Source organism: Pavona decussata, unplaced genomic scaffold (assembly GCF_977016875.1).
Source record: "Pavona decussata unplaced genomic scaffold, jaPavDecu1.1 SCAFFOLD_58, whole genome shotgun sequence".
Classification (NCBI taxonomy): Eukaryota; Metazoa; Cnidaria; class Anthozoa; order Scleractinia; family Agariciidae; genus Pavona; species Pavona decussata.
In genome coordinates this window covers 192,216-335,115 of record NW_028145480.1, presented here as the reverse complement: position 1 = coordinate 335,115, position 142,900 = coordinate 192,216, and the positions used below count along the sequence as shown (strand labels likewise).

The 142,900-nt window shown below is 38.1% G+C and overlaps 9 protein-coding genes and 1 long non-coding RNA gene across 12 annotated transcripts in view; 6 read left to right on the top strand and 4 right to left on the bottom strand.

Annotated features, from left to right (window-relative positions):
- Window positions 1–4,285, top strand: part of LOC146479459 (uncharacterized) — a 5,644-nt gene extending 1,359 nt beyond the window's left edge. Inside the window, exons 2-5 of one of the 2 annotated variants that reach the window (XM_085110330.1) lie at window positions 606–650; window positions 1,739–1,761; window positions 2,973–3,303; window positions 4,165–4,285. In XM_085110330.1, coding sequence (XP_084966456.1) covers window positions 606–650; window positions 1,739–1,761; window positions 2,973–3,303; window positions 4,165–4,208 — 443 coding nt within the window. In that variant the 3' untranslated portion in view covers window positions 4,209–4,285. Of the gene's footprint in view, window positions 1–605; window positions 651–1,738; window positions 1,915–2,972; window positions 3,304–4,164 lie in introns of both variants that reach the window. The other variant, XM_085110329.1, reaches the window with a different exon arrangement.
- A 1,918-nt stretch (window positions 4,286–6,203) lies between these two features.
- Window positions 6,204–10,655, bottom strand: LOC146479458 (uncharacterized). Its single transcript, XR_014864844.1, has 2 exons — window positions 10,462–10,655; window positions 6,204–6,684 (listed from the first exon to the last, which is right to left on the bottom strand). It is a non-coding gene; the product is annotated as an uncharacterized LOC146479458 (long non-coding RNA).
- Window positions 10,656–13,077: 2,422 nt separating this feature from the next.
- On the top strand, window positions 13,078–31,704 carry LOC146479457 (uncharacterized). The gene is made up of 19 exons (XM_085110203.1): window positions 13,078–13,173; window positions 16,284–16,438; window positions 17,859–17,910; window positions 18,627–18,827; window positions 19,719–19,910; window positions 20,650–20,841; window positions 21,265–21,462; window positions 21,934–22,125; window positions 22,509–22,700; window positions 23,278–23,469; window positions 23,991–24,179; window positions 24,993–25,181; window positions 25,550–25,639; window positions 25,848–26,004; window positions 26,594–26,745; window positions 27,981–28,112; window positions 29,158–29,267; window positions 30,250–30,397; window positions 31,580–31,704. Exons 1-18 carry the CDS (start codon window positions 13,119–13,121, stop codon window positions 30,394–30,396), a joined length of 2,787 nt encoding a protein of 928 aa, XP_084966329.1. The 5' UTR covers window positions 13,078–13,118; the 3' UTR covers window position 30,397; window positions 31,580–31,704.
- A 1,946-nt stretch (window positions 31,705–33,650) lies between these two features.
- LOC146479456 (regulating synaptic membrane exocytosis protein 2-like) lies at window positions 33,651–56,850 on the bottom strand. The gene is made up of 21 exons (XM_085110280.1): window positions 56,743–56,850; window positions 56,457–56,570; window positions 55,495–55,615; window positions 54,750–54,827; window positions 54,113–54,176; window positions 53,217–53,261; window positions 51,017–51,153; window positions 50,442–50,535; window positions 49,085–49,156; window positions 47,754–47,907; window positions 47,100–47,321; window positions 46,283–46,535; window positions 45,259–45,359; window positions 44,223–44,403; window positions 43,744–43,866; window positions 41,639–41,757; window positions 39,669–39,900; window positions 38,210–38,328; window positions 37,479–37,586; window positions 35,136–35,278; window positions 33,651–34,062 (listed from the first exon to the last, which is right to left on the bottom strand). The coding sequence occupies exons 1-21, from the start codon at window positions 56,798–56,800 to the stop codon at window positions 33,916–33,918; spliced, it is 2,685 nt and encodes an 894-aa protein (XP_084966406.1). The 5' UTR covers window positions 56,801–56,850; the 3' UTR covers window positions 33,651–33,915.
- Window positions 56,851–61,919: 5,069 nt separating this feature from the next.
- LOC146479455 (uncharacterized) lies at window positions 61,920–67,091 on the bottom strand. The gene is made up of 3 exons (XM_085110279.1): window positions 67,013–67,091; window positions 64,750–64,919; window positions 61,920–62,139 (listed from the first exon to the last, which is right to left on the bottom strand). Exons 1-3 carry the CDS (start codon window positions 67,040–67,042, stop codon window positions 61,920–61,922), a joined length of 420 nt encoding a protein of 139 aa, XP_084966405.1. The 5' UTR covers window positions 67,043–67,091.
- Window positions 67,092–74,693: 7,602 nt separating this feature from the next.
- Window positions 74,694–82,616, top strand: LOC146479454 (uncharacterized). The gene is made up of 2 exons (XM_085110199.1): window positions 74,694–74,854; window positions 80,095–82,616. The coding sequence occupies exon 2, from the start codon at window positions 80,098–80,100 to the stop codon at window positions 81,235–81,237; it is 1,140 nt and encodes a 379-aa protein (XP_084966325.1). The 5' UTR covers window positions 74,694–74,854; window positions 80,095–80,097; the 3' UTR covers window positions 81,238–82,616.
- Window positions 82,617–98,219: 15,603 nt separating this feature from the next.
- LOC146479453 (uncharacterized) lies at window positions 98,220–102,477 on the top strand. The gene is made up of 2 exons (XM_085110325.1): window positions 98,220–98,326; window positions 100,870–102,477. The coding sequence occupies exons 1-2, from the start codon at window positions 98,289–98,291 to the stop codon at window positions 102,056–102,058; spliced, it is 1,227 nt and encodes a 408-aa protein (XP_084966451.1). The 5' UTR covers window positions 98,220–98,288; the 3' UTR covers window positions 102,059–102,477.
- A 120-nt stretch (window positions 102,478–102,597) lies between these two features.
- LOC146479452 (uncharacterized) lies at window positions 102,598–112,111 on the bottom strand. The gene is made up of 7 exons (XM_085110324.1): window positions 107,481–112,111; window positions 106,685–106,803; window positions 105,907–105,965; window positions 104,777–104,929; window positions 104,353–104,451; window positions 103,578–103,680; window positions 102,598–103,059 (listed from the first exon to the last, which is right to left on the bottom strand). The coding sequence occupies exons 1-7, from the start codon at window positions 111,661–111,663 to the stop codon at window positions 102,946–102,948; spliced, it is 4,830 nt and encodes a 1,609-aa protein (XP_084966450.1). The 5' UTR covers window positions 111,664–112,111; the 3' UTR covers window positions 102,598–102,945.
- Window positions 112,112–115,943: 3,832 nt separating this feature from the next.
- On the top strand, window positions 115,944–123,084 carry LOC146479451 (ADP-ribosylation factor-related protein 1-like). The gene is made up of 7 exons (XM_085110322.1): window positions 115,944–116,286; window positions 116,397–116,484; window positions 117,642–117,724; window positions 118,632–118,713; window positions 118,817–118,887; window positions 120,160–120,260; window positions 121,328–123,084. Exons 1-7 carry the CDS (start codon window positions 116,194–116,196, stop codon window positions 121,413–121,415), a joined length of 606 nt encoding a protein of 201 aa, XP_084966448.1. The 5' UTR covers window positions 115,944–116,193; the 3' UTR covers window positions 121,416–123,084.
- A 3,672-nt stretch (window positions 123,085–126,756) lies between these two features.
- LOC146479450 (tachykinin-like peptides receptor 86C) lies at window positions 126,757–137,942 on the top strand. Of its 2 annotated transcripts, XM_085110200.1 has the most exons (5): window positions 126,757–127,040; window positions 128,488–128,624; window positions 130,806–131,076; window positions 132,033–132,296; window positions 136,351–137,942. In XM_085110200.1, the coding sequence occupies exons 2-5, from the start codon at window positions 128,512–128,514 to the stop codon at window positions 136,729–136,731; spliced, it is 1,029 nt and encodes a 342-aa protein (XP_084966326.1). In that variant the 5' UTR covers window positions 126,757–127,040; window positions 128,488–128,511; the 3' UTR covers window positions 136,732–137,942. The 2 variants fall into 2 exon arrangements, with proteins under 2 accessions (XP_084966326.1, XP_084966327.1); XM_085110201.1 differs by lacking the exon at window positions 126,757–127,040 and having other exon boundaries at window positions 128,502–128,624; window positions 130,910–131,076.
- The last annotated feature ends 4,958 nt before the right edge of the window (window positions 137,943–142,900 follow it).

Sequence of the window (142,900 nt, the reverse complement as noted above, 5' to 3'; positions counted from 1 at the left end):
GTTTAGATTGTGACTACTTTTGATAATTTTTTTAAAGTAACAATCCAATCCGGCAGATACAAACAGCCATGCACATCTGATACAGATTCCTTGATCTTCAGAGAAAAGTCCTTGTGTGACGAGGCTGTCTTTGGCCTATTTAAAGCATATCACGAGATTCTAAAGCGGAGGTCTGCGGTCCATATCAGTGGTCGGTAAATTGTAAATTCGGACATATTCGGAAACTATCGGGTAATTTTCGGATTGCTTGGCCTTCCACAGCTTCCCACTCGGCTAAGCTGACGGTGGTAATGTTTTAGTTGAACATTAAGACACATATCGCTTCAGTAAAGGCACAGGAAATTTATTTCTTCTTTAATGTTTGAAAACAGATTTTGAATTGTTATTTAAACCATTTTGATTGCTAGGACACGTTGTCCCAGGATACATAGCGGCTGTCACTTTCGACTTGTTTTTCGCAGCTGCTCAAGTCGTTTACATGTCTATGATGGCCTTCTACGTTTTTAAAATTCTTTTCTTCGCATTTCAAATTTACGATACTTCATATGTTTCTCGTCAGATCCTTGGCATCAGTAAAAAGATTAAAATTATCTTTTCCTTGACAGGAAGTCACGATGCCTTTCCAGTTTATTGTGACATGGACTCAGGAGGTTTGTGGTAGATAAATGAAAAATTAAGAAAGAGAAAAAAAAACCCCAATAATTTTGACATCAACAAAAATTAAACACCCGCTACGGAATTCTACGACGAGTAAGGTGTTTGGAAGTAGAATTTGTAATGGTCCAGTCCACGTTTCATGATTGTAACTTAGCTTTCTTGGGTTTCATAGATATTAACTCACTCTTGTACAAACGTCGTAATTCATCTACGATGCGATGATACTTTTTATAAACCACTTTTATTTATAACAGACAGACAACAAGTGATTCAAGTTAACAGGCTATTTTCAAGTTGCTTTGAGCCTCGTTATGAAAGCGAGGCTTCGTGCATATTACGAAAATTAGTTTTCATTCATAAGTGAACAAAACGTATTTATATAAAAAGCTTTGCACTCAGCCTAGCTTTCACAATGAAGTTGAAGGCAACTTTTAGAAGTGGCCTATTGCTTTCTTTGTTGAATGTTTCTTTTTAAATGTCGAACGGGGTACAGAGTCGATGTCAGTCTGTAACTAATGAATTGTTTGATGTCACTCGAATGCAATAAATGTGTTTAGTCCTGAGTAGCGAAAAAACAAACAAACAAACAAACAAACAAACAAACAAACAAAAAAGCAAAACAAAAACAAAGCAAAACAAAACAAACACAAAGAAACCAAGCAAATTAAATAATGTCTATACCAATTCAAGATTTTTAGTGATAAATAATTCAAAGCCAAAACTGTTCAAGGGTTCAAAACTTTTACAGCTCTTCAATAAGGCTTTTTTTTCTGGGAATCATTCTTGGAAAAATTATGGCTCTATGAGGATTTTTTTTGTCTACTCTCCTCTTTCAATTATTAGAATGGTATTCCATGCCATTCTAGGGTCCTCTAGTTTTGTGCTATTTGGAAGAGAATGAACAAGGTTTCATTGCACTTTAGGAAGGTCGTTTTGGTATTACTTTATATCCCAATCATTCTAATTTCATCTAATTTAAACATTATCATTTAACAAGAGGGCGACAAAACAGGCACCAAGTCAATCACAATTGTCACCAAAATGGGGCAGTTACTTATATAAGCTTCATGTTATGTCACAGGGTGGACCATGGTATTCAAAATAGTAAGCGGTGTGCACACGAGGGTGTGGGAACTGTACAGCTCGGCCAACACTTCCGCTGAGTTTGTAACAGCAGCTCTTGACGTCACGAAGCAACATCAGGCTCATTATAAGAACCGAGTGGTGTTGAACTGGAGCAATTTTAATCCAACTCAGGTTAGCTCAGAAAATTGCCGGACGCGGGTTAATTCCTGCGTTCCACCGTGTTTCCTTGATTGCTCCTTTAAGCAAAAATACTGATCAGCCTCGCATTTCTCCTCACAATATCACTACTTGACCAAACAAACAGGTCATGAGAATAAGGGGAATGATCACCAAAAATAAAATGTCGTGATTTCTTACTAGTGCAGCAAGAAATACAGAGAAGCCTTAAGGAGAATAAGCTTGTCGGTACCAAGTGCCACACAGCATGCTTGAGGAAATATGGTGCACAGCCCTGAGGAGGTTCAGATAACTGGGAGGGGTGGGAGGGGAGTGAGGGGGGATAGGGAGGGGGCATCTCCTCGTCCCTTCGTGACATTTGTATCATAGATTCTACAGACTTAAGTTGTACTGCGTGACAAAATTAAGTCTGGAAAATCCAATTGTTCAACGCAGATGAGTCTCTAGTGCTGTTATGTTTTCACGCGGATCATTTGTGACTTTTTCTGTTACTTTTATATTAAATGCTGATTAACGTTAGCTAGAAAGTTAGCAAATGCGGCCTGAACAATTATAGTAAAAAATTCAGTCACGGTCACTTCACTTTAGGGAATGTGAGTTTGTGTTTTTCAATCTATTTTGAATGATTGTGTTAAATGTTATAAGACTGTTTAACAATTCAGTCTTAAGACAATCTTTGAGAGAAACGCATCATTTCTTATCAGTCGAAGGTAGCAGACAGGCTAGCCAAAGCCCATAATCTTTTGCAAGTCATTTTAACCAGAGATTATTAATCTCTATATAAATCCTAATTACGGTTCTCGTATCTTCTTAAAATCTGTATCATTAATATAAGATATAAGCAAACATCGTTTGTTTTGAAAATGTGTTTGCTTATGCAAATGCACGTAAAGTTCGACTTTATCAGTACAAGTAGTAATGCGTGCTTCAGATGACCTCAACATTTCATTGCAAAAGTTCTGGGGAGGATTGAGGCAGCCCCAACCCCTGTCCCCTCTGTCTCCCCTTCTTCCCGCTTCCAACACCACTTGCCCTGTTCTCTCTTTCACCAGGCGAGAGTGACGGTATACAAAAGCGGCAATAGTGAGAAAGAGCTGATATTTGACGCTTCGGGAAGTGATTTTTCCGTTGACAAACTGATCTCTTCTCCATGGACGGATGTCAAGACGGAGACAAGAAATTTCTTCTCTCTTCAGGGAGACTGCAAAGGACTGAACTGCCGCAGTTTTTTAATCAACAGGAGATACAATGGTTGCGAGAATGACGAAGGATGGCTCTCGGGCTCATTGTCTAATATTTGGTGCGCTTGGGAAACCACTTCCTCTCACAAGTACAATGTCTTATACAGCAAACTGCCCACATTTACCAAATGGAGCGCCTACGGTGAGTCCTCGTTTATATTGATCAGCGGTCTTAAGGCGCATCGCTTTCTTCAAAACATTGTCGTTGATAGATGAATTTTTTGGTCATGCAGTGACAAAGGCATATTCGGTAAACAAAATCCAAGTCCCCCAAATAGGTGTCGAGCCCATGACCTTCCGATTACTAGCTCGGATGCTCAACCACTGAGCTACAGGAGACTCGTGAGAGCTACAACTGCAGTCATTATTTGTTGAAACACTACATTAACACCTCGGGTAACTCACGTCCCACTAATACACTTATGTCCAGAAATGCACCTAACCCTGAATTTGGGTACTTCATATAAAACAGACCTTTTTGTCGTTTTCATATGACTTCATATGACTTCAGTTTGACAGAATTATTTGTGTTTTTAGCAAAAATTAAGGTTCGGGGACACCATACAGTTCATGAATCTCATTAGCGTCCACTAATATAGCATGCAGTCGTCCTCCCCCTCCTCCAATGTTTGTTCACAGCGTGTGAAATTCGGTGAAATTCAACATTGAAAGGGACAGAGGGAAAGAAAGAAGTGAACAGTTAACAACAATTTTGTCTGAGCGTGAAGGCCATTAAACTAGGTTCATGTGATAAACATCCTGCGTACAGCTAGGATTGGAATGTCGATTATTTTTGTCACGATCGTTATTATCATTGTTACTACTGATTATTTAACTGCTTTTCAAGTTTACAATTAGATAGAGAAAGGCCGTAGCATTTTTACTTGGCAGTCTAAAGAGATGACAAAGGGTTTATGTGTTGCTTTAAGATTAAGGGTCCAATTTTTCGTTTTATGTACATAAACGAGTATGTCTCTTACTCAATGCATTTTTCTTTAAACAGAAAACGTTGGAGTTGGTGACGTGCTTGCAGTTTTCTTGATATAAGGTAAGCCATTAATGAACATGGGCAAATTTCCATTAATTAATTAATTAATTAATTAATTAATTAGTCAAACATGGTGGTGTCATGATCTGTTTGAATTGTATGAATTACCTCATAATTCTGGTAAGTATTGTATCTTACGCATCTATTAGTATAATTTGTAAGAACAGCATTTGTTTTTGTGAGGAGGCCTAATTAGTATAAGCTTTAGACAACTATGACTGCGATAACCCTCGAACGTTTCACACTGTATGTCTTAAATGTAACCGACCTCGTAGTCTTACATACATACATACATACATACATACATACATACATACATACATACATACATACATACATACATACATACATACATACATACATACATACATACATACATACATACATACATACATACATACATACATACATACATACTTTATTTTAGTCTTGCTCGTCCAACTGCTGTTGTTAGTGTATTCATCTCGGCTTATCTTACTTTTTTCATTTAAATCGGGTCGACAGTAATTGGCTTCTTGCTGTCAGTGCTGTTGTGGATACTCTGCCTAATTTAATTCAGTATGTTGTAAATGGCGAAGCTAATAAAATAACATAAAAATATATTTATTTCTCTATAGTTTTAGGTGTTGTATTATTTAATAATAAAATTAAAACAACAACAACAACAACAACAACAGCAACATCAAGAGGCTACTTGTAGTCTTAGGTGCTTTCCAGTACAATAGCAAGCTTTTAAGACAAGCAGGGTCCGTTCCAAAATATGCCCTCTATAGTTTGGGGATTTTTAGTGTTTACCCTGTTTATCGACGAAGTTGTCCTGACTGACAGTGATCCAAGTGAATTGAGGGCAAACACTTAGGTAAAAGAGCAATACGCTTCAATAAAGCCCAAAATAATGCTGCGCTTCTGCTTGCAAAACGACGCCGACCCTCAAATTTTCTCACCGTACATGCTTGCATTACGTCGTACTCGTGAGATCTAACGCGTCCACGAAAAAACACGAAGAAAAACGAAAGCAGACCTTGACTCGTTGCCGTATCCGGTAGGAGTACAAGAGCAAGCTAGAGATTTAGGTTACTAATTCTGTGTTTCCTATACACAAGTTACGAATCGAAAGGGTAGAGTATGTAGTTCTGAAACACGAGAATATTACTATAACATAGGTAAGAAGGGATGTTGTGATGAAGCACTTGTCTTCCAACAAGACAACGTTGATCAGTTCAAACCACAAACTCTTCGTCTTGTGGTTCGAGTCTGTTGCTGTTGCTGTAGATAGACAAGCCATTGGAAATTTTTATCTTTTTTATCACTGTCGTAAAAGTTCACATTTTACTGTCAAAGCCTGAATTTGCTTAGTTAGTAAACAATCTCAACCTTCTAAACCATCTCTTTTCTGTAGGGGGAAACTGGGCAGACCTAAATGCTCCCTTACATGTGCCCCACATCCAATTTTTAAGTAACGCACTTGAAATATGTAAAAGGGTAATCCACAAGACAACACTACATCTACTTTATTTAAAGAAATAATTGATGAGAACACACAGCAATTAAGGACGGTGCCTACTTTTGTTACCGCGCATATGTTCTGCGCATCTCGAGATACTCGGGTTTCCTATGGGTGGTGCCTACTAACACAGGATATTTTTGCGCGGTTTAAAATTATGCGGATGAAGCAGTTAGCAAGTGCCCTTGGTATCCAAACAGAAATTTTGGGGTAACCATGCATTTCTCAGAGATAATAAAGATTTAATTTCGGGAAAAAAACCCATACATTGCTTCGTATTTTACTGCTTTTTAGAATAATTGCGTAATTATCTCTAAAAAATGCGTGGTTACCCCCAATTTCCTTTTTGGATTTCAATAGCCCTTGCTAAGATCTGCTTTCCCTGCATAGTCATAAACCACACAAAAAATACTTCTTTACTAGTAGGCACCGTCCTTAACTTGCAGTCAGGTGTTTCTTTGAAGGACATACAACTAGAACAATGCTAAAGTGTTGCAGTTATGCAATTACACCTGTTTTATTTCACATGATAATTATTCTTCCTTATAAGGTTTATAGACAAGAAAAAACCAAACTGATGCCATACCAACCTTGTTCCCAGGATCTCTCTTCACTGAGTGGACTGGAAGAAAGAAGAGAGACCCTGAGAACGAGGTCAATGACACGACTCTGTGTTAAAGAATGAAGAAAAAAATAACAAGATGTTTACAAAGACAAATCTTGCCAAGTCTGTTACAATTACATGATAATTACAATGTATTTCATGGACAAAACACTTTCATAAACTTCAGTGTTCTTGAAAACAACCCAGTTGTACTCCGGTTGAGTCAATTTTTGCTCTTTTTATTCTTCAAACCAACAGTTTCTTTGCAATTTTCACTTTATTTCTTCTCATCAAGGCTCTGCTGCAACTCTTTCACTTTGGCCTGTTTTTCCTTTATTGCTTTTTCAAGCTCACCAACACGGGCCTCCTAAAGTTAAATTAAAAAGGCAACAGGTCAGTGGACTAAATTAATAACAAAGCAACAGAGCTTTTACAATTTAAAATGAAGAAAGAAGCCTAATTGTCATCCTTCAAAATACTGAAAAACAAACAGCTTCAAAGGAAGGTAATGCTTGGTACACTACATACAAACAAGGTTTATTTGAATGGTGCATTTTATCACATGTACACAAACATTGTACTCACAACATAATAAAAAGCAAAACAGGAGATTAAAAAAAAATAAAAAAAATAAAAATAAAATAAAATAAAATAAAGACTTTATTAACAGCATTTCCACTAAGTGGCTCTTCATCCGTTCATATCTAACTAAAATTAATAACAACTAAGACAAACTTAAGAAAAACGGTGTTAAAATGAATAACAAAATATGTGTTCCAAACGCTAAATGAAAATCAATCACAGTCTGGACCTGGCTTTATCTTGTAGCAATTTCTTCGTCTCCTTAAAAAATAAAATTGGATCCATGCAGTTTCTTAAAGAAAGGGGAAGGTCATTAAATAAATTAGCAGCTTCATCTTGAAACGTATTGGCGATCATTGATCTTTGGAGCTGTATACCCTTGCTGGAGGGTAAGTTTCGATTACTTTCGTAAGTCTCTAGTCTCAAAACATTCAGTTTGGCCAGTCCGAGCTGTATAGACTCATGTGTGTACTTTTAAGAATATGCCATTCGCGCTGTTCAGTCACCAGTAACCAATTCAAGTTCAGGATATCAAGCGTTGTTGCATATTGAAAGTATTGCTCAACAGTATCATTTACTTGTAAGTAATCACACTTAAAACAGACTGTTGGTTATAACCAAAGCTGATTGCTCACTTCCTTCTTTGAACATCCATTTTAATAATCAGAAATTCCATAAAGGTTTTAATCGGCCCACCGCCTCCCATGTTACACCTCTATGTCTCAATACCCACCCCTCTGAAAATTATATGCTTAAATTAATTCCCCCCCCCCCACCCCACCCCACCCAGCATTTAGTGGTCAGAGGTACAAGAGTACGCTGATTGATCACAAGAAGAGGAATATATCATCCCTGAACTTATGTTCCTTCCAGCAACTTTTATCGGGGATTTTAGCATTTGAGAGTGGGTGGGCTCATTTGAGGGTTTACATTCCATCTAATCCCATATCTTATATCTCAGGCTGATGTGAATGGAGCGTCTTTGGGAAAGATGGCCATAAATTACATCCCAATGAATTAGATTAGGTTAATGGTGGTACAAAAATTACCAATTATATGTTCTGTTCCTGATACAGTGTATAGTGTAAAGATTAGAAAATAAAGAAAAAAAAATCAAAGCTAGTGACGATTTGAAATAGGCCACCCAACACCTGTCTTTAACCCTCCCTTTCCGGGAGCCTGAAAATAATTCATTCATGTACACTGAACATTCTAATGACACTTTCATGATGGTACACTGTACGTGTCTCATTTTGACAATATGCTTGGTCTCCTTTATTCCACTTTTACATGTATTTAACTTTACAAAGTCACAAAAACTTTGTACAGCTGTAAACAACTCTGGAAAATACAAGATTAAGGTAATCTACAGAAGACACTGCTTCTGTTATTTTTCCATGTGATCTTTACGAGGTAAGGTCTGTGACATTGCCACAGAATACTAACAAAATTAATCAAAATCAATGATACATGCTGTAAGCTCTTTGGCCCCAGTTCAATTAGTGTTAAATATGTACAGCGTACCTTACAAATTTAAATAAAACTAGGAAGGGTTGGCATTGGAACTGGTCAACCTCATCCCTGGTACAGCTATAAAATACTCCACAAATTGTGGAGCATTTTGTGACATGACAACCTTCTTAAGGATCAAATAATTTTGGTAAAGCCATATTTGATCCGGGTAAAAGTCTAGAAAAACTAAAAGTCATTAAAGTGTGTCACATCACAAAACACTAGTTTTGACGATTCAGGGAGAATTTTGCAGTGTGTACTGACCTGAAGGACAAAGTGATCACTCTTTCACAGTCCTCTACATGAATACTTCAGCTTGCCTACAAGGAGACTGGACACCCACAGGTATGGCTCTAGGCATTGCAGAGGCACATGAAACCACCTCACCACAAATGGTGACAATCCCCATTACAAAATCGAACTCATTAAAACTTCATACCAAAAAATTTGGGGTACCCGTGAATCTTTGTACATACAAGTGCACAAAGGGTATTGTACACTGTACTTGTGGTCTTCTTTGACTATTCCTGTGAATCCTCAAAAGTGTTCATTTCTTTGTTTGCACAAAGAAGTTTGTAAAGAAAACACAAAGAACGCTATTCCAAATCAATGTAGTTGTATTGTAAGACTTAACTGAGAACTCCAGCACTTGGTTTGAGCAAAATGTAAACAAAACATTGGAATGACGCTGATGTTTCCAGGAATATTTTGGTTTTTGTGTGCTCTACAACTTGGGCAGCTGCATTTCAAATTACATCAGAACATATTTTTGGTGGTTATGCAAATTTACTATTTATAATCATGTTAGAATTAATTTTGTTGAAAAAATAGATACTTTAATTGCAATTTTATATTACTGACATCAAATTTAATTGCTTTAGATGGAGATTTCATTCACAATGTTCTCTTAGAATGTATTGTTTTGTTTAAAAACATGCATCTTTGATGAAAATTACATTCACTTGACTTTCTGCAGTGAGTGTTTCCAGAAACTGTGATAGCTAATGTTTGCATTGCTTTTTCTTATGATAGCAAGGAATTTTAATAACACTACCTGCTCTAACTGAGAATTTTCCTTAGTCATAAAAAATGCTCAAAACACTTCACTTATTTGTTAACATGGGGAGATGTTTAATTTGTATTGGTTTACCACAGGTAGTCAAGCACCTTATATGTACATTCCTTCCTTATCTAATGTTTTTGTATGTTTCAAGAATTTATCCACTCCACTAATTTTCACTTGAACAATACAAACAAACAATAGATTGCAATGATTGACATCCAAAATAGATCTCAGTTGCATCTTTGATCAATGTGTTTCAGACTGGGTATTATTTTATAACGTTCCACAGAGATGTGGGGTGTTTCCAAGGCTTCATTTACATGTTAAAGAATACTGATGTAAAACTTGGAACCATCCGAAAAAGAAGAGAAAATTAATATGGTTTATTTAATTTAAAAACTGGGTAGGTTGGGTGGTGAGAAACAAAATGTTTTATTATTGTGATGGCCTTAAGATGACTGGTTTATGGCTCTACGTGTGAATCCCAGAAAAATACATGAATATACTGTAAACCATGTAAAATATTTACATGAAATTATTTTGCAAACCATAAAATTATGGCAAAATGGTAAGGCTTCTACTATTGAAAGAAGTACGTGCACAAAAATATCAAGAACAAACACTACTGGCAGCTCTCAGTTTAGAGAGAAGCTTATTATCCACATATGTCATATGCGAGATTATAAACTTTCCAACACCTCACACGCGTTTACTGAAAGCTAACATGTGTGACAAGCATGCCAATATAATTTACGCTGAAATGCTTGTACTTTGAAGCTGAAATTTTATACAAAATAAATGTACACATTCAACAAATGAAACTAGCTTATCTCATTAAACGCTAAGCCCCAATTCAGGTCATTTTGTACCGAAAATGAAATTTACTGAATTGTTTGAGTCAGTCTTATGGCAATTTACGATAGACTGCCAGACAAAATGTACGCTTCCATCAGAATTCCATAAACGTAGTTTTCTACAAGAGCTTACCCTGGCTTCAAGGTTCCAGTGGTCACGGATGTAATAATACATATATCCACTAACAGCTGTCCCCAAAAGAATCACGCTGAATAAGACACCTTTTCTTCTCTCTACCCTGACCATGATGCGTTTAAAATGCCAAAAATCCTCCTGAAACAACAGAACACTCACTACGTCCCCAAACCAAGATGGCGATTGCTTTCCACTTCTTGTAAGGTGATCATAAGTTCTCCCGCAAGAATAACCGCTGACCACAGAAATACGCATACAAATTTCATTACCAAAGCATCCATTTATTCAGAAAACTCGAGCTTTTCAAATAAGGCGGTGACCGTGATACCAACCGTCCTTTGCCTTGATGTACAGGCCCGCAAATGATCCCCGGACCGGACAGTGGATTTAAACTTGATACACTTCATTTTTTTCTTAATAACACCAGTCGTTATATTTAAACTAAATGTGACTGTTGTGTAATTACGAAAAAAAATGAACTGTATTAAGTCTGGCCACTGTCCAAATTTGAGTCCATTCCATTCTATATTTATGGTGAGGCGGTCGGGGATCAATTGCGGTCCAATTTGGGGATAATTTCCGGTCGGGCGATCATTTTTCCGGCCTGTACAGAACTAAACTGAGGACTGCAATGCTCTGTGATGCCTACATTATAACAGGGCACTAAAGTGGAAGTGTACTCCCTTGAATGAGTTTTAAATGGTGATGCAGTGGCTATGGTTTTTGAGACATTTCCATGATGGCTTAAATTTCAGTTAAAGATGGGTCTCAGTCAAGAAAGGATGAACAACCTCTCTTGGTATCAGTTTAAAGAACTGCATATTTTGCCTCGACTATGGGCCAGTGTTTCAATAGGCGGGACCGGCCGATCCCGATAACAATTTTGACTAGTACCCTCTGGGGAACTGGGAAGAAGAACAAAGTGTGAACTTGGGGACTATGGTGGGGGGAAGGGGGAGAGGAGGGGGGGGGGGGGACGACTTCACGGGGGACACAACTGATCTAAATCCCCAGTAAGGAACTCGTCTGACATCCGGAAAAATCTAATATAATTTATCTCACAACACAAAACGAACAAAACAAATAGGGTGATGACATTATCCTACGTTTGTATACACAGCTTTGGTAACTCTTGCCACTAAACAAAGTAATTAAAAAAAATCAATGTTCGCCATTGATAATTCCCCAGAATCTTCTGTTAAAGGAATACAGTATGTCAAATATTTACTTTGAGTCTCAGACTTTTCTTTTCGGGCCTCACCCCAAGTCTATACAGGACGTGTATAAATAATTTCCCATAAAAAAATGATATGCCGCAAAAAAAAAAAAAAAAAAAGATAATAAATTCTCGGCTGCGATCTTAAAATATTGTCATTTTGCACAAGGTTTAGACTAAAAGAAATACCCAAAATTAAAATTATGAGGTCCCTCACAGAATTATTACACGGCTGTCGTCTTATCAGATTCAAATTTCCAACGCATCTTTTTACCTGCGTCAAACACAGAGATTCGCTCTCTTACCTCATCAGTCTTACCTCATGCATGAATGAATCTAGGGGGGTACGCTTGACCGGGTTCGACTTTAATTTAGATTACATTGAAGTTCATGACAACGTTTTGCTTCCTTCTTTTAATTTTCTTATTTTAAGGTGTAACAAAGATCACTGGTGGTCTCAATACCAGTGAATACAGACAATGTAATTCACTTTATTTACTCGTGAATAATGACCCTTTTGACGGTAACCTTTTGTTCTCTTTTATATCAGTATATCTGCTCAAACTAAAGATCACGTTCGTTGAAAGGTGCAACTGTTTCCCTTCACGTGGTATTTTGGTAAAGCCAAATCGTCCTATTAAGATCTTTCACTGAACGAGTTTTATTTGAACATATCCAGTCAACAACGCTTGGGTTGTCATAATTCCGAATTAAGTGACACCATCGACGCTGGCCTTTTTGCCAAGCCGCTAATTCCCAATAGGCACGGGCTACTCTGAAAAGATAACCTGCAATTAAGTTAGCCTTATCGACTATAAATATAAACATGTTTAGTCGGAATAAGTATAAAGCGTAGACTGAAAAGTTATTTAGAGGAAGATTCTAAAGAGGCTTGGCGGTATTTTACGTGGTCGGAAAATCAAACGCTTTTCAAGTTAATGAATTATGTCATAGGGTAACAACTGTATTAACGCTGTGCGTTTCAAAGGTCTAACGCGTTCTTTGTCTTGATGATAGAATAACAAGAAAAGTGCATAAATAATCAGTAGTGTAAAACAACTGAAAGAAAAATGTTTGAACAAACCGAAAATGTCTTTAGGGGCGCTAACTGACAATTGAAGACGGAACACCTAAATAAATACTCGGGGGAGTTTTGCCGCATCAAAACGCGCTTTTTTGTGGGCAAAAATCACATCGTAAGAACTTTAGCTTAAATATATTTGCCCCACCGGCTCTGAAAACTACAGGCTACTATCTTGAAATGACATGAGAGAACAATAAAAACGTAACTGAACAACTGTGAGGCCGGAGAACAACTCGATTGGCAAACAACTGTAAACAAACGATGTGGAGGCGGTCATGGTCCGCCTAGCCTTCTGGGAGATCATCTGGCGTCCCAGTCGCGAACTAATTAGCGTCATTTTAACTTACGCGCGCAATGGCAAAGTTGTGGATTTTGCTCGTGTCACTTCTGTTCCTTGGAACTTATGGAGGTAAGGACATCTTGAAGGGAAGGAGACGATGAAATGGGATTCATTGCCTAATTGTCTATTCTGATGGCTAATCAATACATATATCAATTGGAAATTAGAGAAAACTCCTTGTTTCTGATGTCGGATATTGATTGAGGTCCTGTTTACAAGAGGTTTGGCTCATGATCCCTTGACGCATCTCCAGGTTTCTTAAACATCCGGTTGTAAGGCCGTTTTGGCTAACTATGTTTAAGTCAACCTATAGTTTACAAATAGCAATATACAATGATCTTCCTTTCCCTGGTAAATGCTTCGGGTACCATCAATCGAGATAAGATTTCTAGTTAAATTTAATTGACCCTACGTTTGAGTCGATACCAGGTCTAGCAGAGTTGCAGCCCACCGATGGGGAAAATGAATACATTTATCTGCTTTAGAGAATATAATTTGTGTTCTAATGGTGAGTAAATATGTAACGGAAAATCCTTCTTTGCGATAACAAGGTCAATCTGTCTGAACCTTGGTCAAAAGTCGATTGGATTCAGATTTGATGATTGCATGATTCATATTATTCACTTTTTGGCATTCATTACACTCACTGAGAACTGAGATTCGAACCGTTTCCGATCGCGAATATATAATCTTATTTCAGTACCACTCTCACGCACACTGAAAAACAAAGGCTTTGTTCGTGGTGTATAACAAAAATTAACTGGCTTTCCTTGGCCCTTTAATCCAGTGCAGAATATTTGCTTCATTACTCCCAAATTTAACCTCTTTTTTTTTCAATCTGAAGTGTTGCCGAAAGCACACTCATTTTCCCAAATCATCCCAATTACGGCACATTTTGCTGTTAATAGGCAATTTAGTACGTTTTCAATGCTGTAAATACCCACATACCCGCGTTATAACAACATGCATGTAAATGACCAATTAAAACGACCTCGTTATTGGTTGGTTTATCAGTTTCTGCTCTGCTCAACCGCAGATACTATAAAATAAATTAGCTGGACATGGAATTGAAAGCGGTCCAGGGCCTTGCCTTTTTTAAACTCCCAGAACAGTTCCGACTTGAAAAAAATGGTGTCCTAAATTCTAAACGTTCTTAACTTATTTTTATGATGTTGTTTACTTCTCTCCTTAAGAGTTTACACTAAGCACAAGAGATAACTTACAAGAGCCATTCTAACTAATATTGAAAGCTATAATACTTAAATTTTTATAATGTTATGGGAAGTATAAACGGCCGCGATTTTGTTCTCTCGGGCACACGGAAACTGGGTTTCACAAGTTCATGTCTTTTGTTTGTCTTTAAGCGTATAAAGATCGTGTTTAATCAGCGGTTAAAATGTGACCATCTTGTGTTTAAACAGTTCGACACAAAATCAATTGGTTTTCAGTTTTGACATTTTCCTTAAACATTGATGACCACCGTTCATGATGTCAGCGAATAAAATCCCTTCCTCCACTTACTTTGCTACCGTACGCCAAATAAAGCAGCTACTTATTCGCTCAGTAATCGTAAAAAAGGGAATTATTCCTTCAGGTCCCGGTTGTTTAAAGAGCGGATAACTCTATCCAGTGGATAAAATGTACTCATACTAATACATTTTATCTGCTGGATAGTGAGTTATCCACTAGATAAAGTTATTCCGTTCTTTGAACAACTGGATGCAAAAACTGCAACTGCACCAGATACTTAAGAGCCACCCATACGCAGAGAACGGTTAGTCGAAGATAAAATGCCTGTGAACGGAAAAGAAGGTTTCAATGCTAATGTTCGATAGTCAATCACACTGATATCGTTTTAGCTACACCTTTTGGGATCTGAATTATAGAACATGTCACCTCGGCTAGCCAACGAGAGCTTTTTCGGCTTGCTAACCGGCGAGCAGGAAAACGGGTCGGATCTTGTACGGTTTAATCCCAGCAATTAAGACGTTTTCGATCCAGCGAAGAAAACAAGTTAACGATTTATGTTATGTCAATGACAGAAAAAAACCCCGAATTGTCAAAACGGTGGTGTAATATTATTGGTGAACATTTGCCTGCATTTCGAATTTTAATTTACAATAATTGCCGAAGGAATGAAAAGTAAACTGAGCGTGGACTATCTTAATTCTCCTTTTCATGAATTTATTTGTTCATATGGGAAGGTATATACTTTGAGTCAAACACCTACTTAAAAACAATTCCCATTAGCCCGAATTTTATTTACATTTATCCGGTTTTAAAAATGGACTTTATTTGTATTTTTGGCTGCAAATCAGTTAGTTTTCGCACTCAAGGTACAAAGCGTTAACACGTTGAAAGCATTCAGTAAGAAACTTCTCTTACGTTTTCTTCATAGTTGCTATTTTCATTAATTTTTTTGTCCAGCATTAAAAGGTTACTTAACTTATGATCGTTAACCGGACAGCCAACGATCACTATCCTTTAAGGGACACGCTGACCATAATCAGGGTTCCTAAGGAAACCAGGCAAGGCAGATGCCTGCATTTCAGCCGCGCGTGAACCTGTTTTTCAAGATTGTGACTATTTGCTTTCCTGTAACGAAGCAAAGTCAAAGGCCTATGTTCTCGGTCCTGTCTATGACAGGGTCAAGTAAAAAGGATATACCCTGTTTATGAATTTCCATATAAAACCTTGCTCTGCAAATTAGGGTAAGACGCTAAGCATTCTGAGCAGTTTAAGGATTAAGTTATTCGAAAACTTGGGCCTTACACGCAAATATTTCCGGGCTGTATTTAAAAAAAGAATGGAGTGTTACCGTCTCGGGACTATCGAGATAGTTGTGCAACGGAAATCTGACGTTCTTAAAAACAAATATTAAAGAGATTTCGAATCGCGTTGACGGCAAACGGCAAAAGCGAGATTCGCTTTTATGTTTTCTTGAACAAATAAGTGTATAGACCAATTAATTAAAGAAAAGTGCAAAATAATTCTGGCCTCCCTCTAATGCTATCACAAAATTACTCAATTTCACTGAGAAAACTGACGCTGTCTACTGACCGGAGAACTTGCACACATTGTAAGATAACTATCACTGTCTATATTATTTCTGATCGGTTCAACAGTTTAAATCAGTATGAGTCTCATTTAAAGTCATGTTAATTTATTTTGATTTTTAGTTGAACTGAATGACGTTCGTATGAGCTCAGAAGATGCCAACTCTTTTATCCGAAAGGCTCGCGGCTGGTTCAGTATAGAACTTCGCCACGAATGTTATGATGAGGGATGCACGTTTGAAGAGGTTGAGGAAACAATAGGTAACCGGAAAGCTGCGGTAAGTCTACTAATTAGCAAATGCTTCCCTCTAAGCGACAGAAGAATGGGAAATGTGTTCGTGTTGGAGTCTTGTTTTTGCACCTGAGGCTAGTAGCTCTTGTCCTTGTCTCTGCCATTGTCACATTTCAGCTCGTTTGACAATAGATTTTACTCCAAAATCTCTCTCTATACCCAGCTGCAGGTATGCAAATAGCGAGCTTACGAAAACACGACGGCGAAGGCAACGATAACGCCACAAAAGAAAAGGCTTAATGAGCAAAAACAATCGCTTTGCAAGTGCGTTTTAAGTTTTAGCACATTTCTCTGCCGTCCTCTGCAAAGCGACAACGTGTAATGAGGAATTGAAATTCAAGGTTTTGTGGAGAACGTGAATACACAAGACTGTGAATTTTTTATTCTCTTTCTCAACTTGAACGCCACTCCTACCAATTTGGTTCCTGGGTAGTTTGTCGTTTGTGTAAAAGTCGAACAAGTAAAAATAATTGCAAAGTGTCAAAAATGAAATAAAGTTATGTTTTAAAGCGACACTTTCGTTCGCGTTGCCGTATACGCGTCTTGCATTCGTAATGTCCCTAACAGGCTAAACAAGGGCTAATTTTCAATTGAGCGGTTGGGTTGCTGTGGCGTCGATGTACAGTGGCTTAGCCTTGCTTTATCTTCTTACAACGAATTTAATTAATTAACGTTGTTGAATCAAATATGTAGACATGAACCTATCAGTTGATATGCAATTGAACTCAATTTCCAACTAAGCTTATTGTTAAGTGTTAAGTCTTTTAAAACATTCTAGTTCAGCTTATAAATCTCACTCAAAACAAGTTACGATATCTCACGAAAAATGCGACTCTTGTTACGTTTCTAATCATTTTCAGCATTAAAATGTTTAAGCTTTAAATTTTACAGGTAAATGCTATTAACAAAATCTCGTCAAATTTGGTCAATTTTTGCTATTTTGACATAAAAATAGAATCGAATGTGTTGGTTGTGTATTAACGACCTTGATCATGAACTGAGCGTTATCCATTCTTTGCAGAAGCACCGATTTAATCCACCATACTGAAGTAGATGGCGACTGGTACATTTACCCATAATTCTTAGAGTACAAAAACCCTAAAAAATAGCCATAAAAACGTACAGAAAAGTTCTCAGTGAAAACTTCAAACCTAGCATACACAATGCTTTAAGTACAGGACGAATGTTGTCCCCCTCCCCCTCCCCCCCAAGAAAAAAACTGAACGAAAAAAAGAAAAGAAAAGAAAAGGAAAATGGCTTTCTACGTGCCTATTAGCTGTGTCAGGCTCGCAGGGTATTTTGATAAAATTTACCGCCGCCATCTTTTTTTCTTCTTTTTCCGTATGGTGGATTAACGGTTGACAACTTTCATGGTTATGTTACATGTTTTATTCTCTCCCTCACAGTACGAGTATTACTACACTTACACCTGTACCAAATTTGGGAGAAACTGCAAAGGTTTGTAGATTAAGATTGCGTGCAATTGAGGCATTGATGATTTGATATTCTTTTTTTTTTTGAGCATTTTAAGAATATACGTACAGTGCTTTAATTACTTTGAATTATGCATCGTTTTGCTCTTTATACAATCTGCTGAGAAGGTTGATAATCTAACACTTGATGTCCCAGGCTTTCAGTAGGACTGAAGCTTTAAATAATTCCTTTATTGTTCGGATTTCCCGCCAATGGAATAAACTACCTCTTAATATTAGCGTGTCGAACACTTAATTCGTATGAACTTGATTGCCTTTTTTTATGAAAAATTTAATCCTATTTTTTTAAAGTTTTATCTTAAGTTATTTTTGTGTCTATATAAAAAAGAATGTTTATGATATATTAGGCGGTTTATTTCAAGATATCTCGTATTCTGTGATTAGCTGGCCTCAGATTCACTGGGTTGTCTTGTGCAGTGTAATGTAATTTAGAATTTGATTATATAAATAAATAAATAAATAAATAAATGAATAGATAGATAAATAAATAAATAAATAAACAAATTAATAAAAAAACAAATTTTAGACTTCTCTGAGTAGTTAAAGTGGTCCTCATGTTTTAAGTTTCCATTGACACAATTATATTTTTAATTGTTTTCAAAATTAGCTGAAACACTAAAGGTAATCTGTGTGAAATTTTGTGGCGTTAACAATACAGTAAGTCCTCATCTTACTTTTCAGTTCCGTGTGCCTACAGAGAAAAGTGCACTCTGGGAAACTGGGGCAGCTGGAGAGGTCAAATCAAGGTTGATACTCCAGGATGCTACCAACAGACGAGAACCAAACCGTACAACTACCCACTTCAAACCAAAATGATGCGATTCAGCTGCGGAGGACTTAACGTTGAGTGCAATCTTCCGCCCGTTGAGAAAAGAATGCAATGTATGTCAAATATTTAGTACTTGTCCACACTATTCAGGCTCCAATTCGTGCCTAGGATCTCTATGCTGCAGGGTTCAAGACAAAGCGAATGCGTCGTAGATCATAAGAAAAAGTTGATTTAGTCAGTGATTTTTTTTAAATTTACTGTTGTAAGATCGTGGCCAGCAATGGGTACTTTACCTATCTGCCAAGCACGTTTGACCAGAATTTTAATTTAGACATGCACACATTTCGCACACCTAAATTTAATTAAATTACAACCCTGGTAAGCTGATTCATCATGGCAATTATTTCTTATCAGGAGAGTATAGTCAGACGAAAGGACGTCATCGAAAAACGCCGTTTACTCTAGATCAGAGCAAAACCTTTCTGTCTCGGCTCTACACAAGGCAGCTGCTGATTCTGATGCCAAAAGAATCCGCACGAGATTAGAAACTAAAGATTTTTTATCTATTATCCTATATCTCATCCAGGAATTGCAACAGGGTACTAATTTATGATAAGTCGAAGTGTTCCTACAATGGCTTTTCTAAATACTTCGTCAAATCCTATAATTTCAGAAATTGAATGTTTTGCGATGCCAAACATAACCATATTTTATATTTATTGGCGATGGACCCATGATCTAACCTCGTTACACTTGGTGGGTACAGTATGTTTTCAGGCCTTTAGATGCAATTTCATGGTAGGCCTTGTGTAAGCAGTGATTTCGTCTTCCTTTGTTTATTTGAAAAGTTCAGACTCTTGAATGAATTGGTGAAAGGGGGGAGGGGAGGGGTGTAAGTAACCAGAACCACCTACCCGTCCCCCTATATCTGATTCCTCACTGTCCACATCACGATACAATTTCTAAGTGATTGTGATAACACGTCATGATTTCCAACCATGCAGGTGTCTGTAGGAAAGCAAATTGTCAGCCAGGATCCTGGGAGGATTGGACAGGGGACATAGAGCAGGGTAGCTGTGGGGCACAAACCAGAAAAAGACCCCAGGTTCTAAGCTGGTCCATGCAGCAACAGACTGGCTCGTGCAATGGAATACAGAAGTCTTGTCCGGTGCCTGAGAAGGAGGAGCGGGAAATGTGTAAGTATTTCTGTTCTCTTGAGTAATTATTTTTGGCATTCATACGAGTACCAGCCTGCATGGAAGGGCCCTGGGAGGCCGCTCTCCATGTCTGACGCGCGCACCTAATTCTCCTCTTTCTTCCCCCTTCCTTGCACCTTCTTCGCACTCTCTCGCTTCGCGCGCGCGTCCGATTCTCCTCTTTCCTCCCCCTCTGTAACGTCTGCCACGCAGACTATACAAGAACAAACAAAATAGTCAACTTCCGAGTAAGCGATCGAAAACGTTTTTTGAATTGCATGACTGATTTTGAAGTTTTGGTTTTTCATCAAGGAATAACAGGAAATTTTGTTAGCGAAATATCTTTTGGATGAAAGTTCCTCAATGTTCAGTTACATGTACTAAATGAGACCAGTCAAAAGACAAGGTTTTATCCGAAACGTGTTGAGATGAAAAATTTTAGGTTAAATCGTTAGTGTGCCTGATGATGTTTAGTAATTTTGATAATCATATATTTATTTTTCTCCCTTAACCAGCTATAGGAAACACCAAATTTGCTTTCTGGGAAGACCTGTTCTTGACGCGATTAAAGTTATTTATTTTTGGTTCCAAAACATGCGTGAGTAATGACCCTAATTACGGCTTCTGTGTAGACTTAACTAAATAGAAAAACATTGACTTAATATCGTCTTGGCAACAAACATTCCTCGTTTATCAAGGTACCAAACAAAACTAGTACAATGTCACTTTATCTATGCAGGCAGCTGTCCTAAAGCGGACTGTTCGTTAGGAGCCTGGGGCGAGTGGGAAGGCGCTGTCGAGGAGGGAAGTTGTGCTGAGCAAAAACGAAAAAGGAAATACACAAGCACAATTGTATATGAACAGCACATAAAGGAATGTCCCAGTCTCCCTCAAGAGTGTCCTACAGGCCCTGAAGAGAAACGTTTAATGTGTAAGTAAGGAGTAATGTCCTATGAGATGGTCGCACTTAAAGTTTGAAATATGATACATCTGTCCTGAGAATGTAAGTGCATTCCAAATAGCTGTTTATTCATCTTTTCCGCTAGGATTTCGTTAAACGCCATGAAATTACAATGTCATAATTGCCACTCCCCAATTACCATTAAGATTACGATAACGTTGTCATAAGGGTCTTTTAGACGTTACAATACCTATTTTGTTTACTCCACTAGTCTGCAAAAAGAATCGGCCAGATCGAGAATATAATTCAGAGCTGTGCGATATAGTTCAATGTAGATAATGTTATCTTTATGGGCGGGTTGTGTGGTTGCCGATGAACATGGTAGGGGATGTACTTGGTCCAACTTTGCTAAATATTGACCGACTGACTTGATATATTAATTGCTGTATATAGGTAGCTGTAAATACGCCACGTGTTCTCTTGGTGAGTGGTCCGACTGGGAGCCTAAAGAACTTGAACACGGTAAATGTGGTCAGCAGCAGACCAGGAGGAAGACATATTCACTTACTTGGGCCCATCAGGCTCATCCAGACGAGTGTCCATCTTTGCCGCAAAAGTGCCCGGATGATGTCGTTGAGAAGCGAACTCAATGTAAGTTGGCAATGATGATTCAGTGGCAGTGATTCTTGATTGAATAAGCATTAAAAATTCACTTGAGTTCTCCTTGTGTGCTTGTCAGCTTTATTTTACCCTTTATAAAAAAGAAAGAGAATCCTGTATTTTTAACAAAGGTGGAGTAGTTTTTAATTGAGAATCACGAAAACTTTGGCAAAAAATTGAATGAACCAAGAGGGCGATTCGCAAGCACGTATGCCTAACAGTTGCCAAGGGCTAAACTAAATAACGTTTAAGTACACAATCACGATTAGGTTTATGTATTTTTAATTGATTTAGAAGACATAGTTGTTCAAAAAAGGTAAGAAAAGTAAAGGAAAGGAAACGTGAAACTGACTTTCGATGCTTACTATTGAAAGTCGCTCTAAAGAAACGAGTCAGTTAAATTTAAATTGTTTATATTTTCAAATTTCTAGTCTTTTTGTTTTGTCTGTTTTGCGTGAAAAGGCAAATGTGCCTACAGAGACTCATGTGAACTTGAAGCATGGAGCGCCTGGGACAAACCGCTGACCGAAGAAGGCTGCAAAGTGCAGAGTCGTACTAGAAGCTATGTTCATCCTTTAAAACACTCGCTGCAGGAAGACTGCAGTGGTTTGCTTACGTCTTGTATAACCGAACCAAAGGAGACCAGGACCTATTGTGAGTATTAAGCAGTTTTTTGAATACAGAGATCGCCATTGTGGTACTGTTTACAATACCCATTTTTCAGTGAAGTGCATTCATAAGGATTTCCTATAAATGTTCACAACAAGCGGAATAGCTGGATTCTGAAAACCGGAGCATTTTTGCTTGTTTTCTTGTTCTTGCTGCTAAATTAGTCACGATAACAGTTTTCTTTAAATGATTTAAAACTATTTTTCATCCACTAAACTCGTAAGCGTTTCAGTTACATCATGATGTTAAACACACACTTAAGTTTCCAGACAAAGGTTCTACAAAAAGCCCTTCATTGTAGTTACATTTCAACATCGAGTTTAAAATCAAACAATGTATTAAAATGATGGAATTTTCTCTCATCAAAGGCAAATGCAAGCACGTTCAGTGTACCCTGGCTGAGTGGTCTGATTGGAGTAGCGCAGTCCTGTCCGCAGGGCAGTGTGGAAAGGAGAAAAGAACCAGAGATTACATTGCCGAAGAAAAGTTCACTTTTGGTGAAAACTGCGATGGACTTACTACTTCATGTCCAGCTGGTCACGTAGAATCTAGGACAAAATGTAAGTTTCACTTACGTTCTTTGCGTATTATTGTGTGTTGAGTTACAATATTAATGCTGCTATAGCTGCTGATAACGTTGGGGGTAACTGTTTCCTTTTTTCGCTTGTATGATTAATGTCTTTGAAGCAGGGCTTAAATCTCAGCCCCTCTAACCAGACTGAAATTCGCCAGAATTCCAGCCCCGAGAAAACAAACAAAATAGAACAAACAAACAAACGCAAGCTCAAACATGGCTGGAATTTGAGCCTGGGCTGAAACTTCCTTCATGTAATTGCAAACTCTTTTGTTAACTAAGCAGGCCGGAAATCTCAGTCCTCTTAACCAAGCTGAAATAGCATCCTGAGGAAATGGGCTGAAAAACCTTATGTACATACAATTTCGCAAATTTCAGCTCGGGTTAAAAAGTGACTCAGTTGGGCACGCGAAGTCGTTGTGACTTCAACGAAAACTGTTGATCTTCATCGTATTTAATCTCCTCCCACGTAATTTCATTCGCACCCAGGCTGAAACTCATGCTGTAATCACCACGAAAACCCCAGTCCCGTAACCTGTAAATGTTTGTTTACTTGGATGCAGGTAAATGCCCATATGTTACCTGTGGAAGTAGTGACTGGAATCCTTGGAAAGGAGCATTGCCCGCTGATGGATGTGCACAGCAAACAAGAACGAAAAACGTGATCACGAAACATCGCGAAAAGATCCAAGCTGAAAACTGCGACGGATTACAAACAAGCTGCCCCGCCATTCCACCAGATACAAGACAGTGGTGTAAGATAAAATTGTATTTGCAAAGGCTTTATGAAGTTAAGACGTGCTCAGTTTGCTCGAGTCTGATGAAAATGGCTCCGTGTTTTTTAAGATGATTATCTAACGTGCTAAAGGATGGGAGATTTGGATCCGATTTTCAACACCTTTAACAATTTTGGTGTAAGAAGAAATTATATTTGATGACATTTGGGATCCAACTTGCTAGAGGGTGGGAAACCTGGATCTGATCTTCAATTTTGTAATTGAGGACGAGCTCTTTTGGGACAATTCCGGAATAGGAATACACAAAATGGACGGTATTCATGTTTTTTGGGGGCCTATTCTGCTTTCAGAATTAACGGTATAGTATTCAGTTAAATCCGCGCCTCATAACAGAAAGGTTTCCAGTTAACGGTACACTGTAATAGATTGAATTGCTGTTGGAACTGATAGTCTGTCTATTCTCTTATACGTGGAGTCAGATTTGCCCCAAAAGAATGTGCTTGCAAATAGAGTTAAATCAAGTGAACGTTTTCTTGCAGGCAACTGTTCTTTCCGAGAGGACTGTGTTCTTAAAGCTTGGAGTGAATGGTCAGGCAATGTCCCAAACGGAGGATGCGCAGTTCAGATAAGAACACGTGATTTCAACAAATCGATTGAATGGATTGAACGAGAAACATGTGATGGGCTGGAATCTTGCCCTGCTATCAGAGAGGACACTCGAACTACATGTAAGTGGCGACCAGTGTTGTACAGTGGAGCGGGAGAGATTTTGATGTAGGGGAGAAACTACAAAACCATTGACACCGCTGGATAGGGCACCTGAAAATTAGTGAAGGCCAAGTTTTAGAGTCTTGTCTTTTAAAATAGCGAACTGTGACATAGTTCGGTACTGATTCAGGACTCCTTAATTTATCTAGCATTAATATTGGTGATGGACCCATTGTCCAAACTAACTGATTGTACATTTCTATGAACATCGGGACCTATTGAAAGAGTTATCGTTAATATTTCAGACGAACCCATGAGTCAAATTCATTGGATGATGCTTTCGAGTTAATAGTCAAGAGAAGTTTAACAGTAAACTTGGCAAATAATTAGAATGAAGAGAAAAATAAAACTAATACCACGCATTACTAATGGGGCCGGAATCGTTATACTCACAAAGATAATATTAAAGTACCCTGGCTGACAGTTTTTGCTTAAGAGAGCCACCGTCCCTTTAAATCACGTTTGTCTTTTACTAATGTCACTGACATTGTAAAATACTGATAATGATTAAAGGTATTTATGTAACTATTGTTAATCTTGCTCATCTTTAATTTATTCATCTCCACTTCTCCACATAATACTTTAGAAAAAATAATAATATAAATATAACAGAGAAAGGGAAAAAATAGTTTAACTAAAGAGCTATACTACCTCGTTGTTGAGAAATAAAACCTTTTGTTCCGTGTTTTATGAATCAGAGCAAATAGTGTATTATAATTATCAGGCTACCTTACAAACTTCTGAAAATAATCGTGATGTGTAATATAATTCAGGTAACTGTAACCAGATCATCTGTTCTTGGGGGAACTGGACAAGGACAAACTTCAACTCGGAGACTAATTGTTATGAAGAAATAAGAGTTAAAAACGAGTCAAGTGGCTTCAAAGTGGTCCAGCGATTAGGTAGCTGTGATGAAATACCAATCGAGTGCGGCGATTCCGAGGCTGAGAAAAGAGAGGATTGTAAGTGACTTCTACCTACGGAGTGCCAGTAAATATATAGCTTTAAAACTAAACGTGAAACGCTGTTATATTGTAATTGACATTAAAATCATTTAAAAAATCGTTATAGCCTTCAATTAAGGAGACCCATAATTAACGACTCACTATTTCCGTTCATAGCTTATGAGTACCAAAACAATGAGATCTTACAACATCTCTCTCTCCTATCTAAATTCCTTGAAAACATTAAAACTCTAACAACTAGACAAACAAGCCAACGTCATAATTCTTGACAGAAAAGTACCACCGAAGGAGTTTGTATTTTGTCAGAGAATAGATTAAGATTTATTCTCAGGTGTTGTTTAAGACACGATTTTTTTTTCTCTTAGGTATAAGTGGTGGAGGCGGTCACGTGGTCCACACCAGTCCTCCTCCAACCACTCGGCCATCGACCACCACAGTAGCTCCAACAACAGGATGTAAGTCAATCTTCATTTTGTTCTTTTACTGCTGTAAACTATGTAAGTGTAAGCTTTAATTTAGGGAATCACATTTAGTTTGGTACATCTGTTTTGCGATATTACCTTTTGCCACGCCTGGTTGACAATTACTGCCATATTGCTTTTGTGGAGTAACGAAAAATATGTTCTTCAAAAAGCCTATCAAAGTTTTCCAAAATCTTCACAGTTCAACCAGCAACCTATGTGTCTCTTGGATGCTTCGCTGATTTAATGAAGAAGCCCCGTCCACTACCAATTCTGATAGCAAACAAGAGAGGCGGGATTGACTGGTATAATTTGAAGAAAACAGTTCAGGCATGCGCAGAGGAGGCAAGGAAAAGAAGGTGTGTACTTGTGGTTTCTCTAGTGTGATTGTCCGGGTGGCACTTGAAAAATCAGGTTCTCGTTTGCCGTTGCACTACGTACCTGTGACATTATCGCCGATAAAATTCCCTTCAGTCGCAGTCACTGAGTGGAGACTCAGCCAGTTTCTCTACGATAAACCAGGAATGAATCTAAAATAAAAATGGATTGCTTCACACCTTCGTACGAGAGCTCTATGCTCACCTTTATTTAGAAATGTTAATCTTAATGCATTCTGGCACAGATTTTACAACTAAAGTACGACCGAATACGTTTCCATTAAATAGTTTTATCACCGGCATGCTGTAAGAATTACCGACGTGCCAGAGAAGTTGAGCTCTACCCAACTTCGCAGGCATGTCGGCAAGACAAAGACCTGTGATATCTGCTGATGTCCTAGTATGCAGAAGCAGTATCCCAGGTATTATTGTGGACTTAAGGCGTAGGGATTTCGGCGGCATATGAGAACCAGTCAATCCATTGGACCTTTTTGTTTCCTCCCATTACTTGTTAGATTGTAATATTTTGAAGGTAGATTTACATTCTACTTTGTGTCGCTTGCGTTTATAGACTGGAATATTTTTCGGTGCAGTTTTTCGGCGAATGTTGGAGCGGACCAAATGCAGGCAAAACGTTTGCACAAGATGGAGAGTCTGACAAGTGTTACAATGGAGTCGGTATGAAGAATGCCAACGCCGTCTACAGGATAGAGAATCTCCCTGGTAAAGTAGAAAACTTTAATAGCGTATCCAGAGTCTAGGATCTAGCAGTGAGACCTCTGCAACATGTAGACATAACACAGTCCTAAAATGATGGCGTTACAAAATTTAATTTGTAAAATTATAGGACTATCCAAAGAGTATGATGACAAATCACTTCTTGCCAAAAATTAACATTTTATTGCAATAAAGGGGTGAGTTAATTGGCAATTCCGTGCTCTGGTGACTATCTACAAAGCTTTCTAAATATGGTTAACCACAAACATCTTTAGTCAAATTTGGGATTTGCTATTTTAAGCCCCTGTTTAAATGAATTTTAGTTTTTTAAGCTTTCTTGCCTCACATTTGACGTTTTTGCGTCACTGTAGCATTCGTAGCCGACGGATACTGGCTTTTGACTACTTCCATTCATGAGTCAGCTTTGTGACGTCACTGAAAATTAAACAAACCAAGATGGCGGATCCAAGATCGCGGTTAACTATGTTGGAAATTAAGACATAGTTCTGGCATCATCATCATCATGCTATATCTTAAAGGCGATCGTTTCGGACGCATTAAAACCCTCCAAGCTTCTTCATAGTTTCAGTAACCCATACAGTACTCTTGGATTTTCAGAGAGTGGTCCCACAATAGATTGGGTACAGGGGGAATCTCAGCTGACGTCATTGTTTACATTTTGCCTCAAAAGCATACATGAAACAATTCGATACGAACAAATAGACACCACAAACTGAAGGAGAAATTTCCATTACACCACAAACTGAAGGAGAAATTTCCATTTAGTAATCAGGGTGAATATCAGTTTGATATGTTGAAAAATGTCGGACATATTAGTTTTCAAAACCTGTGAAATTTACAAAGGCTTGGTGGCTAAAGTTGCCAGCCAACCCATTCTTTGTAAACCTTTAAAGTTCATTTCTCAAGAACTATTAAACAAGTTCATTAAAGTCAAATTTTAAGAGAGTACCGAATTCCCACAGCTCCGATCTTTCAATTTATGGAGTGCGTTTATTTGTAGCTAGTTTTTGGATTTATTCTGATGTAACTTGTGAGGCTGAACATGTAAACAAAGATCCATCTGTCGAAAGGACTCGACACATTTCCGGCTCGACACAAGAGGGTCCGGCGATGAAGGCTCCAGTCGTAATCGCAGCCGTCGTAATATGCAGCAATGTACAATAGGTTACAGTTCACTAAATTATCCAACACAAAACTCATAAAGGTTGTTGTTTTTGCAGCTTGTTCTTCCGAGCTTAATTTTAAGGCATCCGTCAGTACGGGTGACGTAAGCGGTCAGTCATGGTGCGCCGGTAATACGGCTGACTATCAGTGGATCAGCGTGGACTTTGGAGGCGAAAGAAAAATAACAGGTAAAGAGAAGATTTCATACGTTTGAAAAATGCTGCATGTGTTCTGGACAAAATTAGCTGATGGTGCACGTAGAACGGAATACAATTAAAGATGGAGGTTGAGTCTGATTAAAGTTTTTACCAAGAAAAATGTCCTAAAACGCCAAGAAAACCGTGCGTTATGGTAAGAGCCTGTTTCTCGAGTGTTTTGATTACCAGGCCCGAAAATTAGTTAATGTGCACAATGTTCCTCAGTTAGGCCTCGTTTTCATTAAGTTTTAAGAGCAAATTTTAAAATCTATATAATTTGTGAAATACATTGAACTAGTTTTGGTCGACTTCAAGTTTGAAAACATTTTTATCGCTACCGAGTAAATATCGGGTCTTTCGAGAAAGTGGCCCCTTGTCCCGTGGTGAATTTTTATCAAAATATTTATCAAAGGTGCGCCCTTCATTGTCATGGGACTTAAAGATTGAGCTATTGAAAGGTTTTGTTGACATGTATAAGTTAGCAAAGTGTACGGACTGTGTATTTCTTTCAGTAGCAGATTAAAAACATAATTAATCGTAAACCCAAACCCATTTTCCTTCTAAGCTTCTCGAAATGACACAATTATTTGCTGAGATCATTTGGATCGAGAGAATGTATACCAACAAAAAGAAGAAAATATTTATCCCAACCAACCTTGATTTGTGTTGCTGTTGGTGTTCTGGTTGCAGTAAGGATTTGGACCACTTATCAGTTGTCAGTATAGACATTACCTAACCCCCTAATTGGAGTGTTGTACTTATTATGCAGCGATCATTCATAGTGATTAGCTGTACGATCGGCCCATTTGTTGCTAGTAACGTGTGTATAAATGGTTTGAATCCAGGAGTCATGTCATAAGTACGTAAATAAATATGATCAACCGGGTGAGTGTAGTCACGAGAAGGTCTGTTTGAGGTGACTTTGACTGACGTTTCGGCAACCTGAGCAGAAGTAATCTGACAACCCTGAAAACAATCAGGTTGTCATTCGACAACCTGAGCGGAAGTAACGTGAGTATCATGTGTGTATCACCAGGTGTCGGCACGCAGGGAGGTAATAAGGATAGCTGGGTGACCCTGTACACTCTAGAGTGGAGTGAAGACGGAAAATCATGGGAAACCTACCAAGACCATGGACAAGATAAGGTAGAATTATCAAAGGCGTCAAAGTTGTTTTCTCCTTATTTCTTGACGGAATGGTAGACCCCGGTTTAACGTGAGGTGGTAAGCGTTAGATCTTTGTTGTAGTCTTTAACTAAACTTAACTTTCTGTGTTTTTCTGTATGATCAGTTTAATTTTGACTTCTGAGTTCTTTAACGAAATCATTATCAATTTCGTCGTTTACTTCGACTTCGAAAATGCTCCGAGAACTTTTACTGTTGAACACAAAAAAGTTCCGGGCCAAAAACAAATTCAGGAAAGAGTATCCAGTTTTGGAGTAGTCACTCTGGTTCTTTTTTGTCACCGATGGATGTATACGAATACGACAGCGTGGAAATTGTGGACTGGATTTGTAGGTAGAGATTTTACTTTCGTTTGTGTCTTAAAGCCACGGTCATATTTTAGCCAAAAAAATTGCAAAAAAGTAATTTGCATTGCACTCTTGTTTTAGAGGGTAAGTGCAACGTTTGAAAATTTCAAATTTTATTTGTGGTATCAAGTGAGTTATTATTTGAATTACATGACAATCAATTGGCCAAAGTGGAGGTGGATAGTAGTGTATATCTACCGATCCGCGAAACGGCGAGGTAAATATATACCACTTTTCACCGACTCTGATGTGAATAATTGTTTTAGTATATATCAAACCAGTAGATATGTCAGCCCCAATTAACCAATTTCCCTTTGACAAATTAGTGAAAAAATTAGCACGCGAAATCCAGGACATTGTTGGGAGCTGTTTACAGGGGAATACTGTCTATTTAAATGTCATTTTCTTACCTGTAGAATCGTCTTAATGGTCGTCTAGATACCTATGACCCTACAGAGGACTTGACTTATATTTATTAACAGGACGGAAGAAAGAAAATAGACCAACGATGAAACACTTCCACCGGCCCTTAATCGCTGTAGTTTGCGTTTAAAATGAAACTGATATTTTTTTTATTTTACTCTCGTCATTTACAGATCTTTACAGGAAATTCAGACCGATTCACATTAGAGACTCGATGGCTGAAACATCCAATTACTGCTGGATTCTTGCGCTTCAGGCCAAAGTCATGGACTTCAACACACGTCTGCATGAAAATCAAGATTTACGGATGCTCTTTATAAGGTACATATAATTAGGGTGTAAATAGTTTCGTGTCTAGGTTATATATTTCAAGTGTATTTTTTTTTGTGTGTGAATGCAACTGTCGTGTGGCGGAGCTCAATCGTATCAAAGTTTTAATGAAAGGGACAATATCATGATATTTTCTCTGTTTTAATTTGTTTGGTCAAAAATGGGTGAAATAAATATTACCCTGCTTATAATATGAAAGAAGTACCCTGCTTATATATGAATAGCTTCCAGACCAGCAGGGAAAGGATATGAAGTCTACTTTGAAATTAAAAAGAAGAATCAATCAGTATTTATCAGAAAAACAATAATTGAACTTGAAAAAGTTGGGCAAACTTTTTTGAGTTGGATTTCATTCCCATCCTGGCCACCCTAGCTAATAAAAGCAGTTTTTTAAACGTTTGTGGACAATAGAATAGCTATGTTATTCACTGCCCATTTGTATTCCATTTGAACGTAATAATGGAAATAGATGACACAGTTCTTTTAAAATTACGACGTAAACGGAAAAAAACCCCGCATAATTACTGTTAAAGGTAATTTTTAGTTTCTTTGCTACTGGTGGTACTAGGCTTTTTTGTTAGTCTCATGGGACCTTAAACCATGCAGAAGCTTGATATTTTGTGTTTAAAGCATGTCTTGGATGCGTACATGTATTTTCATTCTACTTAAAAAAAACCCGGTATTTCAAGCTTATTACCCTACCGATCAATTTCCTGGTTTTCTGGATTAACCATTTTAATCCATGATGGCGGACTTTGGGAATTCATGACATCATTGCTCATCTTACATAACTATATGAATGACACGCGGAAACACCTTAAAATAAGTTTATTGCGAGTACGTTCTCAATATTATATCATTATATTATATTATATTATAACATTTTATAAAGTTTCGTGAATTTTGAGAAGAAAGGAAAGACGTATTCATTTTCAGTCAGTGACACAGGCATACTCGGAAAAAGAAAATCGGATTTCTCCCAACAGGAGTCGAACCTATGATCTTCCGATTTTCTTTTTTTCGATTAAATAAGTAAGTTTCACTTACTGAAAAAAAAAAGATTCATGTATCAAGGTACCTTTTTGTTTTTTTCTTTTTAAATAAGGGTGTCGTGAAAATGAAATCGAACTGAATTATGTTTTCTTCACAAATTATCACTTCTATCTCTTGCAGACATTAAGTGATCGAAGAGGCAAGAAGACACTGACCTGTCATGTCATGATCAGTTCTGCCAATATGTGGTTGATTTTATGTATCGAAGAATCCTCAAAAATGAATAAAAAGCTGTTCTGATCAGTGATGTATGATCAGTTTTGTTTGCCTCTCAATCAAAAACAGTAGAATATTGCAAACGTTCTGCGCATGCCAGGATTCTCCGATAAACTCGGATTTCTTAAAGATGGTGTCGACTAATACAAACGTATTTTGTGTAGCTTTTTGAAAGAAAATTAAGCATCAATTTGGGAAAAAATAGTCATACATTGTTAGGTATTTTAAGGACGGTGCCTCCTTTTGTCACCGTGCGTACGCTCTGCGCATCTTTCGGTGGTCCAAGCTGGAAAGTCGGATTTCTTAGCGGCGGTGCCTGCTAAAACAAAGATATTTTTGTGTGGTTTATAACTATACAGGAAAAGCAGATCTTGGAAAAAGTTATTGGAATCCGAAAAGAAAATTAGGGGGACCATACATTTTCCATAAATAATTCAGCTTGCCATACATTGTTTTGTATTTTGGCGCTAGAATTATTGTTCCTTAATTATCTCTGAAAAATGCGTGGTTATCCCACAATTTTCTTTTTGGATTCCAATAGCCCTCGCTAAGATCTGCTTTTCCCTCATATTCATAAACCGGGCAAAAATGCTTCGGTATTAGTAGGTATCGTCCTAAAAGGCCCTTAGAGTTATCTTGACCCCCCGACTTTGAAGGCTTATAACGTCACAAACTGGGAAAAAATACTTCGGTATTAGGAGGCACCGTCCTTAAAGTATATGCGTAACAACTCCAAAAATATTATAGGGATAGACAAAATTATAATTAGTCCAATGCCTAAGACCGCGGCTAAGAGTTGGAACAACATTCGTTGTACAATAATGTTAGACGCACTTTACATCACGCCAAGACTCATCCAACACAAACTGCTGATGAAACATGATCATCTAACATTGAGAGCAAAACATTCCGTGACATCATTCAAGCAAGGAAAAAAACAGCCTTTCCTTATTATTATTATTATTATTATTATTATTATTATTACTATTATTATTATTATTATCATCATTATTATTATTATTATTATTATTATTGTTATTACTATTATTGAAACTATCGTTTTTATCATTATTATTAGCGTCATTGTTGTTGTGATTATTTTTATTGATTTTATTGCCAAATTATAAATTACAGGCAAAAACGTTTAAAGGGAGGACACTAAAGGGTCTCCATCGGCACTGGATGGTCGTTTTACAAAAGGTGCCCCATATTGATCTTTTCATAGAAAAATCATTTGAATAATCTTTTACCTTGTATCGTAAGTTAAAGTTCGCATTTTCCTCCGAATTTGCTGAACTTGTAACAGATTTCAGTTCTCTTTCTGCACAAACATCGTAATTCATGCTCGTCCCAATTTCAAACCAGGCGGATTGTAACTTGGAAAGGTCTATTCTACAGTATGTTCAGACCTTTGTTGAGTTCTTCTCGACTGTGTGAAAAGTTTGCAGTACTCTAGGATGTTTGAATGAATTTAATGTTTGTCTAGATTTCTCTCAAAGAGAGCTTTCGTCACTCTAGCACGACGGAAACTTTCCCTTCAGATCAGCGACTGTAAATATTGCCTATATTACATTTATAAATTTCCTTCGTGAGCCTTTTTTTTAACGCTGAGAACTGTTGAAAAACAATTCATATGAAATTGGTTAAGGCCTTGGAACAATGTTAATTTTAAAACAAAAGCTAACCTTAGCTTGAAAATAGCCAGGCTTTTTAAAAGTATCAAAGCAGTCTTCTCCTCCCCCCTCCCCACTTTGTGTCTCTCCCGCTTTCCACTAGCTTAAGGAAATCTCTTATAAATTTAATTTAATAGTGGCGAAGTAGGTAAGTGAATAAATAAATAAATAAATAAATAAATAAATAAATAAATAAATTAAAAAAAAATAATCTTTGACCAATTTATTAAGTGACTACGTCTGGAGAAGAAGAAACACACACACAAAACATGCCAGGAACAGTTATGGTTATATATTAAAAACTACATTTATATGATGGTCATCGCATTATAATTATGATGATAATGATAATGACGATGATGATGATGATGATGATGATGATGATGAAGATGATGATGATGATGATGATGATGATGATGATGGGATAGGGATAGTCATGATGATGAGGAGAAAGTTGTCTTTGTTTACACCGCAAAATGAATCAACCGTATCATACGGAAATAACTTGTACATATTCATGTCCTGGAATATAAGCATGTACACTTGAACTGAGACCAGTTGATCATGTCAATCCCCGTCACTCAGTTGGTGCTCAATAAATAACTTATACCAAGACACCTGCTTCACGCTGAGGTCCAGTGAAGCCAAGGCAATGCGAACTTCTCCAAGTAACACTTTACGGCCAAAAATGCCTTGCTTACACCATACGCTCACCTGGTAGAAAGACAAATTGGGAAATATGTCAGAAATTGAGTAGCCGGTATAGTTTTTAAAAACGACCTTTAAAGCACTGGCTATCCTAAAATCCTCAGTTACTACTCAAGACTCAAGCCTGATGTGATTGATCAACATTGAAGATACACAAATCTGCGGTTGTGTGCTTATTATTTTGTACAGTGTGATCCTTGGAACCACGTTTGGAAATGCCAGCTTGCGTAACGTGGGTTATCAAATGAATTTACAAGTGGATGTGAGTTACAATAAATAAATTTAAAAAAGGTATTTTAGCGCAGCCGTGGCAGTCAAATCGAAGAATACATTTCTGAGAAGAAATTGTCTAGATTTTTACATCAATAACAAAGAAATTGCACCAAATTGTGCTCGATTTCGAGCTTGGTCAAAGAAATCCCAAGTGATTGCAAGTACCTGACACAAGTCAGTGTAAATTTATGTCTACCTTCGACAGCGTCTGGCGATAGCCTTAGTTCTTGAGACTGTAAATAAACTATTCAAATTCAGCTAGTGTGTTGTATACTACCGTGGAATTTACTGTACATGAAGGTTGTTCCAATCTTGAGTCTGTGGATAAAATCGAAACGTGTAAGCATTCAAATCAGTTTCCATTTTGGCACTAATGTTGCATGTTCCTTCTTCATGTTGCTATCAGTTCACTGGGCTCTTTGTGATTGTTATGATTGACCCAGATCCACGAGCTTTTATTTATCTCTAACATACAAAAATCAAAACACAATACCGATTAGTCGACTAGTCAATTGATAGTTTGCATGTGACGTCATGGAGGCCATAATAAGATTTTTTTCTCCTCTGGGAGTTCACTGTCACTTTTATGCAAACTTTTCTTTCGATTTGTCCACCAACATGGCGGCAATGCTAACCACCTATAGGTGGATTGCATTGCCTCCATGTTGGTGGTAATAACAAAGAAAATTTGTTCACATAGTTTTCATAAAAATGGAGGTTAACTCCCAGAGGAGAAAAATCTTATTGTCCCATACCACCAACGTGGCCGCCATGACGTCACGTGCAATCAATCTATTGGAACATACCAACAATTCCTTGTTTTGTATTTCACGTCCTGGGTATTTGATTTTACAGTTGTAAACTGGATTGGCACTCTGACGAGTAATGGACGTTTTTCGCTTCAGCAGTCTGACTTGGTCCTTAATCAGATATGTTTTCACATACGTATCTAAGCGGAGAATATAAAACAAGCAAGAATAAAAAATCCATTACTGGAGCCAGTTGCTATCTATAACAATCTTTACTGAAATCACTGTTTAAATTTGGCCTCATTAGCACACATAAAACAATATTCTACGAAAAGAAAAAAAAAATGGACACCATGATAACTAAAAGAGATTGTCACACTTGGTAATTAGGGTGAATATCAATATGATATGTTGAATTCCTTCAGATAAAATATCTTTTGAAAAAACTGATCGATATTCACTGATGTATGGAGTATCCCTCGGCAAGAGTTTCCATCGGCCTTAAGTTTTGTGCAAAACACTTGATACGTTCAAAGTTCATTTCTCAAAAACAATTTAAAAGTCATGCTCAGATTTTCAACGAGTACTACGTTTGCCAAGCTCTTTCAATTTATAGAGTGCCCTTAATATTTGTAGCAAATCGATTGTTGTTTATATGCTAACGTGTGTTAAGGCTGAACATGTGAAAAAAGAACCTGCACCTTTCAAAAGCTCTATTTTCACTGGACCCTTATAACCTGCACCTGCATTGTTTTTTAGAGCTAGGAGCATTGTTCGTTCTTTCGTCCTCTCCACAAACCATGTAAGACGTTGCAAACGGTACAGGTCGCCCGAGAAAATAAGGTAGAGGGTCTGATACTATGGCACCGAGTTTTTTTCTTTGGGAAACGAGCTCTTTTTGAGTGCTTCATTTGGCTCAATAACAGCCGAATGAAAACTACAAAAATGAAAGATTGTCTATAAAATACTTACAAGAACTAACTCGCTTCTGTCTTTCAGACTTTCGATAATTCGATAACCTAACTGGTTATAATGCACCATCATTACGATAACAGTGCTTTGTAAAATACGCCGGGGCTAATTACTTTAGTTGAGTTCGACTCATGTGAAATACAGTGTTTGACACGGGCCTTAAACTCTAAAAAGGCGAATCATTTCTGAATATTCACTGTTATGGTTGAAACGGAAAACTAATTCAGATCACAAAACTAAATTTTTTTTCGTTTACTTAATTCTCAGTCGTTTGTTTCATGTGAAGTTTGCGTTTGACTCAGTAAAGTTCGACTGATTGTATTTGAATCGTCTGAGGCGTTTCCAGGGGTGAAGAACAGCAGAAGATCGACTCTGTGTCAAACGCCGATCTTCACATGAGCCGAACCTGATGCATGAATTACGTTAATGTATTTCTGAATGTAACAGGACTGGTGACCAGTCATGCACTGACAAAACCTGAGACATGACGCAACTTCCAATTGCAACGGTTTTCGCCTAATTCAAACAGAAATGAGCTGAACACGGAAAACTTTTACCTTCAATTTCTTCTCCCTTAATCCTCAAGTATTCTGTAAACTGATTTTATAACCGTTTATTCTTTTTCCTTGTTTTCCTTTGGATAATTTAATCCGAACGGTAAATTAACGTTAAACAGAGAAAATTTAATGGAGAAACTTGAAATTAATGGCCCAGCCTTCTTTATTATTTTTTTTACCATTAAACGCATATTTCCAACGTTCCTCTGTAATTTTCTTATATTCTTCCCTTATATTTCTTGACCACTTTGCTAATTATTTGTCAATGTTCCAGTTTAGTTCAACTGAACTCAACCGGCTCAACTTTGACTCAACCAGGGTAACGTAATTAACCGACCTATTCAATTCAATTCAATTCAATTTTATTTACACTTATTACAACGAAATGCAATATAATTTATAGTAAGAAAAAACTTAAACGTGCAAAGCAATTTATTTAGTGATTATACATTCTACGGAAGAAGTGCGTAGTGGCCATAGGAGCAAGGCTTTCGTGTTGGCCACCACCTCTGTGCAGTTAAATAAAATAAGGGGAAGTAGAATTTATAATACTGGTTAAAGAGCTCTGCTAGTTAAATTAGACTTAGGAGTGGAAACTACAACAGTAAGGAAAAAAGTGTTTACAGCAAATATATAAGTATATAGTATATGTTAATTTTTAACCTAAACCTAAACTGTATTTAGGTTCGGCGCATGTGAAGTACAGTGTTTGACCTAGGCTTGAGGGTTCAATCAGTTAAACGTTTCAGGTACACAATGCTTGTATCGCTTTACCTCCCACACTTGGACATTATTTCACTTTTTAAGTTAGTTCCAAGGATGTCCTTTGACTGGAGGTTTGACAATACGGCTATTTCGACATTTACCGTACCTGGCAAATGGTCTCCTGGGACAAAAAGACCGATTGCTCGTATGATCTCCACTTCAAGTGTGGCACGTGATGCTGTTAAACCAATCCTTATGTAGCCGAGTTCATGTCCTGCAACAAAGCAATCGTCCTGGAAGATTACATCATCATCAACGAAACATAGGAAGAAAATAACTATTATTGAGGCATTTATATACAGGTACTGAATGTGATATGTATATGGTCTATGGTATCAAAAGACCTTTATCACACGGCGGCCATGTTAAGTCTCAAGAGAATAAAAAGCTTTGTTTTTGCACGGCAAGCCTCGCACTAATTCCCGTCTGACCGAGGCTTACCGTGCGAAAACAAAGCTCTTTATTCCCCGTAGACTCAACATGGCCGTTGAGTGATAAGGGTCTACGTTTATCAATTTGCGTATGATTCTGTATCCCTCTTTCTTCAAGCCATTTACTTATAGAGCCTGTCAAACTTTAAGTCGCCGTGTAAGATGGTTCTTACTGACAAATGTAACTTGTGATATGAAAGCTTCTTGTGGTGCTATTTGAAATTCAAATTCATTCAGATGAAAGATAATTGAGAAGTTATTTCCTGTCGTTCTGCTTATTATGTTGAACAAGATAGTGGTTTCAATTTTATTCTGTTGTTAAATCCACAAATATGACCAATCAAATTAAATGTATTTACAATAAGCACTTAAGCACTTTTATCAGGACTGTAAAAATGTTCATTACCTTGATAACTTCCTCTTCTGATCTGGCCTGGCCCAGTAACTCCCTTTTCAGGGTCTTCGCCAAAATGGTTTTGTTTGTCCGTCGTTTTGTTGAAACGAGGCATCAAATTCTTGGAATATCTAATAAGAAGGGAAGAGCTCAACATGGCATTGCTTTTAAACTGAAATCAAGGCATGGATTTAAAATAAATCGGACACAAGGGGGCATAATAGAGCGATTTTCAATTCAATAGAGCGGTTTTCAACTCAGTGTCGTAAAACCAAAACCAAAGTAATTACTCTGACCAATCACAACAGGCACAGAGAGAGGAATGAACTGATCAGAACTCGAAGCAAATACGTGTAACCGGTGCAAGAGCGTGGAAAAACCGTTTGACCAAGCCACGTTTGGTTTTGGTATTTCTTCTAATTGGTTGAGAAATTGGCGTGAGTTTTGTTATAGTGCAGTAAAGCAAAATAAAAGCAAATGCGAACTGCTTCCGACACCGCTCTATTGCGGACCAGAACGAAGGTAATTACTTTGGCCAATCACATTGTCATGAGCTGGAAACCGCTTGCAGGAGAGCTGCGATTAGCTACGATTGGTTTTGATTTTACTGATTGAGAAACTGGTGCGAGTTTGTTAACCAATTAACAATCACACAGCGTGGAAAAGCAAAACAAAAGTGCGTTGCATGGAGGTTTATAGTGCAAAACCAGGCAGTAAATTTGTTTATTTCAAGGTGAATAAAATCATGAAAAACTCACTCGCTAGACGTAGTACCTTCCTGTGGTCTTGTTTATAATGTTCTATATTATGTCGGTGAATGAAACCTGAAGGTCTAACCAGCATTTTTCTGTGGTACTGTTTATTATCCTACAAGAGGTGGTTCTAACTTTGGAGCGTGTGAATTTAATTAAACGTTTTTAATGAAAGGTACTGTGAAGTAATTTTCTGAGGTATTATTTATAGATTATACTTGTTGTAAATCTAGTCTGTCAATATATGGTTGCCATGGGAACATCAAATTCCAGGAACACTGGCACATAAAAGTTTGGAAAGGTAACGGAGCTGAGTTTGGTGGCTTTTGCTTGTACGTATGAAAACCTAGTTACGAAAGTTAGAGTTCAGCTTGATCATTTACTGACCACCCCCACGCAAAATAGGGTTAACGTTAAGCTCTGGCGAAAAGGTAGCCCAATTCAGCGACCCCCTCCCCTTCCCTGCTCGGGATCTCAGGGATCTGTTCTCATGGACATTGGAATTTATTGACCGCTGCAATTTTAATTCAAACTTTGCAAATTTTCCTGAAATTTATCTTGAAACACTTTGGCCAGTACAACCCATCATTGGTAATGACATTTGTCGTTACTCGGTCATGATCATATTTTGACAGGTAAGTTCTTCAAAATTTGTATCGAAATCATTGAATGCGGTGGTGTGGAGTGGGGGATCCCGCCTCTGAAAAGGGTGAACTCACTTCCTCAAAACTTTCATCGCTCCTTTCTTTTCTACTTCGACCTCAACCGGCTCTGGGTCGACATCTGGCTCTTTCTGAACCTCCTTCTCCAGATTAAACTCGTTTCCTTCACTTTTAACACTTGATGGGCTGATGTTGATGTGAGGGATCACAAATGGCTTCGGCGGCAGACCCTGATCGCTCTCAGTCAGTGCCAACACGTTTGGTGCAGCCGAAACTGGCCGATGATACGCTTAAAGGAAAAGTATTAGGTACGTTTGAGAAAAAAAAAGATAATCTTTAATAAATAATGAATGATGTAACGTCAAACACGTATCACTGGTTCATCTACAATAAGCCCATCTTACTAACCCTACCCCTCCCCCGAGACAACGTTGAAATCCACAAGTCATTTTCTTCAAAACGAGCTCAACATTGTAAAGGGGTGGGGGTCAGGTATGGGACCCGTCGTTTTCGCGTACCGTGATTCTGTCGCGTGTCTAGGGAACATCGTAAATGCGAATTTGTTCCAACCCTTTTTGTTGAAAGAATTCTGATTTGCTCACGCCGCACGCGTATTTATTATGTTTTGGACTCATCAAATCTAATCGTGACAGTGTACGCAAAGCTAGAGAGGCATACCTCATCGACAGAGGTCAAATTATTGAACCCTTAGGTCTTAATAGGAGAGATGAGACATGAACATTTTTCCCGTCTTTCATCTTCCTAAGTTATGTAATTAACTCATTGTTACGTATTTTGTTTTCGTCTACCACGTTGTAACGTTAGCTTATACCTATTTACCAGTTGTATTTTCAAATTTCAAATTGTAACGTTTTTGTTTGTGTAACTTTAGCCTTTTTTCAGGTATCTATTTTCACTGTTTTTAAATTGTAACGTATCTTGCCACAGGGTCAGTCTCAAACATACCCTGAAGAAGAAAGGCCGTGCCTTTCGAAATATTGGAAAATATACTTCCCTGACCGTGAAATCAGCCTTGCTCTTTTTTTAGATTATTTGCTTTACAATATTTTTGCTGATTAGATCCTTCACTACAGGATCCGGTACTTTTATTTTGTCACGGTGGTCCTTGCAACACAGTTTGTCACTGGTTTTTATTGAACATATCTTAAACCACCAATTACTAATTTATACCACACCATGTACGTGCGCTCACGGTATACCTACTGAAAACGCTATACAGCCTTCCGCTGAGAGTGTTATATCAGATAAGTATCACTCAATCGATAACACAGTTTCCCATTTAATAATATGATTCCATACAGAACATAAATGAAAATGTTTAACAAAACAAAGAGTGGGAAACCTAATTAAGCATCTGCTTAATAGGACTACCAGCATCCATGAAAGTGTTCAGGAATGCTGATTGATAACTTGAATATTAAAATGAATTACAGATATTTCAGAATTTGCTCGCCGTTGCTGTAACTGCAAAGACCGTCGCTGTCAATGGCTTATTCCTTTTCCTTGTCGTTCAGTCGAAATGAAGAAGTGTAAATCAAAATTGCTGCTTAAACGAAGCAGCCTCTCGGACGTGACTCGATTGAGGGCTCAAAGTAACAGGAAATTGTTAAACAAGCTTACCAGGAGGGTATTATGGTTAGCCTTACCAGGATTACCAGGATTACCAGACCTGTAACCAGACTTGCTTTCTAACCAAAAGTCTGGTAAGTCTCGTTGAACCGGACTTGGCCAGGCTTACCGAGCTTATTCCCCAGGAGTTTTTTTTGTAAGGGAAGTACGAACAAATGGGAAAGGGCAGCCAGCCTTGATGTCAAGTTATACATGATGTATGCAAGCAGAGAGTCGTCAAAAAGGCCAACGAGATGTTAAAGGCCGGATCAATTATAGCTATCTATCAATTATTATCAATTATTGTAGCTATCAATTATGCTTTTCAGCTAAAATTTATACGACAGCGTACTGTATAGCTAAACACATATTTCTCACTCCTTTCCACTGCAACTCACGTCTTTCGTCCTGCCTTTGGGATTCCTGACCTGTGCCGCTATTCTGTTGGCTTTCATCAACACATGGTTCTTGCTCAGCTACATTACTGAGCTGAGTCTTCGAATAACTGAAGAAAAATCTGACATTGAAATCTTGTTAGGGAACGTTATTTAGGCTATATAGGCTCAGCTATGTCGAGGTCGAGTAATGAACGGATGGAGCAAATTATAATTAATTGATAATTAACAATTATTTACCGAAGTGGAGGTGAATAGTGATGAATATTTACGGACCCGCGAAGCGGCGAGGTAAATATCCATCACTTTCACCGACACTGAGGTGAATAATTGTTTTAGTTTATACCACACAAGCTGAATAACTAGTGAACCAAAAAATTGTTTTACTTCTGACAATATACCGACAAATGGTATGAAATTTTAAAATCTCGCGCGCCACGTGGTAAGCGATTTCTTATTAAACAAAGTTCCGTCTTGCTTTTTTGCAGACAAATAAAACTTTTGGAGACACTTGTTTAGTTCCTACAGTGTCATTTCTTCAATTTTTCTGTGAAATTCACCTTGTTGTTGAAACCATGCTGAAAAATATTACATGTTTCATTGTTTTCATTGTAATTTTAGTACTCGGTAATTTTCGTAAACAAGGGATTGTATTTTCATTTTTCGCCTAAGAATATGAGGTTGAAAAGATTAAATAAGTTACCATTTAATGACGTCAAACCAAGCTTTGTTGCCATTTATGTATTTTTTTAACAGCCGCCTCCTTTATCGAAATAATTTCGTGGCGTGGCGAAACGGGAAGCCATCTTGTTTCTCTTCGGCTGCTCGGAGGTGAATAGTACTTGGCTAATCACCTCCGAGCTAGCCAATCAGCGCGCGCGAAAAGTACTATTCACTTGTGTGGTATATACTAATTTTAATCATTGTTCTTTAGTGTGACGAAAAAATGCCGCTTCATTGAATAAGATCTATTTTTGCATTACTTTTCTGAACTTTTCGCCTACTGACTCTCTTTAGCGATTTTTCGCTTAATCCAAAAATGTCCAAAAAGTACAACGCTTAAGAATTATCAAGAGGACCCAAGGTAAAAACGGAATTGAATATGCAGAATTCAGAGCAAGACTTCCTTGCCATCCTGTTCTCCCAACCTTCCTTTTCCGTACGCTGTAGTTCTGCTGGCAGCTAGCTATAGTCGTGTCACCAACAGCAGTCCCTCAATGAGGACTACACTTCGATGCTCTAACCGGGAGATAACGTTAATCACAGTACAGAAACTTTTGGGTTCAATATGCAGGGGCACTAAACGAGAATATTTAAGCAAAATACTTGATATGTTGTCTCCTGTGTTTCCAGATCGTTTTGTGCCCTTTTAAAGACATCTTTGTGTAAGCTAATACAGTATGATCTGCCCGCATCCTTTAGCCGAAAATTTAAGTGGCAGAAAGAATTTCCTGGCTGTTGTTGGCCTTATGTAAATGCTAGCAATCCTTTTTTCGGATATTTAACGACACATTTGCCCCTCCGAAAACGAAAGGAATTAGTTTTACAATGTTACGAAATTTTGAACTGACATTTTCCAAAGAACTTTAGATTTTCTTTAGAACTAAAATTTGTGAGGCGATTAAAGGGGAAGTATCTTGGGTTTTTTGATATCTTTTGTTTAAAATGATGTAATAAGACCTTCCAAATAATTCTAGAATGACGAGAGGAAAGAAATCAACTCAATTCTTGAAAGGAACAATTCTTGATCTGTTCTAGCATATTTTGGAAACAAAAACTGAATGCGAGAACTTGAAAAACATTAGCCTAACATTTTTCATATTTTCAATCCATACCGGCAGCCTACTCTGTCTCTGGCCAGAGGCACTAATCGACAGTCTTATTGCACTGGGGTGATAACATATAGCAAACTTGACAATTATTTCGTTGTTTCTGCTGACAGACGAACATTTTTGGGTTTTGAAATGACATCAAATTCGCGTGATACTTCCCCTTTAAGGCCATCCGAACAGATTCCACCGAAATGAACCTCTGAGTGCCCCTGAGTACATTTACTAAAAAAAAGGCATATTTAGGTGACAAGCTAAAGAGGAACACGATTTACTTACTCCTTCTGTTTGATTTCTGTCGGTGCAATGCTGGGCAGTTCTGGACTTCGATGACTTGGAGGGTACCTGGAGACCTTTTTTGAAAACACCCCAGGGCTTGGAGGGACTGCACCGTCATATGGACTAAGAGTTAAAGGGGAACCTCTGTTAGTCCAGGGCACACATCACAGTTATAATACATGTAAGGTCGTGCAAAAAACATTGAATTACTTGCAAAATTTGAAATGAGATTGTATTTTGAACAATTTACGTTGATGTATTTCAAGAGTGTAGGTTTCCTTTAAATAAACCTATATTTGAATCGCATAAAAGTTCCGGTGTCTGTAACACGTATTTCACTTTTTAATAAGAATAAGACTTGATGGCAACAGTGTAGTGGCGTACGTGCGATTAAAAAAACACTTTTTGCGAGCAGGAAGAAATAATGATCGTTGAGACCGGCGAAGAATTCCCTCAGTGCCTGCTCCAAAACCTCTCACCTTTGGGCCAATGGAGAAATCGCGTCCGGATTTCTTTTAGATATTAGTCTAGAAAGCAATCCAGGACTGGGAGGAACCTGCAGATAGTCTATATAGTTGGTGAAAGATCTCTCCCTATGCAAATCTTCTGTTGACGCTGAGCGACTTGGTGTCACTGGTGCAGAGTTATACCCGGGCATCACTGTGAAGTACAACATGCAATAAAAATGAGATGTTAACAGAAATTATTAACGTCAAAAGCTTCTACACCGGGAGTTTAAGACAAATAATGCTAGGCTCCTTTCTTGTTAGGCTACCCCTGTAAAATTTGTTCACTGTAAAGGACTGGTTTGTTGACAAGAAAAAATGTTATTGGTCGTCATGACCATCGACTAAGCTAAGAACATGAGGCTGTTTTTTCACAACTGTCACAACTTTCATTCTGATGCAGGTTTACGTTAATTTTCTGAGCGATATAAAGTTTCATTTTGCAACGATATAGTATATGAAACGAATAGTTATCACAGTTTAATCTCAACCAGAAAACTGAAAATAGAGGTCATTTTCATGATGACAACTACCAGAATTCATTTCGTCGTTTTCCTTTTCAAATTCAAATTTTGTTCTCCCAGGGGGAGGGGGGGGGGGGGTGGGAACACAGAACAATAGCTCTAATTAGCATGGGAAAACTCGAAAAACTGAAATCACGCTGGCGATGTTCAAAAGTGACATGAAAATTTTAAAACTTCGTTCAAATTTCACAAATAGTGGTCACGCGAGATATAGATTGACCGTAAGGCCGATTTAGACAGTACAACTTTTTAGTGCTCACTCTTGTGTTATAAGAAAAGAATCGTTCAACATTGTCTGCGTAGTGTCTGCACATTTAACTTGCCGTACGCAGAAAATGCTAAACAAATTGCTGGTTTGATTTAGAGACAGCCTGTCGTTGTCTGGTCGTCTTTAGTATCATAAACTTGTTTCCATCATGTCCCATGCAACAACGCTTTGCCGTCTCAATCGGCCCTTTTATAATTATATTGCGTAGCTACGGTACATTGTGTCATTGGTCCGCAGGCTCCAATCTCAGCGTCTTCCCCAAGAGTAGGATGCCTCTCAGTTAATCTACTCCAACGAATTTTCAAATTTGCCGGATACCTAAACAGACGAAAAATAGAAGCAGCCTCGTAAGTATGCTTTAACAGTATTTATATCGGGAGCATTGCATTTGAAGACGAAAGTTGAATTGACCCTGAATTGCGTAAAGTCGGTTTGTGGATGAAGTGCTGATCTGACCATCTTATGGAAACTGTTGATCGGGCAGTACTGCGCATACTATCAGCACATCTTGGGATCGTCCGAGAAGCTCTGATTTCCTAAGAACGGAGCATCCTAATACAGAGGTATTTTTACCCGGCTTATGACTATGCGGGGAAAGCAGATCTAAGCAAGAGCTAGTGGAATCCATAAATAAATTGGGGGTAACCATGCATTTTTCAGACATTATTTTAAACTTCAATTTGAAAAAGAAAAATGCCTTAGATTATTAGAATTGCTATTACATAATTACCTTTGAACAATGGGTGGTTACTACCCCAATTTTCTTTTGGGAATCCAATAGCCCTTACTAAGGGCTGCTTTTCTCCTATGATGCTAAACCGCACAAATGGACCCCCCCCCCCCCCCTTTGTATTAGAAGGCTCCGTCCTTAATTTTGGTGCCGTGTCTGTTATGCCATTGGAGGGTGGTCGGAACTCTAAAGTATGGCAATTTAAATAATAGCTACTGAGCGGTGGATTTATGAACGTTACTGACTTATGTCAGTTTACAAGGTGGCTCTAAAAGCTTATATCAGTGGATAGATAAAATTCTGAAGTGTAACCATTAAAGAGAAATCTTTTGAGCAATGATGCCGTTGGCCTTGTTTAGACTTTTTGTTGCTTAACTACCCCCGGAAAATGCGTTGTTACTCCCAATGTCTACCTGAACTTATCTGAACTGTTTGTGTTGTATATGCAAAATCACTTTCTAGAATTTTAAATTCGGACGCCCTTGAGATTGAAGGAAAAAAAAATTCATACTTTTTCATGGCCTTGAGAGCGCCTTTCATCTTTCCCTCCTTTTCGTCCTTCATCATGAAGACTCCAGGTTCTTCGTCAACAGGTTTCGCTTCGGGTAATCGGTTCAGTGCTAAGTATTCAGATAGCGTAATAGCTGATTTTTTCAACATAGTGTCCAAGGTTGGAGTGGAGGATCTCTTACGTATTAAATCCTCTGTTGATGCTTGAATGCTCATTGTGCCGGGTGTGCAGGGAGCGGAATTGCATCTGTATCCTGTAAGATACCGTAAACACCATATTAAGCCCTTTCTTCTCTTGAAGGGCCCCTCTTCAAACTTCAGACTTTGAAGTAAGTACCCCCTCGCATCCCTAATAACCCCTCTTCCCACTCTGGAAGCTCAGAATTTGTAATAAGACCTTCATGATGTCTATTTAGGCAAGCACCTAATTCCCTGGTGGTTTTTTTTAAAAGGTTGGGAAAAAAACACTCACAGGACTGAAACGGGATAGGAAACTCGTTTTGAGAATCAGTGAGAACCAATGCATAACAGATTTACTTCAATCACTTGGCTGGTCTTTATCGATCGGAATGTTTTCTCAGATTGTTTAAATTATTGATACAACGTTTGCCTTTTCACTGGTAAGATTTAAGATTTGAACTGATAAGCCTTCCTTCCATTAAGTTTCCCTCCTTTAACAAGCCCATAGCTGTAGCTATGCACCTGGTCAATCTGGAATTTTTGTCAGTCCTTACTTAGCGTAGCTCGTTTGAAGCGCTATTTTCGGATTTACTTTTGTGTTCAAAAATTCAGTTTTATAAGAATTGTGGCTTCCTCACCTGAACATGGTCGATTTGGTATTCGAGACAAGGTTTCCGCTTTGACGACAGACTCGACTCGCCTTTGTTTTCTGTGATTAAGGCCGGAAATATCATCTAGACGCTCGACTAGTGAATCACGCATTGAAAGATCGACTGAGCTCAGGCTACGTGTGGATATCCTTCTACCAGGATCGCTGTTTTTCTTGACCGCAGGGTCCGTTTCCCACCAGAACGTCCTACCTTCAGAAAAAATTAAGCATAGACACTGTGATCAACTTTAAAAATCACTTCCAAATCAGGGGACGTAGAAAGCAATGCAAAATCAGAGAAGTCAACATGAGCTAGATTATGATCATGAGCTCTTGTAAAGCACCAATAATGGTGCTAATTTGTTTAAAATGGTTCTCGACAATTCACCAAGTAATAGGAATCAATAGAAAAGCTGATCAATAATGTGAACAGGACAATGAAAGAGCTCCACCCACATAATGAATACAATTGAGGTTCTATTAATATGGGGATCAAAGTGATGAAGACCACTGCAACCCGATTCAAGATCACGAAGATGATGACGACACCTGGTCAAAAACGACAACGACGAAGATACAGGGTTGCAAGAGTAGCAGAGGGCGTTATCCCTCTCTCTTAGGCATAGGCAATATTATGACTTACCTTCTTTTTCATGGACAGGTTTACCCGCTGCCAAAGTGTGCCGGCGATGCATGGGTACTGGAAAAGGGTGGGAAGTGTTGTCGTGATCCGTAAGATCAAACCACGTGTTCTTGGCTCCAGAACTTAAAACCTCGGGTGTGAGCTTAATAAGCACCTAAAATAATTCGAATAGTTTAGATTCCTGTGCTTGAGTTGGGTAAGTGGGAGAGCTGTGTTTCCTGCTCTATCAAAGCCCATCCAGTCTTTCGATCAAGTGAAAACGTAAGACAATCCTGCAGCCTTCCAATTCCGGGAGGAATTGGAATTGAAAAAGAAAGCAGTGAACCGAGAAAAAACTCTAACAGTAATGAAAGATCTTATGACTTTTGACGTCGAGTCACCGAACTTAAATATCGGTGGGAGAGTAGTCCTCTTACCACTGCGCTCTTATCTGTTCAAGTTACCCTAGGTAAGTGCCACAAACATTTCTTAATAACATAACTAAAGTAAAGCGCGCTCTGATCGGTCAATTAAGCATTTACTATTTGCTCATTGGTGCACTCTGGCGAAAGCTAGCGCGCGCTCCAGCTGTTACGCGTTGATTTTTTTGGAGAATATGGGCGCTTTCCATTTGTCAGAACTGGCTGGCCAGATCGAACATTTCGCAAATGGAATGCACCAATTTGCACAACAGTTTATACGCCACATTTCGAAATAGCGCACACAACCTTCAGAATTTGCCATTTTAAAGAATTCCAATAATCAGTCCTTCAAATTGGTATTGGTCTGACTGGTACTGACTGGTCTGGCCGGCAAGTTCTGACAAATGGAAATCGCCCTGTACTGAACTCTGGTTGAGTGGCGGCGTTTTCCAACGTTTTGAGCAAAACAGAAGGCATTCAGATTAGCAGCAAAAGATGTCCTACAACCGACTTGCAGATGGAAAATAACACTGATAACGCTAAGTAAAGCAGGATTTGTGTCCAATACACGTGCACCTCAGTAACTCGTTTAAAAATAAATTCTTTTTCTCCGTTTAGATTATGCTATAGAACAAATGGTCAGAGGCTCAGTATATATAACGTATATTGCTTTGTAATAGGGTATTAAGGATTTGGCCAACCGCGAAGAAAACCCTCACCACAAAAGTCCGAGAACTTTCGTGAACCTCGAGGGTTTTCTGTTATTAGGGGTCAAATAACCTTCGACTTAGCACTGATACATTTTCAAACAGCCGGTTTATCTTTGAGGCTTTTTTGCAACTGTTTTCCTAAGTTGCCATTTGTAATTGCAATTTAAAACTGTTATCGTGGTTAAGTTTTCTCAGCAACAACTTCATGCTGAATTATTACCTCTCCAAGAAATATGTGCCCTCTAGTCTGATCCTCGCTCCATAAACTTACTTCCAAAGTCCTTATGGAAAGCTGTTGGGAGAGAGAGATGGTTGAAAATGGGAACGGACCTCTGTGTTCATTAACTAGCTGATTAATCGTTCTGGACGTAACAATGACTTATATAAATTTACCTCAAGGTATATGCTCTTTAGATTGGTTGTGTTTTCACTGGGTTTATCTTGTGAACATTTAAGTCTGTGATTAAATCCATGTTTTTAGTCTAAGGTCCTTCGATATTTCTATCAAAGCGAGGTAACCACTAGCGTGTCGTTTCAGGAAAAAAAAAATAGTCTCTCAAAAATGGCTCTTCACAGGTACTAAAATAAACTTTCAATCTTGGAATATCAATAAAGTTTGCATAGTTTTATACCATTCAGTGTGAAGAAAGAGCACAGCGATTTTCCCTTTTTAAAGGCGCTTTTTCTCGTGAGACAGGTTCAGTATGGAGATGTCCCTGGTCGCAGTTGGGAAATGACTTTTAAAAATAGACCTGAAAAAAGTAACTGCAGAAGGGACTAATTCCTCTATTCTACTTCTGACACCATATATTATTTTCCATGCAGTTGGTTTTCATTGAAGCTATAAGCAATTGTCACTCGAACAGAACAGCAAACTTTGTAAAAACAACAACAACAAACAAGCAAACAAAAAAAATGTTTTATAAAGCAAACTTTAACATCGTACGAACGAATATTAAAATTACGAGCAATATCAGCAATGTAGAAAGCGTCTTCTGTGATAGTGATAAATGAGGAAAGATGGTACATTTTAAACTCGATAATGAATGAGAAAGGTGTAATGATCATCATGCCACAAGCCTGACCCACGTTCATGACATGTACATTTCATTAATGAACTTAAGTTCTATCACAATCCTTTATTAGTAATTAATATCTTTCGAAAAACGTTTGAATTCAGAGGTCCACACAACGCAGGAATTAAACTTGGCCACTAATAAATTGGCCACTAATATATTGGCCACTAATAAATCTACCCTTTGCCGTAGTGCCAGCCTTGCATTCAGTTTTGTATTTTAATATCTTTCATTATTAGTTTTTACTAGTTTGTCATCTTTCATTATTACATATGATTGTATTATTATTCATCATGTATTATATGAACATTACGTCTTTCTCATTTCTTTACCGAACTTAAAATTCATCATCTTTCTTACTTCATTCATAGTAGTTTCGGCTAACATTTAAGTAACTTAAATAACATTTACGGAGGTAGCTGCACGATTTACTTTTTACCAAATGGTTATGTTAAGTTGGCTTTCCCGGAAGCCCTTCCAAAGAGAAATCCAGTCCCTCACCTCATCCTCTGGGATGTTAGCGAAAATAAAACTGAGGTCCCATCTTGGAGTGACTGTTTGTGAGTCTGTGTTGGTTTTAAACTGACCTGAAATCCTGAAAGAAAAAAAAAGGAGCCGTGCAAAAAGTCTCGCAGTAGTCAAGAAGCCTCAATCTGAGCCCCTATAATCCTTAAGATAAAATATCCTTCCGAATATTAGCCCGTTTATAATAAGCCATTTTCAAGTTGCTGTGAACCTCATTACGAAAGCGAGGCCAAATTATTATTATTATTATTATTATTATTATTATTATTATTATTAGAGCTAGAGGAGTTAGCTTTACGTTCCAAGCTTTTTTATCTTTTATCGTGAAAACCAACCAATTTTGAAACGCAAAATTCTCTCCAATAATAAAACGTCCCGAAAATTAGCCGAAGTTTAAGTTCCTTCGAACGGATACCTACCCAGGTGTAAGCCCGATTCACTGGAATCACAAAATAAAGTTTATCAGAGTTTAAAATGTCGGTATTTTTAACAAAAAAACGCTTATAACGCAAGATTAAGACTGTGTCTTACAATACCTAATGTTAACTTACTCTCTGTTAGGTAACAAGTGTAACAGTGCGTAGGGATTGGGTAATTCCTGGTTTGGCATTTCTTGTAACGAGAGGCCTCTTGCACTTAACACTCGCACTATCATGTTATTACCGCTTGGGTCATGCCATAGGTGCAGCTATAACAAAGTCGAATAAAACAACTAAGTCAACAATGTAACGTTTGATATGTCCAATATTCACAATGATTCAGGTGGGGTCACATTCACATACAATTAAAGGACACACAAAAACAGCACCTATTACAAAAATCAATTGCAATCAATAGGGCAAAAGAAGACCTCATACACATTACACAGCGATTAATATGTAGCTATTATTCCTAGCGCAAGCATGTCGTAGCAGCTGAGTATTACACTTAATTATGGACGATGTATCCTAGGCATCTTTGTGCGGTTTATGATCATGTCAGAAAAGCAGATCATCAAGGGCTATTTCAATCCATAAAGAAAATTGGGACTTAAACCACGCATAGTTCAGAGATAATAAAAGAACAAACACAAAACATTATGGCATGTTTTTCCAAAATAGAAGCTTAATTTATCTTTAAAAATGTGAAGTTGCTTCCCCCAAGATCTACTTTTCCCACATAGTCATAAAACACGCAAAAATACCTTTGTATCATGAGGAGACAATGCCGGCCTTAAATTAGAAATAGTGCAATTAGAAATTCAGCTTGACAACAGTAAGGGGTGCGATTCACTTCCTTGGTATAATATTAATAGTGAATATTTTATGAACAAACAAACAAACAAACCAAACGGTTAAAAGACTACACGAAAAATCACGAAAGTAAGTGTTCAAAAATGAAATGGAATTCAGTTTATATAATTAAGAAAATAACACAAACATTTAGGCCAATTTTTTAAACAGAGTCTAACTTAGCCCCGGCTTAAGACAATCATTGGGCCTCCAAATCTGTTTATAAGTGGTTTATGTTACGACATAAATAGTTTTCTAGTCTGGGATGCAAGCTTTCTTGTTACCGTCCGCAGTAGACAGTGTATCAAGTGGTTTAATGTAAGTTTAGTGTAAGATATGATTGTTGGAAAAATTGAAAATGGCTTAGAACGATTTTTTTTAACACCGTCTAAACTGTCTTTTAATAACTGACCCTTATACTCTAGTAGTGTGATTTTATATTATCAAGCTCTTTTTAAGTAAAAGCACACGGTATGACGATGGGCTCTTTTAAACTAAAAGGCGCCGGAAACAACTGAACATTGCTCACTGAAAACGTTTCTTCAATTATGAACTTTTGAAGAAATCAGGAAATTCAAGATGGTGGTTTCAAAATGGCGACTATGCAGAGCAAATGACGTAAGTCCCACATCATAAAACGTAATCGTCCCATTTTAAGGACCTCCAATAAAACAGGTTTGGAATTGCTATGCATGTTTCAAATTTCATTGTCATAGCTTTAAAACGTTCTTGAAATTTCGGAAGAGGGCCGAGGATGTGGGGTTTGGGGTACAATTAATGGACGCCCATTAATCGATGCATGAGCACATCTACTGCAATGGGCTACAAATAAAGGTTTCAGTTGCGACACAGGGGCCAAATTTACAAAGCCTCTCTATTTTAAGATGTATCTCAACTATTGTTTCTTGACAAAATCCCTTAGGAAGGCTTCGTGAAACTGGCCTCTGATCTACGAATTTATCATGGATTATGCAGCCTTTCATCCGGGGTGTTACTCTGGTACATCTTTACAATTGGTTCATTATCGTAGGCATGCCAGTAGATATATTCGTAGTTGCTCATTCTTCTTCATTCGCGTCTTGCTTTGCGTCTCCGCTCACAAAAATTAATTATCCAGTGACTCTTTGTATTTTCAATTTGGTCTTAGAACCAGTAATTCGACTATCTTAGGGCGTTGAGATTGTTTAATAAAGCTCTTGTGTTTTACCTATTGTTTACAGTAATTTTAGTCATTACTTTTCACCTTATTGTAATCTGAGCTTGCTATTCATGTTGGTACATAAGCCTGCTATTCACGTTCACGTCGTTATTTAAACTTAGTGCTTGTATCTTTTGTTGACAATTCTCTTGTAATTTGATTTTGAATGCATAGTAAAGAGGGCGCATGCGGCTCGTGTGAACACACCCCTATAAATGGTTTCGTTTTACGCGGTAAATGGTTGAGCGGAGGGTCAATGAGAATATAAATAACTTTTCCCACCTGTATTTGTCCTTTTGTCTTCTCGGCTGATGCTTTACTTTCACCCTGTGTGAATAAGAGGCACAAAATTACTTTTTAAAATTTAGCTTTACTACGAATTAATTTACTATTAATAGCTCAAAATTAATCGTTTGTCTCACGATTGTGTAGCGGAGGTGTTGATCGCGATCTCCTTCCACTATACAGCTGGTCTTCATCAGGCGATGGCGTCAACTAAGTGTATTCGAGATGGCGGTTCCCGGGAAATTTAAAATGAAAAATAGGCGATAACCAAATTCTGTTTTGTCCGACACAGAAATACTATTTCCATGTTTTGCAACGAAATTTTAAATAAGATTGTTTTTTTAACAATTTAACGTTAATTTATTTTAAGAGTGGAGGTTTCCTTTAAGGGGCTTGGCGGCACTAGGTCCCAAACAAACTTGTTGTTCATCAGATACGGTTAAGAAATCGTCTCAACTTTGTTTAAGGAAGGTGCTTCCTTTTGCTACTGCGCATACGTTCTACGCATCTCGGGATGATCCAAGAATCTCGGTTTTCTTTGCGGCGGTGCTTTCTAAAACTAAGATACTTTTCGCGTTTTATAACTACGCGGGAAAAGCAGATCTTGGGAAGGGTTATTGGCATCCGAAAGGAAAACCAGGAGTACCTAAACAGTTTTCAGAGATAATTAAGCTTCAGCTTTCAATACTTTGTTTGTATTTTAGCACTTTTTTGAATTTTTTTTTCTGGAAAATGCATGGTTACCCCCAATTTTCTTTCTGGATTCCAACAAATCTTTGCTTAGATCTGATTTCTTCAATAGTCATAAACTGCGCAAAAAATACTGCTGTATTACGGGGCACCATCCTTTAAATCAAGGTAATATGTCCAACACATCACTTGTAAGCTGTTACCTCTTCAGAGGCGCTGTCATCTGCCATCAGCTGAGCAAGTGACCATCTTGACCAGCATTTTATACTCTCTGAAATAGCATACAAACAGAAGGACTCTTTAACTGAATACAATAAAAGAGAGCTGTGTGATGCGTTTTCTCCGTTTGTGAACAATACTGAATTCAATGAACAAGTTATCCTTACCAAACAGTAAAATTATTCATCGGAAGGCTTCTTAGAGCCTAAAGATAGTTTTTAAAGATAGTTTTGTTGTTCTTAGAATCAAGGCATTCGACGTCAAAACACTTTTAAAAAAAGGGAAGCTGTCATGGTCGCGCATGCAGCTGTGGTTCGAACAAAGGACAACTCGGTGGGGAAAAAATCTAGCAAGGAGAGGTTTGGGAAGATGTCATAAGAGGATATTTAGGAAAGAAATGTATTTCATTCGTACTTTAAGGTATAACACTTCTTGGCAGATAATTTTTGTGGCCGCCCATCAAAGCTGCATGCAGCTGCATGAGCTGTTTCTGAAAATGTCTACACGGTGAATGAGGATTTTCTATTCACATGTTCTCCTCGCAATATTTCACAGTCTTGAGAAGCCAAGACTGTTGTCTGTAGAATGTGATTTTTTTAAATTCAAATTTATTGCATATACTTGCCATATCTTTTCCTTTCCTGGTGCATTGCCAATGCAGCTCTTTCTCTGGAGTTTTGCCGTGGTCTCTGTTCAAAACTTGAATAAAGAAAGCATTCTAGTCAAACGTGACGTCTCCCTTCCTTCCTTCCCTTCTTCCCCCCTTCCTTCCTCACTCCCTCCCTCCCTCCTTCCTTACTTCCTTTCTTGCTTTAATCGTTCAAGTTTCTTTTACTTCTGTAAACCAAATTGAAGTTCCTGCGTGTATTACTATGATAATTATGTCTTTACTTCTCTTTTATAGTTTTGCACTCTCCCACCGGTCCCGCAGAAAGAGGTAGGTGCTATTTAAACCAAACAGTGTTTCTGCCGAGGGACTATTATTATTATTACTACAAATATTAGTCCAACAAAGAGACAGGTTGAAATGAAAAATGACGAATGAACAACGTACAGCATAAAAATACAGCGAAAGCAGACTGTTTGTCAAAGAATTGAAAGATTTAATGGGAGTTTTTTTCTTTCGCGGAGGACCACTATCCATCCGGGTATTTTCGCCCGAAGACATTGTGTTTCTCCGCAGATGAATATTATCACGTAACGTGATTAATTTAAACCAATCAGAGTCGGAGAAAATTTAGTGATGAAGTTTAATCCACGGTTGACTGCCCTCAGTGCTCAGTTATAGTGTTAGGTTCCAGCACCTATTTATAAAGTGGGTGGAGAGACAAATGAAATGGAAAAAGATTTGTTTATGTGTGTTTACCTAGTTGTATTATGGGAAACGATGAGCGTGACCTCTTCTGGGGAGTCGGCAACAATACTTCTGACTTGTTCAAATGACACATCCACCATAGATATATGATTCCACTCAAGGATCTGATCACCTGTTGCAAGATGTAGAAAGTAACAAATTCAGCGATTTTAATTTCTGCCCGTCCAGATGGCACGAAATTCATAAAGAGTTGATCTTCTTGCTACCAGTTGTGGATTGGTCGCTTCGCCTGTGCTAGTGTGGCTGCAATTGCTATTTTCGCTTTTGGAATCTTGACGGAAACTGCGCAGGCGCCTTTTGTTTGACTGCTGTACTTAAGCGGTGGATTACCCAATGTGCTGTCACCGCCCCTCACTGTGGTCATCCCCCGGCCAACGTGCAGTCGAAGTTTGTAATGCATTTGCCTTAACGTTTACCCAAAAGGTTTTTTTTTCCAGCGAGTGCCTCAAAACGAGTTATATTTATTTTCCAATACAATCTACACCTCATACTTGAGGATTATTGGTTGGGGTGGGAGAGGAGACGGACGTTGATTCAAGTATTTAAGTAAGTTAAAAACATATTTATGGTACACTGAGGATCATATTGACTGTTTAAAGTTTTCCAGAATAAAAGAATCGGTAAAAAAGGAGTGGGTAGATTGGTGCGTTGAGAGATTGTTCTTGGGTAGAACGAGAGACGGCTGGAGGCAGAGGTTGTTGATAGTGAAATGAAACTATCAAAATGAGAGTGCCTGGCTCTGCGCTTTGTTGATCTTAAGTAGTTCCTGGGGCCAAATGCAATTTGCATATGGTGGATTTTATAAAACAGTGTGAGGTGGGCGTCTGCGCATGCTTGGCGTTGCTCGAGGAATCTCCAGCCCGTTTTAAGCATCGAAACCGGAGGATGGCATTGAAAATTACATGCGTGTAGTATTACGGGTTTATTGCTACACTTTCTGCAATTTTCCCAACCTTTTTTGATGGAGCTCTCAGCGGTCGATCCTTTGGTCACCATGGCAACGTACACACCATTAAAGCCGCCTGTACACATCCTTCCGCCAATCACTTTGATACCAAACTCAGAGCCTGCGATAAATGCAACAAGTTAATCACAGATAATAAAATTTCTCGGACAATTTCTCTGTGACTACTGTAGGCACAGCTTGAAATAGCAATTTTCGGACCGGAGAAGTTATTGGCAGAAAAGGAACTGAACGCTAAGTTTACTAACTTTCCCTAACTAAAAACAAAAACATACCTGAGCCAAATCCTCCGTAAAATCGGGAATCTTTTTGAAATACAACTTTTTTGATCATTGGACACGATCGGTCTTCATTGTGTGGTATGTTGGTGACTGCAATCTTTATTCACAGCAAGAAACACAATATACGCAGATTCATAAAGTTGAGGTATTTAAGATATTAGCTTAACATTAATTTGAAAGCATAAAAGAAACGTGACTTGAACGTGAAGGAAAAGAGTTAGACAGAGTTTCAAAGCCTCATTATTGGCTAAGCTCAGATAAATAAAGAGGAGTGTAAGAAGCTGGTAAGGAACTTACAAGCGACACTTTAAGGACGGTCGTAGAATATGGGAAACGCCAATCAATCAGTCATTCAGTCAGTCAGTCAGTCAGTCAGTCAGTCAGTCAGTCAGTCAGCCAACCAGCCAGTCAATCGGTCAGTCTGTCTGTCTGTCTCTCTGTCAGTCGGTCAGTCGGTCGGTCGGTCAATCAGTCAGTCAGTCAGTCAGTCAGTCAGTCAGTCAATCAGCAAGTCAGCCAATCAGGGAGTTAATCAGTCAATCTAGCGGTCGGGCAGTTAGCACGTCAATCAGTCAGTCAGTCAGTCAGTCTGTAAGGTACGTAAATCAGTCATCAAGTCAGCAAGTTAGTCAATTTGGGTTTGCCACTTTTAGGCCGTAATAATTTGGGAACTTTATGGTGTCGTAAAACTGTTTTATTTAATTAATAGTTATAAAAATAACGAAAATAAATTCAATTATATGGCGTACTTTACGTTTAGATGATTGCTTTTCCATATTGCGGTCATCTGGGGAGCTGCTGAATATACAGACTTTTACAACAAGAACAGAAACTTCACACATGTACATATGATTAAGAAATATTCCCTGCGATATGGAACCGCTATGTACTTTCACTAAATAAGCATAAATAAGCATTGTTTGCTTTGGCTTTTGCAAACAAGATATAATAATTAACAATTATTCACCAAAGTGGGGGTGAACAGTGATGGATATTCACAGAGCCGCGAAGCGGCGAGGTAAATATCCATCACTTTCACCGACACTGAGGTGAGTAATTGTTTCAGTATATTCTACACAAGCTGAATAAGAAGTGGACCAAAACTTACTTTATTTTTGACAATATACCGACAAATGGTGGGAAATTTTAAAATCTCGCGCGCAGCGCGGTAAGCGATTTCTTATTGTAGAAAGTTCCGCATCGCTTTCTTGCGGACAAATAAAACTTCTGGAGGCACTTGTTTAGTTGCTACGTGTCTTTTCTTCGATCGTTGTGTGAAATTTGTCCTGTTGTTGAAATCATACTGCAAAACATTGTATGTTTCATTGTTTACATTGTATTTATAGTGCTCGACAGCTTTCGTAAACAATGAATTGTATTTTTATTTTTCGCCTTAGAATATGATGTTTGAAAGATTAAATAACTTACCATGTAATGCCGTCAAACCAAAATTTGTTGCAATTTTTGTATTTTTTGTAACAGCCGTGTCTTTCATCGAAATATTTTCCTCTTAAGTGACCGTGGCGAAACAGGAAGCCATCTTGTTTCTCTTCGGCTGCTCAGAGGTGAATAGTACCTGGGTAATCACCTCCGAGCTAGCCAATCAGTGCGCGCGAAGAGTGCTTTTCACTTGTTTGGTATATACCAATGACAATTATAAAAGTAATGTAAAATTATAATAAGAACATTCCCCAAATCCTTTGCAAATGCTAAATAAATTTGTCAATTTGAAGCCAAGGAGAATGCCACACCACGTGGGAATAACACTTGCCATAAAATATCATTCATATCCAATCTCGTACCCAGAGTCCTCAGGCTCTTTGGTCAGCGGGTGGGCGTCGGGAGAGACTCTGGAGAATTCGAAAAAATTTAAATTTTTTGATTGGCAGCTCTGGCTTCCATTGTTTGACCGCAGAAACCTGCGGTAATAAAATTCTAGTACCCCAGAGTCTCTCCTGGCGACCAACCGCTGGCCAAAGAGCCCGAGAACTCTGGGTGCGAGATTGTTGATATAAAATTAAGTGTGATGACGTCATCAGCCATGTGATAGCCTTGACGAGCGAGGAAAGTTGATAACGAGAGCCTTCTTGGAACCAAGAATTAACCCGTTTGTAATAAGTTACACGAAGTTTTACGTCCGTTTTGCATATTTATGCGACGGTGAACTTGAAATGCATCGTTTTATTGGCAAATGTTTACAATCTCTTTGCCGCAGCATCATTTTGAAGATTCTCGACTTCTTTTGAATTTAGAAGCATGCCCATTCCAGGCTTTTACTGACAGGTTGAACTTCTCCTTACGATACCTTACGTGTACATGTACGGTTCGACTGTCAGAGCATAAGCTTATAAAGTCACCAGGCCACAGGAAAATTGTTGAAATGAAAAAGGAAACAAAACCAAAACAATTATAATTTTTCTACTTTTATTTTTATTTTGATAGGTGGGCTTTCCAAATATTTTCACGTTGATCCATTTGATATATTGCATCATATGCCTCAAATTGAGAGCCGAACATGTGGATTGCCGCTGGAAAACTGCACGAAATATTCTGTGGTTAGTATATTATGCAACGCAATGGACATATGGACTAACCTGCATTCAGGGAAGCCTCCTGAAGCCCTCTGGGATTCTCCATCGTCCGCGGATGAACTGGGAGGAGCTGAAGAAAAACTTTCCACTTCCTCTTGACTCTGCTCTTCTTGTTGAGGAAAGCTTAGATATTTGTCCAAGCCTTCGTTGTCGTCTTCGAAAACTTCATCATCGTCGTCGTCAGCATCGCCATCATCATAGTCATCGCCTTTATCTCGTTTTAAGCGCGGCTTCTTCGCGACTTGATGCTGAGTGGGGATGGCGGTCGGCGCGCGCTGTAGATCTGGTGGAGCACTAGGAGGCGACAACACCCTGACAGCTGGCTCAACACGGGTAGCACCAGTTGACTAAAAGAAAAAGAAAAACTGTAAATAAGGTGGAGGCGCGGTGGTGTGCTAATTAGCGCGTTGGTCTTTCGTTGGTAGCTCGCCGGTAAAATTCAAAAAGGTATAGAGCTTCAAAATTTTAGTATTTTAAAGGGTTATAAAAATGACCGTGAACCGCAACGGTAATAACTAAATCTAAGAAATGGTGGCAAAAACTGAGCAGAAATTACAATACAAAGATAGTATAGATCCTGTACCAGTGACTTAGGGGGTTGTTCTTCTGACTTTGGATCATCTTTGAAGTATAAGAGAGAGGCATGCACGTGAAAGGGCATACAATTTCCGCAAACAGTGGTACGTGAAAGGTTTGGGCGAAACCTCACCATTCGAAACTAAGAAAACATATCTAGTACCCTCCACCGGGAGACGACTTAGCAGTTAAAAAAAGAAATAAACGTGGACGCTATTTAACAGTTTCGATTGAAAATATAACATTATGCTGAAAATACATTGAACTATATGACTGTCTAAGGCCCGGTTTAAACATCGCATTTCCCATGTGCCGAATTTAATACCTATTTGGGTCGAGATATGCAAGCAAACATTAGTAGTGGTGTAAATGAAATAGGAAGTAGTAGTAGCAGAAGTAGTTGTAGCAGAAGTAGTAGTAGTAGTAGTAGTAGTAGTAGTAGTAGTAGTAGTAGTAGTAGTAGTAGTAGTAGTAGTAGTAGTAGTAGTAGTAGTAGTAGTAGTAGTAGTAGTATAGTAGTAGCAGTGTTTTGAGTATTGTAAGTGTCATAACTGATGAGCGTAAATTGAAATAAAGAATGACGTTAATTAAACTGTCGTGGGTTCGACTTCATTTTAGGACTGTTGTTGTTTCCTGGCTTCTCTGATCAATACTCGTAAGGACGGGCTAAAAATTACGCATGGGCAGCTTTCAGATTTAATTTGTGGCTTTAGCAAAATAAAAATGCTTTGCACAAATGCCAGAGAGGTGAAATAGCCTTGTTAGTGAGTTACGGCAAGGCGTTGTATCACGCGAGGCCGTTTATCAAAAGTATACCAGTCAGTTAAGGATTGAAACAAACCATTTCCCTTCGTCGGACGGATTCTTCAGCGAGCCTATTGAGCATGTCCTGAACCTGGGATCTGTCACGTGATTCCACGTCACTGTACCATTCACCAGTGAAGATGAGGCACGCTCTCTTTTTCAAGCATAACGTACATCTCCAGTGGCCCTGTTTAAATCAACGGCAGAGTTAACGTTCTTCTCATTTTACATTTAATGGCTTGCTTCAGACAATGTATGAGGTAACCAAGACAACATTTTATCAGAAGTATCCAACTGCTCTCATTTTTCATTGAAAAAACCAAAGAAACAAACGAGACACAACAAGAAAAAACCGACAAGAACAAATAAATTAACAAGAGCTGGCTAACGTCCTGTGTGCCTATAGCAATTTTCAGAACGATTTTTCTTCCAATCAAACTGACTGGCTGTATCGACGAGTCTTACCACCATAATGGTATCTTACAAATGCTTACTCATTGGTAGACAAGTTGTGGCCGTGTTTCGACAAAATAGGCCACCATAGCAACAGTATAACTTGTTGCAAATACCCCTACTATTAGCTTTCAGTAGTAATAACTCAAACACGAGCTCGAGGACCCGCATTTGTTATTATGGGACCGTCTTGATCATGTTTAGGCATGTTATGATGATCGTTTGATACCATTGTTGTCGTATTCAACTAATAAAGAGTAGTAGTATTGATCCATCGAAGTATAATAGCTTGAAAATGTTGGGAGCCGGTGCCAGCCACCTCAGTAGTTTAAACAGAAACTGGCCAAATTCAATGTTTAAATTCGTCGTTGGTTCTTTTGTAAAACAACGAAAACAACAACAAAAAAGAAAAACAGCAACAAAACAAAACAAACAAAAAACAACAACAAACAAGTAAACAAGAAAAGCACGAACTACTACTACTACTACTACTACGTTACTACTACTACTACTACTACTACTACTACTACTACTACTACTACTACTACTACTACTACTACTACTACTACTACTACTACTACTACTACTACTACTACTACTACTACTACTACTACTACTACTACTACTACTATTACTACTACTACATGCTACTACTACTACTACTACTACTACTACTACTACTACTACTAGCAAGTTAGTCACCAATCATGAACAGATATGACAAAATCAGAGTAATTCGCTATAATGTTAGTCCGTAGACAAATTATTTGGTATGGTTCTTACTTGATCTCTTTTTCCACATCTGTGACAGGTCTTTTTTCTGCACTTCTCACACACCAGAACCACTGTAGACGCTACTTTGACCTTAAAGCAGATATTGCAGAACTCTAACATGGCTTTCCGAGACAAGCCACGGGATCTCTGGTTGATTTGTTCTTCCATATCTTTGATTTCCTGCTCCAGTTTTCTGAGTTAAAGGAAAATAGAACCATAACATGTTACCTTACGGCTGCTATTTAGTTTTCAGCAACTTTTTAATACTAGCGAATTTTGCGTCTTTTATGATGAATTGTTTGTTAGGTATCACATTAATTTCTCCATTTTGTACTTTCAAGTTTGAATAAGAACACTGAACGGTGAACACTGAACACTCTGACAAAGTTTAATAGCTCAAATAATCTATTTACATAAATCTTGATCAATATTCCACTGAATGAGAATTCTTAATGCATGATATTCTTATTTCAAAGTTTAAACTGCGCAAGTTTAAGTTGAGCACCAGTTTCGCCATGTACCACAGTTCTGATTACCATTTCTATGCCGATGACACACAACTTTATCTGGCATTTAAAAGCGAATGTCCCAAAGATATGGCATGTTGTAAAGCTACTGTCGAACAATGTATACGTAGCATTGATAATTGGATGTTGACCAGTAAGCTTAAACAAAACCACGACAAGACGGAACCTCCTTCTTTTACTTAGCTCAAAGTATCGTGTAAGGCCTCCCTTAAGGCATGTTTACAGAAAAAAATGGAACGGTTCGGACAAAAAGTAGAACGGGTCGAATCATTTCTTTCGTGTTAACTACACGTACCCTACATTAACCCGAGCCGTTTTTTATTTCCGTTCACCGATAGGACCATAGGCGCCCATGGTCCCGTCGAGGAACGATGCAGAAAAAAATTGGTTCCGTACCCATCTTTTTCGTTCTTGTGCATCGTGCGAACACTTTCGTTCTCGTTCCAGTTGCTTTTTCTGAGCCAGCACCGTGTTCTTATCATTTGTTTACTCTTTTTTGCGTGCATTTTTAGCTCCACTTTCTAAAAATATTAGAAGATTTCTTTCAAGAAAAGGGAGGGAAGAACTAAACGAAAAGAAATGCTTAACTAAAAGGGTTTAATGTTTGGACAGATGAAGAAGCTGACATTTTATTAGATTTAACTACCTATCTAATATAATGTCAGCTTCTTCATCCTTCCATACATTTGTCTGTATAGCGAACCAGCCGTGAACTGCTACTAAAAATAGTTCGAGGGAAAAAATACAGGGAAATGCATGGAAAGTTCAAAACACGACTGGACGCTTTCTGGCACAGCTATATCCCTCATTTTTTTTTCTTACAATCCTTTTCCTAGTGCCAAAAGTTTCCAATTCATGAATTTTTCAGAAGCGATGTTTTATGAAAATTATTTGACATCGGATTTCCATACAAACCGACTGTTATTTCATGACGTGTTTGCCTACTCGTCAAAATGGCGTCGAAAACCGTGATAAGGCCCATTAGATAATTACAATTCGCTGTTGTATGGACTTCTAAAACATCCCCTGTCCAGGTTGCAATCGGTTCAAAAAACTGCGGCTAGAATAACCAAGTTTACTGGAAATTAGATCATATAACTCGTATCTTGAAGGAACTTCATTGGCTACCTGTTCGCCATCGCATAGCTTATAATTTTTTTAATTAGTTTTTAAGGCTTTCAATCGTCCCGCCCCTTGTTACTTAGAGTATTTACTCCATTGCAAAACATCATGTCGCATGTTCAGGTCATCGTCTCAAAGACTTTTGCCCGTTCGAAGTGCTCGTCTTAAACCATATGGGACCGTGCTTTTGAGGTAGCTGCACCAAAACTGTGAAACAATCTACCTTTGGATTTAAGACTATGCAATTCCGTAGATATTTTCCAAAACCGTGTTATCTTTTTAAAATGGCTTTTAAACGGCGATTTTTGTATTTTCTTTTTCAGTTAAAAAATAAGCCTGTGTTTTTAGATAATCTAGTTTTTAACTTAATATTTATTCGTTTTAGCATATTTTATTGTAAAGCGTCATGAGCAACTATTGATTTAGCACCATAGAAGTATATATACAGTGGAACCTCGATTTAACGAAGTCGCGGGGAACCGGCCAAATTTGTTCGTTTAATCGAGGGTTCGTTATATCGAAAACCTCGATATAACGAACTTGAGGGGAAACGACCAAAATGTTCGTTAAATCGAGGTCATAGTTAATGATTGATTTGTAACACAGGTGACTTCTGCCACACAATTTCAATGCAATTTTCGTCACCCAGAAGTGCCGCGTTTTGAGATGCAATTTATTAAGCATGGTGGCTTTCAGTAGCAATTATTTTCACTTTTGAACAGACGCGTAGCTTTTTTTTTTTTTTTTACAAAGAAATGACACTTTCAGAGTAGCGATTTAAAAGTGTTGACATTGTAATTCGTTATATCGAGGTAGATTTTACGTTTGGGCTTCCGGATTATGTTCGTTGTATCGAAGAATTCGTTATATCGAGGTTCATTATATCGAGGTTCTATTCCATACATTTTACTGTAACTTTGGCCGGGACATAGAATATCGTTCGTTATATCGAGGACTTCGTTAAAAAGAGGTTCGTTAAATCGAGGTTCCACTGTATTGTTGTTATTGTTATCTATCACAGAATTGACGAGAGGAGTTAAGCTGATAATTACAATACCACGATCCGTAGAACATTTACACAAAACAGTGGTAGAACGAATGGGAACGTTGTTAAAACTTCCTACCGAATAAACACCAATACAAGTTGACCATACCTTTTTCTTTCAGCGTTAATTTCGTGAAGCACCCATTGTCTCTCAAAAACCTCTCGCAACGTTGACATCTCATCATCTGACAAGAGTGTGACGTCAATATCACCTAGCAACGGCATCGTGTTGGAGTTCTCCTCTGGCATTTTCGCACCGTTTTGGTTGTTGTTGGTCGCCTGTAGGTTTGTTTTAAGTTATTAAGTGACTAACGTTCAAGTGCCTACGTAAACTCTACTATATTATATGTCTTCGATAAAGTGTTGATAGTAAAACGCATTTCCGTTTATTTTGCTATGCAGAGCTTTATGATTAGTTAAAAAAGTTGTGCTACTTTCTCACCCAGATAGATTACCCTGAGTAAACCCAATACCAATCTTGACTTACTCGCAACCATTTTCCTTCGCTCGACACTTTTTACATGTATTCGCTTCGAGTTTAAGGGGCAATCAGGGGTTACAATTTTCATGAATATCCATTCGAAAGACCTAAATGGCCTCAGAAATTTCGGATTGAATTGTAACTGAGAAACACTGGCGGTTTCTGTCAGTGGTAATGTCATCACCTAAATCTTTAGTAACATTGAGAAATAAATTCGTTTTTTTTTTTCAAAGGGACAAAAATGTCATCAGGGGAGCAAACAAGGGGCGGTTAGGGTTTTCGGAAAAGCAACTGCAGTTCGTGAATCCTTGGAATAAGGATTTGTTCACTAAAATGTCCTGCGACTAAAGAATCCGAACGAACCAGTCTGAGTACAGACTTATCCCCCTGAAAAGCCCGAAAACAATCTTGGAAAACAAACATTGACAAACAACCTTGCGCATGCTGGATGCATGCCTCTGAGTTTTGATTGGTCCATTAGGCTGTTTAGGTTTGTCATGATTGTGTTAGCATGATTAGTATGGGTTTTTGCTTAACTCAATTTAAAATCGCTCTACCATGAACTGTGATTGGTTTAAATAAGTCTGCGCCACTCAATGAACTAAACCAATCGTAACTTTGTTATCCTTGGAACCGATTACAATTATTTTGCTTTTAGAACCTGCGAATTCTGTTTGGTTTTAATCAGTTTTATAACGTAACTAGCAAGATTTATTACTTAGTGTTTGGTGCTAAGCTGTGACACACTTAACTGAAAGATCACTGCTCTAAAGAATTGAATATCATCAAACATCATGCATTTTGAGTGTATGGGAAAAATTTAGTCAGGCCGTTTAAATGACAACTTCTGTGTAGCATTTTCTTGGAGTGCTGTTTGATTTTTTTCAGTTTACAGTACTGTAAATTAAAATTTCAATTTTTTATTGATTGTGGAATTCATAGGAATAAGATAGCAAATAAAAATTATAAAATCGGCAATGAAAATTGTAGTGAAAATCTACGGATTTGCTGTAGTTCCATTCACTTTTTTAAGATTGAATTGTAAGCTAGAATGTTGAATATTATCCGAAAGGAAGAGAACCGGAGTAGGCAGCAAAAAAGCTCTAGGGTAAGGACGGGACCTCAAACAATATATGACGGCAAATTCGGAAATCAAACCCGGGTCATATTGGTGGTATTCGAATGTTCTTACCACAGCGCCATTCCTACTCTCCTTGAGCCAACAAATTTCAATCACGAATTTTTGTTTTTGTTTTGTGTGTAAATACTGCAAAAATATTGACTTTAATTCATGAACATTCTCGTTCTCCCAAACAACAGCCGTATCAAGACCACAAAAAAGATATTTGACTTCAAATTGTTTTTTTTTTTACCATTAACAGTGTTTAAAATGGCACTTTTGACTTCGAGACGCTCTCTGATGAAAAAAGATCACCCTTCAGAAATTAACATCTTACTTGTCCATCGCAACTTCATATCAAGGCGCCAAGAGAGACATTTGACGTTGAAAATTCATTTTGTGCGTCATCTGTATTCAAAATGGTCGATTTTCTTTGAAAACGTTTTATCAAAACATAGCGGATGGTAAAATAAGTCTGCACACCACGCATGAAGAAAACAATAAACAAACCTCTGCACGGTATTCGCATCTCTCATTTTGAACAACCCGCCGAAAATAAAATACTAGATACACTAGAATTTGCTCGGCAAAAGTAGATAAAAACATCAAATCACTAAATAATTAAATAAAAACAGTATACATCATCAGCAAGGGGTTGGATAATGCATGTGATAATCTGTTTTTCTCGAAGAAACTAATTTCGTTCAAAAGCCTCGATCACAACCAACCATTACGAATAAATGTACAACGCACAGAAGAAATATTTCTTACCTTAAAATGCCTGGTGAGTCGGGCCCACATTTCGATTCTTTAAAGAAGAGAAATGCAACTCGGTATTCTCTGCCGTGAGGCGAGCACAGTACTGTACAGCCGAGGTACACTTACTGTAACTAACGTACGACATACACAATACTTAAAAACATGTGTGAAACCTTTAAAATGTGCAGGTCATCTGGTGGCACACCTTAAAGTGGTGACGCAGATGTGAATCACATCAAGAACGGATGTGTTTTGACCATTTTCAGATCGAAAAACAACCCAAACATGGGGAAAAACAAGGTATCGTCATTCAGTATACACCAAACTAGTGGATAGCGTTTTTAGCGTGCTTTGAGTGACTGCTCAAACTCTGGAAAGTTAACAAGTATTCCACGAGCGTTCGTTGGATATGAGGTGATCTAACCAAAAAGGTACGTAGCGCCGAGTTTGCTATAATCATTCCATATCCAACAAGTGTAAGTGGAATAATTGCTTTATTAAAAACATTGCAAGATCACGCGGATTTCATTTTGCAAGAGCGACCAGAAGAATTTACTGCCCGCTCTGGGCCTTTTGCCCTTACTGGTCACATGGTACAAAATCAACCATACTGGACGGCAAAAGAATGTAGTAGATTCGAACGCAAAGGAATTCCAAACAAAAACAAAACTGTAAAGAAAGTTCTTCAGAAAAACACGTCAAATGTTTTTAATGAATGCGCACAGCGATCATACAAATGTGAATTAAATACAACGTTTTCCAACGGCAACTTTCCCCGGGAAACGTTCTTCGATTAATTTATTTCTTTATTTCTTAAAGATTTAAACAAATCACTGTCCAAAACTATTGTTATGTTAAGGCCAACATTTGCAAGTCTACTTAAAGTAGAAGTTTATGGTAAAGATTCGTAAAATGTTTCTTCCGCGGCTCCATTTTGCAAACAAGAATCCGGATTAACAACAACCCGGAATTTTTCCGCTCTCGCCTAAACCAGAGAAGCGTCTCGGCTAAAACATCACACCACCTCCTGTCACGAAATTATCAGCCTTACCTGTCACACAACCTACTCAAGTTAGGGAACTGGTGATAATAAGTTTGTTTGAAGAGGACCCACCCTTTCCGGGGTAGGGGGGTCATCGGAGACACCACCTATCTCAAGAACATTAACGACGAAATTTTATTGGCTCTAAAATTTGAGTTGACACAGAAATATTTAACTAACAAGAGTCAGCATTACTACATAAACACGAAAAGTGAGGTTTTAATCTCATTGTCTTTTTTTTACTGCAGGATAGCGGGGTGATTATGTAATAACGACACCAACTGTTGAGGTTGAGGAAGGGGGGGAGGGGTGCAGGCAGAGACCACCATCTGTTTTGTGGTTCGGTGGGTCCTGTTCAAATATTGTAGTTTTGACCACTTTCCCTTTTATTTTCTACCCCTGGAAAGTATGAGCTCATTTTGTATCCCCACAGGTCACTAAAGCGTAATATAAGAGTTTCTATGGCATTAAAATTCGATCGAAAATTAAACAACAATATTCCTTCGAAAGCCCACAAAAATTGCAATCAAGTCTAAAAATGCTTACCTGGTGTGTTCTGCTGTGTTTCCATGGCTTCCAAGAGCTTCCAAACGCCGTTTTGAGCGGTTTATCTCTCTGCGGCTGCTCCATGTTTAACTCTGTACTATGTAAATGAGAGGATTGAAAATCTTGAAGTCCAATTTGAATGAAATTTGACCTATCATTTGAGGAGAGCACTTTGAAAACCTCGCTAAAACTCACTTGAAACCCAACTACATGGTTACCTTCCTCACCATATGCCAAGAAGGATGATGCGCGGTCCTTTCGGAGCAACTCATTCTCGGAGAAGTTAATTTATTGAGACACAGGCCTTCGTTGAAAACAAAGTTGAATTCTAACCGGGCGCCATTTTTGCTGCAGAATGGTCGTGTCGCTGGAATGTCATGAGAAACTCACGGTCAAATCTAGGTCCGAGTATTAAACTTTGTTTGACCGGGGGAATAAACTTTTGGCTTGCAACAAACTACAAACACCCCCTCCCGGCTAAGTGTAGTTTTTTACCTGCCAGCCTTGCCTGACGTGACAGCCGGGAGGGGGTGTGTGTAGTTTTTACAACAAGCCTTTTCTTCTTATTAATTTTTTTTTTCAAGATAAAAACGCAGAGATTTTATTGACGTATTGATACGAAAACACGCCCACCTACGTACTATACAGAAAAATACACAAATTCACGGAATGCGGGTCTTTGCTTTTTAATTTGCGTAAACAAAAAACGCTAGAAGACGTCGACTCTAGCATTACCTGGTTTCAATCAATTTAGTCTCTGAACAACATCCCAATAGACCAATTTTGATAAACAGTCGACTCCCGATAACTCGAACCCTCGCTAACTCGAACCAAAATCAATTTCCGACTTCCGTTACACATTTACTGTACTCTCCGTTCGAGTTATCGAGTTTCGGGAGTCGACTGTATTAAAATTCTAGCTTGGCTACGAGGCTTAGGGGAATAAAATAAATAAATTATTCATCTCTGAACCTCATGATCAATGTAATTTTTTGTTGTTGTTTAAATTTCCCTTAGCCTTGTAGCCAAGCTAGACTTTTAATATATCGAAATTGGCCATCAGAACTTCAAATTAATTTACAATCATAGCGAACAAATTTACTGATAGTCATAAACACTTCTATTACGAGTGATGAAAATCAACGATAACCTGTTGTTATTAAAACTGGGTGTAGAATAAAATTACATGATTTTTGTGTTGGGTGGGGCTGGATGGAAAAACATATTTTTTTCTATAACGAATACCGACTTATCAATAATTATACAATGAACAGTGTAAAACTCGCGTTGTGATTGGTGGAGCGGAGTTTGTGATTAGAGTAATTTTGATTGACGTCATCCAGTGGTGTGACCAGCGCACGTGATCAGAGTTTAGAGTCCATCCAGAGTGACTGGTCAACAAAGATTTGCAAACTGTTTTTGTGAGTAGCGGACAAACTTTTCGCAAGAAAGGAAAACTGTCCGATGAAAAATTGGGCAAAGACCGTTGAGAGTCATTTCAACTTAGTTGTGGCGTGACAAGGAAGGAAAAATTTGCCCAAATTTGTCGCCGATAGAAATCCGGTAATGGCAAGTAATCGATTACAAATCGCAGTCAAGCGACTTACATGCTGTTTTATTTTGCGGTCCCTCCTGGAAGAAAAGTTAGTTTTGAAAATATTGCTAGTGAAATTCTTTCGGATTATACTCTAATTAAGAGTACCACAATTGAATGTGCGTAGTAGTATAAAACTGAGTTTGCTGGAAAGTTTTTGACTCATCTCAGGCAACGCGATGATCGCTCACAAAATGTGTTGAAATGTCTTATCGTAAAGAACAAATATATTCCATTTTGCCGTGGGTCTGTACTCTAATAACGCACAGTGGACGTCAAAACGTGGTGAGAACATCAGTCACGCTACTTGCCTGCGGCTCGTAGCGTACCTCTATGTTCTCTTGCCTGCGGCTCGTAGCGTACCTCTATGTTCTCACCACATCATCTGTGCGTCATTAGAGTACAGACGCACGGCAAAGTGGAAACTATTTGTTAATGATGCACAAACAAACTGTCTCTATGCCCATATATGGTCACGGGACTTTCAGTATTGGTTGGAGCTTCGGAGTTCACCATATTTGGACGTGAGCTACAAATTAAGTCGCGGATATCAACACTTTTGTAGTTTTTTATCACAGGATGATGTTAATCCCGGCGGTATAAGCGTTACTGTGAATTATGAATGAGGATTTCAGGCTTCTAATGTGTGCCCCGCAGTTGTTGTTACTTTGGCTAACCTTGACAAAACAAAAACATCAAAGAGATCACGTAATGCACAGTCACTGGGTATGTTTTAAATGTTCTGAATCTGTTACGTAACGTTATGTTCAGTGAACAAATGCTATCTGATGTTTGTAAATTTCCCTTGTAAAGCATATTGATAATTCACGAATAAAACATATAAAATTGAAGAAATCAGTGTCTAATGAATATCCGTAACTCGGATAATCGAGAACCTTCTCCTAATCGCCTCCGGCACCAGCGTTAGAACCAGAACCGGCTCCGTCCCTTGGAGCTGCAGATGGTAATTTCATACAACCGAGTTATCCATTCAATATTGGGTTTTATCCTGTTTTCTACGTCTCGTTTACTCTTTGTTTTAATTTAACTTTTTTGTTTTATAGTTAAACTGTAATAGTTTCCTCTATGGTTTACCTACCGCTCATATCCATTGAATAAGCTGCAACGCGTGCAAAATGCAGCTGCCAGGCTGATTTGTTCAACTCCGCGCTTTAGCCATATTTCTCCGGTGTTATTTTCTTTACATTGGCTACCAGTCAAATTTAGAATTGATTTTAAGATTTTAATAATTACTTTTAAGGCCATACATGGCCAAGCACCTGATTACATTTGTAATCTCATTAAGGTTAGGAATTTTTCCACCTATGGTCTTCGCTCGAATTCTGAACTTTTGTTAGCACCACCATCCACGAAAACGAAGAAGACACTCGGTGACAGGGCTTTTATTGCTGCTGCACCATCACTCTGGAATAAGCTGACGAGTGCAATAAGGGACAAGGAAATCTCACACGTTTTAAGTCCAAATTGAAGACATTTTTGTCTAGAGTTGCTTACAATACGAATAGCTGTTGATGTAAGAATTGTAAGAATTGTAAATAACTATTGCCTTTGGTCAAAAACATTTTTGCTACCCAGACACAAATTTTGCTTCCGAAACATATGTTTCCCAGTTTAGTCACCATGAAAGCAATGTTGACTAGTTTCCAGTGCTGCTCATTAAAAATGTTTCCTAGCAACAAAGTCAGTTTATTATTATGCGCATGGGTGACCCTCTGTTTTCCGAAACAATGTTTCCTCGTTTAGTCACCGGGGCAGCAAAACAGTTTGTTTGCTTCCCGCTAATTTAGCCATCACGAAAACATAACAAGAAACAATGTTTCCGCAATAATGTTTCCTAATTTAGCCAGGCCTTAAGGCGCATTTAATCATATCCACATGTTAATTTGCGCCACAGAAATATTACTTATTAAATTTGCATGCTTTCTTTGGCAGGGTCAGAGTAGTTTCGCCAGTTCGTTTTTATTTTCTCTTTAATTTCTTGCCGTTGCTTAGTTTGCATACCTCCGTTGTGTTGTCCGGTATTCTACTGTTCATATGTGTGTGTTCTCCTGACTGACGACAGCTTTTGTACTCGGTAAATTTAAACATACCTAGGGACTGTGCATTACCGACGTAATCACTTTGGTTAGGGATTCAGGGTTGGAGATGATATACAGATTACGTTGTGGATATCAACACTTTTGTAGTTCTTCACAACAGAAAAAGCATTACTGCTATTTTTTCTGGTTTGGTTTCTGTCAAGAGAGGATCAAGGTTGTTTCTGTTTTATCGTACCTGACATATATTTTCGTCCCACTTTACGTCTACTTTATTGGCCGCTCATTTGACGCTTTTAACTTAAGTAGCTCGACACTTTGGGGTTATTTTAGCTCGTGCGGTGTCTTTAGGGTATATCACCTTAGTAAACGCTACAAATCCTCCACGATTTTGTGACGTGACACTGTTGATTTTCGTGTTCCTTACACTTTTGCCGGGATCGTATAATGCTCTTTACGATATTTGATCCCGCAAAACGCATACCGAGAAACGAGAATCAAGTATGTTACATCACAAAATACTCCAAGCTTTGTGGTACATCCGCAAACGCTACGAAGTACAGTTAACTCCCTATATTGCGGAAATCTATTTCAGTGAAACGTCTGTACTTTTTATTTTCCAGGCATTTGGCTGCTGTCCGTATTATCGGGTTGTCCGTAATAGCGAGGTGTCCGCAAGGCGAGAGTTGACTGTATTTCCGTATTTCAGGGTCTTCAACACCCGCCATTTTGAATTTCGAGAGGACCCTGGAGACGAGGTTGGTTCAGCCTCGTTCCCAGTCGTCCTTAGCACGCGCGGTCGAAGGTAACAATGATCGGGAAGACGCGCTCGCCAAATGACTTATAAGAGTTTTTAAGACCGCTTATTTGACCCACTATTTGGCCATAAAAAATGGTGAGTATTACTGAGAGAGGTAATGGAATTAATTAACCCATCGATAGACGCGGGATATCAGAGCTGAAGTTTCCAAAATAAAACACTTTCTGATAAAGAGGACAACGTCTGAAAATTGACTGAGTTTTAGCCTTCTTATCTAATACCATAAGTGGTTCTTGAGCCTAAAATCTGCTCGATCGTCATAAAAATTTATTATTCGAACGGCTTACAGTTTAAAAGAAAAAAAATCTGTAAGTAGCCCTGCAAGTGTAGTTTTAAAACATCTCGATTTATGCCTGTAGACTTATTTGTGCTTTATTTTAGCCGTTTCAAAACACAAATGTATCTTAAAATCGCACCAACCTAAAAAGTTCAATGCAGTTTTAGAGTGTTTTGTTACAACGATAAAAGACATTTGGACAGGTTAATGAGAAAGTGATAAGTTTTATTTTTCTTCATATTACAAAAAAATGCGAGTGACTAAAATCAGCCCGTAAAAATTGATTCTTTACTTACTTGAAAACGCTCAAACAGATTTTTTTCTAATTTCGCAAACAAGTTGGCTAGGTTCAGTAGTTCAAATCCTAAACGTTTCGTTGTAAAGTGCCTCACTAGATTTCGAGTTTATCGACGTTATTTAAAATGAAGGGCTTGGCGTCATCGTTGCTATGGTAACAGCTGTCGTTATTAATGATTATCTGTGCCGATTACAATTTCATTCTGAGTCCTTATATAAAGCTGTAGTTTATATATTAAAGGTGGTTTTGTAAGCAGATTAATAATAATCACTGCCTTGAGATAAGTGAACTGACAGCTTCCGCCATCCAAACTTTCTCATTTCGACGTTATCCTTGTTTTGAAATAAAAATAGGAATCTTCTTGTCAAAGGAGTTAAAAATGTTATTACTTTGCCCTTCCTGTCTTTACGGATTTACTTCCTAACTCGATAATGGTAGTCTGTCAAAGATTCTACCCTTATTGCAGGTGGCGTGAAATTTTAGCCATGAAATCGAGACTAAATTCATTAAGGAAAAAAACTCATAAGTAAACTTTAGCATTCGAGGAAGTCATTTGAAAGCCATCGAAGCTTGCCGTTTTTAATTAAGTTCTACCGATGGCCAATTTCTGCGTTTTCAGGAATCGTACTTTCTGAATCGCAGAATACATACGTTGTTCCCCCAACTAAAAATTAGAATAATTCATCGTTTTCGGGTTTTAGTACTGATTGGATTAAAGCTAAATTAATCTTGCTGACTTGATATCCATTTTTCTAATTTTTCCTACACACTTGAATCAATATTGACGCTGACATTTTCACGGAAGCTATCTGTCTTTGTTTATTACATATTTGCGACTGACGAATTATCCGGTGGACCGCTTGAATTTGTAACCTTACTCTGCGTTACTACAACTTACTCAACTTCAAATGAAAGCCCTCCGCACGTTGAAAGTCCAAGATTCAGAATTTATTTAGAAACCGTAACCTACTACTGAAACCCGTAAGTCGTACGTTTGCTAATATTTGCTCAAGTGCCTTGGAGAGGGATGTCTTGAAGTCTTCGTCAGAGAAAAGCAAACAAAAACGAACCAATGGTAGAAGTCATCTTTTTCTGTGTAAACAGAAGTAATATGATTCCGAACAGAGCGCATCTGGTGGATAATTCATCGGATTATATTTCAACGCGCTACAGGGAATTTTACTTCGTTTCATTCTCATGTGGTGTTCCCAGTTGACTAGGTAAGTTACAAACGAAAACTTAAATATTGGTATGAATGTGCTAAAATAAGTTAATTTTCCGTCGATTGACAGCGAAAACAAACCCCCTACTGCAAGTTAGGCTGACGAAAATTTAATATTTTCAAAGCCGAACCTAGCTGCACACCGGACAAATTTTTCAAAAATCATTTCTAAAAATTTGAAACACCATTGTTGCCATAAGAAGTTTGTAATCAAAAGCTTTTAGCTGAGTGATCACACTTGAAGGCTATATCCAAAGACAAAAAAGTTAGAAACACCTTGTACTATCAGCATAATAAAGAGGACCACAAAGAAAGCACTCAGTTCGATAGGTTTCATCAGTTGAATGGTCACATTTTAGAGTTTCATTCAGAAAACGTTCTTGACACCACCCATGCACAGCTCAAACAGTACCGCGGAAAATCCCAGAATCAAGGATTTCATCCGGAGATCATAGAAATGTAACGCATTGAGTCCGATTTAAAATTTTACTACGGGTGCCAGAAGCGGGTAAATTCAGCCAGAACCGGTGGAAAAATGACATTGATAAATTAAGTAATCGTTTTGAAGAAGTACGGTTCTAAAATCTCATGTCTCTCAAGGATCGAAAATGTAATGCAAAAGTGTTCATTAGGAGAGGTTAACCAAAATTACGCGCAGTATAAACTTCGCATATCAGTCGAATTGGCATAACTCAAATCCCCAGAATAACTGGAAAAAATCACAGTGAATCAGCCCAAAGCCCACACACAAAACGATTAATATGCTTTAATTTGAGAGGTGAATGGCCTTAAAGTAGGATCGATTCTTTAATATCTGTAACTTGAGATGTATTTCAAGAGAATGAAATTCGATGAAATTCGACGCATGACTTCAAGCCTTATTTTTCCGTTTTAGGGAAAAGTTGTAAAGATAGCGTGGGTGCAAATCTTGCCTTTTATTTCTCGTGGATTTTACTTGCGCTGCATGCGTTGCAGAAATATACGACCCAGAAAATTAATCCGTTGACAGCAAAATTATGTAAAAGGTTCCCTTCCTTGCTAAGGCCTGTTATTCCGTTACCACTAAACACGCAATAACTTTATATTTTGGGGTTGGAACCGTAGAAATTTTATTCACGAAAATTACAAAGGCCAAGTAGTGTGCGATTTTACAAATTCTCAACCTAAAGGGCGATAGTTTGAGTAAAATCGCCAGATATTCAAATTTTTGCTCTTAGTTTAATTAAAGCGAGTTTTTTTGAATTTGTTCAAAACTTAGCAAAAGACTGAGAATGCCTACCGATTAAATTATCGCAATTTTATAAAACGTTGTCGAGTAAGCCAAGGGTTAGCATTTTACATGCGACGATGTTATGCCTGAAGAAAACTGAAGGTAAAAAGTGGATATTTGTTTTGTAACAATGTGTTGGCTGAGGAAACGAAAACATTCCGTAATAACTTAACGAGGTGTCAGTATTAAGCTGATGACAAATGGCTACAGGTTAATGTTTAAAAAAAATAACGCCTAGTTTTGTGACTCCAAAATTTAATTTCCCTTAGGATCATCTAGTTGTTGACGCATTCAAAACGCTGCACATTTAAACTTCACACAGACGCTTTCACAGGAAGAGTAAAGTTAAACCGAGACGGGAAAGTACACATAATCGAGCAGCCATTAAAACAAAATTGGTAACAGTGATTGACAGTTCAGTTACTGTTTTAATCAGGCTCAGACGCAATACAAAGTATTATTCTAACCGCTACGTCATTTTACAGCATAAGGGAAAGAAATGTTCAAGCGTCTTACGAAGTAGATCAGAAGGCTCCTGCCGGTAGATAAATTGCGTTTCATAATGTAACGCCAATAGATATTAATGTCACATAACATGAGTTTCAGAGGTTGTCCTCTACAAGAGGCTACCATAGAAGAAAAGGTTATCCATTATAGAGTTATGTACTGTGGCTGGGAATTTTTACGAATCAGCTTTTTATTTTCGAACCTTCAGGTGAAGTGTCGCATAACACAATTCTGGGTAAATAATTCTTTTATCATCTTATAAAATTGAGTCGTACGAGAGCGCAGCATAGCCAGAACAACGATTCAAACTAATTTTGATGCTGAGCCCTCCGAGAAATTTCCTGCCAACTGTAATGTCCAAAAATTGTGCAAAACAAAACGTTGAAGAAGTTAGCTTTTAGTCTGCAAATTCATCCACTCCTGGCTCACAACCAGAAACGACCAAGCTCGGGTGCGACTCCGAGATGAGACCTAGCTGTATTCGCGGGCTAGGTGCGATAATGATAAGCTAAAGTTCGTCAGCAGTTATGCTGTTCGGGTAGTTAAATTTGAAAGAAGTATTCCAGTTACAGGTATACTTAAGGCTGGTGACACACGGTTCAATATCGTCAGGCCCGTAGCAGGGGGAGGGGCAGGGGGGGGCTTGAGCCCCCCCCAGAATAGTTAAAAAACGATGTGCCAAAAAATAATAATTAAACCAAATAAATGTGCGGTGAGGGTAAAAGGCGGAAAGAGTTTGCGGAATGGTATGTGGCATGGCGTGCGGAATGGCATAATTATGCAAAATACGATTTACGCGGGGAATAAATTAACTGAAGAGCGCATCCTGTTTTCGCGCCAATTTTATAAGAGCAGCAGTTTTTTCGATGTTGCGGACTATTAAACAACCAAACAACAGATCGATGATTAGAAAATATACGCCTGGGATAGAAAATGTCTGATCGCTGGTCAGGAAGTGAGAGTGAAGAAATCGATGAAGTTTCGCATTCAAGGAACTAACAATAAATTAAATTTCTAGTTGACAAAAAGAACGTGGCAGCGAGTAGCCTAGACAAAAAGCAACACCAGACTGGAGAAATAACATCAGTCCAAGGCCAAAACTATTATGTGAGAAATTTTAAATTTAAACTCGGTCATTTTATCAGACTCTTTGACGGTTACAATTTGTACAACTCATGGGAAAAATATGTTCTACTTTTTCTCACCTTACATTTTCGTCGAGCGACGAGTACGCAAGTCACTGTTGAGCTGCTGAGCTAGCTACCTAGCTATTCAATACGGCTATTCAGGTAGCTATAGTTCAGTTACGCGTTATCTAACTAAACATATCCGTCTTTAATTAAGGTCTTTCAGTGCCAGACGTCCCAACCTAAAATGAAAAAGCCCTAGAGCAAAAAAGCAGATGACAAGTATGGTGTCTAATTATCGACACTGGTTGTGTGAAAGGTTGTGAAACTATTCTTATCACAAATGCATTTTTGTCAAATTGTTGTTCATTTTCCCGTTCATGATAAATGAATTATCGAGCATACAGGGTATGAGCATTCATCTTTCACCGAGGGTTTAAAAAAAAAGAAAAAATGTTTATTATTTGCCCTCGGTAAAGGATCAATCTTTGTCCTGAGAAGACTTCACGCTGCCACGTTATTTTTGTCAACCGAAGTGGAGTAAAGTGAACATGAAATTTAGTTTACTACGGATTTACTCATAGTTCCTTGAATGCGAAAACTATAAACAGTTTTCATCGCTTTCTTTACCCTCACTTCTTCCAAATCAACAATCAGACGATCAAATCCTCGAATTGTTGTTAATATTTAGCAAGAGTCCGCAGCATCATTCAAAAAAGCTGCTGCTCTTATAAAATTGGCGCGAAAACAGGATGCGCTCTTCAGTTAATTTATTCCCCGCGTAAATCGTATTTCGCATAATTATGCCATTCCGCACGCCATGCCACATACCATTCCGCAAACTTTTTCCGCCTTTTACCCTCACCGATTAATGTGCAGCAATCAGTCTTGAACTCTGACGCTGCAAGTGCCTTTTCACAACCTTTAAAAAGTTGTTTACTACTTTTCAATTTCCTCCGCGAACAGTTTGTTTTTACTGATACAACAGCAACAAAGGCACTTCTACCTTGTGAATCGGAAATAAAAACCAAAATGGATCGAAATCAACCATCTCAAGCCGTAAAAGCTGTTGAAATAAACTACTTGTTTTCTAAGACATCCGCTCATTTACAGCAATACAAAACAATTTAGTGTTCGCGCGTTGTAGAAAGCCACACAAATATGTCCTCTCAAGAGCTAGAGAAAACATTCTCCAGCAGTCGGATTCTGACTGCCCGGTTCAGGCCAAATTTTAAAAGAGAAGGAAAAATTTGCCGTCGTTTGTTTACGTCCTTCTTCAAACGTGAAATTAGGAAACTTCAGGTGGTAGTTCGCGTAAAAGAAACAGCAAAAGAATGTACCAAAATGGGTGATACAGGTGCAAAGTTATTGTTTAACTTACTAAATCTACTGGGGTTTTTTATGTTCTCCTTGCATCTTAGAAACTCCCCAATCAGTCTGTATTCCCTAATCAGTCTGTTGTTTTTTTTTTAGTAACGGGGCGAGGGGGGGAGGGGGGGTGGGTAGTTTTGTTTAACTATTTTGCTAAGCTCCCTCAGTTATTTTAGCCTTGCTACGGGCCTGATGGTGCAGCATTTGTTGAGCAAAAAATGTTGCCACGATGTTGAACCGTGGGCCACCAGCTTCTGACTGACTGAAAAACGATTGGTTAGCGCCGTTCAACGAGCGGCAACGTGTTGAATGGAATGGAACTCATGTCTATTTCGTTCAACTGCGTTCAACAACGTTCAACATGTTGAAGGGCCTATTTCAACATTCAACACTGCATGACACACTGTTCAACATTTGTTGAACAGGAGCTGCAACATTTGGTGATCAACAAATGTTGAACCGTGTGTCACCAGCTTCAGACAAGTTTGCATGCTCATAACGGTCGGCCTTGCTCCTGTCAAATCCGGAAATTTATTGGCTGAACATTTATATGTTATTCACCGGCCGGAGATCCGCTTTGGAAAGAACTGTATCGGATGTCTGAAGTACGGCCTGAGGCTGCAAGAAAACAAGGCCAAGGTCTTGCCACCAATCACGCAACAAATCCGCCCTGGTTCCCGAGCAAGATCGAAAAATTCCCCCGCTACAGGTACCAATTAGATTGCATGATTGATTGCATGACAGTTTAATAAAAGTTGGCCACTCTATCTGTTTTCGTAATACCATTTTTTTTACGAATCATCGACAGAAGTCGAAAGTGTATTATCAGGTAAAAGTTGAACAATAGAGGAATAATACGTCATCAACTTTGACCAATGGGACCACAATGACATAAATTTTTGCTTTCATGACTATATTTTTCTTCCTTCTTTGTTTTACATTTAACTATTTTCTGCGTTACAGAGGATGCCTGGTTTCAAACCATGTTGGTTGGTCTTGATATTCACGCTATATGTTCAAAGTCTCTACAAGAGTGACGAGTTTCGATCTTCATATTTATCTGTCTGGGAAGACCACTCTTTATTGGGTCACGTGACAGCAGTGAAGACTACCCGAGGAATCACTTCATGTGCGCAAAGTTGCTTGTCTATGCCAGGATGTTTTTCATTTAACTTTGGAAAAGATTCCAATCGATGCGAACTTAACAACTCCTCTTCGCCATCATTAAATCACCAGGGTGACTTGACTATCACACGAGGTTTCGTCTATGGCCATTGGATCAGTATACCACTCATGAAGTTTGTGTTTACAACACTCGGTGCGCAAGGACCCATGGGTCCAAAGAACACATCCGGGTACTTGGGTACCTCACTCGAAGGTCAAGTCCAACTGAAAAATGGCATCCAAGAGTGGGAAGTTCCTTACACAGGAAGGTATTTCATAGAGGCTTTTGGTGCCTCAGGATCCAACGGTACTTGTTCAAGTTCAGGTTGTTCGGGATGGAAACAAGGAGGTTTGGGCGCCAAAATTGCGGGCTCATTTGAACTCCACTGTGGGCAAAAGCTTAAAATACTAGTTGGACAACAAGGAGAGATCAATTTTGATTTCGCAACAAATCCCGGAGGAGGAGGTGGTGGAACCTTTGTCACACTTATGGACAATTCGCCACTTATAATAGCTGGAGGGGGAGGGGGTGGCAGTAATCCAATCGCTGGAAATTTGGATGGCGATCCTGGGCAAGCAGGCCAAAGTGGTACAAGGAACGGAGGGACAGGAGGATCTGGAGGAAAAGGTTCACACGGGAATTTATTATCAGGGACTGGAGCGGGACTATGGGGAGATGGTGAAGGTATGAATGCAAAGGCATTGAGCTTCACAAATGGCGGATATGGTGCTGACGCAACTTCGAGAGGGGGATTCGGCGGAGGTGGTTATGGTATGAGTCTCCCAGGGGGAGGGGGAGGTTACTCCGGTGGGGGAGTAGAAGGAACAGGCCAAGTAGGAACTGCAGGAGGAGGAGGTTCCATAAACAACGGGACCTCGCAGATTAACGAGAGTGGTGATAATAAAGGAGATGGTAAAGTTATTATCACACTGATGACTTAGCGAATTGAAAGTTCGTCAACTAATTATTCTTGAGATACTCGTGAGTAAGAACTGATCGAGCTCTTCTATAAACAGGAGTGATGGTCTAGAGAAGTGTCACCTTGTTGTTTAACGATCAGATTCTAATCCCCTTGTAAAATTTCGACCCTTGAGGATACTGAGCTGGTATTTTGTCGGATGCCGCTCAGGAAGTTACTTGCTAAAGCTATAAGTTTACTTGAGGAAGAACGTTAGGCAGCAAAGTAAAGTAAAGTAAAGTCGGGTGATCTTTATATCATGAGACTCTTTCAAGCGTTAAAAACATTTTCAAGAATAAGCTGCCTTTAATATGAAAGCATCAAGGGGAAAAGATGTGCATCATATCCTCTGGAGACTACTCGATGTAATAAAATTTTTTTCTACTGGCTAAGAAATAGACAGAATATCAGCACACACAAAACCGCAATTCTGCCTATTCTCACTAATCCAAAAACTTTCCTAAACGAATGTAATTCCCATTGTTTTGATTAAACTGTATTCTGTTCATTCTGCTATCAGGAAAGAATGAAAGGAATACAATTTTGTGACAAATTCCGACGAAGTTTTTTTCCAATTTGCGAAAGCCCAGTTTATTACAAGTACCCATAATTTTAGAATTTGTGAAAGGAAGGATTGTGACGAGATTACGACGACGTGTTATTACATTTTGCAATTTCTCGGGTTATCACATTTTGGGACAGCCTGTGATTACAATTCGCGACAACACCAACTGTGACAATATTCAGACATCACTGTTTACATATTGAAAATCGCGACAGCCTGGCTTACCAAAAATTGACATCTTTTAAAATTTGCTACAGCTCAGCTTATTATGAATTGCGACGTTTTATTGCGGACTGTGGCAAATTCAACAATTTGCGAGAGCTCAGTTTATTGCAAATTCCAAGAACGTATTATTAAAATTGGCGGCAGCTGGGCTTATTACATATTGCGCCAACCTGTGATTACGATTTGCAACAACACCGACTGTGACAATATTCCGACATTGTCTTATTTCAATTTGTGACAACTCGGTTTATTAAAAATTGCGACAAAGTGTAGCTACAATTTGCGACAGTTTGGTTTATTAAAAACTGCGACAACATGTCACTACAATTTGCAAAATAGCTCGGTTTATTAAAAATTTAAACAAAACGTTGTCACATTTTGCAACAACCCGTTTTATTACAAATTGTAACGTGTTATCCACTGAAGTAATCGTTTTGAAGAAGTACGGTTCTAAAAGTGCTGTCTCTGTAGGATCGAATCGAGCGAACGGTCCGTAAAGAAGAAGTGTCTGTAATACAAAAGTGTTTGTTAGGAGAAGTTTGAGGTCAGTTTGTAAACCAAAATTACGCGCAGCTAAAAGGGTGTCATTAAAACGCGGGGCCGGGGCCGCAGTCGGGCTCTCTTTTTTTTTTCTTTTTTTTTTTCTTTTCAACATCACAGGTCATTTGTGGGTTGGGTCAAATAAGGATGAAAGCCAATATAAAAAAGTTACGTCTCTAAAGCTTACTTGCTTAGGATAGGTCATCGGTGACAACACTCGATGCAGTTCCGTATTCTGGCGGACATTGGTTCCGTGAATTGACTACCTTTTATTCTTCCAAGAACGAAATGAGGCAAAAAATACAAGGTATGAGACAATACATTTCCTTGAACTAACAAATTCGTGAAATAGAATATGCATGAACTTATTATGAACACCCCCGCCGCCTTCCATGATCGTGCTCGTTTGTTACAGTCAATCCATGTCACGCGTGAATAAACATACGTTCGAATTCCTTTGTATAAAAGCTCGGCATTTGAATGGAATGTGGAACATTTCTCTAGAAATCTTTCCGAAAAAGTTCAATCAATTTGACAAAGATCCACCAAAACAAAATGAAGAAAATATTTATTTAAATTTATCACACAGAGAGCTTGTTCAAATCTGTCAAAAACGAAAAATTTCATCTGCATTACAGATGACAAAAAAGGGATGATTGAAAAACTAAATCAATTAGACAAAGATCCTTTAACACCAATATATGAAAACAAAGAGATTGAAGAACGTCACTGAAGAGCAAGAGAAGCAAACAAACGCTGGCGAAAAAATAATCCCGAGAAAGTAAGAGAATACCAAAACAATTACAGAGACAACCCAGAACGCCGACAAAAAGAGAGAGAATGCTCCAGAATTTGGAGACAAAACAATCCAAAGAAAGCGAAAGAACATTAGAAAATATTCGATGAATATTATGAAAGAAAAACTCGAGAGAATTTGAAGCTTGTGGAAATCATTGATTAAAAAACTCACAAAAATAGTGGCTTACGTGAGCCGGTTTTAATAACGAGAAAAAAGAATCAAAGGGACTTTCCCTCTGCTTACGCGAGTTGGTAAACATTTTCAGAGACAGTTCCTGAAAATGACCGAAAAATTATATTCTTTCAAATTTGTATTCAACATCCTCAATAACAATTTTACCATTTTTCACAGCATTTGCAATTCCAACCGCGCAAAGATTCCATCCATTGCTTCCTTTCTTGTGGCGAATTCGAATCGACTTTCGGCGTTTGAATAAACATAGGCTTTTTTGTCGTTTTGTCTTTTTCTGAAGAAAGACCAAGAGCTTGTTTCAACTCATTCTTCGTGAGAATTACGTTGTTTCTTATGTGCTTCTTTTTTGCCATTTCAACAATCGAAGAACGAGCAGGTTGCACAATGATTTTATCGCTTTGTTCGATTACTTCAATGAAATCGTTCTTTGTCTCTCTTGCAAGAAACAAATTGAAGAGGCCTTTTCCTCTCAATTTCAGTTTTAAATCGAGAAAATCTTTTTCGATTTTTAAAAATATTTTAATTTTTTTCCGACGCGTTGGAAACAGGTCTAACGCAATAGCAGGTCTTTGTCTTTTCAGCCAATCAAGCAACAATGTTTGCCTGATGCATAAGACAAACAAATTCCACTCAGCGAAGTTGCGAGACTGCTTGATGTCAACAAAGTTGCCAAAAATACTGCGAAGGATGTGATTTTCAAGACGACTGATTTTGCCCTCTTATATTTTTTGCTGACTTGCTTGTAATGAGAAACCTCATCCTCGAATTGTTTTTGGCAATCACAAATCTTTTTCAATCTGAATTGAGAACCTTCATCGCTTGGAAGCGATGGATAAAGTTGAGGCGCACTGGGAATAATATTTTGTTCACTCATATTTTATTACACAAACTCAAATTCAAATCTCAAAGGTGACCCCTGAAAATCGATCAAAGTTCCTGTTTCATCCGTTACCCAAACACGCATCGAATTGATAACTTTTTCCCGCCTTCAACTTTTCGAAAAGGGTTTGTTTCGATGAGCATTCAATTCTCTCAAAGGGTTTTCCTCTGATGTCAAAGCAAGCCAAAACAGTTTAAGGTTTATTTCACAACAAGAAGGATTCTTTTTGAAATGGGAGGAATTCAAAGTGAATCTGCTCTTCCTGGTGATTCAACATTCAATCAAATCAAAAACAATTTTGATGTTGCCTCATTCAAAAGAATCTGCGCCGAGTTCAACATTTCACCCAACACAGATTTCAGATTCAAGAGAGGATCAAACCACGGTCTTGGCAAAATTTTCGCTTGGGGTTCATACATTGGTCCAGTTACCATTGAATCGTCTTATCCAGGAATGAACAAGTTTTCCGATGAAGGAGGAAAAGCAAATGATGGAAATTTGATCTATTTCATTCGAAACGGTGATTCTTTCACAGAAACAGTTTGAATTTTTTATCCCAAATGGAAGTCAGTGAAAAAATCAATCCAAATTTTGAGAAAAAAATATCAAATGCATTAAAGGCAGACAGAACTGTTCACAGAATCACATTCCATCCAACAAAGCATCATCGGGTGAAACACTCAGGGTTCCAGTTCCAAAGCTGCATGAAGGAACGGTTCTTGTTCCGGGTTCTCTTGCAATGATTTTTTATTTGGTTGTGAGTGGTCACGCAAATAATTTTCTGGTGAACAATGTTTCGAGAGCATTGGTTTCCAGATTGAAAGTGAAGTTTGCTGGAGAAATTCTTGTTGACACAGATGGTTTCGATCTTTCCAAGCTTTATGAAGATCTCTTGTTGACAAAACATGAGAGAGAAAACATGTTGAGTGAGGGAATTCAATCTGAGGATCTCTTGAAGATCAGATCCAATGCTGGAGACAAAAAGACTTCAGGAGTTGCAAAGGAAATCAAGCTCAATGGAATATTCAAAAACAAATACAGAATCAGACTTGATCACGAAATTCTGAAAGATCACGGAGCCTTTTATCCAAGAGCCCTGTCTGATGAACTGGTCTTCGAATTGACCCTTGCTCCCGCAAGCGGTGTAGTGAAGGGATTTGATCCAACAAAACTCGGTTATGAATTGACAAACATTTAGCTTGAATTCGAGGCCATTCAGTCAAGGCTTGAAAACCAGAGACATGTCTGATGAAGTTTTCAGAAGATTTGGAAAGGAAAACTCTTCAATGAACGCAACTGAATTCTTTGCTGGAGACAAGTTTGCATTGTTCATCGATCTCAGGAGCATGAAAGACAACGATCTTCATGGAAGTGGAATGAGATTGGTGAACACAAAAGATGGCGTTCATTTGTCAATCAGCAGAATAGCAAGTGGTTCAGGAAATGCCAAATGTCACATATTCATCTTGGCTGATGCACAATTCAGCATTTTGAACAAAGAGCTTGAGAGTGTGGCATACTGAATTTCTTTTGAGTAATCAAAAGAAATTTCACTCCGCTCACGCTCGCTCCGCACGCTTTCAAACCGGAGGCAATTCAGTTCCAGGAGGAACAATCATCAACTCTTCTCTGACGAATCCTCTTTTCGGTCCGCTCGCTCCGCTCGACAGCTCACTTCGTTCGCTATCTTTCAAATAATAAAGAACCGGTTCTCTCTCATTCACAATTGCTTGCTCTGTCAATTGAAAAACTTTCAGAGACGAATTCGGATCAGTCGCTCTTCTTTGACCTCCTTCAAGCTCACCAGGAGCAAAAAGATATCTCACGTTGACGGAAGAATCGAGCCTCTTTTCATTTTTTTCCAACAGGTCTTGAGGGAGTTGTGGATGCTTTGGCTTCAACAACCTTTTCTTTGATTGCTTCAATCGGTTTCTTTCCTGTCAGTCGAGGTTTTTCATTGTTCAATGCTTTCACAACTTCAGGAAGCCTTTTCACCCATTCTCTGGATCTTTCACCTGATTACATGTTCATTTCTTGGGAATATTGAAAACTGAAAAGTCTTTCACCCAAAGTTCGATTGACTCTCAACAATTTCTTGATCACGGTGAACATTCACATATCCTCTTCTGATTCTTGTTTCATGCTTTGCCATTTCCCTTGAGACGCCACCCATGAAATCTCTCTCGGGGTCAATTTGAAGAATTTTTGGCCATTTCAAAGGTCCTTTATAAGTTTTCTGAAAAGCCTTTGAAACTTCGGAAGAATCTTTTGAAGTCAAAGGTTCAGCAGCTTTAAATCTGCTTGCAACATCAACAACTGTGAGTGCATATTTGAAAATCTTTCTCCCTCTTGGGAGTTTGTCGTGAGGAAGAAAGAGAAGATCAGCTTGATAAACTGCATTGGGAAGTTCAACATCAAATGTTGGTCTTGGAATATTTATTGGAACAGGCAGAAAGATCTGCCAGATTGCTTGTTTCATCAACCAAAGTTTTGCTTCATCTTCGGGAACATTGGCTTCTTGAGAAAGTTTTTTCACTGCTTGAGGCCCTTTCCAAAATCCTTTTGGAGGATAATAAACTTTTGACAATTTCTTGTTTGCCATTTTAAAGGAAATGACTTGCTGCAAAACCAAGAGCCAAAGTTGATGTTCCAACAAAGATCAACTCTCCCTGTTTTTGTTGTTCACTGGGTTGAAAAAAGTCTGAAAATTGGGGTTCTTTGAGATGATCAATGTTTTGTTGATGAACCTTGTTATAAAGCTTCAAAGCGAAGTCTGTGTTTATGAAATTTTGTTTTGCTTCATCTTTCAAGCGATCATTTGTTTGAATCCAATCATTCAGTTTTGCTCGATTTTCTACGTATTTTTCATATTCTTTTTGATATTTCTCAACTGCCAGGTTGTGTCTCTTTTTTTCCTCGAGTGAGGCAGATTCTGAATCTCTAGAAAAATATTTTGCCAAATAAGATCCGCCAACAAAGGCGGTTGCATTGATGATTGCTCCACCAATCATAATTGCGATGCTTGCCATTTTAAGTTGGCAATGTTTTTTGTTTTTCAAGACAATCTTTTGTTGCCAAAGAGGCAGCAATGATGATGACAGTGAATTTCACATAGTTCATGAGATTTGAGGAAGGATCAGAAGTCATGGGTTCTTTGACGACTTTATTTGCAATCCATCCAAATCCGCTGCCAATCCAGTGATTGTTGCAGCAGCAGTCATTGTTTTCACGAGTTTATTGTCTGACATATTTTATTTCAGAAAACAAATTGATCCATTTGTTTGAATTTTAAATGACGTGAAGCGTCTTTTTTCGGCTTTGCTTATCCTTTGTCTCTCAGCTTCAACCATATGATCAATCATTTCTCTTTGTGCTTTTTCCATTTTGCTTTCATCTTTGAAAAGACGTTTCAATTCCTCCCTCTTGTAAAACAATCCTGCAAGAGAGACCACGATGCTGACAACAGAGAGCACTTGAGTGAGTGAAAATGAGCTGCTTTGCTCACTTTGTTCATTTTTCGTGCCTTCACTTGATTCTTGTGTTGGGTTTTCTTTTTTTCTGCTGGCTTGCTCCGCTTTGAGTGCTCACTCCACTCGCTTTCTTTTTGGCTTCTACTGCTTTTCCGTTGTGTTCAGCAAGTTTGTTTCCAGCTGCAATTCTTCCTGGATTTTTTGGAACTGTTTGTTTCACTGTTGTTGTGATTTGTTCAGAACTTGTTTGAGGTTCTTTGGAGTTATTTTCAGGTGAGCTCCGCGCGCTTTTGTTGTTCACTGGGTTGAAAAAAGTCTGAAAATTGGGGTTCTTTGAGATGATCAATGTTTTGTTGATGAACCTTGTTATAAAGCTTCAAAGCGAAGTCTGTGTTTATGAAATTTTGTTTTGCTTCATCTTTCAAGCGATCATTTGTTTGAATCCAATCATTCAGTTTTGCTCGATTTTCTACGTATTTTTCATATTCTTTTTGATATTTCTCAACTGCCAGGTTGTGTCTCTTTTTTTCCTCGAGTGAGGCAGATTCTGAATCTCTAGAAAAATATTTTGCCAAATAAGATCCGCCAACAAAGGCGGTTGCATTGATGATTGCTCCACCAATCATAATTGCGATGCTTGCCATTTTAAGTGGCAATGTTTTTTGTTTTTCAAGACAATCTTTTGTTGCCAAAGAGGCAGCAATGATGATGACAGTGAATTTCACATAGTTCATGAGATTTGAGGAAGGATCAGAAGTCATGGGTTCTTTGACGACTTTATTTGCAATCCATCCAAATCCGCTGCCAATCCAGTGATTGTTGCAGCAGCAGTCATTGTTTTCACGAGTTTATTGTCTGACATATTTTATTTCAGAAAACAAATTGATCCATTTGTTTGAATTTTAAATGACGTGAAGCGTCTTTTTTCGGCTTTGCTTATCCTTTGTCTCTCAGCTTCAACCATATGATCAATCATTTCTCTTTGTGCTTTTTCCATTTTGCTTTCATCTTTGAAAAGACGTTTCAATTCCTCCCTCTTGTAAAACAATCCTGCAAGAGAGACCACGATGCTGACAACAGAGAGCACTTGAGTGAGTGAAAATGAGCTGCTTTGCTCACTTTGTTCATTTTTCGTGCCTTCACTTGATTCTTGTGTTGGGTTTTCTTTTTTTCTGCTGGCTTGCTCCGCTTTGAGTGCTCACTCCACTCGCTTTCTTTTTGGCTTCTACTGCTTTTCTGTTGTGTTCAGCAAGTTTGTTTCCAGCTGCAATTCTTCCTGGATTTTTTGGAACTGTTTGTTTCACTGTTGTTGTGATTTGTTCAGAACTTGTTTGAGGTTCTTTGGAGTTATTTTCAGGTGAGCTCCGCGCGCTCACGTCGCTTCGCGTGCTCACCTCGTTCGCTTCTGTGGCTTCCATTTTAAATGATTTTTTAAGTTCTTGTCAATTCATTTAAAATGGACAAATTCAATAAAGAAGAACTTGAAGTGCTTTTGGAATATTTCAAAAGTGAATCAGAAGAAAACAGACAAAGACATCAGCAATATCTTGAAAAAGACAATCTTCAAGAAAATCATGAGTCAACATTTCATTTCTTTCGAAACCAAACGGGTGAAACAAAGACAAGACTCATGCAAGTCTTCAATGACAGACTCAAAAAGGAGATGAAGTTGAAAGAGGATATCTTGAAGGATGCTGAAAAACTTGTTGAAAATGAGGAAAAATTCAAGGAAACTCCTTTCTATCAAAAGGTTCTTGGTTATTCCGTTTCTTTATTTCTTTCGTTGAAATCGATGCGCAAATTATCATGAAAAATTAATTTTTTTCATTTCTTTTATTTTTTTATATAAAATATGTCTCTTCAATCGAACTCATTCCATCAAGCTTCAAAGGAAAAAATTTCCAAAAAATTCAATACAACGGTGAAAATCTTGAAATGAAACTCAAAGGTGATTTCAAAATCTTCAAAGGAAATTTTGGATTTTAACTTTTTTTGACTCCTGATGATTTCTCAATCGTTGAAAAAAATTCATGAATTGACAGGAATTAATTGGAAAAACATTGGACAGTCGATTTATTTGTCACTCAAGGGAAAAAATTTTTTCAACAAATTCAACAATCCAATCGATCAGCCAGAAATAGACGATTGGATGCGAGGGTGTGTTTTGTCTGTTTTTCATCAGTTTCAAGCAAAAACAGAATTAACGGATATGCAATTCAAGTCAAAGTTGATGAAATTTTGAAAGAAAAAGAGATTGTGTCAGTGTTTGATTGAATTTCGTTTGGTTTAAAAGTGAAGTCAAAGTCCCAAAAGATGCCTCTTTGTTTCTTCTGAAAGTTCTCTGAAAAATGCAACATTGATATCGAAATCAAAACAAAGTCTCCATCTTCAATTTTTTTCTTTTCAAAACTCGGTTCATCAAAAATTAGAAAAGATTCTTTTTCGTTTTCATTTATGAAATTTTCAATAATTTCTTCTCTTTCTTCAAAAGAAAGTTTTTCAAATTGCCTGTTCAAAATTTTTTCCATTTTATTTGAAAAGTTAATTTTTCAAGTTCTTTCTCAGGTTTTTATTCAGGTTCTTTCACAGTTTCTTCTCCAAATACTTTTGCAGGTTCTTGAACATTTTCTTCAAGTTTCAAACTGTTTGCTGCCAAAAGACTTGCACTCGCAGCAGCCATGTATTTGCCATATTTCAGATAGAGTGCTGCTGCAATCAAATTGAGTTCTCTGTTGACAATGAAATCTTTTTTGAGACCATTCAAAAACTTTTCTTCATCAAGAAGAAGAAGAAAACAAAGCGCTTTTGCACTCGCTTGCAAAAATGTGTCAACAATTGCACCACAAGTTTTTGAAGACAGAGAAGCTTCATAACGTTTGAAATATTTTTCAACATCTTTCTTTGTGAGTCTTTTGATTTGATCTTGTGTGAGTTCAACTCCAATCATTTCCTTACATTGCCCACTTGCAGCCAAAATGGCAAGTTGCTCTCTGTGATATGTTTCGAGTGATTGGGGTTCAGTTTCAAGAAGGTTCATTACTTCTTGCATTGCTTCTTGCTCAGTTGTTTCCATTTTAAATGAAATGGAAAGATTTCAAGAATGACTCAAAGAGAGACCAAAAGGATGTCTGAGAGAGAAATCAAGATGAGAAAACTTGACTTCTTTCAACTCTTTCATCAATCTTTTCTTTTCATCTTTTGTCAATTCACCAGCATAATCTTCGAAAACTGTTTTCATGTCTTTTACTGATGGTGTAAAAAAAGTGACCAAACAAGCAATGTTTCCTCTGAAAGGCTTTTCGATGCTTGACATTTATTGAGTTAGAACCCAACCGCTGATTCCTGAATGCCTTGCAGAAAAAGCAAGTTTCACAAGTTCATCTGATCTTTTTTTCACATCTTTTGATGAGGCGCAATCATCGAGAATGATAAATGTGTTTGTTCCTTCAAAGGCGAAAGAGATTATTCTCAACCAGTCATTGATTTGATGGTGTTCTGGGATGATTACGAAAAAGTCTTTGTCATTTTCTGCAAATCCATCCCAGGTTTTGTTGTGGATGAAGGTTGGGAAAAGGAGGAAAATGAAATCAAACCTTTGAATGAATTTTGTTTTGAGAAGATTAACAAGAAAAGTTTTTTTTCCTGAATTTGTTGGACCAACAATCAAAGCATTGAACGGAATGTTTTCTGGATTCATTTTGTTATTTAATAAAGACTCGAAGAGTTGACCGCCAAGGGCGGCATGCCCATGTGCAAACGTGTGGATTCCATCGTCTCTGATGACTCTCTTGTCATCATTTAAAGAAAGAGCAATCTTGCTGACTGTTTCTGTGACAATTTCATGTTTGTGTGATCTGATGATGTTCATGGCTCGCATTTAGATTTGTTTTGAAAAGAGAAAATCTTTGAAATCTTGGTGCATGATTGTTTTTTTGATGACCGATTTTTTGATGCCTTTGCACTTTTTCTCCTCTTTTTTGTTTTCATACATTTTGATTGAATAAAGTTTTGGTCTCGAACCAACAAACTCTTCAATGATTTTTCCTCCAGCTTCGTCTTTCATCATTCCAATGACTTTTTTGTTGATGCCAGTTGGAATGTTTGATGGATGGTTTTTTTGAAAATTTGATGTGTCAAACTTTTCTTTGATATCTTTGGAAATGTCATGAAAAAATTCTGTTTCGATTTCATAGAAAAGAGAATCAGTGTCTGTGAAAAGGAGTTTTGCTTTTTCTTTGAACTTTGGTTTGATGTAATTGAAATGAAAGTCAAAGATGAGAGTTTTTGAGATGTCAAGAATTGACATTCTACAAAATACTGGCCTGTCAAAAACAGTCTGACTCTTTTCGTGTGAATTGCGATCAAATTTTCGTCAAAGATCGTGACACTTTGAAAGTTTGGAATTGCCGCCAGTTTCAATGCACTCTTTCGGTTGATGACCAATTTGACATCCACCCTTTTCCTGATGTTTTCCATGGTCTTTCCGAAAACAGAATTGTTCATTAGTTTGAAGAAATCTTTTTCAAAATCATTCTTTGCTTCTGCTCAAAGTTTTGTGTTGAATTCGATATATGGTTTCAACCAGGCTTCTTCTTTGAATTTGATGATTCTGTGAATCTTTTTGAGTTTGAACCCCATTTTGGGATATTGCTTGAGATTTCTGTGATGAATCACGTATTTTCTTTGTTGTGGAGAGTTGGAATGAGTTTTTCGTCTTTGTTGACAATTATACTCTCAGGAGCAAGTGGAAGATCATTGTGGAGGTCATGCAATTCTTTGGGATGATCGAGATCAACTTCAAGAATGCAGCCCACGGAGTGGGCGGTGACGGAGTCACAAGGAAAATTTTGCAAATTTTTGAACTCATCTGTCCATGAAAAGTTTCCAGTTGGAAGAGGTTCGCACATGGCCAGGCCGTAAAGGTTGTTTGCATCAAGATAAAGAATGAATGTTGAAGGTTTTTTTGGATTGACATTTTTCATGTACTTATTGATTTTCCAAATCTGGTTGAAATCATTGAAACACCACCTCTGGTGCCTTTCTCAATCATTTGGAGCATGTCAATGTCTGTGAGAAGTTCGAGGTTGACTTGTGTTTTCTTGAGGCATGCATCTTATGCAAGACCTGGAGATGTGAAGTAACATGCGGGATCAAGCCCGTAGTTTTCAAGGCAAACTTTTCTGAATTCCTCGAAAACATCAGCAAGGAGAAGAACATCTGTTTTGAGATAAAGATCGTGATAATCTCCCATGTTTTTGCAGTTGAACGTTTTCCAAATGTTCTGTGCATGTTCAAAGTCTTCATCGGTGATGTCTTCATCATTGAGTTTTGAGAAAAATTCTTCTTTTGGGGGAAGATTTGTTTCATCGAATTTTTTGAAATTATCCATGTAATCATAAGGATAAACTCCTTTTCTTGAAAGAAGGTTGAGTTTATCTTTTGAAAATCCTTTTTCTGTTTCAATCACTTTTTTCTTGACTAAGGTTTTTGACCAATGCATCAAGATAAGATGCCATGAATTTGAAGCTGTCGATGAATCTGATGTCATGTTTCTTTTCTTTCAATTCTCCTTTGCTGTTGTAATAGTATCCAACAACGATTTTTTTTGTGAATGAAATGTATTTTTCCTTATTGTTTGGAATGCATCTCAAGTCTCCATGTGTTTTTTCCAAGATTCTTGATGAAAAGATGAGCATCATAATTTTGAAGATTGTGAAAAAATCACTGGGGTAAACTATGGCTTTCTGAATTTGACATTGCATGAATTGTGAGCTGCTCCTCTGTATTTTCCGGAGAAGTGACAGTGATCTCTGACTTTTTTGTCGTCTTCGTTGAATTCTTTTTGGCAGATCCAACAGTTTGATGCATTTTTGAAATCTTCCCAATCATTTTTGTGTGAGAATTATGGGCTTTGGTGGGATATTTTGAATCTTTGAGATATGCTTTTCAAGCATTTCAACACATATTTGGGAAATGTCTTCGTCTTCGCGTTTCATTTGATATTGAACTGTCTTTGATTTCTCACTGAAGGAACATTTGATGTGAAAACAAAACCCACAAGGTTTGTGCTTTTGGTATTGGTTGGTGAAACACTTTTCTGGACTCGGTTGACATCCACTGATGGGTTCAACAAGGCTCTCGAAATCAGCATAAATGACAAATGACATTTTTTGTGACTGAATGTGAGTTTCGAATTCGATGAAAGTTTCCTTTTTTGGGCATTTCGATGAATTCATGGCTTTGACAAATCTCTTTATGAATGTTCAATGCATTTTCGTTGGGAAAAGCGTTCAAGCATCTGAAACAAATATGAACTAATCCATTGTGTTTTGATAGTTGCTTCGACAATAATCTGCTCATGTTCTTTATGAGGCAATAATGCTTTTTTCCTTCCTCTTCATCAGGAATCAAAAGGAGATTTACTTGATGTTCCCTTTCTTGTCCTTTGAATATTCGAAGAGGATATATCACTTTTTCAAAGCCAAAGACATTAATGGAAATGTTTTGATTCAAATTTTGAAACTGTTTTATGTCGCTCAACTCAATTGGAAATTTGAGACCAGACCAATTAATTCTTTTGGAATTATCTCTGAGATTACGGTCAATTCTTTCTGAATCTCTCTCAATGGGAAAAAGGGCTCTTGCCACGCACCATTTGAAGCATTGATTATCGTTGTTTTTCATGTTAATAATGGCTTTTTTCCAGTGAGTTGTTCTGAAAGAGGAATCCAGGATGTGCCTCGACGTGGGATGAAATCTATTATTTGAAGGTCAAGTGAAAGAACACTTTCAAGTCTCCAGTTTGAACCTTTCTGATTGAAATTTTGAATTTTTTCTTCAATTGTTTCAATGAAAGAGTTCAAAACTGCTGATTCATTAATTCCATCAATATTTTCAATGGTTTCAGAATGAAAATATGTTGCCAAGAACTCAATATTTTCACTGAACAACTCTTTTCTTGACATCAAACAATTCAAAATGACTCTGACCCTTGTTTGTCGATTTTCTATCATTATTTGCAGAGCATCTGGTTTGACAATTTGCATGAATTCTCTTGCACCATGATTGCCTTCTCTCTCAATTCTTAATTGTCTTGCGAAACCTCTAAATGCGGTTTCTGTTTCTGTGATTCTTGTAGTTCTGCTTCTAGATCTCCGATTGATTTCTTTGATTTCTCTGATTTTTCTGTCTTTCTCGGTTTCTTCGGGTGATGATATTTTTATTTCTGGAGGCGGACGACTTTGCATTGGTCTTCTCAATCCAAGCATTTCCTCGAGTTTTTTATTTCAAGGCGTCGATTTGTTTCTTCTTCAGTCAATCGCTTTGGCTCTTTTCTTCGTCGCCTTTCTTCTGGATTTTTTTCCACTGCTCTTGTTGGTTGGAGAATTTGTGAATTTATTTCTGGGACTGGTTCATCGAGGATATTTGGTAACCTTGCACGAGCTTGATTGATAATATCAATCAATTCTGCTTTTCTCAAGCGACTGAATCTTCTGAGTCTAAGCCTTTTTGCTTCCACTTTTAAATCTGGAACTTTCAGTCTTTCCATTTTTATATATTTTATAAAAAAAAATTTTTTTGAATTTTTTTATTTTTTTTGTTTTTGTTTGAGGATGATTTTTCGTGCTTGTTTAAGGATTATTTTTAGGATGTTTTTTATTGATAGTTATTATTTTTTTCTTGTGACCTTGTGATTTGAATTATCTGTATATTGTTTTTAAATTTTTTTTTATTTTTGGGAGTTTTTGAAATTTTTGAGATTTTTTGTGCTTGTTTGAGGATAATTTTTGGGGAGGGTTGGAATCATTGTAAAAATATGTTTGAATCGCCTGAACTCCCAAAATCCAACATTTGTAACATAAAAATGGATATTTGTTTTTTAACAACGTACGTGAGGGCAGGGTGGAAAGAAATTGTTCGTAATAACCAAGCATATACGGGGCATCTAACGGTTCATTTCGGTGGATTACTGTTCGGAAGGAAAGCCTTCCTCAGAAATTTTTTCGTATTTAGCGTTGAAAAAAATCTCAAGTGTTCTTCGGGAGCTCAAAATTTCAAAGTTTCGTTTTCGGAGAGGCACATCTATCGATAAAAATGCGAAGCAAGGTCAGCTAGCATTTTCATAAAGCCAATAACAGCTCGTTAACTCGGGGAATAAGACTCCTTTTCCTAAATTTTATGTGACTTAAATTTCAGCGAAAGAATCCAAACAGATCATAATATATAAGCTTACGCAAATATAACTTTAAAAGGCCACCAAACAACCTGAGAACACACAAAACAATATTTTAAGCGTTTTTCTTTAGTATTCTCGTTGAAGCGCCCGTAATAACGTGCATCTAAGTAAAGCAGGCATTTAACTGTATGTCGTAAATAGCTGCACGTTCACAATGTCGCTCCGTTTTGGGGTTGGAAATCTGACTTTCCCTTAATAGCATCATGTATTTGCTGACGTTTTCGTTTTCAGAGGAAGAATGAAAGTTAAACAGAGGCGGGAAAGTACATAAAGTCGAGCAGCTATTAAAATAAAATTGGCAACAATGATTGACATTTTAATTACCGTTTTACGCTAAGTACTCATAATCAGGCTCAGACGCAGTAGAAAATATTATTTCCAACTCTTATGTCATTTTACCGCATAAGTAAAAGAAAAGACATAAATTGTTCAAGCGTATTACGCAGTAGATAAGCATGCAGGCTCTGGCCAAAATAGTAAGCGTTTCCTGGGGTTTGGTGCGTTTTTCGCTGTTTCACCGCGCGAAAATCTGGACAAGAGCGAAGACTGCTTCTTTTTTCGCTCTCGTTCTAATTGCCGCCAGCCAAACAGCGTGAAACGCACAAAAATCCCACGGAAAAACTTGGTACGCAGGCCAAGGACAGGAATTTCAAATGTAAGCCTCAGTCTAACAGAGGCTGTCGATAGAAAGGCGTTATCCATTCGAGATTTGGGTACAACGGCTGGGAATTTTTACGAACCAGTTTTTATCCTCTTGAATATGTAGACACAAAGTCACATTGGGGAATTCTCGACTAATACTGAATTGTTTATTCAAAATCGAATAGCATAAGAGCGCATAGTCGATGAAGGATATGAACTGTTTTATTGTCTAAGCTTAGCTTTCGGTTTACCCATCTTGAGGATGATTGGAATTCCTTTATAACACAAGAGACTTTGCAGGAAAATTGTAGTATTTAAGTTATCTGATTCGCATGGGCGTAACATGGACCAACATAAAATAACAACAATTAAATCATAACACAGCACAGCCACTCGTAAACACAACACAAAACACAGGACAACACCACAATAAAAGCACAACAGCGCAACAGATCACAACAGAACACAACAAATACAGCACAGCACAGCACAGCACAGCACAGCACAGCACAGCACAGCACAGCACAGCACAGCACAGCACAGCACAGCACAACACAACACAACACTGCACAAAACACAGGAGAACACCACAATAATAACACAACAACAAAACACAACAAAAATTGTCGGAGGCGATATTTGGTCCTACCGTGTATACTCCCTTACAATTAAAAGAAAAAAAAAGGTATTAAATGTAGAAAACATAATGTGTACTACGGAACAAATAATTAAAAACACTACTTTGCGGCGCTTTGCCACCTTGTACTCAAGTTGTTTGTTGGGTGTTGCGATTGGTTAATTTTGTTCCCTATATTCCCATTTAATTTGTTGTGATTGATCAAGATTACCATCAGTTTATTTTGTTTTAATGACAGCTATTACAAAACCGTTTTACACCATCAATTACTTGTCAGGCAGCTTGAAGCACGTGCATAAAGTACTATATCAAACACGAGGAACAGCGTTCTAACCGTTTTTCAAACACGTCGAAGTTGGTTTAAAAACGAGGCGCAGTCGAGTTTTTTTAAGCCAACTTCGACGTGTTTGGAAAACGGATAAAACGCTTCTTCCAGTGTTTGATATTGCTCGTCAAACCATTAAAAATTCTTGCACAAATCAGTTCGCAAATTTTTTGTGAAAATTAAGATCACATTTCCAAACTTTCTTCACGGTAGGGATCTCTTTTTCTCTCTCTATCTCCCTCTTCATGAATAATTAATGAATCTGCGAGTATAAATTGATCAGCGGACAGATGGCTTTGAAACGCCAGCGATATGTGTGACGTCACTTTGGAGTGATTGGCAGCAATTTTGCCCAGTTTAAGTGCTTTAGTGCAGCCAAGCAAATAATTATTACCTGATGCTGATACAGATAGAAGAAAGCTCCTTAATTGCATTTTTTGACGACTGTGGTTATTTTGAGAACATTGTCATCCTGTTCGCCGCCAGTGAACAGAAGTTCAGTTCGACTTGGAATAATCCAGAAATGCTGAATGGGATGATGAGCAAATCTAGATTCAAACGGTAAGACTATGATAAGGCGATTTTGTTAAGCGTTTTCTTAAATAATTTATGAATAATGAAACATAACTTTTCTACTTTATTTTCTTGGCTATACATATCTTTTTGAAGTTACCAGGGAAGTACGTGAGTCAAGTGCGGCGCTCTTACTAACTGCCTTCGCTTAATCAGTTAACACGGACAACACAAAAGTCGCCGCTATATAATTTATTAAGGGTTTACAGTCAAGCAAGGCAAAGCACGCCCGTGTAGTGAATTTGGACGAACCTATTTTTTTCAGAAATTTCGAAGAGCGGTAAACAATGAAACAGTGAGATTTCCTTAAAAAAAAAAAAGCTTTTCTGAAATTGGTGCGTCAATTATATGTGTAACTTTTTTTCATTACAATAAACAGCGCGTTTGTCTGTTTCTAAAGTGCAGTAATTTGTTATTTCAAATGTCTGAAAAATCACACTAGTTTGTCTCTATAAAACCTCGGTTATATACTAAAGAATAGTGGAGTATAATTTAAGAGGAAGATTTTGGAAACATGACCATATGTAGTAGAGATTTCATTGCTTTTTTGACAGAGGCATTACACAATGACAGACGCAACTGTCTCATTTCCTTGACACCTTCGTTTCGAAATTAAATGATCCAACATTAATGAAAAACATAACCTTGCACATAATTTCTTTAGGTTGAAAAAAAAAATTGGCCTCAATCCGCCGAGAAGATGGTTATTCCTGTAAGATTTCAAAACTGCATTTTAACTTTCCTAGCAACTAGGAAACTTTTCAGAAAAGCTAAACAGTCTTTTGACGTAATCAGGAAATCAAGTGAAAGATCCAATATGAGCACATATGCTATCTATAAACAAAAGCCTTCTTTAAATCATTTGCGCGACTTTATTACAGTTTCTTTTAAAAAGTCGCAGATTACCCTTCTTGGAAATTCCTGGGTCGTTTCCTGTTTATGGTATTCAGAATTATCTGCAAAGCAGAAATATTCAGCCTTTAAATAATATCAAATATTGTTTTTGTCTTGTCAATATCTTTTATTCAAAGTTAAAATTAAAAGTAGATTCATTTTCCTCAATAGCCGCTATTGACATAAGCATCTCTCCAACATCAAATAAAACTTATAAATTAAAAGATTTGTAACCAAAATATTAACAGCTTATCTCGGGATTATTCTGCGGTTAACAAAAATCTACAAACGATGTTTCAAAAAATTCTAGTGTTCTTCTTAAGGTACGAAGAAATAGTATAAAAACATGGCGGACCAAATAAATCTACATAATCACGCCTTAACACCATGGCATTATGAGAACTTATTATACCACTATTATTTCATTTCACCAAATAGGGCCAAGAGAACGCGCAAAATACAAGACCGCAAGACACTGTAGTGTCCCGGTTTGACCAGTTTACAACAGAGCGAAAACGGGCAACGACATTTCACTGGCTTTCTGCGTTGTTAACGTCATTCGCACGCGCCATATACTGATAGACAGCTGGATGGGCAGATAGTGCTGGATGTATTTAAACACTGTTACCAGAAAAGAGAAAATAACAAAATCTTTTCGTTGTGGAATAAATAAATCTCTTATTCGATGGTTTTAAATATAACACGCACAGACATTTTGCTCATTGCTCGTATTTTTCCAAAATATCCGTGCGTATTAAATGTAAAACCATCGAATAAGATGTATTTATGAGGAGTAAGACATATCCCATCGAAGATTCCCACTGCATGTCCGGCATAGTAAAAACTAAAAAATAAAAGTAAAAATAGAAATGGCTTAATTACACAGGGGCAATCAACGGTTTATTTCGGCGGATATCCGTTCGGCCTCAATCGCCTCGAAAATTCGGATTTAGTTGTTCAGTAAATCTGAAGTTTTCTTCGACAAAAACGACAGCTCAAAATTTCTTAACACTGTAAAAACTATTTCCATTGGTTTTCGAAGGGACAAATGCCCTTCCGCGGCGTTTCGTCACGGCCAAGAGACTCTTCAGAGACCTTCAGGATTTATAGGCAAACTCGTTGAGCATCGCGCCCAAAGTCCCGAGGGCCAGACTGCTAACATCTTGGATTTGAGAACGGGACTTTGGTTGTTATATCAGCTTAGGAAATGTAAAATGAAATTTGACAAATTTACAGACGTTCGTATGACTGGGGGTATACGTCATACCCCCAGTCATACAAACGTCTGTAAATTTTTCATTTTTCAACTTACATTTTCTCAGCTGATATTACACCTGATATGCTGAAACTTTGCAGGGTTACAAAAGTAAAAGCGCTCTTTCTAGTGCTGGTATACGTTTTTAATTTTAACTTATTTGATTTTTCGGCCGCCATTTTGGAGAATGGTCTATTATGGCCCGTTCAATATATCACGTAAAGGATCCAAGATGGCCGCTGCCTGGAAATCTTGAAGTAATTCCCACTCGATGTTTAAAATAGTATCAAAATCACTAAAATAGACCCATTAAAGGTTCGATCGATAAACACCTATACCCTAAAAGTTGAACCTTACCATGCTTTGTAATTTTTTCCCCCAGGATTCAGACGATGCTACATTTTATTTTTACGTTATCGTTTATTCCTCTTTCATTGGGTTTATCGCGCTCTGACGTCACAGCTTCCTCATTTATTGAAACAAAAGCAGACTATGCACTGTTCGATCACGTAATAGTCAGTCATGTGACTAAAGGAATTCGCGCATGTTCGTATCTCTGTTTGTCCCATGGAGAATGTCTGTCGTTTAACTTCAGAATAACGCGTGAACTTTGCGATGAAGGTTTATGTCAGCTCAACAATGACAGATCTTGGGAAAACAAGAAATTAAGCCTTACTCCAGTCGAGGGATATGTGTATGGAGAGTTTGTAGACTTTCAGAGGAAGCGATACGTAATTACGAACTTAGGGGCGCAAGGTGTAGATGGTCCCACAAAATCGCGGCTTGATGGCTATAAAGGAACTACCTTGGAGGGACAGGTTACTATCGAACAAGGAATCCAATACTGGAAAGTCCCTTTCTCAGGGACTTACACAATAGAGGCCCTTGGTGCGTCCGGAGGTAAAGGCACCTGTCATGGTTGCCAAGGATGGAAGCTTGGAGGACTGGGCGCTAGGATCAAAGGAACCTTTCATTTCACTAAGGGAACAACGTTGAAGATTCTTGTCGGTCAACGGGGTCTCCCAACGGAGTTCTTCAACCAGCGTCCGGGGGGAGGGGGTGGAGGGACGTTTGTTACATTCAAGGATAACACCAGGATTTTAATTGCCGGAGGGGGTGGGGGAGGAGGATTGGGAAAACCCCAATATGGGAACGGTGACCCGGGTCAAGCAACTGAGAATGGGACACAGCACGGGGGTTACGAAGGCATGGGGGGTTTCCGGTATCACACAGTGAGCAAGACGTTCGACTCTACGGACATTAAAGCCAGTTCAGGGGCGGGGTATAGGGGGGATGGGGACTCCGAAACTGCCGGGGAACAGGCTAAAAGTTTCCTCTCCGGGGGCGCCGGGGGAGAAAATGTTGCTGTGCAAAATGGAGGATTCGGTGGGGGAGGCTTTGGGCTGACTCATGGGGGAGGGGGTGGAGGATATTCGGGTGGGGGAGTTACCGGAACCAAGACGTCTGGAACGGCAGGGGGAGGGGGATCGTTCAACTCTGGTTCCTATCAAGTTAACGAAGGTGGAATCAATAATGGAGATGGAAAGGTCCTTATAACGCTTATCGAATGATTGTCATTATATTACACATAATTCCATCTTGACAAAATGACTTTAAGTCAGATCAGGTTGAAATGTACTATGTTCTTTAAAACCAGGTACTAACTGTGTTTGCAAGGACCACTGTGACAAGATAAAAGTACCGGATCCTGTAGTAAAGGATCAAATCAGCAAAAAAAAATTGTAGAACAAATAATCTGAAAAGAGCAAGGCTGATTTTATGGTCAGGGAAGTATATTTTTCCATTTTTTTGAAAGGCACGGCCTTTCGGCTTCAGGGTATGTTTGAGACAAAACAGGGCAATGGAAATAAATGTGATCCTGGTAAATAAATGAGAATGTGAATAATACATCATTGAATAATACATCATTCTCAAAACAAAATACCCTGAAGAAGCAAAGGTCGTGCCTTTCGAAATATTGGAAAAATATATTTCCCTGACCGTGAAATCAGCCCTACTCTTTTTTAGATTATTTGTTCTCAAATTAATGTTCTTGTTAGTGTTATTCGTTTTCAAGAATATGTGGTTAAGATAAAGAAGGTGCTACGAGTTAACAACAATGCATTTATCAAAATCATTTTCAAGATGTTCATAAACAAACTTCACAGAATAGTTTTAAAAGCGGCGAAAAGTTCGTGGCAAGTTCAGTTTTGAGTCAATACCTCAGACGAGTATTTTAAAGTGTAAACTGAAAGTAAGTCACAGGTGCAATTCTGGAAAGCAAAAAACATCAAGACGAACTTTTTCAAAAAGTAAATAAAAGTGTTACAAAGAGTGTGTCAAAGGTTTGAAAATATTAGAGCCAGAGCAAAAGAGAGACAAACTTTGTTGAAAGGAAACAACAGTATTCAAAATCTAGCGTGAAAGGTTGCAAATAACAAAATCATCAATAAACAATTCACTTAGTTCCAAAATGTCCTGTCGTGTATCTTTGTCCTTCCTCTCGGACCTGAGCCAGCGCTTGAAGGTGTTCATTCTTTTCTTGGTTCAATTGAGTTTCGAGTTCTGAAACCTAAAGAAAAAGGTAAACATACCGCTAGCTTTACTAGCCTTACTTTTGAGAAAAACTCTCACAATCACATCTGACAGACCACAACAAACACAGTGAGTCAATCGAAATTCGCACTCAAGACTTACTGTTAATTTACACGAAGGGATTACCAGTAGTCTAAAGGTCCGCTTGCACATACGATGTTTGTTTTGGGCAATTTCTGTCGCAATTTTAATGCAACCGTTTTGTGACGATTTTTGCACAATGTCGCCGCGATGTTACAAAGGTTTCGAATACTGATTTGCGAAAACTTCGTGCAACTTGGAACCGATTTGGAGGAATTGCAGCCGCGTCGCACCCAAATTGCACTGAAGTTGCCGCTACAAAAGTACGACAAAAATCGCACTAAAAACCGCCTTTGTAAACGGCCTTAAGACTGGTTGGATAACAAGCTCTTAAAAAGGCATGTTGTCTGTTCTTGCCAATAGTTTATCTGATCTCAGTTTTGATGTATTAGGAAGAATCATTCCAATACTTACTTTGAAATAAAGCTCTCTCAATTTCTGGATCGTTTTATTATCCATTTTCTCAATGCATGGAGTTCGAGGGTTTTCACTGCACTTAACTTGCAAACTCGATTCCCTATCAAAATAAATGAAGCGCATAAAGTGAGTAAAAAATCCTGATATCAAATGCAAGAGGCAGTTCTGTTTCCTGACCAGGCCCCAGTTGTTCAAAGAGCGGATAATTTTATCCACTGGATAGGTCCCTATCCGGCCGATAAAATGTGTGCAAGATTTTCCCGATAGTCCTATCATTTGTGAATAGAGTAGAAGCATTTGTCAAATTTAAGTATGGGATTGTGTGGAAAATTTGCTAAAAGCGTTGGTTGGAGTATACTTGCTCCGCTGGATATCAACTTATTCAGTGGATAAAGTTATCCGCTCTTTGAATAACTGGGGCCTGCTGCCTATACTGCTCATAAGTTCTGCGCATCTCAAGATACTCGGGTTTCCTATGGCTGGTGTCTACTTATACAGGTAGATTTTTGCGGTTTAAAACTATGCAGAAGGCAGAACTTAGCAAGCGCTCTTGTTATCCAAAAGGAAGATTTGGGATAACCATGCATTTTTCGGAGAAACTAATGCTTCAATTTGGATAAAACGCCATACATTGTTTTGTATTTTACTGTTTATTAAGAATAATTGTAACGCTAGCAATCTTCTGAAAACATCCAATACGAGAGAATTGAGATTCTCCATAAACTCTCAAAAGATTGAGAATTTTTCTAACTAAAATTCTAAGCTAACTTACCATCTTCCGATAGCTTCATCGAGTGATTTCTTAAAAGTAATGATTTCGTTTTTGTTTCTCTCGCTCAAGACTATGTTTTCTTGCTGCAGCTGATCATTCCTGTGAAGACAATTTGGTGGTCAATTATCACAAAAGAAACAAAATGTCCATTATATTGTTTTCACTCAATTATGTTCAAACCACAAAGAAACAGTCACTTTGCCTTGATAATGATGGTAGTATATTCGAAGCGTCGGACAGGATTAGTTTGAATTTTTCTACTGCAAGTTTTTCAGTAATCCTTTAATCATACGAACTATCAGAACAATAATTAAAGCAATGAGATTTATGTTGTCAAACCTACTTTCTACGTAGTAATTGTTCAACAGCATTATTTTAGCAGCCTTCTGTAATTCACCTAAAAGTGAGTACTATTAACTTTTACCTGCGAACTATTGACTGATGGTAGTTAATCTCGTTTTTAAGCGAGCTTTCTAACTCCTTGATCTTCATTTGAGATTCTCTCAGGCACATCTCCTGGGTTGTGCTCACTACTTTGAGATCGTAAAACTCTTTGTTTCTATCGTCGAGTTGTTGTCTGTGAAATTCAAAAAAAAAAAAATCATAAATATCCCTATCAATAACGACTTACTAATACAAAGACAAGTAAAAACTAACAAATATAAACCGACAGCATCATACATATTCAAGCACTAACACAGCATGCACGGGAAGGTCCCTGGGAACCTGCTGAGACGTTTTCGTGTTTTTAAAAAATACACAAGTAATCTCGACTGTTTGGTGCTCGAGATGCTATAAACGTACTCTAAACGTGCAATTATCAGACTCGGTTCAAACTAAAGTATTTGTGCAATTGTGTCTTCAAATTGCAAATTCAGTGGACATTTTTTTTCTCGCAGAACACTTTAATTACCTTGACATTGGCGTTATGGTGATATCAAAACGTCGGTTTATCGTTAGTTTTAACTTATCTTTGAACCGTAAATATAAGAGGGAAGTATGTAGGGACAGTTTATGTGGTAGGACGTTTTTACGACTGTGGCATTACATCTTTGACGTATGAGATACAGTCTAAGAGGTCTTACCTTTCGATTAATCGTAGAACATTGTTCACCATCAAGAACTGGAGCGTACTTCAAACTATATATTATTCACAATCTCAAGAAATCGACATATCACCTCAACAAACTAAGATGTAACTAGTGTGAGATGTTAGTGTGGGATTTTTTCAACCAACTTCCTGTGAAAATGAAATGGTTTTTCCTAGTGATAGCTGTACAACAGACGAATGTAGTCGTTGACTGAAAACTGAAGGTAAAAAAAAAATGCCTGACCTTGTTTATTTTGAAGATAACTTCTAAAATTCTTTGCAGTTTTATGAGGACGCATTAAACAGGTTTGCACTAGACATTACCACCAATATATAAATAACGTACTTATTGTCGGGTCGGTTATGTTTTTGGCATTTTCCAGAAACGGACCCCAGGCCCCTTGAAAAGGAAACCTCTTGCAAGAACCCAAGAAGATAACACCCAAGTAATGTACAGTTCTTACTTGACTAATTCCAGCTCTGCTTGTTTGGATGTCGTTTGAACGTCGAGTTTGTTCTTCAGCTGTACAGAAATAAATGTATATTAACGGGGCTAGAAAAAGCTGTGTAACATGTAACTTTCTGCATTGGTGAAATAGCTACAGCAGCTATCTCTATTACGACCTCAGTTTTAATTACTTTTTACAACCCATGACAATTCCCAGTTCACAAGACAGCTGTGTTTTTTTTTTTTTTGTCTCTGTAGGCTCGCGAGCTTGTATGCACATGCATTTTTTCCGTTTTGACACGAAAACAAAAAGCTGTTATCAGGACGCCTCTTCATAGCACAACCAGAATATAGCATCCTCCGATAGGAGCAAAATCTCAGCAGTTGTCAAGATCTGTGAGCGTATGCAAATAAATGTTGAAAAATAAGCAGAATATTTGAAAGCCTAGTCGACCGCACCTTGGTGACCTGCACTGGAAACTTCTAAGCACTAAGGGGACCAATAAGAATGCTCCTTTTTATTACGGCGCAGCTCAGATATTCAAACAAGACGATTACCTAACATCTACCTAACTTGAATTAAGAAGATTATGTAACATCACATTTCTTTCACAAGACGATTACCGTTTCCTTAGTTTATATAAATAGCATTTCCCACTATTAATAACACTTCCCCCCTTCTCCTCCTAAAAACTAATTACAAGCTCCTCATATCTGAGACACAAAAGCAGCTGCCTAGTTCCTCTCCATCTCAGAAATGAAAAACGAGGATCAATTGGTTAATGACGATGTACCTCGGCGCTTAGTGACTGCAAATCTCGAAAGCTTTTTGCTAAGGCATTCTTTTCTTCCAGCTGCCCTTTCAACTGTCCTTTTAGCGCTTTCAACGATTCCTTCGTCTTGGTTAGGGATCCTAGCAAATGAAAAGATATAAATTACGAGATCTCTGATAGGAGAGCAAATGTTTCAACCAGGGCTTGCTGTTCCGTCTTATTCTAAAAAATTCGCTGATAATCTTCTGTGTTGACCATATACATCTGACTACTATGTGAAATTCTCGCAAAGCAAATGGGACTGCAAAACAAAACCAAATCCAAAGAAATAAGCAAAGAAACCAAACAACAAATCTAAAATCTAAAACAACAACAACAACAACAAAACAAAGGGAAACAAAAAATCGAACCAGGGCCTTTTTTTTTCAAGAATTGGACACTATAACCACTAAATTACAAGAGGATCTTTCAACAAACTAGGTTATATACTTTATTATCAAACACTGGATCGTTGTATAATACAATTCCAGGGATTTAATTTGCTTAGGGGCCATGGTATATATACCATGCCCGAGAAGTAACGACCATTAAATTGTCTTCTGGTTGTTCTTGGGAAGCTAAATCAGCAATATCTTGCAATATTTCTTGATTTGTTTTAATAAAACAATTATTTCACTCGGGCTTGTTGGACAAGGCGCGTAACGCGCACTCGTGGAGTAATTGTTTAAATATACGTCCTGTAAACTGTTAATTAATGTCGAGAGCGTTTAGTCATGAGTTGTGATAAGTTATAGAAAAACGTTAGCGCATTTTTTACCTTGGGTGGTCTTCAGTTTCACTGGATACAGATCCATGTCTTTCAAAGAAGCTTCCAGAATATTCTTGTCCTTATTCAATGTCTCAATTTCCGATGACATTTCTCTTTGCTTCTCCAACAGCTCCACGGCACATCTCTTGTCAGCTTCTAATTCCCTTTTACATTTGGAAACTTGTGACTTGAGCGCTGCATTGTCTTGTTTCAGTTGGTGTATCACGTTTTCTGCGCTAGTGATAGTTTCCTCTTTCTCTGACAAGACGTCCTCCAATTTTTGTTTCACGTGCGAAGTTGAGCTTTTAAACTCTTCAAAACTTTTCACAACATTATCTTTCTCATTTACCGCACGAGCCAAGTTCACTTCCAAACTCTTTGTCTCGTATTTTAAACGACTGTTCTCCTTTTGTACAGTATCGAGCGATTTGTGAGTATTGCGCAAACTGTCTTCCTTAGCTGATATAGAAATCCTCAAACTTTCGACTTCATGGGTCAAAAACTCTTTGGCTACTTCAGCTGACGAGAGAGCCGAGTTGATTTCTGCAATCTCCGCAAATCTCCGTTTCGATTCTTCATCCAGAGAAATCATTTTTTCTTCAAGGCTAGCGTTCTCTTTTCTAAGGCTTTTAATATGGTATTCCGTAGTGGTTCTTGTATTTTGTTCGGCTTGTTTGATCTTTCCCAGCTCAGTCAACAAGCTTTCCTTTTCTTTGCCCAACATACGAAGAAGATCCCCTTGTTTGTCCAGTTCACAATGTAAATGGCTTATCTCTTCGTTTAGGTCGCGTTTTTCCGTCATCGAAGAAGTCTTAAGGTTTTCGTATTCTGAGCGCAGCTTCTCATTCTCGACCTTTCCATCTTCAACCTTTGAGACAAGTGCCCTGGTGTTTAACTCGTTGTCCTTTAACCTTGCAAACAGATCTTGAACCGCTCCTTTCAGCTCTTCCTCTCTCTTTACTGTTTCTTCGGTTTCTGTATTTTGAACTCTTACTGTCTCTTGTAATTCCGCTACTTTTTTCTCCAATTCATCTCGTTTGAGTTCCATCTCTTCAAGAAGCACGGCACGTTCGTAAAATTCTTCTTCTTTGCTTTCTCTTTCCGCCTTCAACTCATTCATCTCTGTGTCTTTTTCATTTAACTTAATTTGCAATGTGGCCACATTTTCTTGAAGTTGTTCTTGTTTCTTGGCAGTTTCGAAGTGGCTCTTTTTCAGCATCTTGATCTTATGCAACAAAACCGCTATTTTTCCATCTTTCTCGTTAGCAGATCGCTTTCGCCTCTCCAATTCTTGAAGGAAATTTTGTTTTACTCCCTCTGCACACACCTTCTCACTTTCTGTCAACTTCAACAAATCCTCAACTTCGTTAAAATTTTCTCTGAGACTTGAAAGATCGTTTAGTGCTTCTTCCAACTTTCTTTCTGACGTTTCGTTCTTCTCTGTTATTTCTTTGAGATTTTGACCCTTCTGGTCTGCTTCAACTTTCAGCCACGATAATCTCTCTTCTAGCTCTTGGACTTTGATTCGCTCATTACTCAAGCCTGCCTCAACTCTTTCTATTTCCTCGTCCTTTAGCTTTTGCTTGTTTTCAAAATCTGACACAGCGTTTACCAAATTGTTTTCCATCATTTCCAGCTCCTTGTCTCGATTCTCCAAGGCTTTCTTCAGCTCGAACATCTTATTCTCGAGCGATCTACACTCCTCTTCCACTATTTTTAAGTCACGGTTAAGTTTAATTTCATTCTCACCAGATTCTTGGATAAAGGAAGCCAAATTGGCTCTCATGTCTTCAGTGTCTTTGTTTGAGTTTTCCAGTTTCCTTTTTAATGCAGAAATGTTATCGTCTTTCCTTTGAAGATTCTGGTGATACTTAACAGCGTTTTCCTGAATGATAGTCTTGAGCTTTTCCGCGACATTTTCCCTTTCTTTGAATCCTTTCTCCGCCGATTGAATAATATTTTTAATTTGGGTAACACAATTCTCTTCTTGTTCTTGTAACCGAGTTTTGAGGTCATCGATTTCTTTCTCAGCATTTTGTAGCATCTCCTCTTTTTCTCGTAAAGTACTTTCAAGTTGCAAAATTTTCTCTTTTGAAAGAATAATTTCAGAATCTTGTAAGTGTGTCGCTTGAGTTACGTCATCCAATTTAGTTTTGCATTCTTCAAATACTTCCTTCAGTTCGTCTCTTCTCTGCAGAATGTCTTTCTTTGCAGCTGTTATTTCTGCAATGGTCTCTTCTTTTTTCTTTACACTTTCACCAAAAGTCTTTCTCAACAAAGAGATTTCCTCCTCCTTCGAAGTCAAGTTTCTTTCCAAAGATTCCTTTATCAACTGAAATTCTATTCTTGTTTCTTCAAATAACTTTTCGAGTTTTTGAATTTCATCCTCTTTCCACATAACTCTTTCCTCAAAGGATCTTCTTGTATCTTTCACAAGATCATCTTTTGCTTTCATAGCTTCTTTCCAACACTCTTCGCGCTTTTCAATCTCGTATTTCTGATCAGTGATACTTTTCTCGAATTTTTGTTGTAATTCCTCGAGTTCCTGTTCTTTCAAAGTAACAGTATGTGTTAGCGACCTTTCTAATGCCTCCTTTTCACTCTTACCCCGCGTGTGTCTCTCGTTCAAAAGTTCAAACTCATCGGAAAGCTGTTCTATCTCGGCGTCAAGCTTATTTTCTTTTTGTTTTGCATCTTCTAGTAATCTAGTTAAGCTTGCAACGTCATTTTCTCGCTCATCCAGGTTAATTTTAAGTTCTTCATTCTCCTTCTGCAATTCCTCGTACTTGTTTCTCGTATTTTCTATCGTCGCTGTCGCATTCTTCTCTATCACGGTCTTGTGCTCTATTTCCAAGGCCAATTTTTTCTCAGAAATGTTCAGTTTTTCCTTCAGCAATTTCTGCTCTCTATCCTTCTCCTGGATGGCAAATTCCAGGTTTCTTTGAGCTTGACAAGAGTCCACGTTTTCTTCCCGTAATTGTCGAATTACCTCTTCCAGATTTTGTCGAAGTGATTCTAACGATTGAACTTTACATTCCAATTCGCACACACAACTGCTTTTCGTTTCTAAATCATCTCGGAACCGCTTCGCATCCTTTTCGAGGGAGTTCCTCTCCTCTTCGATTAATTTCATTGTAGACTTCCAGTTTTCTAGATCGTGCGTCAGCGAATCAAATTCCTGCTGCAAAATTTGTTTCTTTTGCGATTCACTATCATGCTTTGCCTGTATATCATTAAGCTTGTTTTCCTTTGCCCGGATATCTGTAACCAGAGCAGCAAGGTCTTTCTCCAAAAAGCCCTTTTCGGCTTTCAGGTTCTTCATCTTTTTCAGCAAAGAGGTTATCTTAGTCGTAAGATCGTCGTTATTTCCTTCATCTAACCATTCTTGTGTTAACTGCGTCTCGACCCATAATAATTTAGCTGAAAATTCTTCGATTTGCATTTCCTTTCGTTTATTGTCTTCTTCTTTCGTCAAAAGCTCGTTCACCGATGACTCTTTCAACATTGCAATCTGTCTTTCCTTTTCTTCCACCACGCTATCAAAAACAACTTTCGTGTTTTCACTATCTTTGTTTTTGTCGGCTATCGCCTCAGAAAAAAGCGCTTGTAGTTTCTCAATCTTCTGCTCTAGAAGCTTAACTGTCTCTTTTTTCGACTTCTTAAGCGCTTCAATCTCTGTTTCTTTGTCGGCTACCCTCTTCTGATACGAGCTTAAAACTTCCCGGCCCTGGGCATTCGATTTTTTGGCTTCCTCAAGCCAGATTCTTAACCTCGTGACTTCTGCGTCCTTCGCGCGTAGTTTACTTTCGATAGACTTCTCTGCGGAAGCAAGCAGCTCTTCTTTAGTTCCCATTAGCTCATCTAAAGTTCTCCTGAGCTCCGCAATCTCGCTGTTCCGAGCACCTAGCTCACTTTCGTAAGACGTTCTCATTTCCTCTACATCATTGCTCCTCGATTCTACCGCCTCCTTCAACGCAGTTTCAAGTTTTGAGACCTCGCTCATCTTATTCTTATATTCTTCCTGCCAGTAGTTTCGGATCTCCGCCAGTTCTGTCTCTTTGTCATCAAGGCCAGTCCGCCCTTTGGAGGTCCCAGGCGCCTTTCTCACTATATCTTGATCTTCACTTCGGGGGAAACAGCCAAGTTGTTTGTCAAGTTCGAATCGTTCCTTTGCTCTTGGACTCAAAGCCATTTTTGCTCGTTGCTTAAAAAATTCCAGGTAAGCTCATCTGTTTTACGCTTAAACAATCCATTAAAAGGAAAATGTACGTTGCATTGAATTTGCTGGAAATTAGGTCGTGATCTGCTATGACCTCTGTGACGTCACAATGTCAATTCCGCGCGTGCACGATTCCCCATTCTTCTTTGCTTTAGAAGTCTGTTTATTTTTTCTAATTCTATATTCTTAACTCTGTATGGAACGTTTTTAAATCGACTGTCGAAAGTAATTCGCGTTTGCTTTGGTTTTTCTTTACTGTGCTCTGTGATTGGTTTTGCAAAACTCGCGCCGTTTTCTCAACCAATTAGAAAATAAAACACAATCAATCGTGACTTGATCGCACGCGTTTTCCCGCGCTTGTCTCCAATTACGTGCAGTTACTTGGAGTTCTGATTGGTTCATTGTGTTGTTTGTGTCTGTTCTGGTTGGTTAGAGTTGGGTTTGAGTTTACGACACTCCGCTGAAAACTGACTGCTTGTTGAAAAAAGTTATTGATTTTTTTTAAAACATCGCTTCAACTTTACCTTTGTTTACGAAAATATCTGATCGTGTTAGGGCTCTTTGGATGCATTTGTGAAACAACACCTGTGCGCATCATTCCACAAACATTTGTTCAACCTTTGTCAAACAAACGTTGGCCAAATGTTAAAATCGTTTTAAAAGGAGAAACCGAACCTTAATACCAGCAGTGATAATTTAAAACCACCTGAGTTGTAACTGTAACTGTGTATTTTCCGATGGATCGGAAACGGACATGCACTGTAAACTTGCCTTTAAAATGATCTTACACGGAACAATTTTTAATGCAACAAAGCGCGCTTACAAATTTTCACCCAACATTATAGTTGGGGCAAAGTCAGTGAGCAAAGCGTTGCAAGGTATTGGAGACAGAAAAAAAACCTTACAATGCTGCCGCAACAAATACTTTCGAGTTAAAAGTTGTAAGGCTTATCTCAGTGTAACCGTTACACGATAACGACTTTTAACGCCGAAGCAACAATGTTGAAAGTCTGGAACAGACTTGACGAAGAGAGTCTCTTTCCAGTTCGTCCCACGTGGAACGTTGTCATGATTATAACCCAACCTATGACCTTTGACACCATTTGCACCGATTCTTCAGGTTATAGAAAATGAAAGCACGTGTGGTTATTAGAGATTAAAATTTACATAGAAGAGAAAGCACGACTATGACTTTTGAGGGGGAGGGGGCTGCCCAGTAAAAAATTGAAGGAAAGGGGGTGGGGCAAAATTTTGAGATAAAGAAGTGGAATGAAATTTTCACAAATTGATGAGAAATTCTCCTGCTTTATTCACGAAATACGAACATCTATTATATGCTTAAACAGTTCCAAAGTAACAATAAAACTCCTTAACCACGATTATTTTGAAAAGATGACAACAGGCCAAACACAACTCCCGTTGGTCGCTGACCGAGAGGTTTTTCCTTTTTTATCAAAATGCGGTGAGATCTCTCTGCTGAAAAGTGTTGACATTTTGATCTTGATCATGAAGGAAAATACTCAAATTTGCTGAATGGAGGTTTTCTTATTATTCGGAGCCGTTTGGATTAATTTATTTTTGCCTCGGATTAACTGCCAGATTTCCTGGAACACTAAGTAAATGTTATCTGTAAAGACATAACATCCGTAAATTTCTTTTCTCGTGATTTCATGTTCATGCTATCTATCTGCAGTAAGTTTGTAGGTTGTTTGTTTTATCACGGATATAAGAGTCTAATAGGTCCACGTCTTTAAAAAAATGCATGTTCATTTTTGTCCCTCAGTTTAAAGAGCTATGGCTTCTTGTGGTTGTTTTCAGCTCCCTTGCTTTGTGGCCTCAACACTTGAGGTATTGGGTTCTTAGAGCTGACATGTACATCCATTGTTTTGTGGTTTATCTCGCATCCAACAGATATTTAGAGCTAAGACAGTCGGCAACTGTCTTGTGAGTCTCTAGGATACTGCAGTGGTTTCTTTGCCAAGCGTTTAATGTTGTTTCTCAGGCGACTCGAGTTTCGGTTCTTCAGTGGATCTCATCAGTTGCCGCTGTAAAGTGATCTTTCTTGAATGCTTCAACGGTAAATCTGTTGCCACATTTGTACTGATCGAGAGGATCGAATGCTGTTCTTTTAACATCTTACGGTATAAAATACTAGGTATAACTCTTTTCGTAGAAGGGACGAGGGGGGGGGAGTCATCCCAAAAAAATCCCTTTTGAGGGGGGTCATTTGAGTAAAATTGGCTAGCTGGGGAGGGTCATACAACTTCCAAATGACCAGCACCCACCCCCCCCCCCCCCCCCCGCTCCCATCCCATAAAAATGAACGGTCCCCTGCGAGAGGAGATCCGGCGATTAATAGCAACACAAAAAGGAACCAGTGTAACACGGTGGTTGTTTGGGGGGGGAAGACATAATCCAGAGTCATTTGCAGTGTCCCCACTTAGCATTGCTGTGCCCGATATCAATTATTTAGTAATTTTGTTTGGTCTACCTCCTCCCAATGCTATCTTGGCTGGTTCTTTCGCTTGATCTTTTTGGCTCCTTCATTTCCTTTAACTTGACTATCAAGGGATGGATCACTTTACAATCTTTATAACAAAAACCTCCTTTTTCATCATCACTTCAGCCATTTTGAAAGATGATTTTGTTCTTTTTTTCTTTTTTGTGGCCTTTTAAGTTACCATAAGGGACCCAGCGGTTTCTCTTAAACAAATCATAAACACAACACAATTTGACTTATAAACTGTAATCATTGGTAGGTGATGATTATTTTTATGACACTTTTTGGATGGGGTTTTGTTTATAAGGTTTAAAGTTACTTTATGGACTGTTTACTAATACAGGAAGTATGGCGAGTGCTTTGCTACATAATGTCTGGGATAATTGACCTAGAAAAAGGTATTGGTAAACCTAGAACCAGACAAGTTTGTCCTAGGGTGGCCCAGTATAGACTAGTCACTCTTATCTGGCTGCAATACAGTGGGAGATCCAGGGAAGGGCCAAAGATGCCCAGCATCTCTTTATTTGTGAACAACATTAGACCCAAATAGGATTTTGTAAAATTCACAACACTACTTACTACACTGTAGATACTTCACCATGCTGGCTTCTTGTTTGCACTGGGCCTCCTCCTTACATGAGTCTCTTGCTGGGTTTGCCACTGCAATATTCCATGCATGTTAACCTGGAAATATGGGTTTGGAAAAATGCTGCTGGTCAACTCAGGGGACTGCAACCTAAATTTAGTCTGGGTACTATTCTGGGCCCAGTTGTTCAAAGCCCGATTAAGTTAATGTGGGTTAATGTGAACTTTGATTCAAGTATATTTACGGCTTATCCATAAGATCATTCTTCCAAAAGATTTTTGTCCCTTAGTTTTGCCTAATGTAGACTTTTCTTTACCATTAGCTTAAAAGGAGCCTTTAAAATCATTTTTAATGAGTGAGATAAAAACCTTGGTTAACTTTTAATCTTGGAATAGCGTTAATTGGCTTTCGAACAACCCAGCACTGGACTGCTAGCAAGTAGTCAACTAGTTAAATTATCATGCTGGTCTATCAAAGAGCCAAAGTTGAGCAAAGGGGCCTTAGAAAGGAGCTAGCGGAAAGGCACATTCTCTTATTTCTTTCACTCGCTTCTGTTTGACACCGAGCTCATATAGCTCTTTTACCTCTCTAATGTTCAACGACATGTAGCAAGAGATGGACTACAGGCAATATTAGCTTATCTGCTACATGTAAGTCTCAAAACTTAATCCTTGCCTGGAGTCTGCTGGATTTGGCCCACAACAATGAAGCGAATGTGTAGGAAACTGAATCCATGCACATGAATATAAGCTTGTTTGGGCTAACAATCTACCTATATCTACCAATCTACCATTTGCCATATGCAAAGCATTCCAGATTCCAGAGTTTCAAGGGCTGGCCTTGTTTATTTGTTTCATTGAAGCCCATTGAATGCAACCTCGTTCCCAGGGTCTCTCCTCTTCACGTCCCAGAAGGCAAAGAGACATGAAGAGGAGAGACCCTGGGAACGAGGTTGCATTGAATAAAGTCCCCAATTTAATAGTCTAAAGTGTTTGTTTTAAACTGACAGCAAATATCACACACGTATACCATACGTACCATTATTCAGAACGTTACTGTGGGCTGTTACTTCTTGTTATATTAGAATGTCCTTTATATGAAGTATTTACAAGTTTTTTCGGGTCTGCGGTTTTTGACTGGTTCCCAGTCTCTTCGCTTTTAACAAGATCCAACATGGCTTCCACAGTGCCATGTCAGAAAGAATTTCGTGACCGCAATTTATGTCGTACCTTGGTTCACTGACAGCTGTCTTTTAATTGTTCAGCATACTTGCTTAAGCAACGCTTTTGTAAAGGGACTGTGTTATAGTTTTCGAATCCACTGGATCAAGAATATTGAACGAAAATGATGTGCCATTTTCTAAGGTTTTCTCACTGATTTGATAAAGCTTTAAAAGCCAATTAATTTCAGTCGTAGAATGTTTACGTTGCTGTCCGGACTTTGGAAATACCTTTTCCAGAAAGATGAATACTGCATTCTCATACTCGGCTTGGACAATGCGGGTAAATCGGTAAGATTTCAGTGTGATTTTAATAGTAACGACTAATATTTACTAGTCAGCTGTTAATTATAGGCCCCACTACGTGCATGTCAGTAAAACATAATTTCTGTGTATTTTAGACTCTATTGGAACAGATTAAGCGCACATACGGCAACAACTACAGCGGCCTTCCATTTGAGAAGATAAAAACAACGATTGGCCTAAATAGTAAGTTAATAACTGTGCCAGTTGATACTGTACATCAACATTCAAATTAAACTCTTCCTTAATCTCTACACATGATGTTTGTCATTAACTTGTGGCTTTGAGACATTTAACCACACGAGTTTTTACAGACCCCTACTGTGTACACGCACTTGCATGTATTTTGTGTATTTGCGTGTAAATGTGTGTTCAGATTGTACTTAAATTGTGTTAAATACATGTACGTAATGCTGCTACTGTACTTCCATTACCAGTACTGTATTGGTTCAGGAAAATGAAATTAATTGTAAAAAGTCAAGAGCACCCAACTACCCAGTGGTAAGGATAACAGTTGTAACAAAGAAGGGAAAATGGGTCATGTTGTTGACTCCTCTCTTCATCCTCTGGAACAGCTGTATAAGTTTGAAGTACCAGCTGTACAAGCTAATTTTAGCAGATGCAAGATACCATTTTCAACTGCTGGCACACTGGAGAGGAAATGCCAGTGAAATTCTTGGTAAATGAAATTGTGCTTGTCATATGTGATACTTGTCTCTGCCGATGTCAAACATGAAAAGGCTATTAATAGTTTCTCTTAACAGCCAGTAATTTCCCTTTCATTTATCATTATCTATTAAGTGCAATAAGAAGTGAGTTTGAGTAATAGAAAGATGATTCATGATGAGCTCAGTCTTGTCACATTGAAGTATTAAAACTCAAAATAGCCTGTAATGGAGACCGGATGGCATCACATTCTCAAGAAAATGCACTCAGGAGCCATAACTTGAATTTGAAAAGCCAAAATGTGGATTTTGGGTCAAAATCTTAGTTTATTGAAGAGAAAAGATCAGAAGTTGCTTTTATCTGGGAGATTTGGTTGGCTGTATAGGAGACTGGGATATTCATTCTATATCTGGGAAACTCCACAGGAGAGTTGGCAGATCCACTTTGGGTCTCTTTTAGGTAATCACTCAGTGCAGCTGGCCTAGGATCAACTTGGTGTCAATGAAGAGGGAACTGGATTAATGTAGAAATGCAGATAAGAAAAAGACTCAGCTGTTGTTTGAGCCACCAACAACAATCATAATGATTGAAGTGGGTGCACAGTACTGATAAATGGGGCATTCACAAGGCAGGGTGTCATTATGTGCTGTATAAATTATTGTTATTGTTTTTTGCAGTTGGAAAAATTAGCATGAGCCATGTGAAGTTGATATTTTGGGATTTAGGAGGACAACAAGAACTGCAGTCACTCTGGGATAAGGTATGCAATGTAGTATACAGTTACATGTTATTCAGTTATGTAAAATACATGTAATATTGTTACAAAATCTTAAAAGAACTTGCCTTTGGCTTGTATGGTACATGTACATGTACATCATTCTCCAGATGATTCTGTGAACATTCCCAAAGATGGGTTGAAGGTCATTTCAACCTTTTCGACTTGCTACCAGTATTCATAAATTTTTCCAAAATGTAGAAGTTACTTTAGTTTGAGTTTTACATACATCTGTATCATTATCCAGAAAACTCCTGGAGATTTCATGAGAATCCCAGTGGAACCACTGATGTTTTTTACTTTATTCCAAGTACAGTACCTACAATGTAGCTACTGTATTACAGTCAAGCAATGCCACGTGTGGCCAGTGTTTCTGAGAATGAAATGAACATTCAAGTTCTCTTTGTAATGTCCAGCATTTGAATGGAATGTTAAACATTTCTCTGGAAATCTTTCTGAAAAAGACTCGTTACATCCCTGTAACTGAAAAAAAATATTGAAAATTCTTGGGAAACAATAAATTATTGTCATTCTTTACTTTTGATGCTGTAATGTAAAGAAAATAGCTTTATACCATCAATAAACTAGGGAAACTTCTATGGGAACTCTGAAATCTTGTTGGCAATGTTCAAAACTGACATATAAATTTCAAAACCCTGTTCAAATTTCAAAAAAACCGGTCATGCATGATGTGGATTGACTGTAACACTGATGAACGCAGGCAAAATTCTGCAAATACAACCCATGTGATACTGCAAAATACGCAAACTAATATTGCACTCCAGCCATCTGTTGTGCTTTAAATTATCTTTCTTCATTGCATGGGACAAAGAGAGGTTTTGCAGTGAAACACATGGTAATGTGTACATGTAATTTATTTTGACCTTTTCAGTATTATGAAGAATGCCATGGTGTTATTTATGTTATTGACTCCTCTGATGAGAGAAGGTTAGAGGAATCACATGAAGCCTTTGGTAAGTGAAATACTTTCTTTACACCTCCCCTTGAGACCCCCTCCCCCCCCCCCCCCCCGATCATGTCTTTATTAAGTAATAACTTGCTATGATAACTTTGCAGAGAATGCTGTTCATGATCCTCATTTGGAAGGAATTCCTTTGTTGATTCTGGCAAACAAACAGGATCTTCAGGTTTGTTCATTATACAATGTATACTAGATTGATTAATCAGCTTTTGGGAATACATTTCCCCCTATTATGCCAAAATGCCAACCAATACAATCAACTTGTTTTATCAGTGTGTGCACTGTAGTATCCTGCATTGTAAATTGATTTCCATGAGACCAAGAAGTACCCTAGCTAGTTTTTGGATGAACAAGCACTAGATTTGTCCTCATGTTTTAAAGCTGCCTTCTCAAACTCATTAATAATTCAAAAGCCAAAGACAAAGGAAATCATGCACCGTGACATGTTTGGATATCTGATGAAAAACTCCTTGCTTTTGCATCCTTAATTTCCCCTTCAAAATCAGTTTGTTTGTAATGGGAAGACTCGTCACAGTGTTCCATCACAATATCAAAAACCCCGAAGTTCCTCAAAAATACTCTGCTACACGTCACATTTTGAACTCTCTTCTCGGTGTTTTATTTGTGATGAAACACTGTGTCTTGTGTTTGGTATATTACCTGTACATCTTGGATTGAGTTGGAGCAAGTGAAAAAAAGTGGCTTTAAGGAATGGGAGTCTGCTGGCTTACAGATAAAATTTAATGATCGGAATGAGGGAAGGGGAAAATATCTCTCTTCTCTACATCCCTGCCTCTGTCATTTGCTCTGCTCCCACCTGTACATGTTTTGTCAATTTGTAATGGTCACTGAAAACGACACAAACAACCCACCTCTTGCTCACTAATAACAACATTAACTATATTTTGACAAACTGAAAAAAAGGCCTTTGTAGCCCGCAGTTAGCAGAGCTATTCTAGGCGGGCTGTAGCTGTACATGTACATGACTAACAATTACTGCCACAAAACAGCTATTCTTAGGATGTGTCCATGCAGAAACGTTCTACTTGTATTTTCTTTGTCTTTGAGCTCTGAACTAAATTGCGTGTACATGTAAACACCTTTTAGAAAATATTTACTAAGTGGACATTTTAACCTGGCAGCAGATACATGCATTGTGACAAAGAAAAAGATTGTAAATATTTTTAAAGCTCAGTCAAATATATTCAAGAAAGAAAGGCTTCCAAGTAGCCATCAGCTGTCAAACATACACCCTATTGCACTCTGGAGTCACATGGAGACTTTTTAGGTGCACTTATATAGAGAGTCTGCATGTGCACAAAAATATTAGAAAGTGATTGCAAATAATTTAATTGACCCAATCACCATATATTTTGTACCATTGTTCGTTAATTCCCTCAGTGGTTGTTTGTTAATTTCATGTAATTGGTTTTAAAAGGGTTCTTTTGGAGTGGAAGCTATTAAAAACATGTTCAATGGCAATTCTCCAAGAATGGAGCAGAGGGATTATTACATTCAGCCAACTTCTGCTTTGACTGGGTGAGTAGGAAAAACCATAGATCTGCCAAAAAAAAAAAAAAAAACAGTTGGTAACAATCTGCTTTAATCCTTATTAGAGTTTGAAAGAAATTTATTTTAAATTATTATTAGTTTGACACATCTGTCAAAATTTTTACTTGGAAATACAAGTCATACAGTCCTATGTGATTAAAGTGCCTCTGGATTTAAGCCTCTGCAGTGTGTACACATGTGTGCTTAGTTTCATCAAACAGTTAATCCTAAAATGTTGGGTGTTGCCTCAACCTATGTACAACCCCCACAGTCAGCAAGGGAGAAAGTACAGTTGTACCTGTGCCTACAAGAGGCTAAGCTGATCTAGAGACAGCTGACATTTTAGACTGAAGATCCACTTTAATAGGGAAAGGGTCAAATCTCTAGGAAACTCTTCACAACAGACTGTTTTGTATTTCTTTGTTTCCTTAATTAAGGACGGTGCCTACTAATATCGAAGTATTTTTGTGCGGTTTATGACTATGCGGGAAAAGCAGATCTTAGGAAGGCCTATTGGAATCCAAAACGAAAATTGGGGGTAGCCACGCATTTTTCAGAGATAATTAAACAATAATATCTCTAAAAAGCGCCAAAATATGAAGCAATGTATGGGATTTTTTTCCTAAATTGAAGCTTAATTATCTCTGAAAGATGCATGGTTACCCCCAATTTTCTTTCGAGATACCAAAGGCGTTTGCTAAGTTCTGCTTCCTCCGCATAGTTTTAAACCACGCAACAATATTCCTGTATTAGCAGGCACCACCCATATGTAATGATTCCACAGAGGAAGATATAACCTGATCACTGGGAAGTGTCAGTGATGAGGAGTGTAACTGGCTTTTATCACTGGACTTGTGCATTTTACATTTATTTATTATAATTTCACTGCTATCTGTGAACTGATAATTATTAATTACAATTCAGCATGCAATCAGGCATTCCTCCATGAATGGTAAACAAAAACATTTCATTGCAGGGTATTCACAGACAAACTGCTTCTTATAGCAAATTGGTTAATAATTATATTTTTTATCCTTTTCAATTTTTTTTTTCAGTAATGGAATAAGTACTGGGATTGAATGGCTTGTGCAGACTGTGAAAGGCAATCTGGAGAGACCTCCACGAAAAAAAGACATCACATGACATTAGAAGCATAATACAGAGTATTTACATATACTGTAATATAATATAAGTGCTTAGGGCATGGTGGGGGTGGGGTGGGGCACTATATAGAAGTGACAGTGGGTGCTCATCCTTGCAGCTGTATACCTTTCAGGGGTTAACCATATACATACAAACCAAAGGTACTGTACATTATGCAAGGAGGCATTGTGAGTGCACAAAAACTAGAAATTGTCTCTACCTTCTCCAATGCTGCAAGACTGGTACATTACAGCATGTAACCTGTCTTCTCAAACATGCAATTAATGCTCTCATCAATGTTGCAATGCCAAGTGCAGGCAAAATTTCCCTGTGTAACAGAACTTTTATGGGTTGTGCAGTTTCATAATGCTCCAGGATTGTAACTATTATGCTAGTAACCTTTGGGGTTGTAAATAAGATAGTGTAAAGATTTATAAAAGTGCTTTCTTAAACTTGCACACAAAAAATCTGTTGAAGCTAAAGGGGCAATTTCATGGCGATTAGAAATTTGCTTAATTATATATTTATGAGTACCTTGCCTGCACATGAATTGCTTCAGTGTAAAGCACCAAGGGGATCATAATTTATCAATAATACATGTATTGTTGAATTTTTAAAGGAACTTTCATTTGAAGTGTAATAATTTATATTTTTATTACTTATTAGGTGCAAATTAGCATCTGAATATGATCAAATGCACCGTACAACTATAACTACCAATAATAATAATTACAATAAAATATACATGTACTTAAGAATACCTAAAATTTATAATCTAAAAAGTAGTCAATCTAACTATAACAGGCAAAAGCCTTCCTAAATAAATGAGTCTTTATTGTTCGTTTAAAAACCAAAACGTTATCAATGTCTCTGACACTTGCAGGCAGACTGTTCCACAATGCAGGGGCAGCTATTTGGAATGATCTATCTCCCAGAGTTTTCTTCGTTTTTCCTTTGGGTAACTGCAATTGAAGCTGGTATTTACATTTCTCCTTGTAAAGCAAACAATAAAAATTTGGGGCAATGTTTCCCGAAGGAATTGAATTCCACATGCAAAAAATCCGGTAAATCTGAGCTAAAACAAGAAAAAGTGATCTAAATTGCACTTTTGGTCCCTAATGCACTGAGCTCTTCAATTCATCGATTGTTTTGTGGCTAAATATCATTAAGGCTAAGTTAAACTTGAGCCAGTGCCTGGTCAGTGGTCCACCTGCAAGGTTGTATCTGGGGGCACCCTCTGGAAATTCCAGGGACATCTGCTTTGCCTGCCATTGCTAGCTTGCTAGCAATTCGCTCTCTACTCCTTTTGAGTATACCAAATTATAACAAATTTGTGACGAGTACTCCCACTGCTCTATAACTTTTATAGGTGTGTGCCAGTCTCCCCACCCCAGCTGGAAGAGTTTAAATCAAAGTGTATTGCTAACTTGTTTATTTTCCAAAAAAATGTAATGACAAATTATCTTTATAAACATGTAAGATAACTTGTAATGTACAGTTATTTTTATTATTATCATGTACATGTTGCATTTAAGGGTTAAAGCACGGTCATGTGTGTCATCACCCACTCATACATGTGCATGTCAACACTATTATGGACCAGAATTTTTTATTCTAATAGAGGCATTAGCTGAACGAAGTATGCAAAATAAGTTCATAAATAAGTATATGCCCGTGTTGTTAGAACACGGCCAAAGATGCTTGTGTACTTCATTCCTTTTAAAGGCCAACTTTAGTACAATGAGACAATAACAAAAGATACTTTTAATTATTTCAAAGTAAATTTCAACTTACATGTACATGGGCTCAATAAACTTTTATTGTCAGAAGAAGAACAAAACTCACAAAACCCAGTCGTCACAGCTGTGTTGAGTTTGTTGTAGCCTGCATGGCAAGTAGTGCAAGGGGCGGGAAGGTGATTCCACCCAGAGGGCAGGGGGGGGGGGGGGAGGGGGGGTTGAGGGTGGAGAGGGGGCCTCTTCTTCCTCTCCACACATTCCATGCACACGAATCCCACTTCCTTTCTGATTTCAGCACCCATCATCAGGCTAAGTCATTGCTCGTGGCTGTCATTTGTTTTACTTGTTGACCATACAACCACACGTGATTAAGAGCTGACTGTGCCTTCTGTTTTTGATAACGCATGCATGAGTTTTATACCCTGTGCCTACTGCACAGCAAGTGGGCATTTTCCTTGTTATTGATTGCAAAGTAATGTTCTCTAAGGCCTAAATTAACCGTTGCATTTCTGTCATGTGTCGAATGTAATTAAGACCACAGAAAAACTGGCAAAAATTGCAGTAATCAAACCTCGACACAAGCAGCAGACAATACACTCAGTTTGCTTTGAGAGCTGAACAGATTACAAAGTCGAGTCTGATCTGAAACTTTAATTGCATTTGACTTGACTGAAATACACAAATTCGACACACGGCAGCTTAAGGCTAATATACATGTACTAGCCTGCTTAGCTGGCGGTTTTGGTGGGCGGGAAAGCCGGGCCAAAATGAGTGGTGCAGCTGCGGGGGAAATGGGGCGAGAGCTGCGACGGTCGAGGTGAAGCCGTGTCAATGAGCGGCTTGGCACCAAGAAAAAAACCGCCAGCTACGCATGCAGGCTACATGTACCAATTCATTGACGCGATTACTTGGTTCTATCGCATGGAGCAATTTACATGTTACAATTTTTTGGCCAATTTCTTTTTCTGTTCGTGTAACGCAGGGTGAAAACCTGATTAACCCTTCAATTAAGCCCCAGTGGTGACCAACATCTAATTTCTCTTCATGATGTCACTGCTTAATTAAACATTTAAGTCAGGAGAATAAAGGAAATAATCACCAAAGATGAAATGCCTTGATTTTTAGACTAAATCTCCGAACTAATAGCATAAGAAATATATGGAGGTCAGTGAGGAGAGTGTGTATGTTGATTTTCGTCCGCTCACTTATTTTCTTTCTCAAATTGGGCCAAATCGGCCCGATCATTTGGTACGTGTAAACTAGGCTTGACATTTTGCAAGAATACATGAATGTAAATTAATTAATTAATTAAATAAATAAATATTTAAGGAAGTGAAAATGTACCAATTTTCTAAGAGTTTGTAAAAGTTGAATGTTAGTTAATTTATAGCTGTTTGGTTGCACATTGTCTTAATTAAACTCTATTCTATTTTTCTGCTAAAGCCGCGGCTAAACAGTCGAACATCGTACAACATTATTTGGTTCAACAATGTTAGAACATTCAGCACCTCATGTGAGATGCATGTCTGACCAAGTTTTTAAGGACGGTGCCAACTAATACCGAAGTATTTTTGGGCGGTTTATGACTAGTATGCAGTAAAAGCAGATTTTAGCAAGGGCTACTGGAATCCAAAAAGAAAGTTTTTACGGATAATTAAGCAAGAATTGCTCTAAAAAGACGTGAAATACAAACAAATGTATAGCGTTTTCTCCAAATTGAAGCTTTATTATCTCTGAAAAATGCATGGTTACCCCAATTTTCGTTTTGGATACCAACAGCACTTGCTGAGTTCTGCTTTCTCCGCATAGTTTTAAACCGCGCAAAACTATCCCTGTATTTATGGTAGGCACCACCCACAGGAAACCCGAGTATCTCAAGATGCGCAGAACGTAGGCGCAGTAACAAAAGTAGGCACTGTTCATAACTGGATGAATGTGAATTTAAATGACGTTTAGCTCCTCGTCTGGCAGCCGTATGTAGTGTATGTTCCGCAAGGAGCGAAGAGGATTAAGTCACGCTAGCCACACGTCTTTTAAACATTGGAGAGATTTAGAATTGCATTTAAGACAAAAGACAGAAACAATCACGTGACCATGTTTATCCTACATTAGCCGCTCGCTTTTTTCAATTTCTCAGTAAAAACTGAGTTGTTTTGCGTTAACATAAAAGGCCAGAATTGTTTTGGACTATTCTCATCTATGTACTGTCTCGTTTTTTCAAGAAAATATAGACGCGAATCTCTCGTTTGCAGTAAACGCGATTCTTAATCTCTGTATTGTTTAGCCGTGGCTTAAACGGGAAGTGTCAACGGGATCTCGTGTTTTTCGACAACCCAAACACGTTTTTGTTTTAACAAAAACCTAAGAATAGTGATACAGGTTTGCAATAAATTACCAGCCTAGTGCACTTAAACGTACTCAGATGGACTGGGTCGGAATGGGTTACAACTTGAAAATGCTAACAAGTTCTTTCGTTTTCGTTTCCAAAATTCGCTAGAACAGATCATGGATTGTTCCTTTCAAGAATGAAGTTGATTTTTTTTGTCTTGGTGTTGTAGAATGAACTTGTATTTAAGTGAAGTTTCGAAGTTATTGTTGCACTATTTTCACAAAGAAAAGCGGTCAAAATCCCCAGGACGCTTCCCTTCATTAAACGGACGCAGTAGTGCTTTTATTTCAGAGATTAAAAAGAGGGAAAGGAAAGCTGCCTTTACGTAACTAAATATCATGCGGTGAAGTTTTGAAGGACTGCTACTTTTACAAATAAACAATTTTCATAAAATTGATTATCCTTATTTGCGGGAAGGTATGAGCTATTTTAGTTATCCACAGACATTTTGAACTTGGCTACCTCATTACAGGAAACGTAGTGTTTAAATTTTTCGCCATGGTTTCCTAAGCAAAAAAGTTGATGTCGTGCAAAAGGGATATGATTGTCATTGTAATTTTAAGTATGAAAATGTCATTATTCCTCATTCTTAAAGTGAATTCGGGTTAAAAATTATCTCAGTTGTTACTGTCATTGACAATGTTTTGTGTGAGAAGTGAACTGAGCTCAAACATTAGGGAAATTGCCAATTTTAAAATGTAGCAAATCGACTAACTTGCACTGTAGCGAAGCGACCGCTAACGTTGTAGTTATAAGTGTGTAGCGTTTAGCGTTTTTAAGCCAGTGTCAAACCATTTTACACAATTTAGTCATAAATCCTAGCTGCAAATTTACTATTTTTTGTATAATCAGTTTTTTTTTTAATGTGAAACATTTTGGAATATTTAGACAATTAGTCACACAACAATCAATTGAACAGTTCTTGTTGAAAGTGAAACGTTTGGGAGAAGATGTATTTAGACAATTAATCACACAATAATCAATAAAACAAGCTGGAAGGAAAAAGAAATCATTTTTGGAACTTGCACGTACTGTCAATGGTTGGACATGAACGTCAAAAACCATCAGTGTTTAAAATCAACCCGGAACACACGAGCCATCAATATTATAATTTGAAGTACCAGCTGTCAGTTATCATAGCGAAATTTTCCATGACTAAAGCCATAAGCCTACCTCAAAGGTCCAGACGAGCAAGCAGAACATTATTGTTCAGGAAAGTTAAGTTTGCTTCTTTTCTATGCTATAGTTTTAGCATCAATTGAACAAGCTGGAAAGTGAAAGAAAACATTTTTGCAACCCCCACTGTCTTTAGTCGGACATGAACGTCAAAAACCAACTCAGTGTTCGAAATTAATCCGGAACACGCGAGCCATCTATATTATAATTTGAAGTAACACTAAACAGCTGTCAGTTATCATAGCGGCTTTTTTTTCCATAAGTTAAAGCCACCAGCCTGATTCAAAGGTCAAGACGAGCAAGCAGAACATTATTTTTCAGGTAAGTTAATTTTTTTAACATAACTTGTTATATATTAGTAAATATATGAAAAACGAAAATCATACTATTGACTAGTTTACGATAATCTTTAAAGCTAGGATGTGAAGCTGTTCAGTTTTCGAGATTCAAAATTCGGTACGCTGCAGCTAAGATACTAAAACAATTTGTTGCTTGTGGCAAGCATGGGAAAAACAAAACTCTGAACCGCTGACGGGAATCAAACACTCAAGTCTCAGCAAGGTGAGCAATCGAATGTTCCAACAACTGACGAGCTAGGCCATTTGCTAGGTTCGTATGATACGCGGTATGCATATTGCCACGATCAGCAATGTCGAAAGTGCCATAAACATCGTTTGTACCGAAAGTGAAATTAACCATCTTTTTTTTTTCTAAAGTAAATGTTTTATTTTCCAGTTTCACTTTTTTTCCAAGAATTCTCTAGAACTGATATCGTGTGATTCGAAGATTGAAAACAAGAATGGTGAAAGCGCATGCATGTAATATAGTCAGGATAAAAGCATTCACCAGATTCAGTTTAAGCAGAATCCGAATCAAACATCAGAGTCAGGAAAGCACAATAAGTCGGGAAAATCAGACGGGAATCGATGGGAGCTTCATAATGAATTCAGACAAAGTCATTAAGAGAACGCGAGAGTCGCAAACAGGAGTCGATGGAGTATGCCATAGTTCCTAACAACATGGGTTGATTAAAACAAACGGACGTCAATAAAAGCACCTGCAGACACAAAATTCAAATCAAAAAGAACCGACGAGAAAGTCTATAAAAACGGACCAGCAGACTCAATATAAGTTTAAGAGTTGATAACCGTGCACTTAAGCGATACATATGACACGAAAGGACTGCCTATGAAAGTACCATAGAGCTGAGTGAGAAATGCATATTGTTACGGAATATAAATGTTCAATTTTTATAGGTGTGATTCTGAAGCACAAACTTGATAAATATACGTGTAGTAGCGTCATTGAAGTCAGCAGAAATGCAAACTGAAGGAGTTAGTAGGCTAGCTGAATCGCCCAAAAAAAAAACGATAAGGACGACGACGACGATGGTACTAGGAAACGGAGGAGGCCCCCAAAAATTGTGGTACCATGTTATAATTTTCTTGGTGAAGCGCGCCTGTTTTTGGTCAAAGGCTTCAACTCAGTAAACTAGAACGAAAAGCAAGCAACTAAGGAAGCACATCCCTAAAGTCGAGATAGCATAGCTGTTGTGGTCACCCTGCCTTAACCAGTACTCGTTTATCTTCTGTTTCACGTTGTTATGTTCTGTTTATAGTTTTAATTTTGAAGGCGAAGTCTAATAAAATAAAATAAAAGATAAAATAAACAAATAAATGACTGGGTTGTTCTTTTCACAGTGTTTACTAACGCCAACTAAGAGCACCAGTTTACAGGCATTGTGCGTTAATGTTTCGTTTTCATTTAGGTTGCCCGAATACTGCAGTCAGTGATGTCGGACTCAGCCGGTGTTGCCGTTACAACAGTGATGTTCACATTGGTCATCACAAGCGCAGTTGGAAACTCTTTTGTTTGTGCTGTTATTTTGAAAAATCGAGACATGAGGTATACTTCGTACATTAATACTGAGATAAGACAGTGGTTCTATTTCTAAACATCAATTATTCAGTTGTGGAATGGGGTCTGGAATTATTTAACGCATAGAGTGTTTCTCGGTCGGCGGAGGGACTATCGGCTGATAGCCGGTTAGTGGCCGCGGAAATTAGCGAAGTACTGATGAATCAGGGCTAACCTCGATGGCCTCACAATTTTAGACTCGCGCTTCGCACTCGCTTCCGCTCGCACTGCAGAAATTATCCGTTCCTGTAGAAGATCAACAAACTACAAGAATAAATTGACATTTCTCACTTATAGCGTCATAGAAAATATGCCAAGTGCAAAGCTTCTGTTACTGTTTGAAAATGTTCATCCACCCTCCCACAACCCTCTTGAAAATTTTACCATAATACTATACTACTTAACCATAATAAGTAGTTTTGTCGAGGCCCAATCGTCTGATATTTGCCCTGCGGAAATTGGATGTTCTTGAAACAAATATTAGGCCTACAGAAGAAGATTCGAGGGCCTAAGGGCCCAAGCTTTTCACATGAAAGCTAATTTTCACAATAAAAACTATGCATAAAGCCTCGCCTCATAATGACTTATAACTTTCAACTTTACATAAAATTATTGCTACCCGTAAAAAGCGAAAATTGCTAACCAAGGTGGGTAGCATAGGAAGATAAACACTCAAAGCAGCTCGGATTGGCTATTGACCCAGTAGCCCTACACCTTTCAAAAGCTCTGTTTTCACTGGAGCCTGATAACCTGCAGCTGCTTTGTGTTTTAGGGTTGAGAGCATTGTTCTGTTGTTCTTTTATCTTCTCGAGCAACCATGTAAAACGTTACCGAAATTAAATGGTGCAGGTTGTCTATACTGAGTTTCTGTTAAAGAGGGAATGAGCATTAATACGGACGACAAATGTTTTCTCATCATGCATATCCTTTGGTTTCGAAAGAACGCAAGCAATTTGTGTCCTCGAACGTTTGAGGGAAACGGGAAAGAATGCCTGGCAATGCCAAGGTTTGCTGGTTTCGTGACTACCTGTTCCATGCAAGATTTTCTGTGATAGATGGAGAAATAGCGCGGCTGAAAAAGCTTCGAGATTTCTGTGGAACTGGAAAACATCACTAAAGCATTGGATTCTAGAGGCAACAGATTGTTGTTGATATGCCTAACTTTTGTTTAAAATTTTGTTTTGAATTTTTAATAGGAAGTAGCTTTTGAAGGCGTCCTGAACAATATTTATTGAAGGCAAATAATAAAAATTATCAATTGTTCTGTTCGATGTTTTTAGTGACACGTCATTTCTAAATATTTGTTATCAAACTCCCAGCCTTATCATACCACTCCGGTTGTTATTGATAAACGTATAAATAACTTTATTAATAAGTCTGGATAACAGTATGCAAATTAAAAGTTTAAGTTTAAGTTTATTAATCTTTTCTTCCTTCAAGATCGGCAATATGTTTGGCGTGAAAGACTCTAACCCAAGCGGGCTTCGTCCGTGTTTTGTATACAAATTTTTGTGTGCGCGCTGTAATGCTTGTCACGTCGGTGAAACCTCCCGACATTTTTCCACACGCGTACGTGAGCCGGCTTAGCCACTGATATAGGGCACCCAAACATTTGCGAGATTCTAAACAATGCCATAGTTTATAGGCCATTCCCAAGTTGCTGGGAGCGTCATTATGAAAGCTTAGGCCAAGTGGAAAGTTTTTAAAATGAAAATTAGTTTCCATTCGTATACAACTAATTTTCATATGAAAAGCTTTGCACTTAGCTTCGCGTTCATAAACAATGACATAGTTTGTGTTTGCCTAATGTTACTGTTTTAACATGTTTTAGATCATGCTTCCAACAATTTTCAGCTCAAGATAAAAGAAGCTATTCGTATCCAATGGCAACAACCTATTTTAAACCTAACTACCTTCATTGCACCCTGTAAATTTAAAACTCTCTTTATAGTTACACATTGTCACTTATTCTTTAGTTATTCTGTTACAGTTTTTTCTTATTAGCAATTCTATGTAATTGTTGTAAATTCAACTCTGTACTTTTTGATTTAAGATTGATCATGAAGATGACAGAAGAGCTATCGAAACACGTTTTTAAAATTCAAAACTATTGTAGTTTTTCTTAAATGTTATTAAAATGTTCTTTTTTATCGTTGTTTAATCTCACAGGACTCCCTTCAATTATCTACTTTTAAACCTCGCAGTAGCTGACATCCTTTATTCAATACTCCTTATACCTGAGTTGATGTTTCGACACATTTTCACCCACCCAGACGGAATGACTGGAAAAGTTTTATGCAGTTTGATGACAGACGGAAACTTGGCTTGGATCGCTGCGACTTGCTCGATTGTCAACCTGGTTGCAATCGCCTTCGAACGCTATTATGCTGTAATACACCCCACTAGCAACAAGGGAAAGCTTACCAACCGGAAGCTAAAGGTGAGTCACTGAGGTTAACGATAAAATATTACGGAATCTAGCCGTAATCCTTAATTTTAACCCTGTCAAGACCATGCATCTTGGATGGATGAATCGTTCTTTAGGAAACCTATAGAGGGTAGATGATATGTCCTAAATTATTTCTTTTGAGGTCCGCAACGTAATCTGATAACGAAACATGACGTGGCAATTAGGTCAGAATTTCCAAATTGGGACTATTGTGGGTGTCTTGAAGTTTTGGAGCATTTCAAAACTAGCAAAATCGACCAAAACATAGCCAAAAGCAATAAGGGAATGATGATTACAATGACGTGCATTTTTCATATACGATATCAAAAAGCGCCTTGCAAGTGTTGGGAACTTCCCCAAGCTGCTTGTGTCGTTCACAATCATATTCAGTAGCAGGTGACAGATGCCCTTATTCCAGAAACAAGGCCAGACCACAGATGAAAAGGAGTTCTTCCCCTACTCTTTGCATAGAGCGCCGTGGGTTCTTTTACGTCCCCCTACAGGTAAGACAAACCAAACAAGGTGTAGGAGACAAGGCCAACGGCTCAACGTCCCAGCGACCCAACGACCCATTCAACGACGCGATCATCTATCTATGCTGAGACAAGGTTCTTCATGCACAGCCAGCATTATCTCACCAGCTGACCCTGGATAGCGGTCCGTCCAGGTTTCGAATCCGAGACCTCACTCTCAGCATTCCAGTGTTCTACTTACTGGGCTGTATGATCCAGTAACGTAAAAGTATCTGCAATAAAATTAACCTTATTTAAGAAAGGAAACCACTTCTCAATTTTTTGCAACAAAAACCCAGACAAATTAAACGCATGTTGAAACTGCTCCACCCTTGTATCTGCTTCTACTATGGAGTGTGCCTCTTTAAATAGTGTATCTCTGGAAGTACTTGTGTTATTTAACATCAAGACGTTTACACATTTTTCTTTTCCTAGGTGATTATTCCTGGTTCGTGGTTATTCTCGGTGATTTTCAACATCCCGTTATTCTTGCAGAGGGATTTTGGGAATGGAAGAGAGTCCAAACACTGCATCTACTTGTGGTCTGATCGTGAAATGTGGATACCCAAGGCATTTTTCTTGGCATGCTTTGCCTTTATCATGATTTCGTTTCTGCTGATGGTAGGGGTGTACTCCAGAGTAGTGTACGCTTTGTGGTTCAAGCGCAATGACGATAACGAGCTCACTTACCAACAACAGGTATGGCAAAACACAACAAATTATCAATTTTGGTGGATTCATGTATGAAATATCTAAGTTTGTCTGGTTAAATGGCGAATTCAGTATAGATCAGTTAACTATTGAGTGCCGAAAGACTAATTAAACTCAAAGTATTTCTATGGCTAATCACAACAGACGCCCAGTGGATCTTGAACGACACACACCCGAGGATTGCTTTCAAAGAAAATTGTAATTAGTCTCGTGCCTGTATTCATACTACACGAACATCGAATCGAACGATGTCTTCACACAATCTTTCTCCGCTACGTCCACTTGCCAGTACCCACATTCAAGTTCTAAGGTTGAAAATCAAGATGAGTCAGAGAGTCAAACAAGGTAATCCACACAGAATAACATTGAGCAGTCTTTCTTTTTCGCCAAGGCGAGGCCCCTTCTTATGCATCTTCTGAACAGCTTTAAGGGCTTCCTCATATCCGGGTGGGAAAGAAGGACCGGCGAAAAAGCGCACAATTATCTGTGTAAATCTAGTGTTGGCTAGCCCAATCCTGCCCAGATGTTGAAAAATAATGCCCTGAAATTCATGGAGGAGGTTGTGCAACTGGCACTGTTACTCAGTACTCAATCCCTCAATAGTTCGAACATAAAGGTCCTTTGTGGGACCTGGTAAGTCGTCGCTCACCCCTTGGACACATTTCACAGCTTCGGTGAATTTCTTACTTCCGGAGCATGGCAACTTTTCCTCGGCTTGCTAGAGAGGTTAAACTTAACCACTCGCAAGTAGCCTGTGAACAGGCTCCCAAGTAGGGTCTAGGGTGAAGACAAAAATCGAACTCGCTTTCTTTCTTCCTCGCCCCATACCGCGCTCCGCTCGCCCGGCTCGCCGATGTTTCTGTTCGCCCTATACCCCACTTGGGAGCCTGTTCACAGGCTAACTCGCAAGGGAACACAATCTCATTGGGCATCGACCAGCGCCTTACCGACCATGACATCAGATGGAACCATAGTAGATAATGATGGATGCGTTGTTCCCCAGGGTCCACCACGCGCCCGGGTCGTCTATACCCTTTGACGCTACAACAGTGTCGTTGTTAAGGGAAGGTCAGTGACGTGTGTCTTGACCAGCTGTCACTCTATAGACGCGAGCTAGTTGGCTTGCTTCAAGGGGAAGTATCATGCAAATTTGCTGTCATTTCAAAACCCAAAAATGTTTGTCTGTTAGTAGAAAAAACGAAATAATTGTCAAGTTTGTTTTAAATTATCACCCCAGTGCAATAAAACTGTTGATTAGTGCCTCTAGTCAGAGACAGAGTGGGCTCGTGTGGATTGAAACTTGGAAAATATTAGGCTAATGTTTTTCAAGTTCTCGCATTTTTGTTTCCAAAATGTGCTAGAACAGGTCACGAGTTGTTCCTTTCAATAATCGAGTTGATTTCTTTCCTCTCGTCATTCTAGAATTATTAGGCAGCTGATTGAAGATCTTATGTCATCATTTTTAACAAAAGATATCAAAAACCCCATGATACTTCCCCTTTAAGGCCTTTTATTTAAACAATGTTTAGTTATTGCTCCAAAAGCTAGCAGATAGCTGAGGGAGCTTTGCCCTCACAATGACGTCAATAGGCGACTGAGAAGATAAACAAAGGACTTAACAGACAAGAGTGAAGCTAAGAATAAAAGAAAGGCAAGGCTCTAGATTACAAAAAACGTTTAGGATCTACCAGAAATTAAACTTCTGAACACTTAAAAAAGTGAAAAAATTACTTTGATTTACTTGACTTTGGAGTGTTTTAAATAGCTCTGGCTTCGAAACGATTTCTTCTTCTTTTACATTTCAATCTGAAACATTGAACGGAGATAAAAGCAAAGTAACAGTGGAAATGATGAAACTGTCGGCCCACGTGCTAGACATGTTTAAAGCACGAGGAGCAGTGTTTTATCGGGATTTAACACCACGAGGTGCAGCCGAGAGGTTTTAGACCCGATAAAACACGTGCTGCGAGTTTTTTGAACGGCCTCAAAAACATTCCTGGAGAAGCGTGTGTCAAGAGAGTTTATAACAATGATGCTTTTGTGAACGTTGGAAATAAGCATACGAGAAAAACATTAAACACTGCATACTAATAAGGAGGATGTTTAATCAAGTTTTAAAACCACTCACGTGATGTTTTACCGACCATTTGATGGGTCAATGGGCTTATGAATGAGTTTTTGAAGTTATTCAGAAACAAAAGAACTTCATCACATTTATTTCCATTGTGCATATGCCACACATGACATTCCAATCCTAACAGTGTGCAGGATATTTGTCCCATGAACCTAGTTTAATCGCCTTAGCTCCCACGAGTCTCTTGTAGCTCAGTGGTAGAGTATCCGAACTAGTAATCGTCAGGTGGCAGGTTCGACTCCTGATAGGAGCACTCGGATTTTTCCGAGTATGCCTGTGTCACTCACTGAATAACATTATTCTCAAAAGAACTGTATCTTCCCAATTCAGAAGTACAGAGTCAAGCGAGCCATTCTTTGGCAAGGAAAAAAGATGAATATTGAGGCTCAGTGATAGCTTAAAAGGACACATTTTTTTAGCTGTGGTTTACTCCTCTTCGCCGGCTAGTGCTTCTAACAAAATCAGTAAGGAGTCAGAAATTATGGCACATTACTCCTAGTTAAAACAAAAATCCGAATTAACGGTTATTTGGAACATCAAGTTCAAGAGGACACTGTTTAATTAAAGAATTTAAGAGGAAATGTTAAACGGACCCATAAGCTCTCAGCGATTCGATTGCAACGTATGTAAGTTTACTGGTGATAAACAATAAACTTTTTGAATGGAAGAAGTGGGAGGTTTGGTTTTAAGCCTGGTGAATAAATGATAGAGGTTTTCCTTTTCAGTCAGTGACACAGGCAAATGTCATAGGTTTGAAAAGCTTTTTTCGAGTACGCCTATGTCAGTGACTAAAAAAATACCCCAGTAAAATTTTTAAGGTTAATTCCGAGCTTAAGCAAAGGTAATAGTAAAAAATATTTGGATGCTTTTAAAATTAGGGACGGCAAAATTTAATAATTTTTTGCGCAGATGAATTCATAAAAACTACTCAACATCATGGCTCAACTTTTATTCGTCAGAGAAATGTCTGCATTTTAAGCTTCATGCAAATGGCTACCTTATTTTATCTTGTCTTGCTTATATGTTATCTTCAATTATCTTTTTAGCTTTTGGAAACTGAGTGTTGCTACGTTTCAAATATTTTAATCAAAAAATCTTTTTGCGAGCAAAGATGAAACAAATTTGCGAGCTTAGGAAAAAAGCATCAGCACGTCCTTTTATTCCAGTAACATAAGTAACAATTATTCCTTGATTCTTTCATGAAAATTATTAAGACCACTGGCACTTTGCTGAAATTGTCTACGGAAATTTTGAAAAAATTAGCCGTTAATTCGTTTAAGAAAATAAAACGCAGACGTCAGTTCAACTTTTCCTTCAAGCCTGGTTCCCAGGTGTGCGATAGGTTTAAAGCACACAGTAAACCTGCACCTTTAAAAGCACTATTTTCACTGGACCCTGCAGGTTCATTGTGTTTTAGGGTTGGGATCATTGTTCTGTTGTTCGTTCTTTTGTCCTTTCTACCAGCCATGTAAGACGGTGCAAACGGTACAGGTAACCCCAAAGTACAAGCATAAGGGAAACCTTGTGTGAAGCGCTGTGACATACACACAAGCACAAGCACAGACACATTCCAGAAAAAAAAATGTTTTCTTTACTTGCATTCGTGCTTATGCCTGGGATGCTTATGCTTATGTCACAAGTTAGGACCGGTGTGAGATAAGCACAAGCTTTATATTAGCATAAGAGCTAAACGGTACTACGCGTGCGTATGGCGCTTAGTGTTTGTGCTTATTTTACCAGTTGGAACCTAGGCCAACTGGTTTGAAATAAGCACGATCATAACCACAAGGAAATTAAAAGCAATGCCCATCTCGTGTGCCCATCTCGTGCTAGTTCGCCTTTTATCTTACAAGTGTAAACCAGGCTTTACATGGCCACTTATGTCTATTGTCATCTCCCTGTACACAGGTTGTTTTGAAAGTGCGCAAGCGAGTCACCTTGATGGTTGTGGCCGTCAGTGCTCTCTTTGGAATCTGCTGGCCCACAGACGTCATACTTCATTTGGTGAACGATGTTGCCTTACACACCCTCCCTCCTGTTGTATTTTCTGTCATTCACACCATGATCATGATCAATTCCGCCGTCAATCCCTTTGCATACGCTCTGATAAACCAACGATTCAGGGACAAAATGAAAGGAGTTCTATGCTGCTGTGAATGGAGGGTACATGCCGCAAGAGAGCCACGGGATATCGAGTTGCCGGACAGCACCAGCCATATGCATACACGGCAGACATGTTCCACGGTTAACACCTCGAGCTCAATAGACTTGCAAATTGCAAGACTCTGACTTATCCCTGTCATCTCTGTACGAGTAGGGTGCGTGAGGGTTGGCAGCAAGTCAGAGCAAGACCACGAAAATCAAATTAAAGGAGATAAATATTCCGCTGATCGGCCTCAATTTCAGCAACAAACTTTGTACCGCGAATTAGCCTCCATTTCTTGTTGAACACTCGATGACAGGGCTTTTACTGCTGCTGCCCCACCACGCTGGAATAAGCTGCCGAGTGCAATAAGAGACGAGGACAATCTTAAACGTATTAAGTCAAAATTGAAGACATTTTTATTTAGAGTTGCTTATAATACGAATAGCTTTTGATGTAAGAATTGTAAATAACTATTTCTTACATACTTTGTAAGGCGCATTCCACATTCCATCATATCCACATGTTAATATGCGCCTTAGAAATATTAATTATTAATTAATTAATTAATTAATTAATTAATTTAATTGAAAGCTCATTCCAAATCTTTAACCCTTGACATCAGCCATCGATAATTTGATAAAATAATTTCCTTTTTGCACATATAAATCAATCAACAATGCCAATCCCTCAGTTTGGGCTTCATGAATTATTTATGAGTTCTCTTTTGCAACAGAAATTGGCCTCCACATCTGAACAGACGTTGATAGGTGGTTTGTTGCCCCTAGTTGCATCACCCATTAGTTCTGCCACAAAATCACCTCTTGATCAAACATCAACGCATTTTTTGTAAGTGATGAGAATGATCAACAAAGAAAATTGATTGTTCAAACAAATTCTCCCAACCGGTATCATAAAGGAATGTATGGAATACAATAAGGTGAATATGCACTTTGATTCTGAATTTAAGCTAAACTGAGCTAACTGTTGATGTCCCAACCCAATTCCGTGTTGATTAATTACACCCATGTTTCATATTCATATTTCATATTCCATATTCATATTTATATAATTATTTATTTGACTGTCTTTATACCGTAGTGTCTTGTATTATTGTCACTGACCATCCTTGTAATTCAGCCTTTTAGGCTGCGAGAGGGATATCAAGAAACTATTATTATTATTATTATTATTATTATTATTATTATTATTAGTATTATTATTATTATTATTATTATTATTTATATTGTACCATATGCGACGTCAACATGTATCACTAACGGCACCAGGTCCCAGTTGTTCAAAGAGCGGATTATTTAATCCACTGGATGGGTCCCTATCCAGGAGATGAAATGTGTGCAAGATTTCCCCAATAACTCCATCATTTGTGGATAGGGTAGAAGCATATGTCAAATTTAAGTAAGGGATTGTGTGGAAAACTTGCCAAAAGCGTTAGTTGGAGTAGTCATTTGCTAAGATAGTGACTTTTCCAGTGGATAAAGTTATTTGCTCTGGGGCCAGATGTTTAATTTGGACTCCCAGCTAATATAATGCAGTAGGAGAATATCCTTAAAAAAACATACCAAAGTGAAGACGATTGGATCAGCTCTACCGGAGTTATGCGCAAGAAAGCTGGGACTCTTCCTCAAAAACTCGAAGAAAAAAAATGGCGGGCTAACCGATAAATACCTTTCTGCGAACTTACGTTTTTTAGGGTCGTATGAAAAGTATTTCAGCAGATATAAGGCTAACAGAAACCTACTCGTAGCACTCAAACAAGGGATGAAAAGACAAAAGACGACGACGTCATCAAAGAAACAAAAAAAGAATGGTTGCACGCAAAAGATCTTAGGAAACAAGGATCCCAATGTACACTGAGTTAAGTTTTGCCGCGCACCGTTTTGCCTCGCATCTTTTTGACAATTGTGTTTTGGTTACAATAAGTAAAAATCAGAATTGAAGCAGGCGAAGTTGAAAACGAAACACGCGATTCGCCAGTCGAATTGAGAACCGCCAAAACGTGTCGAATTAAAAGGTGTCATTGAACGAGTTGTCAGAACTAATCAAATCTTCATCCAAACAACTGTGACGGCACGGTATGCGGTATTGTAACGCCATTTTTTGGTTGAAACGTCTAGCGTTGTCCAATGTTTTGCCCACGAAAGTATTCCGTAGCCAGCTCCTTAGTTTGGGAAGAGGGGGCACAAAAACAATTCCCTCCTGAGGATCAAATCCCATTTGAAATAGCCAAACTACGCCTGTGCGGGAGACCAAGCAAAGACATGCGCAAACGGCTACTATTTCCTTCCTGCATTTCGTGTTCTGTCTTCTTAACACATAATAATAATCTTTAAACAGGGTGCGTTCTCACAAAAGTGGTGTTCAGAACGGCCCTGTATAAAATAAATAAACATTGAAGAATAAAATAAATAAAATTTACAGACTTTACTATTACAATGATAGAAGATAAAAGGATAAAATCGCTACATTACTATACATAAAATTATAATTTAAAACGATAATAATTGGATGTTAACAAATTACTATGATAAAAGTTGCAGTTTCTTTTTAAACAATAAAATCGATTCAGTTCCCTGAATTTCTGGATTGAGATTGTTAAAATCTTTGAATACCTGGTATGTTAGTTTTTGCTTTCACCAGTTTGTTTTGGGAGCTGGAAGATGCAGTTTGTTACTGACTGGCGTGTATTATAATTATCAAAGGCAGTGTTATGCTTAAAATTAAAATCAAAGTCAATGATGTCATTCGAACACCTACAAACAAAAACACTGTGATGCATGAGCCGTCTTTGATCTAAACGCTTCCATTTCAAGATCTCAAGAGCATTTGTCGCGGAAGAATATTTAGTCTTGTCAAGAATGATTTTAGCTGCTTTGTTTTGTTGGATTTGAAAATCGTTCATTAACCTAGCATTGTTTTGTCACCCCAAAAAATGTTTTTGTTGTGTTGGCTTATTACCAAAATTATCGGGTTATTTATCAACCTGTTTTCCCTCATATTATCTGAAATCAACTGATTAGCAAGTATTTTAAGGACGGTGCCTACGTACTAATACCGAAGTAATTTTGCACGGTTTAGGACAATGCAGGAAATGCAGATTTTAGCAAGGGCTGTTGGAATCCAAAAAGAAGATTGGGGGTAATCACGCATTTTTTAGAGATAATTAGGCAACAATTATTCTAAAAAGCCGCAAAATACAAACTTAAGAAATATATATGGCGTTTTTTTTTCCAAATTGAAGCTTCATTATCTCTGAAAAATGCATGGTTACCCAAAATTTTTATTTTGGGTACCAAAAGCACTTGCTGAGTTCTGCTTTCTCCGCTTAGTTTGAGGCCGCGCAAAAATATCTCTGTATTAGTAGTCACCACCCAATGGAAACCCGAGTATCTCCATTTGCGCAGAACGTATGCGCAGTAGCTAAAGTAGGCACCGTCCTTAAGTTGTAACACGACCCCATACGCTATAATTGCAGTAATTTGAAACTCATCGTGTATTAATAAAAGTTATGGTATGGTATGGTATGATCCTGACGAGGTAACACAAATTTTCAAAGTATTTTTGTTAACCAGCTTATTTTCTCTTGCTAGCAGTTGCCCTATTCTTACCATAAAAGAGATACAATGAACAAAATAAAGTATTCTCGCTTTCGCGTTTACGAGTTTTACGGTACCAAACGTTATTGCAAACTGTAGCTGGAAATAAAAATCTAACGAACAATTGTTCAAAACTGCAGACTAATCCATGACGAAAAAGTGTAGTTTAAGACCGTATGTAGCTAAGGAAGTCTAGGGATTATTTATTGCTTCATTTGTGCAAAGACGAACCCATTATATGACTTGAAAACGTCGGAATGATCAACGGGTGATGTTAAGTAGTTGAGAAATAGCCGAATGAAACTCTCGGCAACAGTTGTACAGAATGGGCGACTAATTCTCAGCACAGCAGAGCAGTCTGCTGAAATCGGAATGATTAGCTTTGTTGATTTACTTCTTTGTGTGTGTCAATTTAACTGGGTCTTTAGTTGTTGTCGTTTGATGTAAACTAGCCGAGTTGGAAATGATATTCCTGAAACCGTGCCGACGGCTGTACACTGACACCTTGTAGCGAGTATTTCCCTTAGCAGAGGTGCTAGTGGTTCATGCTCGAACAACGTTTTTAGCAGTGAAAATTGCGGGATCAACTGAACCTATATGACTGAGTTTTTCATGTGAAAAGAAATAACCTGACGCTTTCACAGTTTTTCAATCAAGAAAAAGAAAATATTGTCCGTGATTGTAAAGAGATATGCACAAAAGTAGCTTTGGAAGAAGAAAATATAGGAAGAAGTAAATATAGAAGAACGTGTTTAAATCCGTCAGAGCAAGCGCCAATAACATCTGGACTTCGTTGACCAATCAGGTTAACAACCAGAGACGTATTTACCACCTACTGACGTTCCACAATTCACTAGACTCTGAAGATGACTTCCGCTCAGGTTGCCGTCGAAACGTCAGTCAAAGTCACCACAAACAGTCCTTCTCAGGACTACACTCACCCGGATGATCATAATTTACGTACTTATGACATGACTCCTGGGTTCAAACCATTTACAATATACTATAAGTTACTAGTTCAGTTAAAACCCTATAACCCTAGTATTAAAATACACATTCTTCTCATCGCTCTCCATCGCTTAGGATACTAGATGGAGCTGAGTAATTTGTTTAAATGCCAAGCTAACTTTTTTGTCTTAGGGATCATTTTCTTCATTTTCATCATTTTCAGGTTTAATCATATGGCACTATTGCACTGATATTGTAAGAAGATCAGAAACTGAATTTGACGACTCATTTTCAAACTCCTTAGTAATTCATCAAGAGAAAACAAAGAAAATCACTACTGTGACCGTGGTTTTTATATGTGTTCCTAATTACCATAAAATTTTGTAAACTTCAGCCTTGATCATTTGAGAAGACATATCAAACACTCGACAGTGTGTTTCAACCTACTTCTCAGTGTTGGATATCTGATGAAACACACCTTCTCGTATTTGATATATTACTTCCTGAATCCGATGGCTGTATACTGGCACTGCGTAGCAGGTATTTCGCGTAGCATAGGTCAGTGGTAGAGTACATGCTAAAATCGAGTTTTTAGCAGTGACTAGTGGGATCATCTGACCCTAAATGATTGATTTCTCGTGCTAAAATTAACAACGCGACGCTTTCACAGCTTTTCAATCAAGAAATAGAAAATATAATGTCCGTGTTTGTAAAGAGATATAAATAAAAGACAAATAGAATCTAGAATGGAAGAAAAAATAGAAAAGCATGTCTTTCAATTCGTCAGAACAAGGGCTAATATGCTATAAGTTACTTCACATATTCTCCTTGGAAGCTTTCCATCGCTTCTACGGATACTAGATGGAGCTGAGTAATTTCTTTAAATACCAAGTTTCCTTTTTCATCTTAGGAGATCATTTTCTTTCGAGTTTTCATGATTTTCAGGTTTAATCTTGTGGATATTGTAAGAAGATCAGATATTAGACGATAGTCAAACATGGGTAAAACGTAAGGGCTACAGCTGGAATGAACAGCCCAGTTGTCGTTCAAAACGAAACAGTGTGCTAATGTGGGAATCCCCGAAAGATTGAAATTCATTTGTATTTGTATTAAAAGGAAACGACTGTATCACTTGTATAAAGCAAATTATCGAAGGCTAATGTCAAGAAATTAAAAGCGTGAAGGGACTGAGCCTTCTGAACCAACATGCAGTTTTTCAGAAGTGTAGACTAATTCGTGCGACAAAGTATTTCGCTGAATTACAGATTGCAGATGAGGAGCAAAAATTGTTTAAGAGATGAGCCCATTGTTGAAATAAATCATTCGGTAACAATTGTCACACAGTGATGTAGCTGGGAATGAAACTCAAACTAGCAGTGATTATTATTTCATGTTACAAAAGGAAAGTTCGCCGCATCGGTAAATGCAGATTCCTGTGGCTTTTAGACAGAAGTAACCGTTTTTGTCTTGGAAATACAAATATAAAAACACTTCTGCAAAGGGGCGTGTAACATTTCGTTATTGGTTAGAATATAATAGATCCCACGCGTGAGAATCATAGTCAACAGACTTTGCCATGATGTAGACTGACACCAAGTGAAAGAAAACGACTGGGTTTCGCTTTTTCATTTTTGGTGAAAGATTCGAGGGTGGGCGCTTATTATTTCCCCAACATTTTCAGCAAGTGAGGACATTTTTAGAGAAAAACAAAACAAGGAATAACAAGTTATTTCGCTTCAACAAGACAAAA

Bases quoted from the DNA above. Each gene is read 5' to 3' on its own strand.
- LOC146479455 (XM_085110279.1), bottom strand. From the start codon at position 67,042: ATGTGGGCCCGACTCACCAGGCATTTTAAG. The intron at 64,920-67,012 runs GTAAGAAATATT...ACAAACCTACAG, and splicing joins GACTCACCAGGCATTTTAAG to GCGACCAACAACAACCAAAA. The intron at 62,140-64,749 runs GTATGGTCAACT...CCTTTAACTCAG, and splicing joins ATTAACGCTGAAAGAAAAAG to AAAACTGGAGCAGGAAATCA.
- LOC146479452 (XM_085110324.1), bottom strand. From the start codon at position 111,663: ATGGCTTTGAGTCCAAGAGCAAAGGAACGATTCGAACTTGACAAACAA. The intron at 105,966-106,684 runs GTACATCGTCAT...ATTTCTGTACAG, and splicing joins TGCAGTCACTAAGCGCCGAG to CTGAAGAACAAACTCGACGT. The intron at 103,060-103,577 runs GTAAGTATTGGA...CTTTTTCTTTAG, and splicing joins TGAGAGAGCTTTATTTCAAA to GTTTCAGAACTCGAAACTCA.
- LOC146479450 (XM_085110200.1), top strand. From the start codon at position 128,512: ATGTCGGACTCAGCCGGTGTTGCCGTTACAACAGTGATGTTCACATTG. The intron at 128,625-130,805 runs GTATACTTCGTA...TTAATCTCACAG, and splicing joins TTGAAAAATCGAGACATGAG to GACTCCCTTCAATTATCTAC. The intron at 131,077-132,032 runs GTGAGTCACTGA...TTCTTTTCCTAG, and splicing joins TTACCAACCGGAAGCTAAAG to GTGATTATTCCTGGTTCGTG.
- LOC146479454 (XM_085110199.1), top strand. From the start codon at position 80,098: ATGCCTGGTTTCAAACCATGTTGGTTGGTCTTGATATTCACGCTATAT.
- LOC146479457 (XM_085110203.1), top strand. From the start codon at position 13,119: ATGGCAAAGTTGTGGATTTTGCTCGTGTCACTTCTGTTCCTTGGAACT. The intron at 21,463-21,933 runs GTAAGTTGGCAA...TTGCGTGAAAAG, and splicing joins CGTTGAGAAGCGAACTCAAT to GCAAATGTGCCTACAGAGAC. The intron at 22,126-22,508 runs GTGAGTATTAAG...CTCTCATCAAAG, and splicing joins AAAGGAGACCAGGACCTATT to GCAAATGCAAGCACGTTCAG.
- LOC146479451 (XM_085110322.1), top strand. From the start codon at position 116,194: ATGTTTACGTTGCTGTCCGGACTTTGGAAATACCTTTTCCAGAAAGAT. The intron at 116,485-117,641 runs GTAAGTTAATAA...TGTTTTTTGCAG, and splicing joins AACAACGATTGGCCTAAATA to TTGGAAAAATTAGCATGAGC. The intron at 120,261-121,327 runs GTGAGTAGGAAA...TTTTTTTTTCAG, and splicing joins CCAACTTCTGCTTTGACTGG to TAATGGAATAAGTACTGGGA.
- LOC146479456 (XM_085110280.1), bottom strand. From the start codon at position 56,800: ATGATCAAAAAAGTTGTATTTCAAAAAGATTCCCGATTTTACGGAGGA. The intron at 41,758-43,743 runs GTAAGTAAATCG...TTTCAATGTCAG, and splicing joins ACAGAAATCAAACAGAAGGA to ATTTTTCTTCAGTTATTCGA. The intron at 35,279-37,478 runs GTACGGTAAATG...TTCTCCGCTTAG, and splicing joins CCCAGGAGACCATTTGCCAG to ATACGTATGTGAAAACATAT.
- LOC146479453 (XM_085110325.1), top strand. From the start codon at position 98,289: ATGCTGAATGGGATGATGAGCAAATCTAGATTCAAACG. The intron at 98,327-100,869 runs GTAAGACTATGA...TTTTTCCCCCAG, and splicing joins AGCAAATCTAGATTCAAACG to GATTCAGACGATGCTACATT.